General features: G+C 49.9%; 3 protein-coding genes across 12 annotated transcripts; 2 read left to right on the forward strand and 1 right to left on the reverse strand.

The window, feature by feature from the left end:
• The first annotated feature begins 6,299 nt into the window (after nt 1-6,299).
• Qtrt1 (queuine tRNA-ribosyltransferase catalytic subunit 1) lies at nt 6,300-15,022 on the forward strand. The gene is made up of 10 exons (XM_059267444.1): nt 6,300-6,614; nt 6,773-6,841; nt 6,933-7,071; nt 10,503-10,581; nt 10,688-10,803; nt 13,008-13,146; nt 13,472-13,547; nt 13,621-13,730; nt 13,815-13,902; nt 14,238-15,022. The coding sequence occupies exons 1-10, from the start codon at nt 6,321-6,323 to the stop codon at nt 14,388-14,390; spliced, it is 1,263 nt and encodes a 420-aa protein (XP_059123427.1). The 5' UTR covers nt 6,300-6,320; the 3' UTR covers nt 14,391-15,022.
• A 3,621-nt stretch (nt 15,023-18,643) lies between these two features.
• Nucleotides 18,644-110,784, forward strand: Dnm2 (dynamin 2). Of its 10 annotated transcripts, none has more exons than XM_059267452.1 (21): nt 18,644-19,005; nt 51,596-51,669; nt 60,434-60,583; nt 62,522-62,725; nt 66,944-67,042; nt 69,982-70,142; nt 72,031-72,173; nt 75,122-75,257; nt 79,900-79,967; nt 80,517-80,655; nt 83,055-83,141; nt 88,415-88,485; nt 92,334-92,385; nt 93,308-93,319; nt 96,655-96,768; nt 103,070-103,179; nt 104,843-104,954; nt 106,265-106,429; nt 107,529-107,761; nt 108,460-108,711; nt 110,413-110,784. In XM_059267452.1, exons 1-21 carry the CDS (start codon nt 18,845-18,847, stop codon nt 110,450-110,452), a joined length of 2,583 nt encoding a protein of 860 aa, XP_059123435.1. In that variant the 5' UTR covers nt 18,644-18,844; the 3' UTR covers nt 110,453-110,784. The 10 variants fall into 10 exon arrangements, with proteins under 10 accessions (XP_059123435.1, XP_059123436.1, XP_059123429.1 ...); XM_059267453.1 differs by lacking the exon at nt 80,517-80,655 and adding an exon at nt 82,052-82,190; XM_059267446.1 differs by lacking the exon at nt 110,413-110,784 and adding an exon at nt 109,288-110,107.
• On the reverse strand, nt 110,550-113,130 carry Tmed1 (transmembrane p24 trafficking protein 1). Its single transcript, XM_059267456.1, has 4 exons — nt 112,911-113,130; nt 112,214-112,311; nt 111,891-112,074; nt 110,550-111,429 (listed from the first exon to the last, which is right to left on the reverse strand). The coding sequence occupies exons 1-4, from the start codon at nt 113,088-113,090 to the stop codon at nt 111,211-111,213; spliced, it is 681 nt and encodes a 226-aa protein (XP_059123439.1). The 5' UTR covers nt 113,091-113,130; the 3' UTR covers nt 110,550-111,210.
• Between the last annotated feature and the right edge of the window lie 16,345 nt (nt 113,131-129,475).

The following is a 129,475-nucleotide window of genomic DNA, read 5'->3' on the forward strand; positions in this document are numbered from 1 at the left end:
CCGGCCCCAGCATGGGTGTCCCTCGGCCTGTGCCTTGGCCGCCCCCCCCCCCCCCCCCCACACACACACACACACGACGACTTACTCAGAAGATCTGTGTGCTACTCCAGGCTCCTACCTCAATGCAGGAAGTCAGCCAGGGAGATGGATCTTTCTGCTGCAAGAAAGGGACATGGGTGCCTTCTCAGGTTTAGGTAATAGGCTGAGGGAGGAGTCCTGAAGCCCAGTACCTTTTGAACTCCTCCGAAGACCAGAACAGCAACTGCATCCTCACTCAACTGGCTCTCCCCTCGAGCGGCTCTGGGTGATGGGACCCTCCAGCCACACTGAAGTTTCTCAGTGGACACTCAGCCAGCAACAAGGGATTCCACACACCCAGCCCTGGTGCATCCAAGCTCATCAATGTAGGAAGCTGGCTTCAGGAAAGTGTAGCTTGTCCCCTGAACATAAGAGAAGTTGGTGCTGGCCCGTCATCTGCACAGCTGGGAGGCCTTCCTCACAGTTGCCCTCCAGCCCTAGAAAGCCATCCCGGGGGGCTGCTGCCTCTTCCTCACCTGGTAGTGAGTAGGCAGGAGCTGGTTTATGATGGACACTCTCCTGGGGTGCTATTCTCCAGGTTGCTTTGAGTGGTATCTCATGTCATCTGTAAATAGATCTCTAGGAGTCTGAGCAGGAGAGGGCAGAGATCATGGTTTGTCTCTGATGATGGCAATGCACTTTGGGGGGGGGGGCAGGGGTTTCGAGACAGGATTTCTCTGTGTAGTTTTGGTGCCTGTCCTGGATCTTCCTCTGTAGCCCAGGCTGGCCTCGAACTCACAGAGATTCGCCTGGCTCTGCCTCCTGAGAACTGGGATTAAAGGCGTGCACCAACCCCCCACCCCCCCAAGCCCCCCCCACCCCCCCACCCCCCGCCGCCAAGCAGCGGCAATGTACTTTTTGTGTAAGCATAGAGTTGGGGCCTGGGCTTCAGGTGCACACTGCTCCCGAGTATTAACACTTGTCAGAGGAGGGCACTAAAGGCCACCTTTGGATTCCTAACAAGGATGCAGACCCAGGGCTTCCACATGCTTGAGCGGTGCTCCTGGGCTGCGGCCAGTCTCCTCTGCCAGTGTACTATCCACTTGATGGCTTTTGTCCCAAGGGTCACTTAGGCTTCTGGCCTCTGAAGCTAAACATCTAGTTAGGATGTGAGGCCAAGTCTAATAGTGCACATGACCTGCTGAGACCTGGAGACAAGTCACAAGAGACTTCATGTGTGTTGTTGGAATTTTGGAAACAGGGTCTCACTTCCCTGACTGGCCTCGGAACTTGTGGTGGACCTGCCTCCACCTCCTGAGTCCTGGGATTTGGACATGTGCCCTCACCCTTGGCTCACGGGCTGTTGGCCTACCACGTGGTTTACTAGGAGGCGCTTATGTGCGGCGTCTATGCTACACTGCTGGTTATAGTCCTGTGCTGCTGGGACCCAGTGGGCTCCCCCAGCTTGATAGCAAGACAGGCTAGGGGAGTTGGAGCCAGAAGAGGGCTTAGGTGCAGGGGTGAGGGAAGAGTATGCTAGGCAGAGGAACAGTTCAGAATGTTCCCGGAAGTTTCTCCGGCCCGGCCCGGCCCAGCGGTCAAGACGAACCTCTCCACGTCCTGCAGCCACTTGGTCACAATTAAACGCACAGAGGCTTATATTACTTACAAACTGCATGACCTATGGGTCAGGTTTCTTGCTAGCTAGCTCCTATAATAACCCATTTCTATTAATCTATATGTTGCCATGTGGCTGTGGCGTCACTGGTTGGTGGGCATCTTTTTGCTCTTTGGGCAGCTGATGACTTCCCTGACTATCCTTCTGTTCGAATGTACTGCCTAAACTTATCCTGCCCTGCCATAGGCCAGTGCAGCTTTATCACCCAATCAGAGCAACACATGTTCTCAGTGTACAGAAAGACAGAACAGGCAGAGTAAAAATTGGGTTTGGACATGGGTATGCGAAAGGGAAAGGTGAGCAGTGTGACTGGGAGGGGGCAGGGGTCATCAGATGCCAGGCCAAGGGCATCTTGTAACCCTTGTCCTAAGGGCCATGCAATGGATCACTGAGGGATCTGAGCTGGGAAGACTTGGGTGAGTTGTGGAGCAAGGTCAGTGGCATTGGAAGACAAGAAAGAGGATTGCAGGCCAGGAGGTGCTGAAGTTCTGGAATGTTCTGAAATTGAAAGCCCTTTTGGATTTGAGGGAGACCTGAGGTGGTTTAAAAACTTTTTGTCTTTGAGGAACTCCAAGGTGGGCATTTTGAAAAAGGGGCCAGTACTCACATCTCCTGTGAGGCAGGGTTGTCTGAGCTATAGTGATTATGATTCCTTGACCCAGGTTTCACCACCACCTAAGAAATGGCACCCTGGCTCATCTGCTGTGGCACCTAGGCATTGTGGATTGTCATGGGCACCTCCACCCTGGCTGGCTAAACAGGCTTACGGGGTCCAGGAACACTTATGGCACCCACCAGAATCCATGATCCTAAGCACCATTTCACTGTTGGTCCTGGAACTTAATTCTACATTTCTGAAAGTTCTTAGCTTTTCCCTGAACCCAGAATTCTATCTAGTCCCTGCCTGTTTTGGACCCCTCTGCCTTCTCATGCCAGCCTCCTAATCTGAGTGTGTGGGGGGACTCCGTGGAATCCACAGGAACCCCGGGTAAGTGAGGACAGAACACCAGTCACCTATGGCTAGACAGAATGCAAGTGCGTGGAGATCCTCCCAGGCAGTTTCTAACCTCTTCTAACCCAATTCACCACCGCTCCTCCCTGCTCAGGATTTCCTAGGTAATCCTGGACTTTCCCACGCTGGGAACTCCGCCAGCTTTCTCACGGAGTCCCCGCCCCGGGCTTCGCGGCCCCGCCCCTTGTGCCGCAGCTTCTCCAATCTCCAGGCAACAGGGCTGGCGCTGTCCCTTGTGCTGAAGCTGAGCTCCTCATGATGTCATGTACAGGGAGGGCTCCGGGCATCCCAGCCCTCCCACTGATGGCATTAAGTCGCTGCTCCTTCCTTGCCCACTTACCCCATGACAAAGCCTGTGTCTTCCTGCCCAGGGTCGCACAGCTGTGCCATCTGCCCTCTACCCTATCCCTCGGTTCCAGCCACTCTTGACTTCGCTGCACAAGTGCCTGGTACTTTTCTTTCTCCCTGCTGCTTGGAGAGCACTCTCCAGTCTCTGCACCAAATCCAAGTCTTAACTCAAGCTGGGCCTTCCACCAGGCCCACTTCCAGTTTCTGTGATTCTGGACCGCGGGAGGCGAAGGAATAAGCTTACTTGAGCCCAAGAATCTTGAAGCCAGCGTGCGCTACAAAACCATCAAAGCTGGGCATAGTGACTTTAAATTGCTACTAGGCATTTGGCCACACACTAAGAAAAAAAAGGGAGCCAGGTGGTGATGTCGCACACCTTTAATCCCAGCACTCAGGAGGCAGAGGCAGGTGAGCTTTTGAGTTCAAGTACAGCCAGGGAGGGCTACATGGTGAGACCCTGTCAAAAAAGTTGGAACGTGGATGCTGGCTGTAGCAGCTTACACCTATAATTCCAACACTTGGAGGCTGGGCAGGCAGGGAAACTGACGTGAGAGGTCAGCCTGGACTACACATTGCAACCCTGTCTCAAGATGAACCAAAACAAAAACTGCCAAGTATGGTGGTTATCCTAACACTTAAAAAAACGGAGGCAAGCTGCTTGGTGGTGGTGCATGCCTTTATTTGGTGGATCTCTTGAGTTCGAGGCCAGCCTGGTCTATGGAGTGAGTTCCAGGACAGCCAGGGAGGGCAACACAGAGAAACCCTGTCTTGACAAAAAAGAAGAAAAAAGTGAAAGCAGGAGGATCAGCCTCGGCTACACAGTGAATTTGAGGTCAGCGTGAAGTATGTCTTGTCTCAAAAATAACCAATACAGGACTGGAGAGATGGCCCTGAAGGTTCTAGTCCCATCATCCACATGGTAGCTCACAAGTGTAACCCCAGTTCCAGGAGTCACACCTGTTCCCCCACCATAGGCACAGCATGCATTCAGTACACAGATGTCCAGGAGTTCCAGGAGAGCCAAGGCTGCGCAGACAGATCCTGTTTGGAAAACAACATATTTTTTTTTCTTAAATAGTTCGTGTGAGGACTAGGGAAATGGATCAGTACATTAAGTTGACAACCTGAATTTGACTTCCTGAGACCCATATGATGAAAGAACAGATTCCTGGAAGTTGTCCTGGCAAGTGTGTGGGTGTGTGTATGACCACACATGTACACCCACACACGTAAATAAGTGTAAAAATTCAAGAACGGCTCTGACTGTAACCCAGCACTGTGTGTGTGGAGGTGGGGTGGTGACCATGAGGATCAATGGGGCTTGCTACCGGACAGACTAGCTTTATGTTCAGGGAGGGACTGTCTCGAAGGGTTAAAGTGGAGAGTAACAGCAGGACATTCGACATCCTTTGGCCTCTGCTCTTACACAAACACAGGCACACTTCAGCTTTGGTGTTCTGAGGCGGCCTGACTAAACCCATTCCCACAACTTCCAGAAGCTGGAGTCCTTTAGCCCTTATCACGGGGTAGAGGCGCTAAGATCCTACACCACCTACACCTGCGCAGGAGAGCAGGTTCCCCATAGCAGCCTACTGGGAACGTGGGACGATGGCGCCCTCTGCTGGCAGAGGCGACATCTGCTTTATGTTGACGTTAACTCACCTGGCTTTATTCCTGTTCACAGAGAGGGCTGGTGGGGAGAAACATGAGCATGCACACCCACGTGAGCACACACACACTCAGACATCTCACACAGAGTGAATAAAATAATGGTGGGGGACGAGTTTCTGGTCTTTTTGAAATGCTAGGATTCCTTTGAAAAAATAGCTAATGACTGTGTATTGAGCTCTTGACTGAACGCTGGGTCCTTCTCTAAGCTCTTTGAATGAATGAATGAATGAATGAATGAATGAATGAATGGATGGGTGGATGAATGAATGAATGAATGAATGAATGATGAATGAACCATGCCTCTAATTCCAGCACTCAGGAGGCAGAAGCAGGCATATCTCTGTGAGTTTGAGGCCAGCCTGGTCTATCAAGTAAGTTCTGGGACAGCCATGGCTGCACACAGAAACCCTGTCTTGAAAAATAAAACAACAAACAAGCAAAAAAAAAAAAAAAAAAGAAAAAAAGAAAAGAATGAATGAATGAACACAGTATGACAGAGGCTAGTTAGGGACTACATGTATGATACATCCATTCTCATGCTGTTTCTATCTGTGTGTATGTGAGTGTGCTGGAGAAAAACGCAGAGACTTATGCACGCCAGCCAGAAAGGAGCCTTATGCATGTCAGCTTTTATCTTTTATTTTACTTAAAATTGTAAAGTTGGCCGGGCGGTGGTGGCGCACGCCTTTAATCCCAGCACTCGGGAGGCAGAGCCAGGCGGATCTCTGTGAGTTCGAGGCTAGCCTGGTCTCCAAAGCGAGTTCCAGGAAAGGCGCAAAGCTACACAGAGAAACCCTGTCTCGAAAAAAACCAAAAAAAAAAAAAAAAAAAAATTGTAAAGTTGTGTGTGTGTGCATAAGTATTTGACTTACACGTTTGTGCACCACCAGAGGAGGACATCAGATCCCCTGGACCTGGAGTTACAGGTGGTTGTGTGTGCTGGGAATTGAACCTACATCCTCTGCAAGAGCAACACGTGCTCTTAACTGCTGAGCCATCTCTGCAGCCCCTATTTTGCTTTTTGAGGCTGGTCTTGAAATCACTATATAGCTGAGGATAGTTTTGAACTCCTAACTCTAACTCTCTTGCCTTTACCTCCCAAGTGCTAGGATTGCAGGTGTGTCTTTTTTCCCTTGGAAAAAAGTTCTGGAGCTTGCTATATAGACCAGGCTAGCCTTGAACTCACAGTGCTCCACTTGCCTCTGCCTTCCCAGTGCTAGCATCAAAGCTGTGTTGGTTCTGTTCTCTGACTCCACACAATCCTTTTCGCTCAGCCTCACAAATCTTGGGATTCCAGTTGAATCATCGTATCGAGCTGTTATATTTTATACAGTAGGAGAAAAACATGTCTTGGCGCGTTTTTAAATTACATACGTTGTGTGTCCGCCCACACGAATTTGCAGGAATCAGTTCTCATTCTTGTGGGTCCCAGAGATTGAACTCAGGTCTTCACTCGCCGAGCCGTTATCTAGCCATTACCTAGCGAAAGTGACAGCCCTGGGATCTGGAAGTAGCGCGCCCCAGGGTGAGGCGGAGGTAGGCGTCGGTTGCCATAGTTCCCGGTAGCTCCCAGGTCACGTGATTCGAGACACCATGGCGCTGCCCTCCGTGGTCTCAGCCCACGTGGTTCCGGGACCGAAAATGGCGGCGGCGGCAGGCAGCCCGGCTTCGCTCGAGTCCGCTCCACGCATCATGCGGCTGGCGGCTGAGTGCAGTCGCTCCAGAGCCCGGGCGGGCGAGCTGCGGCTGCCTCATGGAACCGTGGCCACCCCGGTGTTCATGCCTGTGGGAACACAGGCCACCATGAAGGGCATCACCGCGGAGCAGCTGGACAGCCTGGGCTGCCGCATCTGCTTGGGCAACACCTACCACCTGGGGCTGAGGCCGGTGGGTGGATTCGATCCTGCGGGGGGCGGCGAGCGGGCAGCCAGGCCGGGACGCCTCCGGTGCGGTCCGTCTGCGCGGGCTCCGCGCGCGGGCTCCCCGGGCCTGGCGAGGGAGCTGCGGGCGGTCGCCTCACTCGGCACCTTCTTCCGGCATCCCAGGGCCCGGAGCTGATCCAGAAGGCCCAGGGGCTTCACGGCTTCATGAACTGGCCCCACAATCTGCTGACGGTGAGTTGGGGTCGCCGCCCTAGGGCTCCGGTTGGGGTGAGAGGGCCCCCCGGCTCCATCCCCTGACAGCTTCGCGGCCGGGTCCCCCCAGGATAGCGGCGGCTTCCAGATGGTGTCTCTGTTCTCCCTGTCCGAGGTGACCGAGGAGGGCGTCCGCTTCCGCTCGCCCTACGACGGCCAAGAGACACTTTTGAGCCCAGAGAGGTCTGTGGAGATCCAGAACGCTCTGGGTAAGAGAAGGCTGGCGCGTAGCCCCTTCACCTTGCCTGAGTCGGAGACGCCGGCTGCGTGAGGTTTGGGACATCTACGAATGAGGATAAAGAACAGGTCCTGTGCTGGGCTAGAGTCCCAGCACAGCAAACACAACACAGCAAAACAAACACATAAAAAAGGCATGGGGTGGCTGCTTAGCGGGAAGAGTGTGCGGTTCCGGGCCTGCTTGGGCTTCCCAGTAAGAACCTGTTTCCATCCATGACTCGTGATATCAGTAGTGTGAACACAGTGCTAGATATGTAGCTGCCTTTTTTGATTTGTTTTTTATTTCATATGTACGTATATTGTTATTGCTTTATTTACTTATTGTTTTTATTTTGGACAGTCTTACTATGTAGCACTGACTGGACTGGAACTCGTTTGTTGACGAGTAGACCAGGCTGACCTCAAATACAGAGATCCGCCTGCTTCTGCCTTTGGAGTGTTGGGATTAAAGGCATGCGCGCCACACCGAGCTGTTGAGCTCTTACTGTTCTTAGTAACAAATTGAATTTAATGAAATAATAGAGGCAACAACATGAGATAGGAATTATTCTAGGCCTCTTTTTTCTTTTCCTTTTTTCCCCTTTTTTCATCTATATAGTTTATATTTTTATTTTGTCTTATTTTTGAGACAGAGTCCTACACAGTCTAGGCTGGCTTAGAACTCACTGCCTTATTAATTGAGGTTGACTTTGAACTCTTGATCCTCCTCCCTCCACATCCAGAGTGGTGGGATTACAGCCAAATGCCACCATGCCCGGTTTTATACTGAGCTGGGGATCAGACCCAGGGCTCTTGGCACACTACATAAGCTCTCTACTCACTGAGCTGCATCTACAGTCTAGGACAATTTATACTGTATAGCTTTTGAGTGATGTTGGAGCCTTGTGCCAACATCATGACCAAAAGCAACTTAGGGAGGAGAGGGTTTATTTCATCTCACAGGTTTTAGTCCGTCACTGGGGGATTGTAGGCAGGGGCTCTACCACTGCACCAATGCCCTAGTTCTTGATTTTAGACACAGGATCTCCCTATGCTGTGCTGGCCACGCTGGAGCTCAGGATCCTCTCTTCCTGCTGGGATTACAGGCATGTTCAACCACGTCTGGCTCTGCCTTTTTGGTTTTTGTTTTTGGAGAAAGAGTGTAGCTTTGTTGCTCAGCCTGGACTTGACTTCTACCCTCTAGATCTGGTTCTGATAAAAGTCATCCATCTGTCTGTGTTTTAGTTTCTTTCTGTAGCTGTGATAAAAGAGTCTGACCAGAGCAAGTTGAGGAGGAAAGGATTCATTTTGATTGGGCATATGCTTCCGGGTCACATTTGATCATTGAGGGCAGTCAAGGCAGGATCCTGGACAGAAGCCATGGCTGAACGGTGCTCACTGGCTTGCTCGCGGGCTCATGCTTAGTTAGCTGTTTTGCTTTAAGATTTATTATTGGGGTTGGGGATTTAGCTCAGTAGTAGCAAGCTCTGGAAAAAAAAATTTATTATTATTATTAGTTTTTCTGAGACAGGGTTTCTCTGTGTAGCAGTACTGGCTGTCCTGGAACTCGCTTTGTAGACCCGGCTGGCCTCGAACTCACAGAGATCCTTCTGCCTCTGCCTCCTGAGTGCTGGGATTGAAGGTGTGCGCTGCCACCACCCACGCCCGGCTTATTTTTATTATATTAACTTATGTGTTTGTGTGCACATGTGAGTGCGGCGCCTGAGGTGGTATATTCTCTAGACCTACAGTTACGGACAGCACTGGCCTGCCCGGGTGCTGCGAGTCGGGTCCTCAGGAAGAGCACGGCATGATCTCAAACACAAAGCCGCCTCCTCAGCTCAGAGCTGGGAGCACTGCTTCTGGAGAGCAGGTCCTCCCACATCAGCCATTCATCCAGACAGTCTCAGATAAGGCCACAAGCCAGTCTGTTCTATCTAAGAAATTCCTTAATGCTAGCTTTTCTCTCAGATGACTTTAGGCTGGGATCGTCTGTCTGTCTAGTTGTCCTTCAGTCCTTATATCTGTTTTGTCTATCCATCTAAATCTGTCTCTCTATCTATCTAAGCTGGGGGTGTAACCCAGGTCCTCACACATGCCAAGCCAAGACTGTGCCTCTGAGTCATGGCCTCAGGCCTCCAAACCTTTTATTTGGTAAGTCTTTGGGTGTCAGAATTGTCAGCAAGGAGCATTAAGCGAAGGGAGGCCGCGGTTTATTTGTATCTTGTTGTGTGCTCTTGCGCCACAGAGCAAGTGCGGGAGATAGGTGAGTCTTGATGCTAGTCCTTGCCTCCATCTTGTCTCAGACAGGGTCTCAAGGTTCAGGCTGGCATCAAACTCTATGTAGCCAACAATAACCTTAAATTCTGTTTTTCCTCGAAATATATTTTTAAAGATTTTTTTTTTATTTGTTTTTGTTGGATTTGAGACAGGGTCTCACTATATATCATTGACTGCCCTGGATCTTGTTATGTAGGCGAGGTTGGACTGGAACTCACAGAGATCCTCCTGCTTCTTTTGTGCCAACCATGTCTACCTATTTTATTTATTTATTTTTCGTATATAGGTGTTCGGCCTGCATGTATGTCTGTGTACTATGTGGCCTCCAAGGCTAGAAGAGGGCATAAGATTCCTTTAAACTTGCTGTGAGCTGCCAGGTGGCTTCTGGGAACTAACCCAGGTTCTCTGGAAGAGCAGCCAGCACTCTGGCCCCCAACTTCAAACGCCCGATTCTTCTGCCTCCGCCTTCTGAAGGCTGGGGCCACAGGCCTCAACCACCACACCCACTTTATGCAGTGCTGGGGATGGAACCTGTAGCCTTGTGTATGCTGGACTATACTGGCTGAGCTATAGCCCCATATTCCAGAGTATAATTTCAACAGTTCCCTTTAAAGCTGGGCACAGTGGGTGTAGAGGCAGGGGGATTGGGAGCTGGAGAACAGCCTGGGATCCATGGTGATCATTTGCAGGAATCAGTCTCCTCCTTCCACCATGGGGGTCCTGGGGGTTGAACTTGGGTAGTCAGGCCTGGAGGAAAGCACGTTTACCTGTGGAGCCATTTCACAGGCCCATGAGGGTATATGTAAGAAAGAAAACAAGCCAGGCGATGGTGGCGCGTGCCTTTGATCCCAGCATTCAGGAGGCAGAGCCAGGTGGATCTCTGTGAGTTCGAGGCCAGCCTGGTCTACAGAGTAAGTTCCAGGACAGGCACCAAAACTACACGGAGAAACCCTGTCCCCAAAAAACAAAAACAACAACAACAAAAAAAAAAAAAAAAAAAAAAAAAGGAAGGAAGGAAGGAAAGAAAAAAAGAAAAAAGTTCCCTAGCTTCTGTGCAGCCATATTAGGATGATGGCAAGGAGGTGGTGGTACCTGCGCGGGTCTCTGTGTCTTGTCCCTCACCAGAGTGCCCTCTCCCGCTCAGGCTCTGACATCATCATGCAGCTGGACGACGTGGTGAGCAGCACGGTGACAGGCCCTCGAGTGGAGGAGGCCATGCACAGGTCTGCATGTGGGCGGTGTGTGTGCGTGGGAGGAAGCCTCGGGCCCTGTGGTTCCCTGCTGTCTCCCTAGCCATGAGAGGTTCTGGGACCTAGGACCCTCTTGCAGGTCGGTCCGCTGGCTAGACAGATGCATCGCAGCCCATAAGCATCGGGACAAGCAGAACCTGTTTGCCATCATCCAGGGTGGACTGAATGCCGATCTTCGGACCACTTGCCTGAAAGGTAGAGTCAGGTACTGGTGGAGGTGGGGCTGGTCCAGGCACAGGATGATGCTTTGGCCATAGCTGTTAACTGGCAAAGGATGCCACAAGTGCAAGATGCACGAGCCAAAGGCCCTGAGGCAGTGTGCAGTAGGGCAGGTCTAGAAAATGGAAGTAATGAAGGCAATACTGGTCCCAGGTTGATCTTTCTTTCTAATTGTTTAGCTCCCCCATGTCCCCATCTCCCCCCCGACCTCCGCCGTGTGTGTGTGTGTGTGTGTGTGTGTGTGTGTGTGTGTGTGTGTGTATGTGTGTGTGTGTGTGTGTGTGTGTGTGTGACCGTAGGAGTATGGAGGTCAGAGGACAACTTTGGGGAGTCAGTCCTCTCTGCCGTGTGGATTCTGGAGTGGAACTCTGGTCACCAGGCCTTTGCCCACGGGGTGCCTTTGCCCATGGGGTGCCTTTGCCCAAGGGGCCATCTTGCTGGCCCTTTTCACATATTTTGTTGAAATATTAGGCTGACTTATGACAGGCTTTCATGTAGCCAGGCTGGCCTGGAACTCACTGTGTAGCAGAGGATGATCTTGTACTTATCCCCCTGCCTCCACTTCAGAGTGCTGAGATCTCTGGCATGCATCACCAAGCTCAGATGATGCCTTGCTGAGCTGGAACCCAGGGCTTCATGCATACTAATCAAGGCCACTACCAGCTGAGTCACAGCCCCTCCTCAGTTTCTCATAGGGTTCAGGGCGGCCTTGAATGCCCGGTTCTCCTGCCTCGTCTCCTGAGTGCTAGGGTCCCAGGGGTGCATTAGTATTTTGGCTTTGGAATCTTGTTTCTAGAAAATGGTAAATTCGGGGATACACTTGGCTTTCAGCTATGGGCCTCTTCTGATGATCAATGTTGAGAGCATTGGGTTGTGAGCTGGCTGAATGGATAAAAAGAAGCTTGCTGCCAACCCTCACGAGCTCAGTTTGGTCCCTGGAACCCACAGACTCGGCAAGTTGTGCTCTGACCGCTGTGCGATGCCTTCATGTCCCGTGAATACATAAATAATATAATAAAAATGAGCCTTGCGTTCAGTCAGTGGGCATTCAGCAGTGGCAGCTTAGGTCCCCAGCAGTACCCTTTGCTTCTGCCCCTCCCTCCCTTGTGTCTGTCTGTCAGGGCAGGGTCCTTCCTAGGGACTACGTGTGGTAGGCCTTTCAGATGGTAACACCCATCGGAGTTGAAAAGACTATTGTCAGAAACTGGATTTGCCTTGGGACGTTTGCTGGTGGTAAGACGAAGAGTCTTGCCCCATAGGAGAACCCTCCACCACTTAGCTGCACCCCTGCCTAAAATGGGTTTACTACATCAAACTACTGAACATCCTAGTCCTTCCTGAGGCTGCAAAGCCGAAACTGTTACCACACACACACCCTTTCTTTCTTCCTCTCTCTAGTCTTTGTTTCTTATAGTTTTTGAAATGAATTATTTAATTTTTTTAAAGATTTATTTACTTACTATGTATAGTGTTCTGCCTGCATGTGTGCCTGCCCACCAGAAGAGGGCACCAAATCTCGTTATAGATGGTTGTGTGCTGCCCTGTGATTGCTGGGAATTGAAGTCAGGACCTCTGGAAGAGCAGCCAGTGCTCTTAATCTCTGAGCCATCTCTCCAGCCCCCTAATTATTTAATTTTTGAGACATGGTCTCTCACATAGCAGCCCTAGGTACACTATGATTAAAGGCATGTGCCACCATGCCTGGCAAAAACCATTTTTATTTGCTGTGTATGAATATTTTCCTGCATGTATGTATATCATATGTATGCAGAGCCCAAGAAGACCAGAAGGTGTTGGGTCTCCTGGAACTGGAATTACAGATGGCTGTGAGCCCTGTGGGTGCTGAGATCTGAACCTGGTACCCTGAGAGAGCAGCCAGTGCTCTTAACCTCTGGCCCATCATCTCCCACCCGCTCCTTCCTTCTTATGTAACCATGCTGTTCCGGGACTCGCTCTGTAGCCCAGGCTGGTGACAAATTCTTGATCCTCCAGCCTCAGTCTCCTGAGTGCCTGGGATTCCAGGGTGGATCCAAATGCCTGGCTCAAGGCTTGGTTTTATGGTAAGTTAGTGGAATACTGTACTGAAAGAAATCTAGCCTTGTGATTAGAATATACTACTAACTTTTTGTAAAGTCACAAAATCCTAAATCCTCCTAAGCTGGGGCCACCTGTTCTTTCAGAGATGACCAAGAGGGATGTGCCGGGCTTCGCCATTGGAGGTCTGAGTGGGGGAGAGAGCAAGGCACAGTTCTGGAAGATGGTGGCATTAAGCACCTCCATGCTGCCCAAGGACAAGCCGAGATACCTGATGGGGGTTGGGTATGTTGGGGCGGAGGAGGCAGAACCCTGAGCCCTGCTGTGGGGGGCAGATCCTGGGGTTCCCATTCCCTTTTGGGAAGAAGGGAATAGCATTACTGGGGAGCTAATGAAGCGGTCACATAGACTACTGCCTGATGTAAACAGTGTTCTGGACATCCTCAACCATGTAGAGAGTAAAGGCCAGCCGGGGCAATGTAAAATACAGTCTTAGGACAAAAATAGATAAAAGAGAACACTTGGCTGAGATTCACTTGGGGGTGGAGGGAAGCCTGGGAAACCTCTTGAGGCTGACTCTCTGTTCCTCACCCTCACGGCTGCACCCCAGCTATGCCACTGATTTGGTAGTCTGCGTGGCCCTTGGATGTGACATGTTCGACTGTGTGTACCCCACACGGACAGCGGTGAGGCCCGGGCAGGGGACGGGAGGGGCTGGGAGCCCATGCCCCTCATGATCTTGACCTTCCTTGTCCTCAGCGGTTTGGCTCCGCTCTTGTGCCCACTGGGAACCTGCAGTTGAAGAAGCAGCAGTACGCCAAGGACTTCAGTCCCATAAACTCCGAGTGTCCCTGTCCCACCTGCCGGAAGTAGGTCTTAGAAGGTGGGGATTGGAGAGGGGAAGGGGGCTCAGGCTTGTGTGGCCGCTAACTATGTGACTTTGTGACCTGCAGGCACAGCCGCGCCTTCCTGCACGCCCTGCTGCACAGTGACAACACCGCAGCCCTGCACCACCTAACTGTGCACAACATTGCCTACCAGGTGGCCTGGGCAGGGCCCTGGGGCAGGGAGGGAGGGTCTTGGCTCTGAGGACAAAGTTGGTTGAGGCTGGCGGGGGAAGGGGCATAGCATGGCTCCTTTTTATTTTAGGGTGTGGTGTAGATCTGTGGCTCAAGTGGGGTTCCCTCTTTGTGGGTGTAATGAGTCTGGGCCCTAAGGACCTTTTGGGGGTGCCTCATCTAGAGGGTGTGGCATGGACCGGCCCCTCAAACATGACCTGTCTCCCTTTGCCTTGGGTTTATGATGTGGGGGCACTCTTGGCACACCTGGTGCCTTGTGGGTACTCCTGGGACTGATGCTGGTGCTCTCCCTCGCAGCTGCAGCTCCTGAGCACCCTGCGGAGCAGCATCTTGGAGCAGCGCTTTCCTGACTTTGTGCGAAACTTCATGCGCACCATGTATGGTGACCATAGCCTGTGTCCTGCCTGGGCCGTTGAAGCACTGGCCTCCGTGGGAATCACACTCACATGACCTGGTTGCCCGGGGACGGACGCTGGGGCATGGGGGATACTGAAGGGCTCTTCTTTTAAAAAGATTTTGTTACTGTTTTTTGTTTTCATCTGAGATCTTGTGTCTTCTTGGGAAGGTGGCCTGTCTGTCTTCTTCCCGGTCCCAAGCTTCACTGTAGATGGATGTCTTGCTGCTTCTTCGTAGGAAGTAACAGGGAGTGCAGGAGAGCCCAGTGGTTAGGTATGCGTCAGGCGGCCCTGAGTGTGATCCAGGATGGAGAAAGAAAGGCAGAGTCGGAAAGGTCGGAGGTGGCCCTGAGGCCTTGAGTTTAATCTGGTGGCTCTCGGCTGTAATCCCAGCTCTAGGAAGGTAGTCCTTGTAGGACAGCTGCAAGTTCAAGGCTAACTCGGTTTTCATAGCCAGCTGGGGCCTGAGAAGTAACCAGAGAACCAGTGGAGTAATGGGAACCACCAGGTACAGCCCACCTTGCTGAATGCAGTCCAAGACTCAGGGCTCCTTTTTTGTTTGTTTGTTTTTGTTTTGGAGATAAGGTTTCCTGGTGCAGCCCTGCGATCTTGGAATTTACTCTTGAACTCACAGAGATCCGCCTGCCTCTGCCTCCCGAGTGCTGGGATTAAAGGTGTGCACAGCCATTTTTCTTTTTTCTTTTTTTTTAAATTAATATTATATGCACTGGGGTTTTTTGTTTGTTTGTTTCTTTCTTTCCTATATGTCTGTGCAAGGGTGTCGGATCCCCTGGAACTGGAGTCACAGGCAGTTGTGAGGGGCTGGAAATCTGAAAGAGCAGTCAGTGCTCCTAACCACGGAGCCATCTCTCCAGCTCCTCATTCTTCCTTTCCCTTTCTTTTTTTCCTTCTTTCTTTCTTTCTTTTTTTTTTTTTTTTTTTTTGGTTTTTCGAGACAGGGTTTCTCTATGTAGCTTTGGGCCTTTCCTGGAACTCACTCTGTAGCCCAGGCTGGCCTTGAACTCACAGAGATCCACCTGGCTCTGCCTCCCAAGTGCTGGGATTAAAGGCGTGCGCCACCACCACTGCCCAGTTATCATTTTACTTTTATTTATTAATTTAGATAGTTTTTTTGAGAGAGGTTCTCATGTAGCCCAAGTTTGTTATATTCTTTTTTGTTTTGGTTTTTTGAGACAGGATTTCTCTGTGTAGTTTTGGTGCCTGTCCTGGATCTTGCTCTGTAGCCCAGGCTGGCCTCAAACTCACAGAGATCCGCCTGGCTCTGCCTCCAGAGTGCTGGGATCAAAGGTGTGCGCCACCACCACCTGGCGCTTGTTATACTCTTTAGGAAGACCCTGAATCTCTGTCTTCATCTGTTTCTCTCTCAAGTGCTGGGGTCACAGGTATGCGCTCTCGCACCTGGTTCATGTGGTGCTGGAGATCAAACCCAAGGCATCGTAGACAAGCACTGTGCCCAGAGTCACATCCCCAATCCTATGCATTTTTTTTTATAGTTGCCATATAATATTATTCAGCCAACTCCTGCCGTTCTGATAAAGTCTTCAACACCAAGTGCCAACTATAACCCCAAGCGTTTGAGTTATGTTCCTTAGACAGTGGCTTCTCCATTGATGCTGCCTATTTCCTGAGAGCTCCACGTTCCCACTGGTTTACACACATCATCTCATTCCTCTGGCCAGTAAGGCAAAAGAGAGTGGGCTTCAGTGCTCTGAGTTTTTTCTTTTTCTCTTTATAGCTGTCTTTCCCTCTACCGTCCTTTCTCACAGCTTTAGCAGAACTCCCGTACCACCTTCTGTCAGCTGCTTTCCAGAGTGTCCATTGCGCCAGCCTCCTCACTGGACTCCCTACTCAGACACATCTGTGGCTAGAAACATCAAATTACTACTGAGTAATAGTTTCATCCTGGCATGGTGGTGCATGGCCATAATCCCTAAAGTCAAGAGGCTGGGGCAGGAGGATTGGGAGTTCCAGGACAGCCTGGGCTACATAGTAAGGGTCAGCCTGAGCTACACAGACTGTGACTCAAGTAAACAAAACCACAGGCTGGGACCCTGGCATATAGAAGAGCTCTTTGTTCATCATAAACTGGGTATGGTGGCTGGTGCCTGTAGTCCCAACACTTCAGGGTTAGAGGCAGGAGGATCTAAATTCAAGGCCATCCTCAGTTATACAGACAGCTTTGAGTCAAGGCTGACTAAATGAGGCGCTATCAAAAACACCACCATTCCCCCAAAATGCATCTGAGTAGGGAGTCCAGTGGGCAATTAGGAGGTCTAGAAAGTAGTAAAGTTCAAGAAACAGGGAAACAACTGGAATATTGGCTTCTGCCTTAAGATGGCCCCGGGGTGGGTGGATCAGATCCCACCCCAGTAAAAACCCAAGGATGGGAAGCCTGTGTAATTCCAGCCCTGGCAGAGTTAGCCAGCAGCTACTCCAGCTGAATTCACCAGTTCCAGGCTCTGAGAGATCCTATTTCAAAAAATAAGAGAGGGAAATGCCTAAAGTCAAACTATGACCTCCATATGCACAGGGCAGTGCACCACAGGCTCATAATTGTGCAAAAATCGGGGGCTGGAAATACGGCTTAGAGTGCTCTTCTTGGAGATGCTGCAGTTCCGTTCTCAGCACCCATAGTCAGGTGGCTGACAAATGCTTCTAACTCTAGCTTCAGGGGATCCCTTGCCCTCTTCTCATCTCATGTGCATATAATACATCCAACATACATAATTGAAAATAAAATACGGGGGCTGGAGAGGTGGCTCAGCAGTTCAGAGCACTGGCTGCGCTTGCAGAGGACCTGGGTTCAATTGTTAGCACTGACCGGGCAGCTTGCAACTGTAACTCGTTCCTGGTGATCTGACGCCCTCTTCTGGTCTTCTTGGGCCCTGCATGAACGTAGTGAACAGAACATACATGTATGAGAAACACCCCATGCATAAAAGTGAAGTTTGGGGTTGGAGAGAGAGCTCCACAGTTAAGGACATTGGTTGCTCTTGCGAAGGATCTGGGTTTGATTCCCAGCACCTATATTGTGGTTCACAACCATCCAGAATTCTAGTTCTAGGGGATCTGACACTTCCTGACATCTGTGGACACCAGGCACATTACATGGTGCACATAAAAATAAAATAAATCTTTAAATTCTTTAAAATGTTACTTTATGTAAATTTTTAAAAGATGTATTTGCATAAAATTAGTTTTTTATGTGCATGGGTGTTTTGCCTGGATGTAAGCTTGTGCATCATGTTTGTGTCTGATCCTGGTGGAGGCCAGAAGAGGATATCAGATTCCTGGAACTGAATTACTAATGGTTGTGAGCCGTCACGAGGGTGCTGGGAACCAAACTCGGGTTCTCTGCAAAGCAGGTAAGTGCTCTTAACCACAGAACCATCTCTCTAGGAGCAATTTTTTTTTAAAGTAAAAATAAGCCTAGGGTTGTAACCACTGGTAAAACACTTGCTTAGTTTAGCTTCATGAGGCCCTAGACTTAATCCCTATGAACATTCAGGAACATGCACGCACGAACAAGTGGGTTCAAATAACCACACTCACAGCCTTCTATGAGACTCATCTTCCACTGACACTGGGACTCTTCCAGAGCTGGAGTCTGTGATCCTTTCTAAGATACAAGTTTTCTCCAGCGCTTAAGAACGCTTGCGTGACTATCAACGGAACCATGCCATGAGGTGTGGCGCTTCCTGAGTACTGTGGCTCTTTGCTTAAAAAGAATATCACAAACTGACAACAAAGGCCAGGAAAGCTGGGAAGAATTCCTATGACTGACAGACACAGCTGTAAATCAGTATGTGTAATCTTAGCAGGAGGGAGCCCGAGGCAGGAGGATCACCTCGAGTTTGTGACCAGCCAATGGTTCAGAAACAGCAGAAAAAAAAGGTTGCGGCTCTCTTTTCTCTTATTGGCTGGAGGAGCGAAGTGATGTTTATATCAACCAATGAGAAACTTTTACGGAACTAACTAATGTCAAGTGACAAGTGTTTAAGGATGGATTCCTTACACCATTGGCAGGCTGACATTTCCAGAGACCAATAGGACAACGCAGATCAGCCTAGGGAGCAGAGGCCTCGGTGTCTTCACGAGACACCGCCTTCCGGGCGTGACAACCCGGTTTCCACTTCTATTGGTTTTCTCATATTACTGACACTTCTACAACCCAATGAAATTGTGAGACTAGCCCTTCCTCGTGTCTTTTTTATTGGCTTGCATCTTTGAGTGGCAGCATTCTTGACCAATTGAAGGTAGCATTAGGGATTCGGGCTCCGCCCCAGAGGCTGGGCGGGGAGGTCGCTCGGGTCGGGTGTCGCCTGAGAACCGGATGAGGCGGCGACTGTGAGGCCGAGCCGGGAGCGGGCGTCGCGGCGAAGGGGAGCCCGGGCGGGCTGGCAGAGCGGAGCGGCAGGAAGCAACGGCCACAGACGCCTCGGGGTCGCGTGTCGTAGCCGGGGGAGCCGCGGGGCGGAGGCGGGCACCATGGGCAACCGCGGGATGGAAGAGCTCATCCCGCTGGTTAACAAGCTGCAGGACGCCTTCAGCTCCATCGGCCAGAGCTGCCACCTGGACCTGCCGCAGATCGCCGTGGTGGGCGGCCAGAGCGCAGGCAAGAGTTCGGTGCTCGAGAACTTCGTGGGCCGGTGAGCGAGCGCGCCGGCGGCGGTTCCCAGGCTCCGGCGGGGAGGGCGGGCGGCGGCCTAGGGCGCGGAGGGCGGGCGGAGAATGGCGGAACTGCGGCTCGCGGACGTCGCAGGACCGGTGGCAGTGGGTAAGGTCTGGGGCAAGAGTCTGTGGCTTTCCGCAGGGACTGGAGATGCAGACCCAGGTCAGGGACTGGCCAGTGATAGTGCGTTAGGTTTGGGGCAGGACGGTCAATGCAGACCCTTCTTGGTGCATTTGGTCTCAACTATCACTGGTGAATTCTGACATCACTTTGCCTGGAAATCTTAGTGTGCGTGCTGCTGAAGCTACACTTGTCACCCAGCCGTTCATGGGGCATGAATGACCCCTGGGGTCTGTGTCAGGCTGGTTATTTATTTATCTGGAACCTTCTCTACCGTCTGGTTAGCTGTTTATCCGTTCTGGGCAGGCTTCCTACCGGCACCATTTGGTTGGCCCATCTGTCCAAACCCACCCTGAAGTCCGCTGTTGTCTGGCTAGCTGTCTAGGGTGACCTCTGGTGTGCAAATGCCCATCTGTGCCCCTTGCTTACTTGAGTTGGCCTCTGCCATCTGAATGGCTGAACTTTAGGGGCCTCTGTTGTCTGGTTCTCTTGGGCCATTGGCTCCTGTCTTCCAAGTGAATCCATTCCGTTAGTCTGCCCTGCTGTTCTCCATTACCGCCCAGGCAGTCCTGCCTGTCCTATCCTCTCTGAGTGACAGAAGGTGAGGGACTTGGGAAGAAACATTCTTTAGAATTCTTTCCTGGCTCAGAATCCCCGAACCTCCGGGCTGGCTCCTGAACTACAGCTTCCCAGTTGGAGAGCTCTCCAGGCAGCACTGGGGGCCTCAGCTTGTTCCATCTGTCCAGTGGGCAAATTCCACTTGCAGCTGTTTCAGTGATCCAGGAAGTGAGTGAAGGAGAGATGTTGATTTACTCCTGTCCCTCCCCCTCTGCCTGTCACACAGCACCACTTCTCCATTCCAGGAAGTGTTCGTGAATGATGTGGTGTGTGCCCAGTGATAACATTTGCTTTGCTGTGGACATTATCATTGTGTGTGTGTGTGTCTCACAGTGCACTTGTGGAGGTCAGAGGACATCATCTTTGTGAAGTCCCTCCACATTCATGTAGGTCCTGGGGATCAAACTCAGGTCATCAGGCTTAGATAGCAAGCCTCTTTACCAATTGAGTCATATCATTCTTTGCCCTTCCATCTTAAATTTTTGAGACGTGGTCTCTCTCTGAGCCTGAAGTTCACTGATCGGCTAGCCTGGCTGGCCAGTGAGCTCCAGTGATCCACCTCTCTCTGCCTCACCCTGGCATTGGGTTAGTTACACCCTCCCTCTGTTGTGTGTTATTGTTGTGACTAGTCTTTCATGGAGGCAGGAGCATCACTGAATTTGAGGCTAGCTTACTCTACATAGAGAGTTCTAGGGCTGCCAGGGCTACATAATGAGACCCTGGTTGATGAAAGGATAGAGGGACTGGGATGTTGGCAGTGTCAATTTAGGCAAAATTAGATGCACCTGTGATCTTAGGCGCTCAGGAGTCTGAGGCAGGACAGTTCTTGAGTTTGTGGTCACCCTGGGTTTCATTGTTAGACCTTGTCTCAAAAAAAAGCTGTGAGAGGCACTTGCCTACCGTGAATAAGGCCCTGGGGGTCCCCAGCACTAAACTGGTAATAAATATTATTGCCATTTATGTTATCTTTGATTGCTTCATATTCAAAGAGACCTTTCTGTGACTGTCTTTTAGGTACTAAATTAATTTTTATGTATATTTTTAATTATTAATTTTTTAGATAGAATCTCACTCTCTAGACCAGGCTGGCCTCGAACCCACAGGGACCCACCTGCTTCTGCCTCCTGAGTATTGGGATTAAAGGTGTGCATACCCTTCCTGGATTTTTTTTTTTTTAAGCATATAAGTTTATTAGGTAGTTTTTCATAATTAATTCCCAGAACATGTCATACATAAAGGAAAACATATCACAAGCAAGCTGGGTGATGGTACCGCATGCCTTTAATCTCATCTCTTGGGAAATCTCTTGGGAGACAGAGGCATGGATCTCTAAGTTTGAGGCCAGCCTGGTGAGTTCCAGGACAGCAGGGCTACAAAAAGAAACCCTGTCTAATACACACGAAATCCCCTCTCTGCCAAGTCAGTGTCCACACTCAAATTCCTCTACAACAAATTCAGGGCGCAAGGTTCTGCATCAAAACTGAAGGTCTGGCTTTATCAATGAAACCCATGAGACACCGGCATACTTCCTCCTCTTCTGTTCAGAACCACGTAGCTCCTTAGATCCCAAACATAATCGGATTTTTTTTTTTTTTAAAACAGTCTCACACTGTAGACCAGGCCGACCTGGAACTCACCATGTGGTACAGGTTGGCCCTCAGAATTGTAGCAGTCTTTCCTGCTTCCACTTTCCAAGTGCTAGGATCACAGGCATGTACTGCTGTGCCTGGGCATTAAGTTCTTTTTGCTCTGGAATGTCTTAAGGCCCCTGGGCTGCAGGGCCCTGCTAAGAGGGGTCCTTTCATGGGTCCCATTCAGTCCTATTCTGTATTTCCTGCTGTGAATTTGACTAAAGAGAGTCAGAACTGAGAGTCTGTTTCCTTCATCTGCTGCTCATGAATGTCCAGTGGGCATCTGGCTGGCACCCAGGAGCAAAGGATAGAGTGTGTCAACAGCTTGGGCCTGCTCAGCACCTGGGGACAGCTCGGGCTGCTGCTTGTCAATGCTGCCGTGGAGTTTTCAAAGAATGTTGGTATACATGTGGATGACACAGTTGGCCCGGCCTCTTGCAGGGGTTTGCATGCAGTTTGCTGCCAAGGACTTGAAATGTGTGTGACAAGTTTCACATCAAGTCCAGATTTCTACAGAGCCAGAAACTACCCAGAAGGTTCTAAAGAGTAATGATAATGATATGGAGGCCTGAGGCCCCCAAGCACAGGTCTGCCATGATTGACTTTGTGTCTTTAGTCAAGTGAATTGGGCTCTCTGGACCCCAGGTTCCTTTGTGTCTGTCTGTGCACACATCTAAGTATGATTATGTGGAGGTCAGAGGTTAGCCTCAGGGGTGGTTCCTCAGGAACCATCTACTTGGTGGTTTTGAGACATGGTCTCTCACTAGAACCTGGAGGTTGCTAATTAATCTAGGGTGACTGGCCAGCACGCTCCAGGGACTCACCTGTCCGGATCTCCACAGTGCTGGAGTGACAGGTGTGCATTATGACGCCTGGCTTTTTACATGGGTGCCAGGCTGAACCCGGGCTTCATGCCTGGGCTCCTCAGCACCATACAACCTTGTTTGTTTTTTCCAGACAGGGTTTCTCTGTGCAGCTTTGGAGCCTGTCCTAGAACTCACTTTGTAGACCAGGCTGGCCTTGAACTCACAGAGATCTGCCTGACTCTGCCTCCCCAAATGCTGGGATTAAAGGTGTGTGCCACCACTGCCGGGCCATACAACCTGTTTAAAAAAACAAAAGCAAAACAAGGACTCCTATATCCTAGGCTGCCTTTGAAATGACTGTGTAGCAACCTAGAATTCCTGATCTCCTGCCTCCACCTCCTGAGTTCTGGCATTGCCGATGTGCACCATCATGCTTGGCTTTGTATAGTGCTGGGGATGGAACCCAGAGCTTTGTGGGTGAACCAGTCAGGCCCCTAGATTTCTCTTCTACGTGATGGGGAGCTGTATGTAGTTTGGGCAGTGCAGGGCAGGGGTAGAGTGCCTGATTCCATGTGCTAAGGCTCCAGAAGTTCAAAATAAGTAAAACCAAGACCCTGGGGTGAACTGAGTTAATGGGTAACTCACTGGGTCCTCTACCCAGGGTTGCTCCTATCCTTTTGGAAGCTTTTGCGTTGGAAACCTTTGGCTTTGTGCACAAGCCCTCTGTGGCTGCTGTGGCTCTCAGGAGGGCTTGCTTGGTCTCTACCTAACCTTTGCTGTTTAGCCTTAAGGTCTGGCAAAGAGAGGCTGGTTGGATATTTTTCTTTTTTTCCTCCTTTGGATAGAAGCCCAGGAAGTTGGGGTTCTAGCCTGGGAAGCTGAGGCTGGCTCCTTCCTGTGAGTGTTTTGCCTTTCAGAGTCAGTCATCCCAGTAGGAAGTGGGGCTGCCATTCCAGCTGAGTGTTTGACCCATCAGCTACTGCAGTTAGCTGGTGCATGTTGTTGCACTGGAGGAACACCTCTAGTGTGCCTGTCACTGACGCCTTTGGCAAGGGACTGCATCCCACCTCTTTAAGACCTAGGATCAGGCCGGCAAGATGGCTCAGTGGGTAAAGGGTTTGCCACCAGGCAGGTTTGATCCCCTGAGTGGAAGCAGAGGAGCAATTCCTGTGTGGTGTATGCACACATACACACAGACCCAAAGAGAATAAATAAATGAAGTGGTTTTTGTTTTGTTTTGTTTTGTTTTTAAAGGAAAACAAAAAGGGAGCTCCAGGACTGTAGCTCAGTTGGTAGAATGCTTAGCATGAGTGAAGTCCTGGATTCCACCCCCACCATCACATAAACCTGAGACATGCTTGTAAACCCAAGTGGGGCAAAGGGATCAGGAGTTCGAGGTCTGCTCAGCAGCATAGTTAGTCCTGCTAACTTGGGCTACATGAGACCCCTGCCTCCCTGAAAAAGTAAAAGAGAGTTTCAGGCTCAGGCCTGGAACCCCAGCACTCAAGAGGCTGAGGCAGGAAGATTGCCAGCCTGGGCCCTGTAGGGAAACCCTGGCTAAGTAAACAGAAAGTTGAGGGTGGAGGGGTAGCAACAACTCTTCCTCAGGCCGAGTGAGTGTCCATAGGACAGTGTTTTCCAGTGCTAGCACAGTTCCCATGTGCCCAGGAATACGGCCTCGAGGCAAATAACCTTCCAGCAGAGTCTAGATAAAAACCCTGTGCAGGTGATAGCAGTGCTGGGGGCATAGAGTGGAGGAGCAGAGCCAGTGAGTGAGGATTGCTGTCAGAGGTGACACCTGGCTTTGGAGAGGAGATGGGGAGGGAGAAGTTGGGAGAGGTGTCCTGAAGACTGGATATGGGAATAGCCAGTGTGAAGACTCTGAGCTGAAAACTCCCCCGAACGTGCTAGGAAGCTAAGACTGTGAGCTGAGCTTTAGAAAGGAATTGGTGTGTGGCTTGGTACAGGCCACCTCTTTCCTGGGGGGCAGGGAGGGAAAGTGGCTGGAGGCACTGCCCCATTTCTTAACTGGATTCTTCGGTGGGCTGAGGGTGCTGTGCTCTCGTGATCGGCAGTTTGCTCTGTATTCTGTTCACCTGTTAGGGCCTGGTCTTATTTTCCTTGGATCAGGAGGCCTTGGTAGCTGTGTGCACAGGTACATGTGCACATGTTCCTGTGCATGTGGACATCAGCTCAAGTCATTAGGTTTGGTAGAGGCGCCTCTGTCCACTGAACCATCTCACCCGCATTTTTTCTTCTGTTCCTCCACTCCCCTCCTGGAACTTGATCTGTAGACCAGGCTAGCCTCGAACTCACAGGGATCCCCTCACCCCTTTCCTGCCACCTCTGCCTCCTGAGTGCTGGTATTAAAGGCATAAGCCACCACTGATGAGCTCTTCTTCTGTTTTTAATACATAGTGTCTTTGATATACAACCCAAGCTTGTGATTCTTTGTCCCCTCCCCACCAGTGCTGCCATGACAGGTCTGCAGCATCACACCAGACTGAGTTGAGCATTCTCCAGAGCTGGGTAAGGGTTGGTCACTGAAGGGAACCTCATCCCTCTCCTCACACTTGGAGTTGCTCAGAGCTGCAGCTGGTCTAGGCTGTGCCGGGTTTGAATACAAATGCTGAAATGACAGGCTCCTTGGTTGCTGGGAGAAACGTGGGCATCCGCTGAACTCTAATTTACAGGGGCGGGGCCAAGTGCTGGCTGTAGTTAGGCCCTTATTAAAGTGTCAACGCTTCCGGAGAAAATACAGTCAGTAATGAACTACTTAACACAGCCTCTCAGCACACTGAGCAAATGGAGGACATTGTCATGCCTCCTGAGCCAGGAGACACACTAAGAAAGACTCCTGTACCTAGGTATATGTGGGATTCCTGTGAGGTCATCCTCAGCTTCAGCCAGAGGCTAGGTGAGCATTTTAAGACCTACATTGAAGCCAGGTACTAGTGGCTTGGGAGGCAGAGGCAGGTGGATCTCTGAGTTCCAGGCCAGCCTGGTCTACAGAGCAGAGTTCTGGAACAGCCAAGGCTACACAGAGGAACCCTGTTTCGAGGGGAAGAAAAAGAAAAGAAAAAGAAAAAAAGACCTACTTTGTTATATTTTTATGTATATGTGTGTGTGCTTGTGTAAATGTGTATGTGTACCACACATGTACAGTTCCTTTGAAGGCGAGAGGGCATTGGGTCCTTTGGAACTGGAGTTGTAGACAGTTGTGAACTGCCATGTGGTACTGGGAATTAAACCCTGATCCTCTGCAAGAGCAGTAGGTGCCCATGACTCCTGAGTCACTTCCTCACACCTTCTCTTGTTTCTTTTGAGACAGGGTCTCTTTTAGCCCAGGCTGGCCTGGAATTTCCTAAGCAGCTGAGGTTGGACTCCTAATCTTCCGGTATCCGTGTGTGCTGGAAGTCCGGTGTGTGTATCACTCTTGTTGGTTCCTTGCTGAGATGGAATCCAGGGCTTGCTGCATGCAAAGCAATTGAAGCGGTCCACCAGCTGAGCCCCACCCAGCCCTGCTGGAGTCTCACTCTGATGTCAAGTAGGATTCCATGGTTTCCACAGCCTTTGGAGGACAGTTGCTGCTTTTTTATTGCCCTCATTTACAGATGGGGAAGCTGAGATTACAGAGGGAGAGTAAGTTTATCACGGAGGTCAGACTCCTGTGAAGTTGTCGGGTGTGTGTCTAACTGTCAGGCCTTAAATCGGGTCAGGTGCTGGAGACTGGATGGGGACCTAGACCTAGCTATACAGAAGATGGGTGTCAGTGAACAAAGAATGAGAAGTGTGGCGATAGATAACATAGAATCAGAAGTAAGAGATTGATTTGAGTGCCCATCGTCATGTGGATGCCCCTCAGTTGAACTGGAGACTGGTGGGAGGGGGCAGCAGGTAAAGAGTCACCCCCTCCCCCAATCTGGTTAGCTGATTGCCTGATGCAGATTTGGCATAGCCTGGCGCACATGGGACTCAGGACACTGCCTGTCCATTTGTGATTACATGAGTAGAGTGGGAACCAGTGACAGACCCTGCCCTTCTGCCAGCTTCATGTGAGCCGCCAGTGTCTGTTTGGAGTCTGTCTTTGATAGTGGAGTGTGCGTGCTGTTCCTGGGCTGATCCCTTATCTCCACCCTGGATTTTCTGGAGCTCGGATCACTCTGCTTTTATTACTTAGCTAATTTTCCAGACTGAGTGTGCTAGCTCACTCCTGTAATCCCAGCACTTGAAAGGCTGAGGCTGGAGGATTACCATGAATTCAAGGCCAGCCTGGGCTACAGGAGACTTGTCTCAAAAAAAAAAAACAAACAAACAAAAAAACAAAAACAAAACAAAACAAAACAAAAAAAACCCAAACAAACCAAAGGGAAACAAAACAGTATAACAATGAAAAAGCCCATAAAACCAACTTTCTGTTTCTTTTTCTGTGGTATGTGTGAGTATGAGTGCACATGGAGGCCCGAGGTTGATATTAGAAATCTCCTACTACCTCCATTGAGTCAGGCCTCTCAGTCAACTCTAGAGCTCGTTGATGTGGCTAGTCTGGCTAGCCAGTGTGCTCTGAGAACCAACATTGTCTTATCTTTCTAGGTTGGGGTTACAAGCCGGCCACCATACCCATTTAGCATAATGTGTGTTCTGGGGATCCAAACTATGGTCCTCATTCTTGGGTAGCAAGTGCTTAACCCTGAGTCCACAGCTAGCTTTCTAGCCAGGGGCAACTGTTAGAAATCTTTCCATGGTAGTTTCCAACTGGAGCTTGGAACCTCCTGACCACCCCAGCATGTTACGGAGTGGAGGTGGCCTGGGGCAATGCTGGGGAGCCGAGATGACTACTATTATGGAGAGACAGTAGAGCCCTCCATGGGCTGTTATCCACCATCTGCAGCCCTGCATGGGATCCCACTCACCAGTGTGGATTCTTTGGCAAAGAACCGTCATGAATGCTGTGTTTAGAGATTAGCTCTTCTTGGCCTTCTCTCATGGGTCTTACCCTGAGGCTTGCTTGCCTATAGACCTCCCTAACAGAAGGATTTTCCACCCTTCCTTCTGAGCCTGGGATAAAGTCTGGCTCTACTACTGAGCTAAACCCCAACCAACCCCCTATTTATTGTTTGTTTGTTTTTTTTTTTAGTCAGGGTCTCTCTGTGTAACAAACAGTCCTGGTTGTTCTGGAATTCACTCTGTAGACCAGGCTGACCTCGAACTCACAGAGATCCACCTGCCTCTGCCTCCCTAGCACTGGGATTAAAGGTGTGTGCCACCACGCCTGGCTTATTTATTTATTTTATGTGTATGAGTATTTTATCTGTGTGTTTTGTGTGCATGCCTGGTATCTAAGGAGACAAGAGGACATTGGATCCCCTGGAATTGGAGTAACAGGTTGTGATCCACCATGTGCTTACTGGGAACTGAACCCTGGCCCTCTGGAAGAGCAGTCTATGTTCTTAGCTGCTGAGCCATCTTTTCAGGCCCTTAATTATTATTTTTGAGACAGAGTCTCACACTAAACCTGGTTTCATTGTCTTTTGCGTTTCCCCCTCCTCCAGAAGAAGGATTATAGGCATATATCACCAAGCCCAGGTTTTTCTCTCGTTTTGGGAATTGACCTCATGTTTGCGGAGGAAGTGCTTTATCCACGGAGCCATCTCCCCAGCCTCTATCATTTGTTTTATTGATAGAGTTTTGTTTGCAGCTCAGGCTGGTTTCAGACCTGCAGTCCTCTTGCCTTAGCCCCTGAGTGCTGGGACTTCAGGCGCTGTCACTCCACCTGGGCCCTCCACTGTCCTCATCCTGACTGTGGTCCACAGTGGAAGCAAGGCCATCAGGCGATCTAGGAACACCCCCACTCCCTGCTGAAGAAGGCGACACCCAGAGACTGTCCCAAACACATTTTCCCAGACACTTCCAGGGCTCTAGAGCAGGCAGGCATTGTCCTAGCTGGTGTGACACTGCTTGTTGGGTGATACACCCTGGCACAGCCAGACCAGCCCCACCGAAAGCCCCAGAGGTAGCCTCAGTACACAGCTGTCTCTCCTGGCTGTGGGGCTTCTGTCTTCTGGACTTAGAGATGAGGTCTTTCTAGAGCAGTGGTTCTCGCCCTTCCTAGTGCTGCGACCCTTTAATACAGTTCGTCATGCTGTGGTGACCCCAACCATAAGGTTATTTCGTTGCTGCCTCATAACTATAATTTTGCTACTGTTATGAATAATAATGTAAATATCTGATATGCAGGATATCTGATATGCAACCCCCGTGAAAGGGTTTTTCGAACCCCAAATCCCTGTTCTAGAACTACTGTTGTAGAGAATGGTAGCTTTCTGGCCTAGAATGCCTGTCCTAGTAGCCCCAACAGCAGGGAACCTGCCAGTGGTGAGGCTGGCCTTGAACTCCTGGTCCCTCTGCTTCCACCGACAGTGCTGGCACTCTAGGTGTGTGCCACTGTGCTGAGTGGGAATGCATGCTTGCTAAGATGCTTGTGGCTACTGGATGAAACCCAGCAGAAAGCCAGACCGGGAGCTGGTGGCCTGTGCCTGGTGCCCCACTCACTCGGCCTGCCTGTGGTTAGGTTCCCATTAGCATCATTTGCAATGCTGACCTGCCGCTCGACCAAGCCGAAGTCCGGCTCATGCAGCCTCTGCCTTGGTGGCACTCTCAGGGGACACTGCTTAGCACAGGCTGTTGAGGGGTTGGGCTAGGTTGTTTTCTAGGGAGGGCCTTACCTGGCCTTTGTCCTGGCATGAAAACTGAATCTTAAACTTTTTTTTTTTTTTTTAAGTTTTCTTGAGAAGGTCTCATGTCATCATTTCTGACCTCAAACTAAGTTAAGTACGTAGCTGAGGCTGGGCTTGCTCTTCTGTGCTTCCTGCCTTCACCTCCCTATGATGAGATGACAGACATGACATGTCACCAGTTCTCCCCCCCCCCCCCCCCCCCCCCCCGCTCTACCACCACAATCATTCCTAGATAAATTGTGTGTGAGTGTGAGAGAGAGTTTCATATAATCCAGGCTAGCCTCACACTTCTGATCCTCCTGCCTTCATCTTCTAAGTGCTAAGATGACAGGCATGGACCACAATTCCTGCCTTATGTGGTGCTAGGGATGGAACCCAGGGCTTCATGCACCCCCAAGCCTGGTTTGGTGAAACAAGGTCTTTCTTTGTAGCTAAGGTGGCCTGGACTCCTAATTGTCCTGAGCACTGAGATTATTTACATGTGCCATCACACTGGACTTGAAATAATTTTATGGTACAGGGGATTGCTCCTAGGGGCTCTACCACTGAGTCACCCATTCAACTTTAAGTTTACAGAAGTTATTTGTTTATTCAGGATGTTAGAAACAGGTTTCCCTGTGTAGCCCTGGTTATCTGAAGACCAGGTTGGCTCTAAACTCAAGAGGTCTGCCGGCCTCTGCTTCCTAAGTGCTGAGTAAAGGCATGTGCCACCTGGCTACAGAAGAGTTATAAGGATAGGTCAGAGAGGGGCTGGCCAGGTTGTTCAGTGGGTAAAGATGCTTGCTGCCTAAGCAACTGATGATCTAAGTTGGACCCCTGGGACCTCTATAGTGGAAGAAGAGAACAGACAACCAAATTGTCCTCTGACAACGTTGGCCATGGCAATCCTGCCTCCAAACAAACAGATCAATAAAATGTAATTTAAAAGTTGGGCCGTGGTGGTGCATGCCTTTAATCCCAGCACTCAGGAGGTAGAGGCAGGTGATTTCTATGAGTTCATTTCTATGAGGCCATCCTGGTCTACAGAGCAAGTTCTAGGACAGCCAGGGCTACATAAAGAGACCCTGTCTCAAAACAAAACAACAAATCAAACAAAAAAGTAATTAAAAAATGTATAGAACTAGGTCAGGTGGCACACGCCTTTAATCACAGCACATGGGAGGCAGAGGCAGGCAGATCTCTGTCAGTTCAAGGCCAGCCTGGGCTACAGAGTGAGTTCCAGGAAAGGCACCAAAGCTACACAGAGAAACCCTGTCTCGAAAAACCAAACAAAACAAAATTATAGAAAGGTTGCTTGTGTCTGCCTTGCCTCTCCCTACTGCAGACTCTGTTAAGACTGTCACTGTCACTGTTGATGGAAGCCACTTGTCAGATGCCTGCCATCACCCTGTCACTCTTCTGACGCAGGATCCCATGTCCAGCTGCCTCACTTCTTGGCTCTCTAGGCTCTAAGGTCCTCCTAGTTTCTCATGACCTTGGGTTTTGAAGGAGCATGAGCAACAGTAACTTATTCCGGCTTATCTAGGTTTTTCTCACAGTTGACTGTGAGTTCCTTCATTTTGGGTAAGAAAATTATTTATGTCCCCTTTATCCATCCTCTAGAGGTTCATGGTGTCAGCCAGCAAGACATGTTACCAGGGAGATAGATGGCTGTGGTCTCCTGTTGAGCATGGCATCTGTCACATTTCCCAACTTGAAAGTCACTGTTTTTATTTTTCCATATTCTATCCTTGGCAAGTAGTGTGTGTGTGTGTGTGTGTGTGTGTGTGTGTGTGTGTGTGTGTGTGTGAGAGTGAGTTTGTGTGTATGTGTGGATGCCAGAGATTGATGTTAAGTGTCTCCCTAAGAACTGTGGAAGAGTCTTTCACTTAAACACGGCTTGTCCAAATCTGCTACTCTGTCTAGCCTGTGTGTGTTCCAGGGATCTCCTCTCTCTCCCCTACAAACACTGGGATTACAGGCAGGGAACACATCTGCGTGGAGTTGAGGTTGGTCCTGGGGTTCTGGACTTTGGCTCTCAAGCTCGCAGGGTAAGTGCTTTGCCTGCCGAGCCATCTCCCCAGCCTTCATTTAGAGTTTATTCGGGGCTGGGGATGCAACTCATGTCCTCATACAAGCTAGGCAAGGCCTTTACCACTGAACCGGCTCCCAACCCCTCACGGGGGTGAGGGGGCAATTCTAGACCAGGGTGTCTACCACTGAGTCACGCCCTCAGCCCCTCATTGGTGGGGATTCTAGGCGGGAATTCTACCATTAAATAATACCCCTAGTTTCTCACTGATAGATTCCAGGCAAGTGCCTTTCTGCTGAGTCAGTTTTCCAGCCCCTGATTAGGGAGTAAAGGGAAACTGTTGTAGGCAGGGGTTCAGTACTGAGGCACATCTCCAGCCCCTCAGTGGGGTATTCTAGATAGGCACTCTACTGTTGAAGCACATTTCCTAGCTGTCTATTGCAGTTTTGTGTAAAATGTAAGTTGAGAGTTGTTTTTGGTGTTAGTTTTCTGTTGCATTGGATGGCCTTTGTCAGATGCCTTTGTCAGATGCTGCTGGAGCACTGCCCAGTGGTTCCCACATCTGCCCAAGCCACATCTGTTTATATGACTGCAGCTCTCAGCTCAGTGTTGAAATGAGGCCCTGTGGGCACTCTTTGTTCTTTTTCTCAATTGTTTTGGATGCTCTAGGTCCTTTAAATACTGACTGTGTGTGTGTGTTTCTCTTTGTTGTTCTGAGAGTCGGACTTTGCTGCTCACACTGACCTGGAGCTGGAGCCACTTCTGCTTCAGTTGGGTGCGTGCTGGGGTCAGCTCGAGGTGCCCACTTTACAGTCCATTTTGTTTCTCTGTGTAGCCCTGGCTATCCTGGAAGTCACCTGTAGACCAGGCTGGCCTCAAACTCACAGAGATACACCTGTCATCCACCTCCTGAGTTTTGGAATTAAGGGCATGTGTCACCACCATTGGCTTTATTTATTTATTTTAGTCAAGATCTCACTAAGCAACTCTGGCTGTTTTGGAATTTAGTGTGTAGACCAAGCTAGCCTCAATGTCAGCCTCCGAGTGCTGGGATTGAAACTGTGGGCCTCCACCCCCAGCTGTGTTGTGGATTTCTACCAAACACTAAACAAAATAAAAGGCTAAGGCTATAGCTCAATGATGGAGTCCTAGTCAAGTATAGACCAGAATTCCATCTTTAGTGCACGCACGCACGCACGCGCACACACACACACACACACACACACACTACCCTCCCCCCACCTCCCCCACAAAAAAAGGAAATAAAAAATACTGTTTCTGTTTCTAAAGCCCTGTTACTTGGTGTTTGTTTTGATTGGTTGAAGCAGTATACTGTGCCATCAGGCTCACTGTGTACCTGAGGATGACCCTGGACTCTTAGTCCTCCTGCCTCTCCCTCCCAAGTGCTAGGACGAAAAGCTTGCATCCCACGCTAGTTTGTGTGATGCTGAGGACAGACCTCAGGACTCCGTGTGTGCCAGGCAAGCCCTTGACCAAGTGAGCCCAGCAGGGGCATGGTTTCACTTTATTCATCTTTATGTCTACGTGTGCACATGTTTGTGAATGTCGGTGTCAGAGGCTACTCCCAGGTGTTGGTTCTGGCCTTCCACCTCCTTGAGAGTGGATCCTGTTCAGTGCTGTGTAGGACAGGCCAGGTGACCCCTGATCTGGGGTTCTCTTGTCTGTGCACCTCAGCCTCCTGTTAGTTTTGAGTGCTGCGTTGTCCATCAGCTGTCCAGGCTCCTCACTGCCTGCTGCCTCCCTCTTGTCCAGTTGACTACCCCCCCCCCCCCATAGAAGGAGCCTGCCCCAAACAAACCCTGGGGCACGTGGGGGTGCAGGCCTGTGCTCCAGTGCTGGTCCCAGGGATGCTGGAAATGGCCTAAGTGTATTGCTTAGGAAATAGCCACCCAGAAAACATCAGTACTTGTTCACTACAGACGTAATTGTATTTTCTCAAGTAGTTGATTGAGTCTGCAAAAATGGAAGCTACAGATGCAAGGAGCTAACTGAATATTTTCCCTCTGCCCAGAATCTCCCATAGTTATTAATTCTTTGAAGGTCATTTATTTTACTTTATTTTGAGATGAGGCATTAGTGTATAGCTCTGGTTGTCCTGGAACTCACTGTGTAGACCAAGCTGGCTTTGAGCTCACAGAGAGTGTTGAGTGCTGGGATTAAAGTAAAGTGTTTGCAACACTGTGCCTGGCTTATTTATTTTTGTTTTTTATTACTCCTGTGTGCTTATATGCGCGAGAGTGCAGATGCCCACAGAACCAGTGTTGCATCTTCCTGGGGCTAGAGGTACAGGTGGTTGTGAGCCACCAGCTGGGTGCTGGGACTCCAACTCTTCTTCCAAGTCCCTATTTATCTTAAAACTCTTTTGTTGTTGTTTTGTATAGTTGTGAGACAGGTAGGCCTGGCTGTTCTGGAGCTTGCTATGTAGACCAGGCTGGCCTCAAACTCCTCACAGAGATCCACATGCCCCCGTCTTGCAAGTGTAGGGTTTAAAGGTGTGAGCCACCACATCCAGTCATAAAAACTTGAGGTAGGGGCGTGTGTGTGTGTGTGTGTGTGTGTGTGTGTGTGTGTGTGTGTGTGTGTGTGTTGGTGGTAGTAGTGTTCAGAGGACAACTTGTAGGAGTTGGTTCTCTCCCCCTGTGTGGGTCCCAGGTATTGAAGTCAGGTCTTCAGACTTGGCAGCAAGCACCTTTACCTGCTGAGCCATCTCATAGTCCCTTCCTTTATTTTATTCCAGCCCCACTGGGCCTTGATGCTCCTCAACCTGAACAGCCCATCTCAGGATCTTTGACATGCTATCTGCACTCCCCTGACCACTGCTGATTCCTAAGGTGGCTCTGCAGCTCACTTCCTGCCTCCTGCAGGCTTCCATGCAAATGTCCCCTCCCCCGGGGCTTCCCTGGACACTCTGCTGCTGTGTCACCACTTGTCACTCTGTCCACTGTAATTCCTTTTGGAAGCAGTTAGACAGCCTGTGTTTGGCCTGCCTGTTTGTTTGACCTGAGGTTCCTCTTCCTGGGTGTGCCCTGCCTTGCAGGAGTCTGGCCCATCTCCCTGTGTCACTTTACATCACCTAGGCTTTAGTCACCAGTCAAGAGTCACTCAGCAGAGGAGACAGGTGTACTCTGCCACATTGTCACCTGGGCCCCACCCAGTTGGATCAAACCAACATGCTTAGTGCTTTGTGTAGCTGGGTCACAGTGAGACACTGCAGCCACACACAGCAAAAGGAGGTGAGGACTTTAGCTCACAGCGGGATCACAGCTGGACAAGGCTTCAGGGAATGAGGATTGGCAGGCCGAGGCTGTTTGTGTTGGCAGCAGTGGGGTTTTTGGGGACAGGGTCTCATGTTGCCCAGACAGGCCTCAGACCTACAGGAGGCTGGCCTTAAACTTCTGATTTTCCTGCCTCTACTTCCCCAGTGCTAGGGTGAGCCAGCACCAAGCACATCTGCTTTATGGGGTGCTGAGGATGGAACCCAGGGCGCTCTCTCATGTGCTAGGCAAGCGTTCTGCCGCTCACCACCAGCACCACCATGGTCCTAGAGTTTATAGAGACATAAAACCATGTCTGTGTGTGTATGGCATGAAAACACAAACCAATGCAAGTTTAGAGGAGTGACGGGTAATAGGATCAGCTAATATATGATCAGCATCCACTACACACATGAAAATGCCCTCCCAGAACACAGTGTCGTGTACAGTGAAGACCAACAACAAAAACCCACCAAAAAATGTAACAGAAACAAAGACATGAGAATCTAGGCACAAAAGTCATGTGAATCCACTCGGAAGAGCAGTCAGAGCAGGCTAGTTCCCAGAGACAGAAAGTAGACTAGTGCTTGTGTGTGTGTGTGGGGGGGGGTTCGGGGGGGGGGGGGGTTCGGGGGGGGGGGGGGTCAGCGGGGTGAGTACTCTGCGGACACAGAGCTTGGGGAAGATTAAAATGTCCTCAAGTTAATGGAAATGGTTTCACAGTCTGAATCCACAAAAACCCCCAGTAGCCACTTAAAAGCAGTGGATCACAAGGCCTGTGACACACTTTCCAGAAAGAGTTAAGCCAGAGGCTGAAAGCAACTCTCCCATCCCCCACACACTTACAAGAGAATTAGTGGTTCTGCCTTGCAGACAAAATACGGTGCTGGGGCAGGGCCACTGAGGCAGGAGCATAGCCAGAGTTCAACCTGGGCTATGGTGTGAGGAGGAGACCCTGTCTCAAAAAAAAAGTAGGAGCCACAGGTAAGAGAAACGTAGATAATTTCTCCTTCTGAGATAGGATTACCCACTTCTCGGTGAGCTCCAGCCACCTCCAGCTGTATTCCTGTGTGTGTGTGCATAGCGTGTCACCATCCCCTGTGCAGAGGGGGAGGGGGGGCTCCTAGGCTCATCTCATAACCAAGCTACTGCAGCTGCTGCAGTAGACAAAGGTGCAAAGTGTCTCTGGTGTGTTGGTCTGAACTCCTAGGAGTGGTGTGCGGGCCTCTCCCCTGATGTTAGGTCTCAGGAGTCCACCATTCCTCCATGCCAGAGCAAGTTCTAGGACATGTGTTTGTTTGTTTAGAGCTAGAGACTGACCTCATGCATGTTAGGTAAGTACTCCTGCACTGAGCTTCAGCCCTCTTTATTGTTTTGTTTTTGGGTTGTTGTTGTTTGAGACAGGGTTTCTCTGTGTAGCCTTGGCTGGCCTGGAACTCCCTCTGTAGCTCTGTAGACTGGGCTGGCCTGGAACTCAGGTCTGCCTGCCTCTGCCTCCCAAGCACTGGGATTAGAGGCGTGCACCGCCGCCACCTCCTCCACCGCCGCCGCCACCTCCTCCTCCTCCTTTTTGGTTTTTGAGACAGGATCTCATCATACAGTCCAGCCTGGTCTCTAACTCCAGTGCTGGGGCAACGAGTATCATCACTGTACCCTATTTTATCTGGTGCTGGGAATGGAACCTAGGGCTTCTTGCATTCCAGGCAAGCACTCTACAAACTGAGCCACAGAGCCAGCCTTCAAATATTTACTTATTTATTTATTCATTCATTCATTCTTTTATTCATTTATTTATTTATTTGGGACAGAGTCTTAATGTGTGGCCCTGTTGGTTTGAAATTCAATATGTGGACCAGGCTGACCTCATACTCACAGATTCCTCCTGCCTTTGCCTCCTTCCCAGAGCTGGAATTAAAGGTTTGTGATACCATGTCAGGCTATACAACATGTTTTGGTTTATTCACAGCCACTTTCTCTAACATCCCTGTAACACTGTACCACATTCCCTCCACATTTCACATCTTCATTCTTTAATGCCATGCGGAGTTGGTCAGTACTACCCACATGTGCGTGGGTGTGAGAGGCCATCCATTGGAACAGGGCAGCTGAACAGTGGCCACATCTCTAAAGAAAAATAGACCCTTTGTTCCCCAGGGGCCTCATGAGCCTCTCCCATGTTTTGTCTTTGAGGTAAATTCTGGCTGTGTAGCCCCGGTTAGCCACAAACTTGTGATTGCCCTGCCTCAGCCTCCTGAGCACTGATATTACGGGGGAGGACTTCTGTGTCCACCTTCATCTTTGTTTTCTTGTGATGCTTTTTAAAAAAATTCTTCAGAATTTCATTCGTGTATGTACTGAATGCTTGGTTGTTGTGGTGTTTGAATGAGAATGGACCCATTGGCTCATATTTTTAAATACTTGGTCCTCAGTTAGTGGAATTGTTTGGGAAGGATTGGGAGGTGTGGCTTTGTTGTAAGAAGTGGGTCACTGGCTGTAATGAGCATAGTAAAAATGCCTCTTAGACATGTAAAAATAGCTTAGTTAGGAAACTCACTACACCCAAGGCTATACCTGGTAACCAAAACCCAGTGGCATCACTCACTCTAGATAACCAGGCACAGTCCTAGAACCCCATGGCACTCTGGACAGTGTATAAGCAGAGACCAAGAGCAGTGCTCTGCTCTGCACATCTGGGGAGACACCACCTCTGGACAGTGTGTAAGCAGAGACCAAGAGCAGTGCTCTGCTCTGCACATTTGGGGAGACACCACCTCTGGACAGTGTATAAGCAGAGACCAAGAGCAATGCTCTACTCTGCACATCTGGGGAGACACCGCCTTGATCTGGCCTGAGGCCGGAGAGTCTCCTGAGGATTCTGATCCTCAAATCAGATACTCTTGTAAGAGGCTGGACCTGACCTTAAGCTAAGATATGTCACACAAGTGAACAACCTTAGGGAGACAGGCTTAGGATTAGGAATTTAGAATGTGAATTTTGAGTGATAACTGTCAGCATAATAAAATAGAACTTCTGTTAAACTAACTTGTGTATCTGCCCTCTTGCTCTAAACACCATTCCCAGTTGGTTCTCTCTGCCTCACTCTCTGCCTCTTGCTTGTAGTAGATCAGATGTACTAATCCAGTGCTCTGGCTACCTGCTGGCTGCCATGTTCCCACCATGATGATCATGGACTCTGGTACCTCTGGTACCATGAGCCCCAGATTAAATTCTTCCTTTTTTTAAAAATAATTTATTTGTTTTTATTTTTGTGCGTTAGTGTTTTGCCTGCATGTATGTCTGTGTGAGGGTGTCAGATCCCCTAGAACTAGAGTTACACACAGTTGGAGCTGCCATGTGGGTGCTGGGAATTGAACCTGGGTCCTCTGGAAGAGTAACCAGAACTCTTAACCTCTGAGCCATCTCTCCAGCCCCATAAATGCACCTTTCTCATGGTGTTTTTGTCATGGCAATAGAAAAGTAGCTAAGAGCTGGACACAGTGGTGCATGCCTCTAATACCATCACATCACTCCAGAGGCAGAGGGAGGCAGATCTTTGTGAGTTCAAGGCCAGCTTGGTCTTCATAATGAGCTATAGGACAGCCAGAGGTATGTAGAGAGACCCTGTCTCCTGGAAGAAAAAAGGAGGAGGCAGTCTTTTTTGCTTCCCTTTACCCTCACTCTTCCCCTCCCACTGATACCCTTTTCAAGTCTCTCCCACTAGTCTTGTTTAGCTATGGTTGCTTGCAAAGGCATGAGAGAGAGAGAGAGTGTGTGTGTGTGTGTGTGTGTGTGTGTGTGTGTGTAAGGGGGGGTGTTATTTACTGCGTATAATACTGCCTCCCAGAACCATTTCACTGCCTAGTCTCTCAATGAGGGGTGGAGCCTCCTGAGTCCCCTCCTCCATGCATAATGAGATGTTGGCAGGCTGACTCTTGTGCGGGAGTTGAGCCCATAGCTACAGCTCCACCCTGTCCAGAAGACACTACTTCTCAGCACTCTTCACCCTCTGGCTCTTAAAGTCTTTATTTGTTATGTATTTATTTACTTTTTAGTTTTTCAAGGCAGGGTTTCTCTGTGTAGTCCTGACTGTCCTGGAACTCCCTCTGTAGATCAGATTAAAGGCACACACTACCACACCAGGCTTGTTTTTGTATTTTTGAAGCAGAGTCTCTCTATGTACCCTTGGCTGTTCTGGAACTCTCTACATAGGCCTCAGACTCACAAAGATATACCTGCCTCTGCCTACTCAGTGCTGGAATTAGAGGCACATGCCTGGCTTCTTAACATCTTTCTGTTCCGCTTTCAGATGTCTCTTGTACTTTGGAGGCACTGATACAGCTGTCCTGCATGAGCTGCCCACTAGTGCAGAGGCAGGCTTCTCTGATGGAGGCCGAGAGCAGCACTCCTTGGTAGTTAGAGACTTCACCGTTTCAGAAGCCTGTTTGACAGTTAAACAGTAGCAGTGGGTTCTGCCAGGCTGTCTGTCCACGCCTTTAATCCCAGCACTTGAGAGGCAAAGGTGGGAGACCTCTGAGGTCAAGGACAGCCAGGCCACACTGAGACCCTGTTAAGAAAACAACAAAAACCTGTAGGAAGTTATCTCCCAAAGCCTGGACCTCTCTAGCCACCAGCTTTACAGAGCCAGGCGTGAACAATAACCCTGATACCATTGCTGCACCAATGGGTATATCTTTTCAGACAGGTTGTTAGTGTAGCTTGTGGGCACAGCTGGGCAGGACATTGATGAGTTTCTCAGCACATTTTATTTTGTAAGATTTGTTGATTTTTATTTATGTGCATTGCTGTTTTGCCTGCATGTATGTCCTTGTGAGGGTACCAGGTCCCCTAGAACTGGAGTTGCAGACAGTTGTGAGATGCCATGTGGGTGCTAGCAATTGAACCCAGATCCTCTGGAAGAGCAGCCAGTGCTCTTAACCATTGAGTCATCCATCCAGTCCAGAAGCATACTGTGGTTCTGTTGTTTTGTTTGTTTGTTTGTTTTTGGTTTTTCGAGACAGGGTTTCTCTGTGTAGCTTTGCGCCTTTCCTGGGACTCACTTGGTAGCCCAGGCTGGCCTCGAACTCACAGAGATCCGCCTGGCTCTGCCTCCCGAGTGCTGGGATTAAAGGCGTGCGCCACCACCGCCCGGCTGTTTGTTTGTTTTTGTTTTGTTTTGAGACAGGGTTTCTCTGTGTAGTGCTATCTGTCCTGGAACTCACTCTGTAGCCCAAGCTGGCCTTGAACTCACAGAGAGCCACCTGCCTCTGCCTCCAGAATGCTGGGATTAAAGGCGTGTGCCACCATCACCCTGCTCTCAGCACCTTCTGATACCTGCTGTTCGTCAGGGTGTGGTATCTTCAGCAACAGGTCTGAGGTCTAGCTCTACTGGCCCACCAAGGGCAGTAAGTAGCAGTAGCCCGTAATGTGTCAGGGCAACATTGCTGAACCTTCGTTTACACTCCCAGCTTCTAGGAGGAGGGGAGCTTTCTGCTGCTCCTGTCTGACTTCCTGAGCAGCAGAGTGCTGGCCTTGCAGAATGAGCTCAGAAGTGTTCCTCCTTCCTTGGAAGAGTCTTTGAAGAATCAGTGTTCAGTGTTCGTTCCCTTTTCAGTGTTTCTTAGAATTCACCATGAAGATGTTGGCTCTGGGCTGTCTTTTGGGGAACGTTTTTGAACACTAATTCAGATCCTTTATTCCTTTTAAGTCTCTAGAGATTTTACCACTTTCAGCCAGATTCTTTCTAAAAATTTTTTTTTCCAATTCCTCCAAGGTTTTTCCATTTCTTCCATAGTGTTCTCTTAGTCTTTTAAAAATAGTTTTTCATGGACTGGAGAGATGGCTCTGTGGTTAACAGCAGTTGTTGTTGTTTGACTGGGTTCAATTCCCAGCACCATATCCTCGGCTCACAATCCTTTGTAACTCCAATTCCAGGAGATCTGATGCCCTCAGCCGGTTTCTGAGGGGTACTGCATACATATGGTATATATGTATATATATGCAAGCAAACACTCATGCACATAAAGTAAAAATAAACAAGTCTTAGCTGGGTGTGATGGTGTGATGGTGCAGACCTTTTATTCTAGCACTCAGGAGGCAGAGGCAGGTGGATCTCTGTGAGTTCAAGATGAGCCTGGTAAACATAGATTCTAGGCTAGCCAGGGCCTGTCTCAAAAATAAAAAAAATCTTTACAAATATTAATTCGTGTGTGTGAGAGAGAGAGAGAAAGAGAGAGAGGGAGAGGGAGATGCACTTGGAGGTCAGAGGGCAACTTTGGAGTCAGCTCTCTCCATCTTTACGTGAGTTCTGGGGATGGAACTCAGGTCTTCAGGCTCGAACAGCAAGCACCCTTTCCTCTCGACAGCCCCCTATCCTTTCTATTTATTGTTTGGTTAGTCGTGATCTCCCTACATTTATTCCAAATACTAGTATTTTTGCCCCCCCCCCCAAGTCTTGGTTCTTCCATTTCCCTCTCCTCCCCCACATTGGTTTTTTTTTTTTTTTTTTTCTTTTTTTTTTTTTTTTTTCTTTTTTTTGGTTTTTTTCGAGACAGGGTTTCTCTGTGTAGCTTTGCACCTTTCCTGGAACTCGCTTTGGAGACCAGGCTGGCCTCGAACTCACAGAGATCCGCCTGCCTCTGCCTCCCGAGTGCTGGGATTAAAGGCGTGCGCCACCACCGCCCGGCTTCCCCACATTGTTTTTAAACAAGTTGGCCTCAACTTCACTGTACAGCAGATCTGAACTCCTGCTTCTCCTCTATCTGCCTCCCCAGTACTGAGATGCCAGGTGTGCACCACCATGCTTGGTTTATGTGGTACTGGGGATGAAAGGGCTTCTGTACCCCAGGGGAGCATTCTACCAATGGAACCCCAGTCCTTGAGACTTTGGTTTGTTTGCCCCACCTCCCACCCACACCAAGACAAGGTTTCTCTGTGTAACAGTTCTGGCTGTCCTGGAACTGGCTCTGTAGACCAGGCTGGCCTCGAACTCAGAGACTCGCCTGCCTCTGTCTTTGGGATTAAAGGCATGGGCTACCACCTCCCAGCAGTTTGCTTTTAATTACTGGGTCTCCCTCTACAGACTGCAGGCACACGATGGCTGGTGTCCACATATATTGGTACTTCCCCAATTCCGTTCTGACTTAGGTTTCTGCTGAAGTTGGGGAACATACATCCCTCCCTTCCAGTCTTTGCTAGGGCTGAACACGGCAGAGAGACTGTGCTGTGTGCACTCGAGGGTTGGGAAGATGGCTGAGTGGGACAGCACTAGTTTAGCAATTAGAGGCCCTGAGTTCTAGCCCACCATGAAAGGAAAGGAGGAAAAGTAGACAGACAAAACCCCCGGAGAGTGTGGGCCTCACTGTTGCCAGGTGGATCTGAGCACAAGTCTTTCTCACCTTGGTGTTTCTTGGTAGTATTCACTCTAAATATTTTCTATTTCCTTACTCATCTTTGATTCATTTTTCTTTCCTTTTTGTTGCGGGGGCAGGGTCTCACTATACCATCTTGTCTGGCCTGGAACTTACTATGTAGACCACTGGCCTTAAACTCACAGAGATCCTCCTGCCTCTGCTTCCTGAGTGCTGATATAAAACGAGACTGCACAGCCTCGTTTGTTTGTTTCTTTCTTTTTTTTTTTTTTAAAGATTAAGCTGGGCAGTGGTGGCCCATGCCTTTTATCCCAGCACTCTCTGAGTTCGAGGACAGCCAGGATTACACAGAGAAACTGTTTCAAAAAACAAAAACAAACAAGATTTATTTGTCTTATTTTTATGTGTATGAGTTTTTGCCTACATATATGTATGTATACCACATGCATGCCTGTGTCTGAGGAGACCAGTAGAGTGTGCTGGGTTCCGCTGGAACTAGTGACACTTTTTTGGGTCAAACCTGGGTCCTTTGCAAGAACAGCCAGTGCTCTTTAACTGCTGAGCCACCTCTCCAGCCCAACCCCTACCCTGATTTTTTTTGACAGGCTGTTTCTATGTAAACCCAGGCTAGTCTGGAAATTCCAATATTTTTGCCCTAAGCCACTGGAGTACAGGGGCCCTTTCTGGCTATTTGTGCAATTACTGAAAGGGTCATTTTGAATTGGATGGCCAGAAGTCACCTAAAAAGCTGGGTAGGTGTAGTGGCCTGCTTCCATCAGGAGGGAGGCAGAGACAGGAAATCCAGAGTAAGCTGACTGGCTAGACTAGCTGAACCACAGCTCTGGGTTTCCAGGAGACACCGCCTCAGAGAATAAGGTGAAGGGCGATGGAGGAAGACACTGCCATCAGCCTTGATTCCATATGCTCACGTACACATGTGCACCCACACAAGCATTTACATGCACATTACCCACACACAAGCAAGTGGGGTGTTGACATCCACACCTATGGAATAACCTAATTCCCCTGCCCTGTTCTTTTCCACGATCACACAGTATCCCTTGACTCACCAGTCCATTACTTCCAGTCATTGTCGGGCATGGACTTCTAGTTGTTTCTAGGTGTCACTCTCCTGACAGCCTGAGGGTCATCAGGCTTGTGTGAGTGCAGTGCTGAGGGATCAGTCCCTGAAGAAAGCAGGTAACTGTGGAGAAGGAAGTAGATTCAGGAATGTGTTGCCTCACCTCACAGAAGGGCTCTGCTAGCATCCCCACAGGGGTGCCAAGGAGAAGGGTCTGTGCTGCTTGTGGTGGTTTTTACCATTGGCTTTCCCCACATCATTGCCTTTGTGGCAGCACCCAGCTTCCTGTGCCTCCTCTGCCTGCTTCTGCCTCAGGGCATGGCCAAGTATTAGGACCTCATTTATAGATGGAGGGACTGGGACAGTGATGTCCTTGTGCTGGTCACACATGGTAAGGCTGTGGCTGAACTGTCAGGGTGCAGATGCTGCCCGTGATAGCCCTATTCTTAATTCGTGCCAGGAGAAAGCCATAGTGGCCTTCCTGTGCTCAGAGTTGGCTGGTTTCTTTTCATCCTGGCTCCCAGATGTGCTGAGGGCAGGATCACTGCAACTTAGGTAGGGCACCTCAGCGGTCTGAAGTGTTGCTTTTACCTGGGTGGCTTTGATCTGAGTTACTGAATCCTTGGTTTCCACATCTACCAAATGTGAGTAGTGAAAGCATGTAATTCCAGCACTCAGGATACCAAGCCAGGAGGATTAGGAGTTCAGGTCTGCTAGAACTACATTTTTGATACCATGGGGTTAGGAGAGCCCCGTGGGAGCACATCAAGACTCCTTCCCACAGCCAGGCCAGCTCCTGGGGGGGATGTGTGTTCTGCACAGGCCTCAAACCCAGTGTGTAGCCAAGGATGACCTGGCGCCTCTGATCTTCCTGCTTCCATCTCTGGGGTGCTGGGACATACAGGTATGTCCGCCATATCTGCTTTATGCAGTGCTGGGGATGGAACTCAGGGAACAGTGACAGACACTACTGGAACTTGGTGCTGAGACACAGCAGACCAGCTTCCCCGGCCTTGTGGGGCTGCCAGGCTGCCTTGGAGCTGGGAGTAGGGTACATGACTGCTGCTGAAGGAGAAAGATCACGAGTGGCTGAGCTGCCAGAGGAGGGGTCTGCAAAAGGGACCGATCGGCTTGTGAGGTGGATGGTTCTGGAATATTCTGGCAGACTGGAGGCTGCCTGTCTTTCCTCCCTTCCTAGGGATCAGTTTGGCCCACTGCGTTGGTAATCCATGTGTCACCAGCCATCTATCACACAGAGGCTGTATAGACTTGGCAGTCATTGCCTCAGTCCCCAGCTCACCCTGTTTTACACCGCCCTGCACCTGGCCCAGGATATGAAAGAGTCCTCTGCCGAGGGCACTTACCTGGTACACAGCAGGGCGGGGCATGGACACAACTCTTCACTAGCAGTTCTGAGCCATCAAAGGGCCTAGAAGGGTAGAGTTGAGATCCATGGTTCCATGGTTCAGACAGCTCCCCTGACAGTGTTGTTTGGCTATTCCATACAACTGGATGATGACAGGTTAAATATTTACCTGTTATAAAGTTATAAATGAACTGCAAAAGCCTGGAATTCATGTCACCTTGGAGACTGAAACATACTCTTGGCTTGTTTTGTTTTGTTTTGTTTTGTTTGAGACAAAGTCTCATGGAGCCCAGACTGGCCTCACAGACAGTAATCTGCCTCCTGAGTGCTAGAATTTCATACATGTACCACACTCTGGGATTTTTCATTTTTCTTTCTTAAGCAGGGTCTCATGGAGCCCAGACTGGCCTAGAGTTTACTATGTAGCTGACGTTGACCTTGAACTCCAGATCCACCTGCCACCAATGAATACTGGGATGCCATGCGGGCCTCCATACCCAGGGAAACAGATACTGTGCTATTCTGAATACATGGATGACCTCCATCAAGCCAGCTGCCTCTGTGCAGAAAGATACAAACAGATGAAACCCCTTGATTATAGCTGGGTCGGGGGCTTAGTGGTTAGTGTTTGCCTGACATGGACAAATCCCTGGGCTCCATCCGCAAGCCAGGCATAGTGGTGCACACCTGTGGTCCCAGGCATAGTGGTGCACACCTGTGGTCCCAGGCATAGTGGTGCACACCTGTGGTCCCAGCACTTGCAGGGCAAGAGGGCTATACTCAGCTACATAGAGACCAGCCTCTAGATGAGATCCCACCTCTAGACAAAGAAAACAAACATCAAACAACAACAACAAAACCTTGCGCCAGGCAGTGGTGGCGCACGCCTTTAATTGCAGCATTGGAGTCTGAGCCAGGAGGATCTCTGTGAGTTCGAGGCCAGCCTGGTCTGTAGAACGAGATCCAGGACAGGCACCAAAACTACACAGAAAGTTTCTGTCTTGTAAACCCCCTGCCACAAAAAAAAAAAAAAACAAAAAAAAACAAAAAAAAAACAAAAAAAAAACCACCAAACTTCCTAAATATGGTGCAGGTTCCCTTCTTATAGAATGGGTTTCCTCCTTACAGAGCCCACTCACTGTCCCACACTCTGAGGGGCACCTGGAACTGGAGCTGAACTGCTTCTCAGAACAGTTGCAAAGTTGAGTTAGCCTATTCCCTGCTGGTTGGACAGTTAGGTCATTAATGTTGCCGTCTGTCCTTGTTAACTCATGTAGGCAGTGACTGGTCTTTAACTGTGGGGCTTCTGCCCTCTATCAGTGTGATGATAGGTGTAGGGGTCCCAAGGAGACTGAGACCCATCTCCTACCTGCCCTGGAGGTCCATGTTTCAGCTGGAACTGATTATTTGCTAAGTAGATGAACCAGAAAGTGCAAGCTAGTAAGGACATCTCTGTGAGGAGAATGAAAACAGGCAGTGCAGGGTGGGTGTGGGCTCACCAGGGATCAGCTGACCTCTCTGAAGAGGGGACATCTCAGCTGAGCCCTCAGTGTGCAGAGGAAGCCAGAGTTTTCATAAGAAAGGTCACTGTGTGAGGATGAACAAAGGCCCCGAGGCAGAAATATGCTGAGCTCCTCTGAGGGTCCTTCACTGTGGACCCAGCTAGAGGGAATAAGTGAAGGAGTCGGGGTGGTGATTGTTGAGTGATGACAGGGTCTCCGAGGCCCTTGAGGAACACATGGCAGCCCCTGAAAGTTAGGAGCGGAGGAGTGATTACAGGTTACCCCAAGTTTACTTTGGCTGTGTAAGATGAATGCTGTCATGTGTGGGTGTGCATGCCAGAAACTGATAGTGGACATCTCTTGCTGTATTGTTCTCCCCCATATTTTTTGGGACTAGGGCCTTTTACTGAATCTGGGGTTTATCAGTTTGGGCTAGACTGGTTGGCCAGTGAGCCCATGAGCCAGGGATCTTTCTGTCCCCACCTCCCAAGTGCTGGGATTGCAGCTGTAAACCATTGCTTGGCTTGTGTGGGGGCTGGGGACCCACACCTGGGTCCTCCTTTTACTGACCAAGCCATCTCCCTACCCCAAGAATGCTGTATTGTGGGGTACAATGGCAAGAACTTTGTAACTGAGACTCTCCTCGAGGCAGGTGTCAATGAAGAAACTGAGGCAGTCAGAGGTCGCTCAACTCACCAGATTGTCCAGAAAGGTTCTTGAAGTAATCCAAGGACTGGATTACAACTGAGCCTTGGAAAGTCCCAGAGACACAGCTCTCAAGTCACCCTATTTCCTGCTCCTGCTCCCCGCCCAAGCTGGTCCTCAGATATGACCACAAGCAGGTGACACTAGGCCCGAGTGCCAAGGGCGGGACTGATTTGAGTCCTGCTGGATTCCTGGCTGGGGAGGGACTGCTGGGCAGAAGCCGGGAGGCCAGCAGCACCCGGCCTGAACTCACAGGGCCCAGCAGGCGCCAGGTCGCCGCCCCTGACCTGAGCTCAGTCTCCTGGTCTGTGATGTTGTACCTGTTGTGTGCCCAACTCTGGGTGGAGAGATTGGGGAGAGAGAGAGCTAAGTTTGGGTCTAACCATGGAGTGGCTGCTGCTGGGATGGGAGCATAGTAGGGACAGATGGGGAGGTAGGGAGGAAACAGCTTAGGTGGAGTCGTCAGTCAGGTCTGGGAGTGCTACAGGAAGAAGAAGGCTCCTGATAGGTGGAAGTGGGCCTGGCCGTGGCGGGGAACATGGAGGTCTGTGTTGGCAGGGAGGGCAGGAGTTGGAAGGAGTGGGTCGTGCAGAGCTTAGTGGGCCATAGGACGGGGGAGCCCCAGATCCGTGCCCCCAACCCCCACCCTACCACCACCACCAGAGGCCCTAATCAGCTTGCTGAGGGAGAGAAGGTGGATCTGATCTGGTGTGACCTCTAATCTAGTAGCTCCAGGCTCTGAGGTCTTGGGAATGAGAGTGAGTGAGGGTCTCCACCCAGGGCCTTACCTACATCCTGCCAGAAGCCAGGCTACTCCAGTGGTGGACTACGGGCTGGCTCAACCTTTCCTGCTTGTGTTTGGTTTCCTACCCTCTCCTCTCAGGGCGAAGCCAAGCTCTCTACAGAAGAAAGTAAACAACCTGCCCTTGTGCTGTCTTCCTGTCCCCACCCAGGAGCTCTTTTTTGTCTTCAGGGAGCCATAAGGCTTAGAGCCCCACGAAGGCTCCCAGGGGGAGAAGCTCTTCACAAGGGTCCCTGTCATTAGTCCTTTTATCCAACAGGTAACCGAGCCACTGCTCAGAGAGGGCCTAATACAGCCCACAGAGACATCTGGCCCGAGAGCCTTTGCACATCTGTCCTCTCAGCACACACGGATTCTAGCAGCTGTTTGTGAGGCTGGTCCAGGCTGCTGTTGACCTGACCAAGTGCAGAAGCTCTGATCTGTTACAGGGCCAGCTTCGGCTTTCCGTCTGAGGCTGAGCTGGTGGCAGTGGGAAGGAAGGATGGGCTCAAGCTCTAGCCTCTGCCCATGGGTAGGTGGGCAGTTGCCCAGGGAAGGGCTCCTGGCAGAAGGAACAACCCCTGCAAAGGTCAGGGGTTCAGAGGGCCACTGGGGCACCTAGATAGACCGAGATTGGATTGGCAGCTACAAAGGGCACAACACTTTTGTGAGGGAACTCTCTGGGGGTCTGTTTTTAGAAGTCCATGTGGGGTTGAGGGGTTGGGCTGTGGCTCTCAGTCAGTAGAGTGCTGGCTTAGCATGCACAAAGCCTTGGGGTCCGTCAGCACCACATAAACCAGGCATGGTAGTGCATACCTGTAATCCTAGCACTGGGAGGTAGAGACAGGGAAATCAGGAGTTCAAGGCCATCCTCTACTACATAGAGCTTGAGGCTATCCTGGACTACAAGAGTCCCTGTGCCAATAGAGAAAGGAGAAAGGAAAGAAACAGAAGGGGGACAGCTCCGTCTGACAGTGAGAAATGATGTCACACTTTACACTAACTAAACTGATCATGTTCTATCACTGAACTAGGCCTAGAGAAACAGAAGAGTGGAGCCTGGCCTGGGGAGCTGATCCTGTGCGTAGATATGGAGCTGTGGGTGTCTTTGAGCCCGAGTCTTCCCATTCCCTATATATTTGTTGCCATCCCCCACAGCTGGCAGAGTTTTACTGACCAGGAAACCCAGACCTGAGAGTGAACCCAAGTCACATAGCACAGAACTGGCTAAGTGAGAAACTGGAATGCTAGGGCAGCCAGAGCACACAGGAAATGTCATAGCAACAGCAAAGAAAGGGACTCGTGCCTTGGGAGGCGGGTGGCCTGGAGAAGGAACATCTAAATGAAGCTAAGGCCATCTCCATTGCCAGCTATGGACAGTTGGCGTTTGTGGGAGAACTGCTTAGGAGGCCTGTAGGGTGTATTCTGCTGCTCTGCCCAGGAAACCCCCCCCCCTTTTAAGATTATTTTTTATGTGTGTGAGTGTTTTGCCTGTATGTGTATCTGTGTACTTGCTACCTATGTGTGCCTGGTGCTTAAGGTCAGTGAGGGTGTGGGATCCCCTGAGACTGGAGTTAGAGATGGTTGTGAACCACCATGTAGATGCTAGGAATTGAACCAGGGCCCTCTGGAAGAGCAACCAGGGCTCTTAGCCACTGAGCCATCGCTCCAACTCCAGAAAAAAAGGGAAAAAATCTAAAGCACATTTATTTACTTACTTACTTACTGTTGGTGGGTGGGTGGGGTACTTGGCATGACATGCAAGTGGAGGCCAGAGGACAACTTTGCAGAGGCAGTTCTGTCCTTCCACCATGTGAAACCCAGGAATCGAACTCAGGTCTTGAGATTTGGCAGCAGATACCCTTATCTCCTTGGCCATTTCAGTAGCCCATGGAAATCATCTTGACCAGGCCTTTCTGCACCAACCCTGAGGGATTTACAGTGGGTAGCTTGGGGGCTGTCCAGCCACACGGGATGCTGCGTACTCAGTTCCAGGGCACGTGGGAACAGCTCTGGGCTGCTAGCTCCCAGTCTGGCCTGTGACATGACTGGCCGTCTACTTCCTCTTCCTCCTCCGGCTCTGCCTTCTTGTTGCCCTCCCTATTGGCCACCAAGGCTCCAGCCTTTTCTTGGGAGAACTAGAGCTTATCCAGGGCACCACACGTCACCATTTGAAACTCTCTGTGTCCCTTGTCTGGGACAGAGACTGATGTCTGAGGTATCACCATTGTCCTCAGGGTGTCTTATCCCCTCAGATGCCCCCAGTGTAAAGCCACTGTAATACATACCAGTGGTTACTGGTCCGGGTGGCAGGGGGTGTGGCTCAGTGGTAGAATCCCCCACTGAGAGGCTGCACCGTGAGGAGGGACTGAGATTCTGGGATCCGGTGGTCAGAGTCTTCAGGTGGACCTCATGTGATTCAGCCTAGGTTGCTGCCTTTGCTGATGCGCTGCAGCCTTAGGCAAGGCCTGGTCTCTGCTTCACTCAGTTCCGTGAGATGGGGCATTGAGTCATCTGGCAGGGTCTTGTCATCCATGCGAAGTGCTCTGTTCCTCCCTGGTCCCACCATAGGGCTGCTCCACAGTACCATGGATGTGTTTAACTAATGGATTGATTTAGACAGGCTCTCAGATAGCTGAGGCTAGCCCATAACTCATTGTGTAGCCAGGATGACCTTGAACACACTGACCATAACTATTTCTACCAAGTCCCTTTGGAATCAGTTCCCCGTGACATAGTCAGCAACGTTGAAGACAGTTGGTGACTCCTTGGTGTGGTGCCCAGCTCCATGGGCTCTGTTGTAGTTCCTTTGTGTTTTCTTTAATATCAAAACAAATCCTCCCTCTTTGGTCCACCCAGGAGGAAGTTCCTTGTGAGACGATAGATAAAAGGCTCTTTTTCTTTTATGTGTCTGGCTTTCTGAGCCTCTGGATGGACGGTTGGTATTGACTAGCTCCTTTGCTGAGTTGTGGAGATTTTGTTTAACTTACTCTGTAAATCACTTAACAGGCTACATTTCATTGATTTATTGTGTGTATGCACATGTGCATCTGTGTGTGCTCCTGTGTGTCATGGTCATGTGTGGAGGTCAGAAGACCACTTGTGAGTTGGCGCTCCCTTCACCATGCCAGTCCTAGGCATTAAGTTCAGTCATCAACCTTGCTGGCAAGCACCGTCACCCTCCTCTTCTGTCTTTAATTCCTTCTGTTGCAGTGCTGGTGATGAGCCCCTTAGCTGCGCATGCTAGGCAGGTGCTGTGATGCTGAGCTCTAGCTCCAGTTGATGTAGCTCAGGCTGGCCTGGCACCTGTGCTGGAGTCAAAGACGACCTTGACATTCTGATCCTCCCACCGCTGAATTTCTCTCCTCCCCAGCAGAATTCCCACGTGGGTCTCCAGAAGCCACGCAACCCCAGTTCTTTTTGTGCTATGTAAAGGACTGAATCTGGAGTTTCACACACATTGTGCAAGTATGCTGCCATCCTATATTGCTCTGCAAATTCTTTAGATCTGAGTTGTTTTGTTTTTCCAAATGGTTGCCTGTAGCCCAGGCTGGCCTTGAGCTCTCTATATAGCTGAGGCTGGTCATGAACTTTTGATCCTTCTGCCTCTCATGCCCTGCTGGTGACCTTTCCTGAGATATAATGTAGATACAGTAAAACAGAGATCTTAAATACACACCCTGATTGTTCTGATAACTTAATAAAAAAAAAAAAACAAAAAAAAAACTGCTGATCACTGGACAGATCAGCATTGAGGACGTTTTTGCCACCCCAGAAAGTTCCATCTTGTATCTTCCTGTCTGTTCCTCCAAAGGAAGCCTCTTCTCTGATCTTATCGCAAGAGACAGCTCTGGCTGTTGAGGTTCAAGTCCATTCATTATGTACCAGCTTAGCCTGGGCCATGTGCCTGGAAAGGGTGTGCATGGGGTCTCCCAGACAGCTGCACTCATTTCTACCCCCACGAGGCAGGCCACACAGATGTCCATTCACCAGACAGAAAGAGCTATGGACCAGCCATTTGACAGTGCTGATGGTGACCTAACTCAGGATGCTTTTGCCTCCCAATGTGCTGGTACAGACATTAGCCACCATGTCCATTTCCTTCAGTGCTGGGAATCCAACCCAGAGCCTCCTGCATGCTGGGCAAACACTTTAGCTACTGAGCCACCTTTCAGCCCTTGTTTAGTCTGAGACAGCATCTTGCTGTGGAGTCCCATCGACCTGCCTCAGTCTTCAGCGCCCTGGGTTGCTGGTGGTTGGCTGTTTTAGCTCAGGCTGACCTTGAACTTGATCCTCCCTCAATCCCTGGGCCTCTTTCTTTGCTATGGGGAACATTGCCTGAATACAATATAAAGAGGGGCTAGTGGAAATGCTAGAGCACCAGAACAGGCCTGTCCACACAGCTCTGTGTCCTCAGCCTCCAGACCCTCTATAGCCTGGGGGTGGGAGAGCCGCTGGGGTTGGTATGTTTGCTGAGGTTTGCAGACGGTTACTCACTGCCTGTGCTCACGTGTCCTGTCCCTCTAGCAGGACTGTGAGTCACTTCTGCTGCTTTCTCTTCTCCCAGGGACTTCCTTCCACGAGGATCAGGAATTGTCACCCGGAGGCCTCTCATTCTGCAGCTCATCTTTTCTAAAACAGGTATGAGAAGTAGAAATTTCAAAGCAAAACCCAAGAAAAAATCAAAATAATAAATAAAGTAAGGGATACGGAGGCAGTCTAGTTCCCAGACCGCTTGCCCGACACATGGGAAACCCTGGTTCCATCCCCAGCATAGTATCAAATGGCATGGTGGCGCACACTTGTGATCCGAGCAGAAGGGTCAGAAGCTCAAGGTCACCCTGTGCTACACGAGAGTTCAAGACCATCCTAGACTACGTGAGACCCTGTCTCCAGACAACAACAAACAAGTACTACGAGGAGGCCTTATCTGGATGTAGAAATGGACTTGGTCTCTTGAGGGTGTTGGGGACTAAGGAGAAATCAGAGCTCTTGTGTTGTTTAGGTTTGGATTTGAAGGTCCCCATGTACAGGGAGCTGAAAATCAGCTCAGTGAGCACCCCAGCTGCAGCCCGGAGTCCCAACCAGGACCAGGGCACCAGGTGCCATAGTTACTTTCTGAATCTTTTTTTTTTTTTAAAAGAAGTCTTGCATTTCAACTAAAATCACTTCCTTATACTTCGTGTGCAGACACAGACCAGACCCAATTAAAAGAACCAGTGTGCCTGGCATTTGAGGCCTAGCCCATAGTCTCATGCTTCCAGTTGTTCCCCAACATGCCCTGCCACTGAAAATGGAAGCATAGCCAGGTTCCCTGCATTTCTAGTGGGCCACTGGCTTGGAATCCTCAGCCAGTCCAACATGACCTAACACCCCCACTTCCGCCACCACCCCCTCACCCCCATCCCCACCCCGCCTTCCAAAGCCCTGTTGTTTTCCTTCACCCTGATTCTACCAGCCCAGCTTGGAGGAGAGGCTCCATTGAGACCTGGTGGTTTGGTACACATTGCCCCTGTGCGGGCTCTGCTTCATGCATGACAGGATGGGCTGCTGCTGCTCTTGGATCGGGCTCCGTCAGCTGCACTGGGAAAGGCCCTTGGCAGCTCTTCCTGTGTCTGTCTCATTGCCTGAAGGGCTCTGCCTCACCTCAGGAATCCCTGTTATGCCCTTTTTCGTGGGGTACCAGCTGGCACTATTGCTGCTTCTGGTCCCTGGCTACCCTGGGAAAGCCTGCCTGGGTCAGCAGGGAAGGGAGCAAGCCTTCACAGGTTCCTGTGCTGGCTTCCTTTGTGGGCACCCTGCCTGCAGAGGGAAGATAATGGGAAGACAAGGTAGTCATGTGCCAGGCCCTTGATGAACAGTGCCAGCTTTATACCTGGATTGGTTGCTTGTTTGGACAGCTGGTACCCAGGTTGGCCCAAATCTCCTGGACATAGGTGCTAGGATGACAGTACTAGGTGAGCCACCATGCTTAACTTTACTATAGGCTGTAGTTTTTTATATCTTTATTTTTAATTGTGTGAATATTTTACCTGCATATATGTCTGTTCACTGCATGTGTACCTGGTCCCTGTGAAGGTGAGAAGAAGGCATCAGATCCCCCGGAACAGGAGTTACAGGCACTATGAACCACTGCATGGGTGCTGGGAATCGAACCCAGTGCTCTTAACCTCTGAGCCATCTCTCTTCAGCCCCTTCTTTTTTCTTTTTTCTTTTCTTTTCTTTTTTTGTTTTTGTTTTTGTTTTTGTTTTTCGAGACAGGGTTTCTCTGCATAGTTTTGGTGCCTATCCTGGATCTTGCTCTGTAGACCAGGCTGGCCTTGAACTCACAGAGATCTACCTGGCTCTGCCTCCTGAGCGCTGGGATTAAAGGTGTGCGCCACCACTGCCAGGCCAGACCCTTATTTTATTTGTTAAATTATGTGTATGCATGTGTGTCTGTGTGTGGGCGTGTGCATGTGAGTGCAGGTACAAACAGAGGTCTGAAGCCACCAGATCTCCTGGAGCTCAGGTGGTCCTGAGCCACCTTACCTGGGTCCTAGGAACTAAGCTTGGGTCCTGTAAGGTCAGTGTATGCTCTTAACTGTGGATTCATCTCTCTAGCCCTGTTTTTTATATTCATCTTCTTTGTGTGTGTGTATGTGTGTGTGTAAGTACACACATGCAGTGGCTTGTGCATGGAGATCAGAAGACAACTTTGCAGGAGTCAGTTCTGTCCTTCTGCTATGTGGGTCCCTGCATCCAGCTCAGGTTGTCAGGATGGTGTCTTCACCTGCTGAGTCTTCTCTCTTGCCCATTTACTGTAGTTGTATGCTCGCTATTGTTAGATTGTCTAGGGACGTTTGTTGGAACAGCAGATCAGCTGACCCCTACTTTGGAAGGCCACTGCTTTTGTCATAGAGGCTGCCACCAGTAGTGATCCATTGGGCACTCACAATTTATCACAGGCGGGCCCAGAGACTGAGTGCCACCCTGTGCTCCCAGGGAAAAGGTGCTGGGTAGAGGGGAAGGTGACAGGGAGGGTGAGGCTTTGGGCCTCTCTCAGGAGCTGACCTTGGAACTGCTGCTGGCATGTTTCTGGTACTTCGGAATGCTCCTAAGGCTTTGGGGATGGGCCTGAGACCTCTGCAAACTAGATGAGCACCCTCTGAGCTATAGCCCACTCCCTCCAACTGCATTTTTTTTAACTCCTTATTTTGAGACAGAATCTCACTTTGTAGGACAGGCAGGCTTTGAACTGTATTCCAGGTGGGCCTTAAGCTTTTGATCTTCCATTTGCAGCCTCCTGGGTAGCTAGAACAGCACACCTCAAGGCCTGACTGGCATGTGCAGGGAAGAGGGGGTGCTGGTGCCTAGCAGATCTGGTGTGTAGAGGTTCCTGGGCTGCCAAAGTCTGCTGGAAGTCTGAGATTCTCTGGGTCTGGGTAGTCTTGGGGAAAAGCCCATGAAAGGAACCATTGAACTGAGGACACCTGGCCAGAGCTGACCTTCATAAAGGTCAGAACAGTCCCTGACCTTCCTCCCTCTTGGAGGGAGCCCAGACTTTCCCACCTCTTGCCTGAGGCCACAAAGGATGGCTATTACTTAGATCCTTGATGGAGCTGCTTTTGGGGATATGACCAGTCACATGGGAGGAGGCTGGAGCAGGTACTAGGCATGGCTGCTTGGGGCAGGGTGACAGTTTGTAGAGATGGGACAGAGCTGGATCTCTTGGGCTGGGTGTGTCTCAGGATTTTCCTATCCTGAGTCCCCTAAGCTTGAATGCCCCTGACCCTTTGCCTAATAGTGGTATTGCCAGTCTCCTTGCTTCAGGTAGATGCCCATACTGTGCTGAGCCTTGGTGGGACATTAGAGAAGTAGCCTTTGTGTTTCCTTCAAGGTGTGTTGTGTTGTTAACAGGCTGCTCTATCTCCCCACCCCGGCCTAGTAATGCTGCAGACTGCACTTCCTATACTCAGCTGGCTGAAGAGAGTATCGCTGGGCTGGTTAGAACGCGAGCGGATCAGACCTCAGATCTACCCTGGGCCAGGGACCCTTGGAGCACATTCTAGGTCCTAGCAGTAGTGGGTGCAGAGCTGGGAGTAGAGGTGGAGAGGTAGGAGATGGATAGGCGAGCCCTAGAGATTACAAGTTCCTCACATTGATGCTGGCTGCAGAGCCAAGGATTTGGACAGACCAGCGTCCTTCCATACCTCAGTGGCTGCTGCTCCTTTGAGGTTCAGGACTCTAAAGATATGCCTCGTGAGGCCAGACCAGGGTCCTCCCCCTTAGAACTTCAGACACCCAAGTGCCTTGTGGCTTTTTGTTCAGGCTGGTTTGCTGAGCCATGACTAGAAGCTAGTGCTGTTTAAAAATTACCTAAGACCACAAGTTCCAAGAAGCCTAGTGGCCCACGAGTGAACCCTCTCCTCACCCAGAATCATCCTGCTAAACTCTGGGGGTGAGGGTGGGGTTTCTCTTCCATCCCCAGCCTTCACCCTGACTTTGGTCTATGATCACTGGGCCAGAAAAGAGATGTCAAGACACAGCTAGTCCCTAGCAGAACCCAGCCCCTCTGGTTTCCCAGAGACAGCCATGCCTCTTCACTGCCCCTCGAGCTCCTGTGTTCCCACCTCTGGCCCTCCCCATGTTCCATGGAGTCACTTGTTAGATAAAACTGTACTTTCTTGAGTCAAATTGAGTTTTGTTTGAGACAGAATCTCGTGTAGCTCAAGCTGGCCTTGAATTTGCTTATATCTGAAGCTAGCCTTGAACTCTGATCTCCCATGTAGTGGGATTACAGGCATGCCTCACCGTGTCTGGCTGTGTTCTCCCTATGTCTCTTCCTCACTATAACGGGAGATGTGCGGAAGCAGGGAGATGCTGCAATACTTGGCTGTCCGTTCTTGCCGGACACCCAGCCTTGGGCCTTAGATCCCTCATCAGTGCTCCAGCTGCGGGGGCTAAGGACTGGAGAATGAGTGGAGCTGTCCACCATTTCCTACCCAGTACCTCCTTCCCTGGGCTGTTCGGCCATGGAGGCCCTTTTCTGAACCTGTGGCTTCCATCTATACAGGCCTGGGTGGCCATTAGGCCATACTTTGGGGTGCTTCTGGGTCTAAGAAAAAAGCAGTCTGGAGCAGGCATGGTTCAAGTCAGGGGCTAGTTGGAATGATGCCTGCTTTGGAGTAACAGTGTATCTTAGGGCTGGAGAGATGCCTCAGAGGTTAAGAGCACTGACTGCTCTTCCAGAGGTCCTGAGTTCAATTCCCAGCAACCACATGGTGGCTCACAACCATCTGTAATGAGATCTGGTGCCCTCTTCTGGCCTGCAGGCATACATGCTGTATACATAATAAATAAATAAATCTTTAAAAAAAAAAAAAAAAAAAATAGTGTATCTTACACAAGCTCCTGTTTGTCTCAAACCCAGAGGAGCTGTAGGCTGAATAGGAATAGTAAATGCTGTGTGCTAATGCTCCTAAGGCTCTGAAAACTCTTGCATGCACATATCCTGTGGGTTTTTTGTTTGTTTTATTTTTGAGGCAGAGTGTCATGTAGCACAGCCTCAAACTCACATATAGCTGAAGGTGACCTTGAACTCCTGATCCTCCTGTCTCTACCTCCCTAGTGCTGGAGTTTAGGAGTGTGCCACCACATAGGATTTATGTGGTGCTGGGATCAAAAGGCTTTCTACCAAACTGTACTTTATTCCCACTCCTATTTTTTTAGATCTATGAATTTAGTGTGTGTGTGTGTGTGTGTGTGTGTGTGTGTGTGTGTGTGTGTGTATGTGTGTATGTATGTATTTAGATGCCTGTAGAATTCAGAGGTGTTGGATCCTTTGGAGCTGGAGTTTTAGGTGTGAGGTGCCTGACATGGGTGCTGAGAACCAAACTCAGTCCTCTTCAGGAACAGCACTCACTCTTAACTGTTGAGCCAGCTCCAGCCTCCTGTTGGTTTGTTTGAGATTGGAACTTAGTACCTCACCTAGGTTGACAGATCCTGTTTGGTTGTTGGGTATATCTGGGGTCTCCAAAGTGTGTCTGAGCCCCCAGGCATTCTTGTCCAGACATGCATGCCAATGCCAGACCTGAAGAAGGCAGATCTTGTGGTCCTGGGCATCAGGAGCTGGCCAAGACGGCATTGCTTTTTGCCAGGCTGTGGATGAAGTCTCACTGCTTTCATCTTCCAACACCTACATACATGCTTAGGAAGCAGAAGCAGGTGCTGGAGAGTGTAGTGACGCACACCCAGGCCGTTTGTAGCCACATCCAGGCAGGTGGAAAGCTCTTTAGAAACCCCTTCCCAGTTGTTCCCTGGGCACACAGTGAGGCTGCCGTTGGGAGCTCTGCCAAGAAGACTGGCTGGCCCTCCAGGGAGAACAGCATGGCTGCCCACCCAGGCCCACCTTTGGTTTCCCCCCTTGTCCCTGCTCTGCACCAGGCCGAGAGCCTCCTGGGAGAGCCTGTCTAGGTCACTGCGCAGGGCAGGGCCAGGGGAAATGCACTCTGCTGCCAGTGGATATGTGCTTGTCAGAACACTGCGGTGTTGGCCCAGAGACCAGAGGAACTGGCTTTGTCACCAGGGAACATGGGGACCAGGATAGGCAGAGCTGGCAGTGACTTAGAGGCGTTGTCTGGACTGCTGAGGACCGACTGGCAGACAGCTTGGCCTTAAGGCATCCAGCACACTCATTGATTTAACATTTGAGCATGTGCATTAAAGGGCAGCTTTTTTGAGGCAGAGTCTCTCTTTGCCTTGGACTAAGTCTCTTTGTCCAGCGAGGCCTGTCTGTGCCTCCCCAGCACTGGGGTGACAAGCATGCGCTACCACACTTGTCTTATTAATGTGAGTTCTGTGAATCACATGCAGGCCCTCATGTTCACATTATAAGCTCTTCACTGACTGCGTCCTCAGCCTTGAGAGGTTCTTTTTAAGGCAAGGCTTCACTGTGTAGCCCAGGCTGTCCTCTAACTCGTGATCCTGCCTCTGGCTATTGACTGCTCCTGTAGGTGTTGGCTGCCCTGACAAGCTTAAAGCAGGCATTTATGGTAGGACCTGTCAAAGGTGCTGTGTGCCTTATATGAGTGGCACGCCCTCCCTGGACAGGGGAATGACAGAGCCCTCTTCCCCCAGTGCTCTTCCATATTGCACCTTGGGGTCCTCTGCTCTGTAAGTGGCACAGAAGCTGGTTGCCACTCTTCCTGTCCTCACACAGATTTGGTTGGGATGTCTGCTTTGCTGGTCAAGGGACCCTCTAGGGCTGGTTAAGCTAACACCTGCAGCAGACACTGGGCACCTGGGTACTGCTGCTGCTGCTAGAGGTTCCAGCCCCATGAGAGTAGTGCAGGTGGTAAAGGAGGCTGAGATGCAGAGTGCCAGGCAGGAAGGCCCTGCAGGGAGAGAGAGAAGGGGAGGAGCCAAACCAGGCCCTGGCCCTGGCCCTGCTACCTTACCCTGCCACCATCTCACACTTGCTGACAGCTTTGATCCGGAAGAGAACTGAGGTCCTGTGGGGGCTGGGCAACTGATCCATTTTTAGTGGCAGCTGCAGGAAGAGTGTTTCCGCTTGTCTCCTGGAAGGCCAGAGCAGGGCCGCCCTTGGGAAGTGGGTCAGCTGATAGTGTGTCCCAGCGCCTCCTGCCCACACCCTCACTCTGTGCTCCTTGGCGCCAGCACCCATGCTAGATACAGACCTGGTCCTGCACGTCTGTGAAACGGGCATTGAGTTTGTGTATCTGTGTGCATGAGTGTACACGTGTGTGCTGACGTGCACCTGCACATGTGCAGAGGCTAGAGGAGGAGGATGTCAGGTGTCCTCTTCAGCCCTCTCCACCTGTTTCTTTGAGGCAAGGTCTCTGGGGCTTGCTTTTTGTTTATTTGTCTTGTTTTGTTTGAGACAGAGATTCTCCTGGCCTCCGCCTCCTGAGTGCTAAGATTAAAGGTGTGCACCACCATGCTGGGCTTTTTTGTTTTTTGCTAGGCTGGAAGCCAGCAAGCCCCAATGAGCCTCCTCTCCCTCGTCCCCTTTGGAGCTGGGGGTTCCAGGATTTGATTTGTGAGGACACCTGGTTGGTATGTAGGTGCTGGGATCCAAATTTACATCCTCATGTTTGCATAGCAAGGGCTCTTAACTTCTGAGTCATCTCTGGCCACATGCTTTGTTTTTATTGAGACAGGGTCTCATGTAGCCCAGGCTGGTCTCCCATTCCTAATTCCTCTGCCTCCACATCCCTGGATCTGGGATAATAGGTCTTTGTTACCACACTGCTTTGTCCAGTGCTGGGGTCCCCCAGGCTTCCTGCATGCCTGCTAAGGGTTCTGCCAGCTGAGCTGCTGGGCCAGCTCTACCTGTGGAGACTCTTCTCAGCCCAGGCTTTTGGTCCTAAGCTCCCTGAGGCTGCTCTTCTTTGAGGCAGCTTGCCCTGTGGTTCTGTGATTTGGACAGCCAGGTTCTTTTGATTTTCATTCTCGGATGCTCCACACAGTATTCATCCTGGCTTCTCCCTGCAGGGGGTCTTGCTGCCCCACAGTGTCAGCCTGAGTGTGTTCTTGCAGCCTTTCAGAATGAGAGTTGGCACCTCCTCAGCCTTTTACTTGGCAAATTCAGGCATCTAGACCCCAGCCCGGCAGCTGATGCTTGCAGTCCAAACACAAACACCTACTTATTTTGTGTTTTGTCAGACAGTATCTCCTGTGTGGTCCAGTTTGTCCTTCATCTCATTATCCTTCTTCCTCAGCCTTTTAAGTCCCAAACCACAGGTGCATGCTCTTCCCATCCTGGACCATGAGTGAGCTTCAGATTAGCCCGGACCAAATCCCTTTATCAAAAAGAAAAAAAGTCTGTCAGTAAAGGATTTTTCACAAAGTATGAGGACCTATGTTTGTCCTCAGTACCCCTGTAAAGGTCAGGTGTTGGGCTGCACACTAGTAACCATGGCCCCAAGTGGTGGAGATGGAAGGGTTGCTGCAGTCACATGACCAGCCAGTCTAGCCCAACTGACAAGCCTTAGGCCACATTCAGAGGCACTATCTCAAAAAGTGAGGTGGAGAGCATTAGAGGAAGGACATCTGAGCTTAGTATCTGGCCACCACACGCATGTGTGCATGAATACTTCACACACACACACACACACACACACAGAATTTAAAAAGAAGAGTCAGCCAGGCCTGGTGGTACACACCTTTAATCCTAACAAAGACAGACAGATGTCTGAGTTCAAGGCCAGAACTACATAGTGAGACTGTTTCAAAATATAAACCAACCTGATAAAATGAGACAGAACAAATGCCATGATCCTCAAGTTGCTGTGGGAACTGAAGTGGTTTCATTTTTCTCTGCCTGGCACATGGCATGCTCTGTGCATCCTCCTCCCCCACACACCACCCCTTTCTCACCGTGAACGTCTTCTTCCCATGTCAGAATATGCCGAGTTTTTGCACTGCAAGTCCAAAAAGTTTACAGACTTTGATGAAGTCCGGCAGGAGATCGAAGCGGAGACCGACCGGGTCACGGGGACCAACAAAGGCATCTCCCCGGTGCCCATCAACCTGCGGGTCTACTCACCACATGGTAGGTGGCTTGGGCAGGGACTAAGGGCAGCTGGGATAGTCTCCTGTCCAGTGGGATCTTCCCATTTCTCAAGCATCTGAGAAAAGCACATGCCTATACCCTCAGTTCTGGGAAGAGCAAGGTCAAGGACATAGTAAGACCCCATCTCAAACAAAAGCAAAAAGTTAGGGCTGAAGCTGGGGCTCAGTGATCAGGCAGTTGTGCAGCAGGCAAGAAGTCAATCCCCAGGACCACATTTAAAATAAAAATGAGCCAGGCACAGTGGTGTGTACATCTGTAATTCCAGCACTCGGTAGGCTAAGACATAAAGACTTGTGTTTGATGCTAACCAACATCAGCTAACTTTTTGTAAAAGATTCCGTCTTTGTAAAATTTTTAAAAATGTTACTTTATGTGTATGTGTTTTGCCTGAATGTATGTGTACATACCATATATATTCCTAGTACCTGAGGAAGTCAGAAGAGGGCGTCAGATCCCACGGAACTAGAATTACAGGTGGTTATGATGGGAGTTACACCCAGGTCCTTTGAAAGAGCCAATGTTGGTAACTACTAAGCTACTTTTGGGGTTTTTTTTGCTTTTTTTTTTTTTTTTTTTTTTTTGGTTTTGGTTTTGGTTTTTTTGAGACGGGAGTTTCTCTGTGGCCCTGGCTGTCCTGGAACTCACTCTGTAGATCAGGTTGGCCTTGAACTCCCAGAGATCCGCCTGCCTCTGCCTCCTGAGTGCTGGGATTAAATGTGTACACCACCGTCTGGCTCATTTTTTTAAAAGTATATTTCTTCAAAGTTTCTTTTCTCTGTGTGTGTGTGTTCTCATGTCATATGGTGCATGTGTGGAGGTTGGTGGACACCTTGCAGGAGTCAGTTCTCCTTCCACCATGTAGGTCCCAGGGATGGCTCTCAGGTCATCAGGTTTGGTGATAGGAATCTACCCACCAAGCTACTTCACTGGCCCTATTTATTCTCTCTCCCCCCTCTCCCCCTTCCTCCCTTCCCCCTTCCTCCCTTGTTTCTTTCTAAAACAATATATCATGTAGCCCAGACTGGCCTCAAACTCCTTTTATGGTTCAGATGACCTTGAATTCCTCATCTACCTGCTCCTACCTCCCCAGTGCTAAGATTATAGACGTGCACATCCAGACATGGTTTATGTGGTGCTAGGAATAGCACGCAGAGCTTTGTGGATGCTAGGTGTGCACTTTACCAACTGAGCTCCAACCCTGGCCCTATAGCTGGAGCTACATAGTAAGTTCAAGGCCAGTCTGGGCTACACACCCAGACTCTGCCTCAAAAACAGGGAAGGTGTGACAGGAAGGGATGTGGCTCCGTGAGTAGAGTGCTTGCTGCATGAATATGAAGACTTGCATTCTCCCCATAGCAGCCACTCACAGCACAGCGCGGCACAACACAACACTGTGGACACTGGGACAGATAATGTGTAGCTCAGTTGGTAGCCTAGGCTCGGTGAGGAGACCCTTTCTCAAAAGATATAGTCTAGGAGCCAGCAAGATAGTTCACCAGGCTGGATGGTGGTGGTGCACGCCTTTAATCCCAGCACTTGGGAGGCAGAGGCAGGGGGATCTCTGTGAGTTCGAGGCCAGCCTGGTCTACAGAGTGAGTTCCAGGACAGCCAGGGCTGTTACACAGAGAAACCCTGTCTTGGAAAATGGGAAAAAAAAAAAAAGATAGTTCACCTACTGGCAAGCCTGATGAGCAATACCTGGGTGACCTCTGACCTCCACATGCATGTGCCCATGAGGGCATCCACCAGACACAAAGCACACACAGAAGTGTCTTGTAGTAGAAGTGTTAGGAGTGGGCCCGACATGTGACTCCCCCGAGGAACTTACTGATGTCTACTGGGTCTCCAGGGACTATGTGTATGCTCCGAACCCTTTCCTGGGCTCTGACTACTTTTGCCTCTTGATTTCACCCTCAGTGTTGAACTTGACCCTCATCGACCTCCCAGGAATCACTAAGGTGCCAGTTGGGGACCAGCCGCCAGACATCGAGTACCAGATCAAGGACATGATCCTGCAGTTTATCAGCCGAGAAAGCAGCCTTATTCTTGCTGTCACACCTGCCAACATGGACTTGGCCAACTCGGACGCCCTCAAGCTGGCCAAAGAGGTGGACCCCCAAGGTGATCCTCCAGCCCCAGGGCAGCAACCCCCTCTAGTAGTACCAGGTCCCCCCCTCTAGTAGTACCAGGTCCCCCCCTCTAGTAGTACCAGGTCCCCCCCTCTAGTAGTACCAGGTCCCCCCCTCTAGTAGTACCAGGTCCCCCCCTCTAGTAGTACTAGGTCCCTCCCTCTAGTAGTACCAGGTCCCTCCCTCTAGTAGTACTAGGTCCCTCCTCTAGTAGTACCAGGTCCCCCCCTCTAGTAGTACCAGGTCCCTCCCTCTAGTAGTACCAGGTCCCTCCCTCTAGTAGTACCAGGTCCCTCCCTCTAATAGTACTCGGTCCCTCCCTCTAGTAGTACCAGGTCCCTCCCTCTAGTAGTACCAGGTCCCCCCCTCTAGTAGTACCAGGCCCCCCCCTCTAGTAGTACCAGGTCCCCCCCTCTAGTAGTACCAGGTCCCTCCTCTAGTAGTACCAGGTCCCCCCCTCTAGTAGTACTAGGTCCCCCCCTCTAGTAGTACTAGGTCCCCCCTCTAGTAGTACCAGGTCCCCCCCTCTAGTAGTACCAGGTCCCCCCCTCTAGTAGTACTAGGTCCCTCCCTCTAGTAGTACTAGGTCCCTCCTCTAGTAGTACCAGGTCCCTCCTCTAGTAGTACTCGGTCCCCCCCCTCTAGTAGTACCAGGTCCCCCCCTCTAGTAGTACCAGGTCCCCCCCTCTAGTAGTACCAGGTCCCTCCTCTAGTAGTACTCGGTCCCTCCCTCTAGTAGTACTAGGTCCCTCCGTCTAGTAGTACCAGGTCCCCCCCTCTAGTAGTACTAGGTCCCTCCTCTAGTAGTACTCGGTCCCTCCCTCTAGTAGTACTAGGTCCCTCCGTCTAGTAGTACTCGGTCCCTCCCTCTAGTAGTACTCGGTCCCTCCCTCTAGTAGTACCAGGTCCCCCCTCTAGTAGTACCAGGTCCCCCCCTCTAGTAGTACCAGGTCCCCCCCTCTAGTAGTACCAGGTCCCCCCCTCTAGTAGTACCAGGTCCCCCCCTCTAGTAGTACTAGGTCCCTCCTCTAGTAGTACTCGGTCCCTCCCTCTAGTAGTACTAGGTCCCTCCGTCTAGTAGTACTCGGTCCCTCCCTCTAGTAGTACCAGGTCCCTCCTCTAGTAGTACTAGGTCCCTCCCTCTAGTAGTACCAGGTCCCTCCCTCTAGTAGTACCAGGTCCCCCCCTCTAGTAGTACCAGGTCCCTCCCTCTAGTAGTACCAGGTCCCCCCCTCTAGTAGTACCAGGTCCCCCCCTCTAGTAGTACCAGGTCCCTCCCTCTAGTAGTACTAGGTCCCTCCCTCTAGTAGTACTAGGTCCCTCCCTGGTGTACATTCTGGCACAGGGCTGTGTTAGAAAGCGGCCTCCTGTGATTCAGCGTCCCCTGTGTGGTGGGCATCCCTGGCAACACTTGAAAGAGCTAGACATTCCTTCTTTCTTGAGTATTAATGAGGTCTACTCTGCCAGCCCTGGAGGCTGGTATCTGGCTATAGTTAGTAGTCAGCTTTCCATCACTATGACCAACACCCTGACATAGTCGTCATCTTTTAAAGAGCATGCAGGGTTATTTAGGCTCAGTGTCAGAGGTTCCTGTTGTGGTTGGTGGCTTTGAACTCACAGGGATCCACATGCCTCTGTCTATCAAGTTGTGGGATTAAAAGTGTGTGCCACCATGCCCAGCAGAAAGTGCTAAGCTGTTGGGTCTTTGAGAAGACAGTACTTCACTGTGTACATGGGGAGCAAACCCACTCACCTCACACCCAGGGAACACAATAGAGTAAGAAAAGGGACATGGAACCCAGTGACCAGAAAGCCTTGAGGAGACCTCACTTCAAAGGCAGATAGCTTAGCACATGAGCCTTTGACTGGTGTTTACGATCCAGACCTTAGTCTGCAGATACTACTCAGTGGTAGAATTGCCTAGAGAGGGGCTGGGGTATAACTCGGCATGAATGAGGATCTGGGTTCGAACCAAGGGCTCATCTGTTAAGAGCACTTTCTGCTGGGCATGGTGACACACACTTTTAATCCCAGAACATGATAGACAGAGGCATGTGGATCCCTGTGAGTTCAAGGCCAGCCAGGGCTACATAGTGAAACTGTCTAAAAAAAGGAAAAAACAAAACAAAAAACACTTGCTGCTCTTGCAGAGGACATGGACTTGGTTTCCAGCACCCACATGGTGGATCTGACGCCCTCTGCTGACCTCTGCAGGCAGCAGGCATGCATGTTGTGCACAGACATACATGCACACCAAACTCAAACTCATAAAAATAATGGAAATGAGCTAATAAAATTAAAAAGCCATAGCAAATATAAATCAGTAAGACCCAGTCTTTAGCAACCGCCCTCCCAGAACACAGTTATAATTCCAGACACATGTGTCTTCAGTGTTTAGTCCTCTCTGTTGAGATGGGAACATCTGGGCCTGGAGTATAGCTCATTTGGTGGTGTGCTAGCACACAGAATCCCAGCACTTCATGAACCTGGTGTGGTGCTGCACACCTGTAATACTAGTACTCCAGAGGTGCAGGTGCACACCTGTAATACTAGTACTCCAGAGGTGAAGGTGCACACCTGTATTACTAGTACTCCAGAGGTACAGGCAGGAGGGTCAAGACTTCCTGCTACATTTTATTTATTCATTTGCTTGGTTAGTTTTTCAAGACAGAGTTTCTCTGTGTCACAGCCCTGGCTCTTCTAGAACTTGCTTTGTAGACCAGGCTGACCTCAAACTCAGAGAGACCCACTTGCCTCTGCCTCCCGAGTGCTGGGATTGAAGGTGTACTCCACTACTGCCGGGCAAACTGTTTTTGGTTTTTCGAGACGGTTTCTCTGTGTAGTTTTGCACCTTTCCTGGAACTTGCTTTGGAGACCAGGCTGGCCTCGAACTCACAGAGATCCGCCTGCCTCTGCCTCCCAAGTGCTGGGACTAAAGGCGTGCGCCACCACCGCCTGGCTGTTTTGTTAATTCTTAAAGTGGGACAGCCTTCCTTATTTTTGTGTGTCTGTAATCTGCCCCTGTTTGTGGTGGTTGCTTTGGTTTTTGTGCTTTTTATTTGTTTATTTTTCAGTCATTGTTCCAGAATGTAGTGCTGGCGGCATTTGATCTCTACCTGCCTCTGCTCTCAGGTTGTTGAGATTGCAGGTGCCCAGCCCTGTTTAAACTGTAGTGATAGTGTGTCATCTGTGGGAGGCCCCATCGTCGAGCTACCCACTCCTTAGGCTCACTGTATCTGTTCTCATCAACGGGTGTTTCCATTGGAGTCCATGCCGCAGGCCCCCACTCATTTCTTTTCCTAGTGTGGCCTGTCCCCTTCACAGTAGTGCCAGCTGATGGATGCAGTCACCTGTGATGTCCAAGTTGACCCCAGTCTTCTATGGGCCTCCGTTAGCCCCTGGTGTGTCTTGCTCATGTGGTACATACAGACAACACATGTACATGTGCATCCTGGTGTGTCAGGTTGTTCCTGTTAGTTTAGACAGGACCTCGTGTAGTCTGTGTTGGCTTAAACATCTGTGTAGGTAAAGATAACCTTAAACTTCTGATCCTCCTGCCTCCACCTCCCAAGTGCTGAGATTACAGGTGTGCACCAACAAGCCCAGTATAATTGGGTACTTAGGAAGAGCCCCAGGCTCCTTTTCAAGTGCTCTGCAGCTCAGCTGGCACCAGGGTGGTACCTCGGGCTTGTGAATGCTAAAGCAAATATGGTCCATGAAGTTCATCATCCTCACCTTGGCTTGGGAGCTCAGCTTATAAACTGTCCCAGTGAATTGTGGTCAGGACCCCACGCTGAAACACTTTGGCTGCAGAGATTAAGGGGTGGGGAAGCACACTAGGCTTAGGGGCGTGGCTTTGCTGTGTGGTGTGCTGACTGGCAGATGTAGGAAGAGCTTGGATGGGGTGGTCCTTGGAGTGGAACTTGAGCTAGGCAACAAGGAGCCCTGGAAACAAGTATGATGTTGGGAATGGGCAGGGAAGAGTCTAGTTTTCATGATGTTTTCTGGTTCTGCTGTGGCCCACTTATATTCTTGGCCAGTGTTTATTGAGAAGCACTTGTCCCTTGACAATTGGGGCTGTCATTGTCATTTTACACTGCCAACAGGTGTCCAGGCAAAGGGACATGGTAGCTTGTCCCTTGTTTTGCGGCCTGGCAGTGGGTCCCAGGGCCCTTCCTCATGACCCCTTCTGTTTTCTGGGCTCTTTCAGGCCTACGGACCATTGGTGTCATCACCAAGCTGGACCTGATGGATGAAGGCACAGATGCCAGGGATGTCCTGGAGAACAAGCTACTGCCCTTGAGAAGAGGTATGCAGGCCAGGCTGGGGTGGGCCCTCGGGAGCATGTGTTTTGAGATTCTCAGCTGGACATAGTGGTTCTGAATTACAGCTGTTTTCTGGAACATTGGGAAGCAAGTAGGTAGCCAGCCTTGGTGCATGCTATAATCCTAGCACTCTGGAGGTGGAGATGGGGAGCAGAAATTCCAGGTTATCTTTGGCTACGTAGCAAGTTCTATACCACCCTGGGCTGCATGAGACCTTGTCTCAAACAAACAAATGTAAAATGCATTTTCAAAAATAAGTTTATGGCCGGGCGGTGGTGGCGCACGCCTTTAATCCCAGCACTCGGGAGGCAGAGCCAGGCGGATTTCTGTGAGTTCGAGGCCAGCCTGGGCTACCAAGTGAGTTCCAGGAGAGGCGCAAAGCTACACAGAGAAACTCTGTCTCGAAAAACCAAAAAAAAAAAAAAAGTTTATGTTCTAGGAATGAATCTCAGTGGTAGAACCGTTGTCCAGCATATGCTAGGAACAAGATCCATTCCCCAGCTGCACAAACAAAACCTAACAAAGGACACATACTGCTTGATTCCACTTACTGAGTCCCTAGAGCTGTCGCTTTCCAACGTGTGGAATGGTGGTATTTAGACATTGGAGGACAGCCAGGCATGGACACACCTGTCAGTGCCACATTCAAAAGTCTGCAGTGGAAGGGTCATGAGTTTGAAGACAGCTTGGGTAAAGCACTACTGACCTGAGTTTGGAATTCACATAAAGGTAGAAGGAAGAGGGCACGGACTCCATTTGTCCTCCAGTGTACATTTTTGAGACCATTTTTGAAAACTTGGCTGCAAGGAATGGGGCCTGAGACGTGCTTCCCTCGCTGGGGGAGGCTGAGGGATGGAAGGCTGGGGCCGGGGAGCCTGGTGACTCCCTGACAGCTGCGAGTGCTACCAGACCAGGGGGAGCTCAGCATCCATCCATTTGGACTTGAGGGCCTCAGCCGCCTCTTCCTCCATGATGGCAGTCACCGGCCTCCGTCTCCCTTTGTCTTCCCAAGAATGACATCTCTCATCTTGTGACCTGGGACTCTTCCAAACTTTTCTCCCCTGAGACTTCAGAGTTCCTCCCACTGGAGGGCTGGAGCCCACTAATGCAAGGAGCATGTGCCTTGCATGCACAAGACCCTGGCTGGTCCCCGCACCACAGTGTCCACTGCGCCCCTCCTGACTCTGCAGACTCACCCTGCCGTGGGACTGCTGCTCTGCGCACCCCATCTTTTTTGTTATTTGTGTGTGTGGTGCTTTGTTTTGTTTTGGTGGTGGTGTTTGAGACAGGCTGTACTTGAACTTCCCGCCTCAGCCTCAGCTGGGGTTCTAATGTATGCCACCACACCGGGCTTATTTACTTACATATGCATATATATTTTTTTATTTTTTGTTAATTTTCATCTTGAAACTATTTGTATACATGTTTTTGTGTTTAAGGACTGTGTATGCCTAGTGACTATCATGACATAACCCAGGGCCACCTTGAACTTGAGATCCTCCTCCTCAGACTTCGGTCATGGGCCACCAAGCCTGACTTTAGTGGGTTTTATTTTACTTCATTTATTATTTACATGTGGAGGTGGGGGTATGCATGATGTTTGTGGTGGGTAGGTGCCACAGCTCAGGTTTGGAGTCAGAAGAAAACTTTTTAGAGTTAGTTCTCTGTCTAGCATATGAATTCTAGGAGGTCAAGCTGAGGTTATTAGGCCTGGCGGCTAGCCATTTTACTGCTGAGCCATTTGCTGGCTGTAGTGAGTCTTAATATGACAAAATATGTTATGTTCTCTTTACCTTGTTTTCCAGGGTTTTGTTGTTGATGATGTTTTTGTTTTGGAATATTTTTATGTCTTTATTTTTTAGGTTTATTTAATTTTTAACTTAATAATTATTTTTAAATTCACTGTGACAAGGAGTATGGGTATGTGCCAGCCCCCTTGGAGGCCATCGGCTGAAGTTAGAGCCATTCATGAGCCACTGACATGGGTGCTGTGGAGGAGCGGTGTCTTAGTTGGCTTTCTGTTACTGTGACAGACACTATGGCTAAGAGCAGCTTGGAAGGAAAGACTTTATTTGGCTTACAGGTCACAGCCTGTCATGGAAGGAAGCCAAGTCAGGAACCTGGAGGCAGGAACTGAAGCATAGGCCACAGAGAAACACTGCTTATCGGCTTGCTTGCTCTCTGTAACCTGCTCTGCCTGCTTTCTCTTTGGGGTTTGTTTTGTTTTGTTTCTCTGTGTAGCCTTGGCTGTCCTGGAACTCTCTCTGTAGCCCAGGCTGGCCTCAGACTCACAGAGATCTGTATGCCTCTGCCTCCCGAGTGCTGGGATCAAAGGCGTGCGTCATCACGCCCAGCTTCAGCCTGCTTTCTTATACACCCAGGACCACCAGTCCAGGGGTGGCACTACTAGAAGTGAGCTGGGTGCTCCTGCATCACTCACTAGTGAAGAAAATACCTACAGGCCAATCTGGTGGAGTCAGTTCCTCAATTAAGGTTCCTCTTCCAGCTGACTCCAGCTTGTAGTAATGACAAACACTACCCAGCACAGGCAGGAAGTGCTTTGAACTGCACAGCTGTCTTTATTTTGTGGTGCTGGGGTAGGAGCCGGGGCTTTTTCTGCGTGCTAAGCAGGGCTGTCCCTGCTAAGCTGCTCCTCCAGCCCTCATACCTGTCCTTGAAGCTCAGTTTGGAGACTTTTCTGCCCATCTTTACCACCTTCCACATTTCAAGCTGCTTTCCCCAGCCGCCTTCCATTGCATCCCTAGTGAGGTCTCAGTACTATCCTGTGACCTCTTCTCTGAGTAATTCATGGGGCCAGTGTGTTTCTAACTTCTGCCTGGCCCAAGTTGAGTGAAGGCAACACTGGAAGCCACAGCACCGAGCCCTTCCTGGCATAATGCATATCTTGACCTTCTCTCTTTAGGCTACATTGGTGTGGTTAACCGCAGCCAGAAAGACATCGAGGGCAAAAAGGACATCCGGGCTGCCCTGGCAGCTGAGAGGAAGTTCTTCCTCTCTCACCCAGCCTACCGGCACATGGCTGACCGAATGGGTACCCCACACTTACAGAAGACCCTGAATCAGGTACAGCTGAGGTTTGAGACTACCATGTAGAGTGGGTCAGTCTTTACCGTACAACAGTGTGGCTCTACACTTGGGCCATTCTCAGTCTCCAGCAGTAACAAGGCTGTCGGTCCATCTTGTTGCTCCCGTCCCAAGTGTTTTCACTGAAGGCCTGTTGAGGACTGCGTGAGTCATGAGCTGGTAGTGTGACTATTTGACTCTGTTGGTGCCGCTGTTGCTTGGAAGGCAGTCTTGAGGTTGGTAAGGGTCAGTCAGGGCTGCCGACTGCAGCTAAGCGGGAGGAGCTGCAGTCTGGACGGCTGGGGTCTAAAGCCCGGCCCGGCCTCTGAGCAAGCAGTCTTGGCCCAGCTTTCCATGCCTACCTTCTCTTGCCCACGAGGGAGAATAGTTACCCCTTCTACTTCCTGGGTTGGAGTCAGTGAGGCCATGTGTGTGCAGCACAGGGTACATGCCTTGTGTGGAAGAGAACAGTCTCCAGGGACTGCCATGTTTATCACAGTGATGAAACAGTAAGATAACGGGTAGGTGCAGACAGGGGCAGAGACCAGAATCCCCAGTGAGGGTGTGAGGCTCTGGCTCCATGCTAACACCTGTCCGGAATCTACCGGTTTGGGGCTGGGAATGCTACTTAGCTGTAGAGTACCAGCCTAGCATGTGGGCAGCCCTGGGGGGCATCTCCAGCACCACGTAAGTCAGTGTGGTGATACATCTTTAATCCCAGCACTCAGCTCAGGAAATCAGGAATCCAAGGTCGTCCTCAGCTACATAATCTGGGATAAATGAGAGTCTGCCTGCATCAAAAAACAGCAACCAAGTCCCTCCATTATGCATGGACCGGGGCAGAGGCACCGTGGGCAGAGGAAAGTCCAATGGGAAGCCAGCTGGTAAACAAGCTATCAGATAAAGTCCTAGTCAAATGTTAGCTGCAGCTGGGGGTCACTGCAAGATGAAGCTCAGCCCGAGAGCAACTGGGACAGGAATTGGGCAGTGTGTCTTGTAGGAAGAGGCCCAAACCCAGAGGCCACTGGGCTTGGGCAGAGTGAGGAGGGACAGGTAGGAAGGAAAACCCTCCGTGGGGCCTGGGGTTGCTTGAGAGCCAGATGTGTAGGCTGGCTGGTCCCCTTGAATTGAGGGGTGTTTTGTGGGGCAGTGGTTGTTCCTGCTCCTCTTTTCTGAGCTCAGGATTATGATCCACAGATGGCTCAGCAGGTCCAGCCACCTGCCACCCAAGCCTAAGGACCCGATTTCAATCCCCAAAAGTCATGGATAGGTAGAAGGAGGTAGTGGACTCCATGAAACTGTCCTCTGACCTCCACACAGGCACCCTGGCGTGTGCACTGACCACCCACCCCCACAATAATAGGTAAATAAGAATTTTAAAACCACCACAGAGCTGTAAGCATCCAGCCTGCCTTGTGAGACCTGTAGCTTCCCTTGAGAACAACAAGGCTTGGGACTCACCACAGGCACGAGTCTCTCATTATTCTCCTCTAGTGCTGGTGTCTTCAGAATCTTCCTCTTCTCTGTTGATGTGAACCCTCCTGCTATGATGTGGTGTTCTTGCTCTGTCCCCTCCCGTCTCCCTGCAGATGTGTGCACCCCCATCCCCGCCCACTTCTCCTGGGATGCCTTTGGGTGGGTCATAGCTGGAGGGCCATTCCAGGCCTGCACATTGGTCCTGCAGTCCACACTCTGGATGTTGTCTGACGTCTGGCTACAGGCTTTCTGCAGCACCTTGCGCTATCACCCAGCTTCTGTCCACGTCCTGATGATTTTCTCTGTAGTTTTGTGCACCCACCGCTCTGGGTGTCAAGACTGAGGGAGGATTGTGTTCTTTCCTGGTCTCTAGAGTGGGCTACCCTGTCTGACCCTTACCTTTCCCCTACAGCAACTGACCAACCACATCCGGGAGTCACTGCCAACCCTGCGCAGCAAACTGCAGAGCCAGCTGCTGTCCCTGGAGAAGGAAGTGGAAGAGTACAAGAATTTCCGGCCCGATGACCCCACACGCAAGACCAAAGCCTTGCTGCAGTATGTGCCCTCCCTGCCTTGCCTCGTCCCCGCCCCGTTCATTCTGCTCTCCATTCATGCCCCGTCCTGAGCTGCCCATGATTGGGGGTCAAGAGTCTTGACATTTCAACATGATATTGTCATATGTAGGGTACATGCTCAAAAACATGCACTTGCATTACAAAAAAAGGAAAACCATTGTTTTAATAAGTTACTATTTTATGTTGTTCCACATTCATTCTTGTAGTTGGCTGTGGCCTGTGGCACGTAAGTTGGACACATTGGAATGGGGTATGTTGTCTAAGACCAGCCCTTGGGAGGCGGAAGCGGGAGAAAAAATCAGAAGTTCCTGAGCTGAGACGGTAGATCAGCAAGTTAAAGTGCTGCCTCCAAGTCTGATGGCTTCAGTTCCCTCCCTAGAATTGACATAGTGGAAGGAGAGAATCCACTTTCATGATCTGTCCTCTGACCTCCACATACGCACTGTGACACATACATACACTCGCGGTTAAGAGCACTGGCTGCTCCTGCAGAGAACCTGAGTTCAGTTCCCAGCACCCACATGGCAGCTTCCAACCACCTAGAACTGTAGCACCAAGGGATCTGATGCCCTCTTCTAGTCATCACTCAGACACATACATGTACATAAAAATGAGACGGGGGCAGGGCGGTGGTGGCGCACACCTTTAATCCCAGCACTCGGGAGGCAGGCGGATCTCTGTGAGTTTGAGCTACAGAGTGAGTTCCAGGAAAGGCGCAAAGCTACACAGAGAAACCCTGTCTCAAAAAACCAAAAAAAAAAAAAAAAAGAGACAGGGAAGGATTTAGGAAGACACTGGACAGTGTGTGCATACGCATGGGCGGTATAAGAGACCTTGTCTAATAAAAAAAGAAGCTAATATATTGTGAACAACTGAGTGTGGTGGTGGCCTGGCACACACTTTGGCCACTTGGTAGGCTGAAGGCAGAGGGTCTCTTGAGCTCAGGAGTTCAAGGCCAGCCCCACTTACAGCCCAGAGTGTGGAGGTCCAAGGTGACGTTGAGAAGTCAGTTCCTTCCTTGCATCAGACACAGTGACAAGTGCTTTTACTCATTGAACCCTTCCGCCTCAAAATATATTTCTTTCTCTGTCTCCACAAACTATTGATGCACTACTTCTTATGGTTGCCAAGCACTCCAGTGCTCATGCTGTTGGCCTGCTCTGCTTTACTCAAACTGAGGCTCACAGTACAGTGTCACTTCATCAGGCTTCTCCAGCCTGTCCATGGTAGAGCCCCTCTGCAGCCAGGGTTGAGAGGCAGGAGAAACGACAGGTGCCCCGGCCTATCTGGAGCTGCTCTCTTGACATTCAGCAGTAAATGCAGTAAAGCAAGTGGAGCCCTGGGGAGGGGTTGTCTATGAGGACAACCAGGATGGTGTCCAGTGCTTGCCAAAGCAGCTGTGCTATTTCACTCATTTTTTAAAAACATGTAAATAAGCTGGAGAGATGGCTCAGAGGTTAAGAGCACCAATTGCTCTTCCAGAGGTCCTCAGTTTAATTCCTAGCAACCACATGGTGGCTCACAGCCATTTATAATGAGATCTGGTGCCCTCTTCTGGTGGGCAGGCAGAACACTGTATACATAATAAATAAATCTTTTTTAAAAATATACACATTGGCTGTTAAACCGTTATATTTAAAAGGAAAGAAAAATGGCCAAGGAAATGCCGGGAATCTTTTGACTTCGCTTCCGTGGAGCTGATACTCTGTGATCCTGGTTATATTCTGGCTCCCCTCGTCATCATCTGCAAAATGAATAGGTGCAATAAAGATATTTCCCACCAAAACTTATTTAACTAAAAATAGGACCCTTGTTTTCGAGGGGTGTGGGTAAATTATCTTCAGAGAGGATAGCTGTGGCAATGTCACAAAATTGGACTGAAATCGACTTTTAACGCACAGATCCCTTGTCAATGTGCTTACACGCCTGTAACAAACATGAATGGCACCTAGCTCTCTCTAGGTACTCCATGGGTACAGAGTTCATGTACACAGGAACATTTTAACACTCAATTTGATAAGATACGGGGGGGGGGGGGATAACTGTGCTGTTAGAGAACTAAATATGGCTTATGGGACACCGTGCACCGTATTCTAATTTTTAATGTATGCCGGGCTTAGAAGATCTTCTCTTTCCCTTACTAAGGATTAGCACCCTGAGCTGTAGCTTTTCTTTCACACTCAGGATTCCATGTATTCCAATTTGGAGTTCTGGTAGAAAAAACAAAGCTTCATATGTGTTCATGGTAACTTCCATGCTTCCTCTAAGTGAATAAATATGTATACTCATGTTACTTAAAAAAAAAAAAGAAAGAAAGAAAAATGGCCAAACATGGTGGCATACATACACCTGTAATACTAGCACTTGGGAGGCCTAGGCAGAAGGGTCTTCAGTTCAAGGCCAGCTGGGATTACACAGCAAGATCCTGTCTTCAAAACAATAAAACATGAAAGACAAGAAAATTAACTTCCAGGCCGGGCGGTGGTGGCGCACGCCTTTAATCCCAGCACTCGGGAGGCAGAGCCAGGCGGATCTCTGTGAGTTCGAGGCCAGCCTGGGCTACCAAGTGAGTCCCAGGAAAGGCGCAAAGCTACATAGAGAAACCCTGTCTCAAAAAAAAAAAAAACCAAAAAAAAAAAAAAAAAAAAAAGAAAATTAACTTCCTGACAAGTCAGCGCAGGGGGTAAACATGCTTGCTGCCAAGACTGATACCCTGAGTTCTATCCCCAAGACCCACATGGTGGAAGGAGAGAAATGACTCGCACAGTACCCTCTGACCCCACTCATACACTGTGGCATGCCTCCACCCAATAAATACATGTAACTTTAAAAATCATTTTAAAGAGCAACATTTGCCACGAGACTCATGTAGTTGCAGGGTTGTGCAGAAACTTCCTTCTTGACCTTTTGCTTTTTCTTTCCTTGAAGGATGGTCCAGCAGTTTGGAGTTGACTTTGAGAAGAGAATTGAGGGCTCTGGAGATCAAGTGGACACACTGGAGCTGTCTGGGGGGGCCCGAATCAATCGCATCTTTCATGAGCGCTTTCCCTTTGAGCTGGTAAAGGTAGGTGTCAGCCTGGAGGGCCTTAAACTTTCTTCCCAAACCAAGATGTCACAAGCTCTGAATCATGCTGGCAGCCACTGTCAGTAAACATGGCCTGAAGGGCTTGTCCTGTGGTCTCTGTCTTCCCAGATCTCACAGCTTAGATGCTCTGGGCAGAACAGTGGGAAAGTCCATGTTTCTTCCACTGATGAGGGGAAAAAAGGTGATGGCCAGCAAGATGGCTCAGCAGGTGAAGGTGCCTGTGCTCAACCGATGACTGGTTTGAACCCGAGCAGAAGCAGAGAACCAGCTCCTACAAGTCTCCTCTGACCTCCACACAGACTTTGTGAGACTCAGGCCTCTCCTACAAACATGCACATCCAACAAATACAAATGGTACACAATTCTGGGCTCACACCAGTAATTGCAGACTTCCGTAAGCTGAGGACGAGAGTGAGTTTAAAGCTACGAGGCCTACACGAGACCTTGTCTCAAAAAACTAAAACAAAATCAAAACAAAAAAGCCAGGAATCCCAGCGCTTAGGAGGCAGAGGCAGGTCACTGAGTTCCAGGACAGCCAGGCCTGCATAAGAAGATGTGGTCTCAAAACAAAAGCTGAAGCAAACTGTGCATTTGTGTCCTTTTCCTTTGGGCAGTGACTGTCTCACAGGCATGGATGCACACGGGCCAGTCTGGAGGCGGGACACCCTCCAGTGTTGCTTTTCAGTTGCCACTCACTCTTTTGTTTGTCTGTCTTCCCAAGACAGACTTTCTCTGTGTAGCCCTGGCTGTCCTGGACCTCATTCTGTAGACCAGGCTGACCTGGAACCTAGAGATTTATCTGTCTCTGCCCTACCGAGTGCTGGGATTAAAGGCGTGTGCCACCAACCCCCGCCATATCACTCTTTCTTAGGTTTTTTCATTCAATAACTATCTTTATGATATTCATTAATTACATTAATTGTATTGATTTATTACATTCATGATATTATGTCCTGATACTACTGTCCATTTGTGGGACTTTTCCATCACACAAAACAGAGATTCTGTACTTAGGAAATCATTGCTCTATATTCCTTTCTCCTCCATCTTGAGGTAACGTCTAATCTTTCTGTCTCTATGAAGTTGTATATTCTATATATTTCATGTAACACAATTCTATAGTATTTGTCCTTTTTTAAAATGTAAAAACATTTTATGTACAACTGCAGGAGAAATAATACACAGATAGCTTAAACATAAAAACAGATTATAATTTAAAAGTCCAGGGTTATTTTAAACAGTAAAATATTTTCTCTGTAGAAAATAGTAAAAATGATAACATTTCTCAATAAGCCCTTTTAAGCCAAATGATAGCTGAATTATACATATAAATATTGATTAGATTCTGGGATACAGAAGAAACCTATCTCCATTTGTTCAGAAAGCTGTGTTTTACTTAAGTTGTGTAAGTGAGATTCCTAATGATCTTCCTCTTCACTGTTTGATTTACGGCAGACATTTTTCTGTAGGCTAATCCATATTCTAAAAAGATTTTAGCCTCCCCTCCAGAAAGTATGACTAGCATTTTCTTTCATCAGCTTGACACAGTACAAATTCTTATCCTAATAGTGAAATGTTAAACTAAAGCTTGCCCCGTGATTGGGTAAAACCAAAACTTATTATAAGCCACAGTCATCCTAAGGTCCCCCTTGCTAGGTAGCCTCCCTGGATCTGTGGGTTGCTGTCTGATTGTCCTTTGCTTTATATCTAGTATCCACTTATGAGTGAGTACATACCATGTTTGTCCTTCTGAGTCTGGGTTACCTCACTCAGGATGATATTTTCTAGTTCCATCCATTTGCCTGCAAATTTCATGCTGTCATTGTTTTTCTCTGCTGAGTAGTACTCCATTGTGTATACGTACCACATTTTCTTAATCCATTCTTCAGTTGGCAGGCATCTAGGTTGTTTCCAGGTTCTGGCTATTACGAATAGTGCTGCTATGAACATAGTTGAGCATGTATCTTTGTGGTATGATTGAGCATTCTTTGGGTATATGCCCAAGAGTGGTATGGCTGAGTCTTGAGGTAGATCGATTCCCAATTTTCTGAGAAACTGCCATACTGATTTCCACAGTGGCTGTACAAGTTTGCACTCCCATCAACAGTGGAGGAGTGTTCCCTTTGCTCCGCATCCTCTCCAATATAGACTGTCATTAGTGTTTTTGATCATAGCCATTCTGACAGGTGTAAGGTGGTATCTCAGAGTCGTTTTGATTTGCATTTCTCTGATGACTAAGGATGTTGAGCATTTCCTTAAATGTCTTTAAGCCATTTGAGATTCTTTTTTTGAGAATTCTGCGTTTAGCTCTATAGCTCATTTTTAAATTGGATTGTTCAGTATTTTGATGTCTAGTTTCTTGAGTTCTTTATTTACATTGGAGATCAGTCCTCTGTCAGATGTGGAGTTGGTGAAGATCTTTTCCCATTCTGTACACTATCTTTTTGTCTTATTGACTGTGTCTTTTGCCCTTCAAAAGCTTCTCAGTTTCAAGAGGTCCCATTTATTAATTGTTGCTCTAAGTGTCTGTGCTACTGGTGTTATATTTAGGAAGTGGTCTCCGGTGCCAGTGCGTTCAAGAGTACTTCCTACTTTCTCTTCTATTAAGTTTAGTGTAACTGGATTTATGTTGAGGTCTTTGATCCACTTGGACTTGAGTTTTGTGCATGGTGACAGATATGGATCTATTTGTAATCTTTTACGTGTTGACATCCAGTTGTGCCAGCACCATTTGTTGAAAATGCTTTCTTTTTTCCATTGTACAGTTTTGACTTCTTTGTCAAAAATCAGGTGTTCATATGTGTGTGGATTAATGTCAGGGTCTTCAATTCGATTCCATTGGTCCACGTGTCGGTTTTTATGCCAGTACCAAGCTGTTTTTATTACTGTAGTTCTATAGTAGAGCTTGACGTCAGGGATGATAATGCCTCCAGATGTTGTTTTATTGTACAGGATTCTTTTGGCTATCCTGGGTCTTTTGTTTTTCCGTATGAAGTTGAGTATTGTTGTTTCCAGGTCTGTGAAGAATTTTGTTGGGATTTTGATGGGGATTGCATTGAATCTGTAGATTGCTTTTGGTAAGATTGCCATTTTTACTATGTTAATCCTACTTATCCATGAGCATGGGAGATCCTTCCATTTTCTGATATCTTCTTCAGTTTCTTTCTTTAGAGACTCAAAGTTCTCATCATACAGGTCTTTCACTTGCTTAGTTAGTGTTACCCCAAGGTATTTTATATTGTTTGTGGCTATTGTAAAGGGTGACGTTTCTCTTGATTTCTTTCTCATCTCTTTTATCATTTGTGTATAGGAGGGCTACTAATTTCTTTGAATTAATCTTGTATCCTGCCACCTTAATGAAGGAGTTTATCAGCTGTAGGTGTTCCCTGGTAGAATTTTTGGGGTCACTTATGTGTACTATCATGTCGTCTGCAAATAGTGAAAGTTTGAGTTCTTCCATTCCAATTTGTATGCCCTTGATCTCCTTTTGTTGTCTTACTGCTCTAGCTAGAACTTCATGTACTATGTTGAATAAGGATGGGGGGAGCGGACAGCCTTGTCTTACTCCTGACCCCCGGATATCACTCTTATCACTCTTTCTTTTTTTTTTTTAAAGATTTTATTTATTTATTATGTATACAGTATTCTGTCTGCATGTGTCCTTGCAGGCCAGAAGAGGGCACCAGATCTCATTACAGGTGGTTGTGAGCCACCATGTGGTTGCTGGGAATCGAACTCAGGACCTCTGGAAGAGCAGTCAGTGCTCTTAACCACTGAGCCATCTCTCCAGCCCCTTATCACTCTTTCTTATTTTTTAAGGCAAGATCTCATTGTAGCCTAAGTTGGCCCCAACCTCTCTGTGATGACCTTCTGATCCTCCTGTGCCTGGATCACAGGCATGTGTTAATTACCGCATCCAGTTTATTCTGTGTTGTGGGTTCATGCATATGTGGCAAGCACTCAACTATTGGAGCCGCGGCCCTGGTCCACCCACGCTTTTTCAGAGTCAGGATCTCTCACCTGTCTGGAACGTGACCAGTAGGCTGTGCCTGCTGGCTGGAAAGACTTTTTAGTTTATGTTCATGAGTGTTTTCCCTAATGTGTATAAGTGCAGCATGTCCATACTTCATTGCCTGCAGAAGCCAGAAGAGGGCACCGGATCCCATGGAACTGGAGTACTGGAGTGAAGGACAGTTATAAGCCACTGTGTGAGTGCTGGGTCCTTTGCAAAAGCAGCCATCGCCCTCAATGCTGAGCTGTCTCTGCAGCCCAATATACCCAGCTTTATCTGTGTGTGTGTGTGTGTGTGTGTGTGTGTGTGTGTGTGTGATGGTGTATCTGTTTATTTAGTGTGTGGAGGTCAGAGAACAACTTTGAGGACTTGGTTCTTATCCTTCCACTGCATGGATTCTGGGGTACACTCAGATCTGGGGTACACTCAGGCTTAGTGCAGGTACCCTTACTTACTGAGCCATCTCTGTGACCCTCCGTTGTTTTTAATTTTGAGCTGCTAGGTCATCTTTGTGAGATACAGTCATGAATAGGAATAGTCCCAGAATCTGCTTATGCTGTGAGGTGACCCTGGGAATTCATTCTATGTATTTGGCTTGTTTCTTCTCAGATGGAGTTTGATGAGAAAGATCTACGACGAGAGATCAGCTACGCTATTAAGAACATCCACGGAGTCAGGCAAGTTCCATGGGACATCCCCATGTTCTCTTCCCCTCCACCCGTGTGGGCCCCCACCCTTCCGAGTCCCTGGTAGTAAGGCTGTGAGAAGGTTCATGGTAGTTTTCAGTACTCTATAAACATCTTGGTCTCCAAGGACATAGTGTGTGACCATCCTGGGTCTCTTGGCTTATTGTGTGCCCTGGATGAAATGCATAGATTAGTGTGACCTTACTCTGGTGAAATCTATAGTGATCAGAGGTTGGGTGGGAACAGAGTTGAGTTGTGCTCATGGGAACCTGGACCTTGTTTCGTCAGGGTCACTTGTGAGCCTCTCAGTGTCCCCTCCTTAATTACAATCAATAAAGTGTACCCAGCTGTCTAGCATCCCAAGGTACTTGGGTTACCGTGAGGGCTCCCCAGTCAGGGACTCTTAGGCATCCCACCCCCAGCTTTGATGGGATGGCCTTCCTTGTCAGGGACCTAGCCATGCTTAGAAAGTGGCTGACCACCTTTGTTTCTCTCTGACTTATCTTTCCCTGCTTCCCCACTGGGTCCGGACCTTTTTAGAACTGGGCTCTTCACGCCGGACTTGGCGTTCGAGGCCATTGTGAAAAAGCAGGTGGTCAAGCTGAAAGAGCCCTGTCTGAAATGCGTGGACCTGGTTATCCAGGAGCTTATCAGTACAGTTAGGCAGTGCACCAGCAAGGTACCGCACCCGCGGACATGGGGCCGCAGGCTTGGTATCAGGCCCCAGGTTACCTCATTTCCAAGAATCCTGAAGGGATGGGAATGTGTCAGTCTGGACCCACTCAGGAGGGGCGGGGGAATGCTGGGCTTCTGAGAACCAGCTGGAGGGTGATAGGCCTCCTGGGACCCTGATACCAAGCCCAGCATGCATATGGCGGAATGGGGGATCATCTGGCTGTGTTGCTTTGCTGCTTGCTAGGGAAGCGGATTGGGGCTCCCCGCTTGAGCTGTTGGAGGCCAAGATACTTGAACCTCCCCTGATGTCCCCTTAACAAATGACAAATGCCTGGCTTCTCTGGAAAGAGTCACTTCTCTGTCCTCATGGCACTGGAAAGAGCATAAAACTGGTGGCATAATGTGAACTCAGTGCCCAGATTCACAAAGCTGCTTGGGCTCCCCAGTGGCCCTGCCAGCTTTTGTGTGCCCTATGCTGTCCATGTTTCTCCCCCACCCCTCCCATGTAAATCCATACTCAGTGTTCCTGCTCATGAAGACCTGGATCCTACCCTCCATGGGCAACTGTCTTCGTTCCGACCCAACCCGCCAGGCTCCTCTGGGAGGGCTAGTTCTCAGGACAGTACACTCCTGCCGAGCAGCTGAAGTGCTTGGGGGAAGAGAGGGCATCTGCTTGTGGGACCTCAATGTCCCTAGCCCTCTGAAATGGCAGAGAATTTCTGCTTGAGCTGCCTGTTCTACTGGAGCACAGTCCCCACTTGCTTCCGCAGCTTCTCCAGGAAAACAGAGCAAAAGAAAAAACCAAAACAAAAAACAGCCAGGCAAGGGCTGGGGTTAAGGGTAGGGTGAATTTGTAGAGTGCTTGCCTGCACGAAGCTCGGGGTTCCATCCTTAGCATCATATAGACCATATACGGATAGCTCATACCTGTGATCCCAGTATTCAGGAGTTGGAAGTAGGAAGATCAGAAGTTCAAGGTCATCCTTAGTCATATGCCAAGTTGGAGGCTATCATGTTCTATGTGAGACCACCAGACCGGTTCAAAAACCAGAACCTAGAGTGGCTGCTGATTGTCATCCTAGGGGCCATTGTCACAGAAGTGACCAATTGAGATTCGACCACATACCTGTGGCCTTATGATGACAGTATCCTGTAGCACTTAGCCTTGAACTGTAGGCCAGCCCTCTGCTCTCCCAGGCCTTGCTGATCCCAAACAGCTTCCAAGACATATGTGGGTGCAGGCTTTTCTGCGCATGCACTAACCGGCTGATTCTTGTTTCTTCTCTCTCTCTCTCTCTCTCTCTCTCTCCATCTCCCGTCCTGTGTGTGCATTTGTGCGTGTGGCCTGCACTACCCTGGGTGTCTCTCAACCTCGTCCCGCCCTTCTCCGCATGACCCAGGACGGGGCTCTTCACCCCCGACATGGCCTTTGAAGCCATCGTGAAAAAACAGCTTGTAAAACTCAAAGAGCCGAGTTTGAAGTGTGTTGACCTGGTGGTGTCGGAGCTAGCCACGGTCATTAAAAAGTGTGCTGAGAAGGTAACAGGCCTTGCTCCTCCTGTCCCTCATCAGTTCCCACCTCATTTCTTCCTTGGTATCAGCCCTGAGCATCTGGACAGTCCTGCCTGGAAGGAACCCCTGCTAGGCACACTTGTCACCATCTCCACCTCAGACTCTGGGTGGCAGACCACACATGGGCCCCACCTTTTCAGTTGTGGGGTCCAGTGGAGTCCCCTTTGACATGTCCAAGCACAGTCACTGTGAAGCCATTCCCACCCCTAGATCCCGTCCCTGACCACTGCATGTCCAGCTGCGTGTTAGGGTGCATTTAGCAGCATCTCTCCCCAGCTGGGGAAGATGTGGCTCCCCACACGTGTGGCTCTGATCATTCACTTTCCCCGAGGGGGTCTAAGGCTTGGCCATGTGGGTGCCAAATTCACAGTGATCAGGGGACAGTTTCCAGCAAAGGGTTCCCTAAGCTCGATGACCCAGATGCTGTCTCTGTTATTCTGGAGCAGGGCACCATGCTCATTTGAATGCTCTGTGAGGGCCATCAGTTTGTCCTGCCTTCACCTAATGCTGGGCGGGAGGGGGATGTCTGGCACCTCTGGGTGACAAAAGCATGTCACTCACTTTCTCTGCCACTTTCCACCTCCAATCGCTGGCTTTGCAAAGCAGCTCTCAGCATGCAAGGCCACGCTCTCCCTTTTCCACCCCGCCTGCCCCGACCGACCGACCGACCGGCCTGCCCTTGTCTCCTAGCTCCTGAGCTGGGAGACAAGAGTAAACTGGGGACCTGGTGCCCCTCATGTCTTTCCCTGTTTCATCCTTGCATTAGTTTATGTTTCTCTCTGGCCTGGCCATGAAGACCTTGCCAGCTCAGCCTTTCTACTTGTCCCCCAGCTCAGTTCCTACCCCCGGTTGCGAGAGGAGACAGAGCGAATCGTCACCACCTACATCAGGGAGCGAGAGGGGAGAACCAAGGACCAGGTATTGTACCAGTTCGCTGTTCCTTTTTCTGTCTGTTCATGTGTAGGAAATATTGAGAGTATAGATCTGTAAGGTTATTTTTTTATTATTATAATTGTTTATTTCAAATGTGTTTTCCACAGCTTGCATGTGGAGGCCAGAGGACATCTCTGAGGAGTTGGGTCTCTCCTTCTCTCTTTATGTAGAAGTTCTGGGGGGTCAAACTCAGGTCACCAGGCTTCCAAAGCAAGCCTCTCATCTGCTGAGCCATCTCACCAGCTCCAAAGATGCATTCTGAGGTCCAGGACCATGGCTCTGTTGGTGTAGCACTTGCCTAGCCTGTCTGAAGCCCTGGTTTCCATCACTGGCACCCAGTAAGCAGGGTGTGATAGTACACGGTTGTCATGCTGCACTTGGGAGCTGGAAGCAGGAGGATCAGAAAGTTCCTGCCATCCCTTGACTGCACACTGAGTTCCACCCACCAGTCTGGGCTGCCCGAGACATTGTCCCTCACCACCACTCATCAGTCTCCACCATTCCCAGTGCCAGCCTGTACCCTAGCCTCCCCATCACATGATTGTTCAGGTGATGTTAATGTCTTTCTTTTCTTTTTTTTTTTTTTTAAAGATTTATTTATTTATTATGCATACACTATTCTGCTTGCATATATGCCTACATGCCAGAAGAAGGCACCAGATCTCATTACAGATGGTTGTGAGCCACCATGTGGTTGCTGGGAATTGAACTCAGGACCTCTGGAAGAACAGCCAGTGCTCTTAACCTCTGAGCCATCTCTCCAGCCCCGTTAATGTCTTTCTACAGCTACAGTTTAGATTGCTCCATGATGCAACTAAATCTTTATTCATTTTCTGAAGACCAGGGTGGTTTCTTGTTTACCGGGGCCTTTCCCCACAGTGCTTTGGGGAGACTCCATGTGACTCTAATTTTCGACCCTGGCCCAATGTGTAGGGTCTATAGGTTGACTTTCTCCATTGTTGGGGCTTGTTGTTTTTTTGTTTGTTTGTTTTTGTTTTTGTTTTTGTTTTTTCTTTCCAAGACAGGGTTTCTCTGTATAGTTTTGGTGCCTGTCCTAGATCTTGCTCTGTAGACCAGGCTGGTCTCGAACTCACAGAGATCTGCCTACTTCTGCCTCCTGAGTGCTGGGATTAAAGGTATGAACCACCACCACCTGGCTGTTGGGGCATTTTCTATGGTGAATATACTGTACCTTTTTAGGGCTGCCCTTGCCCTCCAGAGGATGACTGGGACTCTCTGGAAGAGAGTAGACCTGCAACCCCCTCTGCAGCAGAATCTCTGCTGTCCCTTTCCATACCCTGGGCTGTCATTAATCCTTCAGGTAGGGGGCTAGAGATGCCTCATTGGTTACATGGTCAGTGGACCCAGATTTTGTTCCCAGCACCCAAGTGTTGGCTCACAACCATCTATGAATCCAGTCCCAGGGGATCCTATACCTACCTCTGAGGTAGTAAGCACTAGGCATGCACTTGGTGAACAGACAATACATGCTGGTCTCCTGCACATAAATATAAAATAAAATAAATATATAATTATGGGACCTCATTACAGGTGCTTAAATGTAAACTAATACAAGTGTCCATATTGTGTCTGCTTATTTCTCTGGTGAGTTTCCCCGAAACACCTTTACCATTGATGGCAAAGAAACTGGCTACTTTGTCCTTAAATCTTCATTTGGCACCAGGCCTCTTAGATTCGCTTCCACGGCCTGGGAGATGTGGGTCTGGTGCAGACGCCATCATTACAGTGTGAAGAGTGAGCAGGACTCTCAAGAGTTCACGGCCAGACAGACCGCCTTACATAGTGAGACTGTTTTGAAATAAAACAACGGCAGACTGCTTCCGCATTCACAAAGCCCTGGGTTGTAAGCAGATTTTTCTGTCCCTCCTGCCAGCTCCCAAATCACGACATGGAGACTTACTACTAATTATGAAAGCTCGGCTGATAGCCTAGGCTTGTTTCTAACCAGCTCTTATGACTTAAATTAACCCATTTCTATTCATTTACTGTCTGCCTTGTAGCTTTATTACATTTACTCTGTACTGCCCATGCTGCTGTCCAATTTCTTTAGTCTCTGGCTGGAGACTCTACTGTCTCTAACCTTCTTCTTCCCAGCATTCTCTCTGCCCCAAAATCCTGTCTAGCTATTGGCCATTTAGCTTTTTATTAAACCAATCCAAGTGACAAATCTTCACAGTGTACAAAAAGATTATTCCACAACATTGGGATCCATCCCCAGCACCTCATGAACCCTTTAGTGATGGTGCATGTGAGATTGCTCAGGAAGTAGAGGCAGGAGGATCAGGAGCTAAAGGTCCTTCTTGGCTACGTGGTGAGTTAGAGGCCATCTTGGGCTCCATGAGACCCTGTCTCCAAAGAAAACAAACAGAAAGTCAAAATAATCCACCCCCCAGAAGCAAGCACTTGTGGTTGGTTTCCATCATCATTCCCGAGGCTGCTGCTGCTGTTTGTCCTGTGCACACAGCCCCTGGTGCCCCACTGTGGACACTGCCAGGCTTCAGCTCGGCTGGGGATGACAGCATTCAGGCCGTACAGAGGCAGCTTCACGGACTCTGCACACAGCACCCAGCCCTCCCAAACCACCTCCTGGGTCTGTGTACTTTGTCTTGCTTATTAGTGAGGACCTAGAGGGGCCAGAGGAAACCTTTTGGGGACCCACAGCCCCTCTTCCCAGATAGCCTGGCCTGTTTTTAATGGGGACCAGGGTGGAAAGCTTCCTGAGCCAGTGATATCCATGGAGCAACCTCAGCCTGTGCAAACCAGGACCAGAAGCATCTCAGCACACAGGGTCGTAATGGGGTTGGCAATGGACTATCTGAAGGCATCTCTGTCTGCCAGATTTGATGAGAATGCTACCTTCCCAGGTGTGGATGTGTGTAAACATACCGCAGCTCCTGCAGATGTGATTGGGCTTTTACTGTGTGTGGTGCTGGGTTCTAGCCTCATGCCAGTCAAATGCCCTGCCTACCTCTGAACCAGAGCCCCAGCCCGACTTTTTTTGTTTATTTTATGGGAATAAATACTTTGTCTACATGTATGTGTGTATGTACCACATGCATGTCAGGTGCCTGTGGAGGCCAGAAGAGGGCACCAGATCCCGTAGAACTGGAGTTACAGACAGTTGTGAGCCACCATGTGGGTGCTAGTAATTGAATCTGAGTCCTGGAGAAGCAACAAATGCTTATAACCACTGAGCATTCTCCCTAGCCTCCAGCCTTTTAATTTTAGTAAGTATATTGAAAACAGAGCTATGCAGGAGCCATGTTTTTTAATCCCAGCACTTGGGAATCAGAGGTAGGTGGCTCTCTGAATCTCTGAGTTTGAGGCCAGCCTGGTCTACAGAGTGAGTTCTAGGACAGCCAGGGCTACACAGAGAAATCTTGTCTCATAAAACCAAAAGGAAGGAAGGAAGGGAAAAGGGAAGGAAAGAAGAAAACAGAGCAATGCTTTACCCTGGCTGGCTTGAACTCAGAATATAGCTGTGAGTGTTTGTTTGTTTTTTTTAGAAAGACCTGCTTTCTGTGGTGGATTCAAGTCGCAAAGAGGATGTGTGGAGTAGTGGGGAGGGTGTGTGTGTGACATAGGGATGGACACCATCTGAGGATGAATCAAGATGGCTTCCAACAGAGTTTAATTGGGAAAAAAAAATACACCTTTTATAACCTATAGGGGGCATGTGAGCTAGGGTATGGCTTGAGATCAGGGGTTGAGGAATTTAGCATTCTACTGACCTTGACATTCCTCTTGCCAGAGATAAGGAGACTGACTTTAGCAAGCAGGAACTTTCCTCAAGCTCCAGAAGGAATGGAGACCTCTATCCAAATACCTGACCTTGGGAAAAGGTCTTCTGGGGACCAGACTCTCCAGTACAGTTTCTTAGTCTTACTATATGGGCCTGTCCCCCTCATAACAAAAGGGAAGGTCCTGATGTCTTACTCTTTTCCGTTATACCGCAACATTCTGATTTCTCTGTATTTACTAACTGAACTCTTGACCTTAATGGCCCTAGGCTCTGTATCTGAATTGTAGGCATTTCGTCCTTGGGATCAGGTGTGTCTGGCAAATCTCTAACTTTCCTGTCCTTGGTGTAATTAGAAGGGCACAATGGGATTCCTGGTTCCATGATGGTAGCGATCTTTCTTCTTCTTCTTCTTCTTCTTCTTCTTCTTCTTCTTCTTCTTCTTCTTCTTCTTCTTCTTCTTCCTCCTCCTCCTCCTCCTCCTCCTCCTCCTCCTCCTCCTCCTCCTCCTCCTCCTCCTTCTTCTTCTTCGTTTTTCAAGACAGGGTTTCTCTGTGTAGTTTTGGTGCCTGTCCTGGATCTCACTCTGTAGACCAGGCTGGCCTCGAACTCACAGAGATCCACCTGGCTCTGTCTCCCGAGTACTAGGATTAAAGGTGTGCGTCACCACCGCCCGGCTAGGGATTTTTTTTCCAAAGAATTACTTTGTGTAGAGAGACTACCATTGTACACATTTTTATCCTTTTACCAAGGCCCGAACAAAATTTCCCAAAGGGAAAGGCATTAATATTGAGAATCATTAAAAATGAAAATAAAAAGGTGCTGGAGAAGTGTGGTCTGCAGTGTTGAAATGCTGGAACTTTGCTAGGCAGCAATGGTCACCATGCGGTCCACACCATTTTGTGTTCAATATAATATGTACCTATATATGTCATGGAGGTGTGTGCAAGCGTGTGTGTGCTTTTCAGTGTGAAAGGGGCGCTGATGAGATAGATGAGAGGCTAGTCTGAAGTCACAGTGCACTGTTATGGGAAGCCGGCTCAGGTGCGTCTCAGTGGTAGACTGCTAGCCTGGCATGTGTCAGGTCCTGACTTCCAACCCCAGCAGTGCCATAAAAGAGAAAAAGAGGAGAATGAACCCAGTCCATATCCCTAACTTAGCAGCATTAGGCTCCAGATTCCAGGTGGGTCATGGGTCAGCCGTCAAGGCTGTACACATGACCACCACATTGGGCTGCCAGGTACTGTCCCTTTAGCCCAATCTTCCTGTGGGGCTCTTTCCACCTGCATGCAGATCTACCCTTGTCCTGGTGATCCAGCCTTCCTGCTGAGCTCCTGCCTAGGAGCCTGCTGGTGTGTGTGTGTGTGTGTGTGTGTGTGTGTGTGTGTGTGTGTGTGTGTACGTGTGTACGTACCGTGTGTGTACAGAAAGCACTGTGCTTACTGCCTGCCTTGCTGTTCTGTACTCTATACTCACAGCCACCCCTACTTCCCTCTAGATTCTTCTTCTGATTGACATTGAGCAGTCCTACATCAACACGAACCATGAAGACTTCATTGGATTTGCCAAGTATGTACTTATACAGCCAGTGACAAGGGCAGCACCCATTTCCACCCCCAGCACCAGAATGTCTGTCTGTCTGGTGGGAATGCTGGGCAAAGTGCAGAGCCATTGAGAGTACCTTGAAGCTTTTTGGGGCTAATCATGACGTGACTTCTGTGATAGTGCCCTCACCCAGCAGGCTATCTGTGGACATCTCAAGGACAAAGTGGGGGTTCTGTGGATAGTCTTAGGGAAGGGGGAGGCCATCCAGGTTCACACCCTGCAGGACTTTTCAGAGCCTTTCATGGGCCAACATACGTCCGAATCCTGGCCTTTTCACGATCAGAGCACCTCACACACTTTGCTTTCCACATAGATACTATAAATTGAAAACCAGAACGTTGGGCTGGGATTTGTCTGTCTCCATTATTAGCATACTTGCCTAACATGTACATAGCCCTAGGTTAGACCACGTAAACCAGGTGTGGTATCTGGTGCATTGGTCCTGGGTCAACCATAGCACTGGACCAGCTGGGGAGACTTGAGTGCCACTAGGGGTTTTCTGGTGGCTCGTGTGGGTTCTCTTAGATGCGGCTAATAGGATCATACCACACACCATCTATATACTAGTGGTGTACTTGGATGCCAGGCCCCCGGGTGGAGCAGTCAGCAATCCCAACCAGGTCCACTTGCCCACAGGAATTTCCTATGCAAAATCAGACAGGACAGTGTGTTCAGGGCTCCTGGAAGTCCAGAGGGTGGCTGTGGGGCCTGACCTTAGGGTTCTGGAGACCTCTTGACAGGGAGGGCCTGCTGGGCACAAGGCTTGAAGTGTATGTCATGCTCTGGACAAAGTTGATGAAGCATCTCTTCTGGGCTGGGCACATGGGGGCTGAGAGAAGTGAGTGAATGAATGATCAGAAGCCCCTCTCTGAGGACAGGTCACCTGGGGCCCAGGTGCTGGGGAAGGCAGCCTCTGTAAGTCTTGCTCTCCCAGCCATGCATGGACAGCATGGCCCCCGGATTGGTTGCTGCCAGTTTCCTCACCTCAATGTCTCTGCTTCTCACACTTCATCCACAGTTCCTTCTCACACTCTCTCCTGTTTTTCCTTTGACCACTCCACTTCTTTCTCTGGATTCCGGGGCCTTCCCACATCCCCAGCTGTTACTATACTGAGGAGCTGGTCACAGGGTGGGTATTGCCTGCTGTGTGCCTTTTTCCCTGGTGTGTGACCCGGGGTGCCCTCCCTGGGGGGCCTCAAGCCTGTGGGGGATGTTCCAGGAGCCCCTGGATTACAGCAGAGGCACTCTTTCAGCCAGGGCCCCAGCCAGGCCTTGTGACGAGGACAGTGGGTAAGACACCAGAGTGCCTGGCCATAGGGCACACAGATGGGGAGTGAGTGGGTGGTTGAGGATAGCCGCAGAGGAGACTTGGAGGGACCCTTCCAAGAAGTCATGACAGCAGTGGCCGGCCAGGGACTCCTGAGAGCTGGAGGCTGGGAGGGAGGACCAGGAGGCAGGACCATCAGCCAGTAAGTCAGGGTGGACACAGCAGCTGGTAGCCACACCCCTTACCAGGACTACCCTGTAGGCAGGCTGAGGAGAAGAGTTTAGATGACCTGCCATGGTGCCCAAGTCTCTGGTTAGGGCCGGGGACAGGTGTCTCCATCTTGGCTGCTGTTTGGGGGAGCCACAAAGCACTTACGATGTACCACGTCTGGGCCTTGTCACTGCACAGCCTTGCTGTAAGTGAGGGCTTAGTTTGGTCCCATCTCCTTCAGTGTGGACATATTTCTTCTTTGCTTAATGTCCTAGGCTCCAGACTGCCTTGAAACGTGGCAGACAGGGCCCAGAGGAAAAGCCCTGGGGGCTGCTAGGGTGGCCCAGTTGGTCGAGCACTTGCTTAGCGTGCAGGAAGTCTAGCACAGGTCAAAGGGACCTGACAGCACACACCCATCCTCCCACCACAAGAGGCAGAGGCAGGGGTGAGTTCAGAGTCACCCTCTGCTGTATTTCTGAGGTAGAAGCTAGCCAGGACCACAGGAGACACTCCCTCAGGGAAAAAAAAAGTAAGGTCAGTAAGATGGCTTAGCAGGTAAAGGTGCTTGGTGTACAAGCCGCATGAGTGGTTAGATCTCCACGTGTACAAGTATCTGCCTCCCAAAAAAACTGACAAAAGTTTAAAAATAAAGCAAGCCCTGGTATAATAATGTCAGGAAGAGCACTGGGTGTGACTCTACATCAGTTCTTAGTTTTCCAGTCCTTACCAATCTAGAATAAGGAGCCTATCCCCTCCAAACACACTCAGCCTGTCCAGCTGCTGACTGAAGCTTTGTTGCTGGGTCCCAGGCTCCCTGTGTAGGCCACCTGAACTCAGACTCATGCTCTGCCTAGCTTCCCTCTCTCTGGGGTTACTAGCCTGCACTCTGTGAACTGCCGCTTGAGACTCAGCTGGTCTGGGCTATAGGCAGTCTCAGAGCAGCCAGCAAGGAATGCAGCCAAGCTGTGTTGCTGTTGGTGTCTTCTGCAGTGTCCAGCTAGAGCAGTAAGATGGGGCTGCAGACATGACAGAGTGGTCAAGAGCACTGGCTGCTTCTACAGAGGACCTGGGTTCTGTTCCCAGCACCCACATCAGGTGGCTCACAACCACCTGCAACTCTAGCTCCAGGGGATCCAATGCCTCTGGCCTCCAGGGGCACCTGCACATATGTGGTGCACATAAATTCATGCAGGCGCGCGCACACACACACACACACACACACACACACACACACACTTTTTTTTTTTTTTTAAGGAGAAAATACAACAGAGAAGTAACAGGACACAGTTGTTTTCAGGTGGTTATGTAGTTATGTAATTGTTAGAGCAGTGCATATATCAAAACCAATTAGGAGAGGGAAATATAGTGGCCTGCCTAGAGGGACTGGGTGCAGAGCGCTTTCCTGGCATACACAAAGACTTGTGTTCCAGCCCCAGCACCTCATAAACCAGGTATGGAGGCACTAGGTTAGTAAAGGCAAGAGGATCAGGAGTCAAGGTCATCCTAGGCTACATGTAGGGTTGGAGGCCAGCCTGGGCTACTTGAGGCCCTATCTCAAAACTGATTGTAAACCTAATAGTGCACAATCCCAGCACTTGGAGGCAGAGGCAGACAGATCTCTATCAGTTCCTGGCCAGCCTGGTCTACATAGTGAGATTCGGGACAGCCAGGGCTACATAGTGAGACCCTGTCTCAAGAGAGTGATAGAGGGAGCTAGAATTGCTGTGGGTCTGTGGGGGAGAGCTAGCCCAGCATGCATGAGGTCTTGCATGTGTCTGCTGCATCCCCCTTTAAAAAGTGAGGGAGGAGAATGTGACTGTTGATGAGGAAACATGCAGAAACCTCCTGTAATGGGTTTAGGGAGTCCCTGGCTTGAGTCAGGACCTTCTAGCGAGCCCCTTGGCCAGTGTGAGCCCCGGAGTTAGGAGGGCTTGTTATGAGAGCCACTTCCAGACTGATGTAGGGTCAGGGGTAGGGTAGGAAGAGAATGTGAAGAAACTTCAGGTATGTTGTGCTAAGGTCTCCCTGGGCCAGCTCCCTGTCCCCTTTCCCTGCATCTTAAACTGCTCTGTGAAGCTTTAAGTTCAGTGACTTGTAGGAGATAGCTGGTGCTTCTGGAGTGCTCGTGAGACAGTTCTAGAAGCCAGGGTTAGCCAGATACATTTTTCTTGTTTCATGTGCTCTAGCTGTCCTCTACATACAAGGGCCATGTCTTTGCCTCTAGCCTTAGTGGGTCAGTGTGCCCCTAGGGAAAACACCCAGCCTAGGCCACCAGGGCCTCTCTTCATCTCCCTCCCACTCTCACCTGAACATGCCTTCTCTACTTCTGTTACAGTGCCCAGCAGAGGAGCACGCAGCTGAACAAGAAGAGGGCCATACCCAATCAGGTAGCTCCCCTGCCTCAGCTGTCATTCTCTTCTGGGGAAAGCAGCACACTGAGCACCATCATAGCACTTGATATGGGAACTGACCCCTTAGTACCAGGCCACTCACTCTCTCAGCTGCTGGTCCACACAGCTGTTAGGGCTACGGCTCCCACAGGGCCTGGGGGGCAAATTCCAACACCCAAAGGCCTCATCTGACATCTAAGGTGGAAGTTAGAGTTGACCCCCAAAGCAGGGGATTGTGTAACAGTCACCTCGAGGTATGTGCAAGCAGATTGTGTTTGCTAACTCTTGGCCCCAGAAGTGAATCAGGTAGGTAGAAGCCATGGAAGGTGCCCCATGCAGCTCAGGAAAGATGGCGGTGGTTTGAATTCCACACCCAGAGAACCCCTTTGTATCTACCCTTTCCTTTGTATCTACCCCAGCTTCAGTGGCCTTGCATATTTATGAATGGCTTCATAATGCCAGCATTACATGTCTGGTTGGGCTTTTCCTGTCCAGTTTCTGCCACTGCCCCCCAACCTCCTTCCCATGTCAGGCTGGGGTGAGGGTGGGGTGCTGTGCTATTGTATCTTGCACGATTTAGAGCCAGATTGGGAAGAAATGTAACAATTGCATGATTTTGAATTTTCTTTTTTTTTTTTTTTTTTTTTTTTTTTGCGCTTGCCATAGGTAGTTCATATGTTGTTGCTTTTTTTTGTTTGGAAGAAGATAATGAATTAAATATTAACACCATGAATATAATTAATAGCATGTAATTTTTTTTCTTTTGCTGTTTTTTGTTCCTCTGCTCTTCTTTCTCCTGTCATTGTGCTTTTCCCGCTTTTCCTCCATCCCTTCACGTCCCTTCATCTCTCCTCCTCCTCCTCCTCCTCCTCCTCCTCTTTCTTGATTGACCCACAACCCTAACTTTACATTCTCAAAGGGGGAGATCTTGGTAAGTACCTGCTTAGTGTGGAAGCTAACTTAGAGAGTCTCGTAGTAAAGGAGGTCCACCCTTCACCTCGACTCAAAAAACTAACCAATGAGCTAACCTGGGAGCCACATGCCACCGCTGTCACTGGACCTCTTGTCCTGGGTATCTGTTGCTCTCACAAAAATACTAACCCAGTTGCTCCTTTCTGGGAGGCACACTCTTCTGCCTGGTTCCTAGCAGGTTCTCCTGGTGTCCTATAGTTCAGAGATGGCAAATACGCAGTTCACACATAGCCTCCATCCCCCTTCAGCCTCCTAGCCATGGAAGAGTTTGCTCAGATCCTGCTGGAATTCATTATTGCTGACATCACTGACTCACCAGAGCATGTGTTATTACCACATGCAGAGATTTGCCCTCTCTGTACCTGTGCAGACATGACTAAATGATCCAACACTCCTTCCTGTGATTTTCCTCTACAGTGAGCCTGGGGCAGACATTGCTAATCAGTCCTGGCATTCTTATTTAGTATGTATACCATCAACTCCCTCATCCTGTAGCTGTTGTGACTGATTGTAGTAATTTTTTCTTTTAATTTCTCCGTGTGACATCCTACTCCTGTACCCATGATGGACATAAATAATCAGGTTGGCTCTAGCCTACTGCCTCCATGGGAGATAGGATGATTACTGTGGACATTCAGCTCCACCACCACCCCCTTTTTTTTTCTCATCCATCGCCTGGGACAGATTTCACTAACTGATCCCATCACTTCTTTCTGCTGTGCTCAGAATTGTTGCTCTTCTCCTCTGGGCAGTTCCACCAGTCACTTGATGTGATTCGTATTTGCCATCCTAACTGTGGGTAACTCATCTTTCCTTTGTACAAGGGCTGGGAGCTGGGGTGTCAGAAGGGTGTGAGGCCCAGCCCTTTGAGGGCTGATTCTAGGTGGAGGTACTCCCTGCAAGCAGCTTGACCCCTAGCCCTGGCAGTCCCCTTTCTCCAGAACATTCTTCTCTGCAAAGATATTCTTTGGGTTTGGAGCCTTTGCAAAGGTTGAGCTAGTTCTGTGCCAGTGGTGGGTCCTTGATGGGCCTGGGGCCTGGCACAACAGGCTGGGTCAAGGTTGAAGCCTGGTCCAGGGTTAGAGAAGAGGGGCCAGGGACCAGGTCATCCTTAGGCCTGGAGCAAGTCAGACAAGTACTGCTTCTCCCTCTAGCCCAGATAGCCATTGTTTCTACCTGATTCCATTCTCCTGGCCACAAAGCCATGTGCAACCACAAGGCCATGAGCATGGCTGGTCATAGGCTCTGGGTGCCTAAGCCACACTCGGTCTTCCAAATGATCTTCACCCAGGGAGGAGACCATCATGGCTCCTGCTGAGCTCACCTTGCTGCCCAAGCCACGAGGACGGGCCATCCCTCTTCTGGGTGCCTGCACGCCCGTCACTGTGTACCCCAGAAATGGGAACCCTAGGTGCCTCTCCTGTTGCCACACATCTCCCCTGCTTCCTTCTCCCCCCAAGTCCTTGGGTAGGGCTATGAGCTGGGTTCCCAGTCTGCCTTGGAGATAAGGAGGCAAGCTTTCCCTGTTCCCTGGGGTCAGTCTGTGTCTGTACTCATAGGATGAGAGTTTTGTCCCCAGCTGCACTGGGGTATCTACTCAGGCAGGGGCTGGCCCGTGTGCCCTGAAGCCCAGTCAACCCCTCTGGCTGCCCTTACCCTTAGTGGAAACAGCTGGGCCAGAGCTCCAAGGGACAATGACACACTCGTTATGCAGGAGTACAGAGACCCTACCATGTGGCATTACTCTTCTTTCGGTACAGTGGCAGCTTGGGCCCAAGTTTCTCTCCCGTGGTTGACATGTGGTGACTGAGTCTAAGTCCAGTAAGCTCTTGAGGCTGGGCCAACACTAAGTAAAAGGGCAGACTACAGCTACACTACCTCAGGCTGTCTGATGGTCCAGAATCAAGCAATCAGCCTTGCCAACCTCATAGCCAGCCTAGGTGGCCTGGAGTCAGGGGTGTTCCTGGAATGCTGAACTTCCAGAGGCCATTTTGGAATGAATTGGTATGAGTCAGTCACTCTGTTCATAGCATGGACACCATGCCCTCCCTGGGCCTCCAGGCATCTCTAGGAATCCGAGGTCTCTTGACATCCCAAGGAGGGAAAAATCTGTACCCTCAGCTTTAATGAGGGATGTCAAGTGGCAGCTTATGCTATCCCCAACCCAAGAAGGGACTTCAGTAGTTCGCAGGAATCCTTGAAACTTCAGCGGCCGCTGTAGCCTTCAGGTCTGTACTTGGGGCCCACCTGTGGCCACTGTAGCAGAGTAGGTGGACACAGGCCCTGTTCAGGCTTGGCAGCTCTGGAGGCAAACAGGACAGGGAAGAAGGAGCCTCAACTCCAGGCTCCAGACTGACCCCCAGAGAACCTGTTCTGGGTTCTTGTACTCCATCCTACCTGGGAGCCCCAACTCTTCATGGCTGTGCTCAGCACATGCTCTGCAGCCTGCCTTAGTCCCATGCATCCCTGTTGCCACCTCTGCCTTCTTCCCACTGTCCCCAGAATCCCCAGGTCAGGAGGTAGGGGGCTCAGGCCTACATATGCCTCCGTGTCCCAGGGATCACGGGAACATGAAAACATGGCCCCCCAGTCTGCCTGCACCTAGCAGTCAGGTGAGTCCCCAGGCTGTCCTGGCTTCTGTTCCCCATCCAAATGACATATGGCCCAATGAGCCCTTTCCATGGACTGTCTCCGAGCCCAGACCTCTGAGTTGTTATGCATAGAAAAGTATGCTCGCTGTGCTTGAAGCTAGCTGGGACACAGTCCCAGTCTTGACTCTTTCAGGGTCTCTGGAAATGGTGTTCTGGGCTGCTCTCTTTGTCCTCAGCCCCAGGAAGGAAGTGACAGCCACCAGTCACATGGTGTGGGTTCTCCATCAAGGCATCTTGCTTTGTGTGACCCAAGGAAGTGCAGTTCCTTAATGTCACACTCCACCTGACCTACTCCCAGCCTCCTGGCCTGAGCCCCTTGCCGTTCTTAGGACGTGTATTTTGTTTTGTATGCCACTCAAATCACTCTAACCACAGAGGGGCTTCTAGGGTCCCAGCTCGCAATTCTGTCCCTGGGCTAGTGATTTGCTTTCTGTCTGTCTGTATCTCCATCCATCCCCATACCTGCCCCAGCTCCCCGTCTGATTCCCAGCTGGGATTGCTTGGGTTGATATGGAGCTAGGATCCTGGCTTGGGGCTGGAAGTCTCCCTGCCGCAGAACCAGGCTTCCATCCTTACTGGGGAGGAAGGGGGTGGGTGGGGTAGCAGGGTTGTCCTCCCTGCTAAGAGGAGTCCTCCCCACCAGGTGATCCGCAGGGGCTGGCTGACCATCAACAACATCAGCTTGATGAAGGGCGGCTCCAAGGAGTACTGGTTCGTGCTGACGGCGGAGTCCCTGTCTTGGTACAAGGACGAGGAGGTGAGCACTTGGGGACAAGGGTGGCCTGGTGAGGAGAGAGGAGGTGATTCCACACTGACTCCCCTTGACCACACTCATTTGTTCTCTCAGTCACTTGAGGAAGGGAGTTTACATGCTGAGCTCTCCACACTAGGAAGCAGTACAGGCAAGACTGGGCTATGTGCTGAGTCCAGACCTGTGCAGGTTACGTAGGCCCGGGCGGGGGCAGACAGTCAGTGAGTGAAATGCTTGTCCTGCTGCAGAGGACCTGATCCAGTCCCAGGCCTTCGTGAAAAGGAGGGTGCGGTGTGTGCTCATAGTCTAACAGGGAAGGCAGACACAGGGTCTGCTGGCCTGTCTCAGAAAGCCAGAGAATGACACCCACAGTGGTTCTCTGGCTTCTGCATGTACACGCACTTACACATAAAACGTGCATAGACCTACACAAAAGAGAAGTGAGAAAGAGAAAGAAATGGAATGTGGGTAAAGCTCAGTCGGTAGAGCCAAGGCTAACACACATGAAGCCTTGGTTCCATCCTCACTCAGCATCACATAAAGCAGGCATGGTGGTACATGCCTGTGATACCAACACTCAGGATGAGGAGTTCCCGGCCATGAAACTTCATCATGCGGATACTTTCTCTGTGGAGGGTGGACCCTGGCCTGAGTTCCCTCCCACTGTTGAGGGAGCTGAGGGGGCCCTCTAGTCCCAGGCCTCGCACAGGACCTGCTCCCAGCATGTACCCTAGTGTTTTGTATCAGTGGTCACCTCTGTAGGCTCTTCCAGCCACCATATAGGAGGGACGCCTCCATCACCAGTGTACCAAAGGGGTGCTAGGACTTCAGCATGGTAGGGACACGTGTGACAGGAAACCTGTTCCTGCACATTTCATTGTCCCTTCTTAGAAGCTGGCCAGCTGGTGTCCTGACCCCTGAAGTGGTACCCTCAGTGGCAAGGCCAGACTTCACTGGTCTTTTTTTTTTTTTTAAACACAGACTGGGTTTGATTTCACTCTGTAGCTCAGGGTGACACTGTATCGTCCTGGCTCACCCTCCCTGTGCTGGGATGACAGGCATGCACCACCACATTGGTTTATAAGGCAAGAACGGAGCTCAGGGCTTTGTACGTGTGGAGGAGGCACTCTCCCCACTGAGCCCCAGGCTTCTCTGGTCACTGCTGTGAGGTTTGGGAGGACAAACGTAGTGGTGCCCCACATTGGAGGCTTGGTGGCGTAGGTAGGACTGGGGCCAGCCGCACAGCTGAAAGGAGGCGAGGTAGCACATGCCTTTAATCCCAGTGCCCGGACGGCAGAGGCAGTGGAGCCTGAGGGGTGGCTCGGCAGTTAAGAGCACTGGCTGTTCTTCCAGACGACCCAGGTTCGATTCCCAGCACCCACATGGTGCTCATAGATGTCTGTAACTCCAGTCCCAGGGTACAGACACCCTCATGCAGGCAAAACATCAGTGCACATAAATGGGGGTAAAAGAGGCAGAGACAGGAGGATCTCTGTGAGTTCAAGGCCTACAGAAGAGCTCCAGGACAACCAGGCCTGTTACAAAAGAAACCCTGTCTCGAAAAACAAAAACAGAAAGAAAGCTTGCATGCCCATGAGGCCTCACCCTGTGCCAGGCTCACAGACTAGGTAAGGCCACGCAGGGCTACATTCAGAAGGCATGCTCCTCCATTTCTTTATAGACTATGTGTTACATACTTTATAAGACTATGTGTTACATTTATTTATCCGAGTGTATGTGCACAATTGTGCCAGAGTATGTGGAAGTCTGAATATAACTTCCAGGAGTCTGTTCTCTCCTACCATGTATCTCTCCTGCCATGTGGCCAAACTCAGGTGGGCAGGCTTGGCTGCCAGTACCTTTGCCCACTGAGCCATCTTTCAAGACCTCGTCCCTTCAGTAAGTGCTCAAGCCCACCTTGGGATTGGTGCTGTCATGGCTAGGTGGGGAAACTGAGGCCTTGAAAGGTGGCTAGCCTCATGTCACAGAATATGGAAGGGTCCCTGTAAGGGGGAACACTTCATGGTGGCTGTCTGAAGGACACCTCTGCCCTGAGTTCAGGCCATTCCCAAACCAGACCAGATGTGTTTATTCAGGGGTGTTTGAAGCTAACGTCCGGCTTCCCTTTTCCATGGAGGACACAGGCTTACTTCTGGATGATTTTAGGACCTGAGGGACTCGATCAGTGAACTCTGGAGAGCTACCATGGACCTATCTGGGGTATCCCTAAGCCTCTAAAACTGCAGGCAACTCCAGTGGCCACCGTGTAAATGCAGTTGCCCTCTGTGGCTGAGGTGGTGGGGTACGGGTTGCCCTCCACCTCTTCTTGCCTGTTTCTTAAGTTTTACGGTGACTTTTTTATTTTATGTGTGTGTGTGTGCAGGTGTGCATGTGCCCTGGGACACATACGCATGGAGGCCAGAGGACAACTTGTGGCCCACAGTTGCTTCTTTCCACCATGCGGTCAGGGATCAAGCCCAGGTCATCAGGCTTGGTGGCAAGCTGGTTTATCTACAGGGACATGTCGTGGGTCCCAAGGGCTTGTTTGGTTGTTTGGTTGGTTGGTTTGGTATGGTGTTTGTTTATATTTTTACATCTTTATGCATATGGGTGGTTTTACTACATATCTGTCTGTCTGCCATGTGTGTGCACAGCCCTCAGAGGTGAGAAGAGGGCATTGGATCTCCTGGGACTTCTTACAAGAGGTTGTTAGCTGCCACATGGGTGCTGGAAACTGAACCTCAGAAGAGGAGGCAGTACTTTTTTTGGTTTTTCGAAACAGGGTTTCTCTGTGAAACAGTCCTAGCTGGAGACCAGGCTGCCTCGAACTCACAGAGATCCGCCTGTCTCTGCCCCCCCCCCCCCCCCCCCCCCCCCCGCGTGCTGGGATTAAAGGCGTGCACCACCGCGGCCTGAGGCAGTACTTTTAACTACCCATCTCTTCACCCTTCTGTTTGTGTTTTTAAAAGTATTTTACTTATTGGTATTATTAGATTTACCCTTCTTTCTGTCCCTGCATCTGTGAGCTTGGTGACCCCTGCCTCAAGGATATCCAGGGATCCAGGCTGCACAGTGCCCCATGGTGAGCCCAGGATAGTAACCTGGCTGTCTTTTCTCTGAGCACTTAAAACTGTTGAGGATTGTGTCCTCCAGGGTGAGGTACCCAGGTGTTGAGTTTCTGGGTTCTAGCTCCAGAACTCTAAGAAAAGCAAGCTGGCAGCTGGGCAGACCGGGGGTATGTGTGTGGTTGGTTGTCCAGGGTCCTGTCATGGAGATGCCTTTACAGAGGATCCTAGCCCTGGGCCTAGCTGACAAGATGAATATTGAGAGCTTCTTTCCTTTGCTGGGAAGGACCATGCACATGGGCCTCACTGTAGACTAGCCCTGTGACAGGGCCACAGCACCAGCAAGAGGAGTGAAAGGATCCCTGTGTGTGCTGAAGATACAGCAGGCTGGGACCCAGGGGCTGTGGAGGATCCTGGCAGGGCCCTCAGCATCATAGGTAGCAGTCATCCCTGAAAGCCTTTGGTAAAGACCAGAAGGCACCTTTTCTTTATTTTAGGAATAAAAAAGAGAACAGTGCCAATTGAAAGCAAGGAAAAGGGCCAGTGCAGCTGAGGACATCCTTCCCCAGCTCCAGGGCTCTGTCAGTCCTGGGCCTCTTTTCCCACCCTCTTCCTCCTTTTAGAATTTTCCATGGTAGAGACAGCAGCACAGAGGATTACACTCACCTTGGGTCGTTTGTTCCCACTGCCGCTGCAGGCCCAAGCCCAGCCTAACCAATGTGCAGACTACTGTACATATCACAGCCTGCTGAACAGTAGTCTGAACACTGGGATGGCGGGGTGGCAGTTCAGTCCTCAGGGTGGCCACTGTGCAGGCCTGGGAGCCTCAGCTTCTCCCAGGGTCCTCCATTCACGCTTGTACCCTGTGCTCTTCGGACGTGGCAAGGCCAGGGTGACTGGCTCACATCTGGAGAAAGTTGGGGTTTTCAGGAAATCTGAAGGCAGGCTGGAGGAGGGCTTGGGTCGATGGCCCATGCCACGAAAGGAGGTCCCTGTGCAGTTGTGCACTCTGCGAGCAAACACATGCGCATGCTTCTGCATGTGCGTGTGAGTGAGATAGCAGCCGCTTGACCTGGGCAGAATCACGTATAAACAGTTCCAGATGTGGCAAGCCTGGATGTCTGTGACTCAGTTACTTGGCCCTGGTCTGCTGGTGGGCGGCTTCCTGCCTCATGACACCGTAGAGTTCAGGCCACAGAGTTGCTCTGGAAGTTATCCCCTCAGGAAACAGAAGCTCCTTCAGGGACCCCCCAAATTCCCAGCTTTGTCTCTTATAACCGCGCAGGCTTCAGGGATGCCCTCCCTGTTTGAGGCTCCCAGCATGTAGTGTCTGTGTGCAGGTGTTCGTCCTCCATGGCCACAGCCCCTCTACCTGTGCTCCAGACAGGCATTCAGACCCAGTGAGGCTAACTGGAGTCAGTCCAGAGCAACAACAGGAAATCTGGAGCCAGACCCGTACCACCCTCCCCATGGTGAGACTCAGCAGTCTCTTTGGTAGGTGGGGATCGGTCGGACACAGGAGAAGCAGCTTGTCCTGAGGCTCACAGCCTGGGAAGGCAGAGTGAGTTTAACACAAGCACACAGACGATGTTCAGGCTGGTCCCTCCCTCCCTCCCCTTTCAGCACTATAGCGGCTGGTGAATTCAGAGATGGTACTTCAGAAGGCATCCTTCCTTCCAAAAGGAAACATGAGAAAGAGTCGCGAAAGAGGTCTAGGTTGAGCCTGGGGAGCTAGCTGTGTGGAAAAGAGTATTTACCTGAGTTCAGATCCCCAGCACCTGTGGAAAATGTGTGGGTACCTGAACCCCAGCACTGTAGTGGGCAGACACAGGATGGCTGGAACTTGCTGGCCAGCATCCTAGCTCCAGGTTTAGTCCAAGAACCTGTCTCAAGGAAATAGACATCTTCTGGATTCCCGTGACAACATCTCCCTTCCCCAACATGTGCATACAGCATACACACAGAAGATGTCCAGGTGGAGGTTTGAGGCTCAGTTAGAGCTTCTGCCTAGCATGCACAGAGCGCTGGGTTCCATCCCAGTACTTCATGAGCTGGGCGTGATTGGTGGATCAGGCCTGTAATTCATTACAGCTCTTGTGAGGCAGAGGCAGGAGGATCAAGAATTCAAGGTCATCCTTAGCTGTATAGCAAGTTGGAGGCTAGCCTGGGCTATGTGAGACTTTGGTTTTAAGTCTGTGTGGTGCAGAAAGTCCCCACAGAAAGCTGACTTTATCTACAGCCTTACTTAGGTTACACAGTGGCCGCTGCTCTGTGCCCCTGGACAGCCAGCTTCCTCTTCCGAGCAGACAGAAAAGGGAAAGTCCTGTGAGTGGATCGCTGAGGCTGTGGCCACCGTTGTCAGTCACGTGGCTCTGAGAGTGGTAAAGAAACTACCTGGCACAGGCCTACCATTGCTGCTCCTTGGGAGGCTGAGGCAGGAGGATTGGAACTTAAAGAAGGCCTGGCTAACTTAATGAGACAAAAAGAGTGCTTCCTGAGCCGCTCAGCAGTGGGGGCTTGCCCGTGAGTGAGTTCCTGGGTTCCGTTCCCAGCATCGCCAGAGACTATACAGAAGGCTTGGGCTGGCCTCAGTGGTAGTGCTTGCCTGGCATGCACGAAAGCCTGGGCTTGATTCCAAGCATGGAGTAAAGAGAGACGGTGACTCACAAAGCCAGTGACACTTCTATGGCATGGGTGGCCTGGCATTCTGCCATCCGAGGTGGCCTCTCGGTGCTGCAGTCTCCCTCCCTGTGAGTGAGACTATCACCATAACTCAGTGCTGTCAGTTCGTCCGTTCATCCAGGAGCGGGGAGGACCGTTGGGAATGAGGAGTTGAAGAGTGGTCACATTGCACAGGAAGTTAGGGCCGAGCAGTCTGAGCACCCACTGCATGTGTTCTCCGGATGGAGAACAGAATTGACAGGCATCCATCTGGGATCCGCTGGGTCAGCCAGGCAGTCATCTAGGTCATAAGCATAGTGTCTACAGTAGGGTGGGATAGGGTCAGCCCTAAGGTCCCTTCTGCTCAGAGACTTTAAGAAGGCAAGGAAGGGGCAATGTAGGGTGTTGGGACAGGAACTTTCTGGACAGAGGCCTTGGACATACATAAGAGACCTGGAATTCTAAGGGAACATTCAAGTGAACAAGGGGGTGACAGAGCTCTCAGCACACCAAGTCAGGTGTTGGCAGTAGCTTTCAGGTGGTTGCCGGCTCTAGGTGAGGCTTCTGCTCTCTGTCCTCAGGAGAAAGAGAAGAAGTACATGCTGCCGCTGGACAACCTCAAAATCCGGGATGTGGAGAAGGGCTTCATGTCCAACAAGCATGTGTTTGCCATCTTCAACACAGAGCAGAGGTGAGGAGCCTGTGGGGTCCCCGGGAGGTCCGAGTGGCCAGCAGCCTTGTTCACAGGTTTCCAGAGTCCTGAGCACTCACTCATGAGTCCCTGCCCCAGGGGTATTTCTGTGTAGTGGAGGTGAGAGCAGAGCACCATAGATACAGACGGTGGAAATGATGGAGTTAGTGTGAGGGCCAGCACAGTGCTGGAGAGGCAGAAACAGGGGGGCCCCTGGTGGTCACTAGCCAGCTAGTCTAGCCAGTTCTGTAAGCTTCAGGCCACTGAGACAGAACGTGTCTCAAAGAGGGAGGTGCCCAGAAAGTGAGGAGAGCAGCTGGTTGACTCCAGCCTCTGCATACACGTGCACACGCCCGGGCCCACAGACTGACTTGCCCTGGACATTCTTCCTGTATAGAGACCGTTCAGTGATGGAGCCGCACTTGGGGCTCATGGTAGATTGCCTGCCTAGAGTCGGCCAGTGAGAATCTGGAGGTGTGTGGTACAGTGAGCTGGTAAGATGGCTCAGAGAGTAGAAAGTGCAGTCCTGATGGCCTAAGATCAGTCCCTAGAGTGTACGTGAAGATGGCCTTCGCGCAGGGACACACACACACACACACACCATCATCGTCGTGATAATGGGAAAGTTGTAAGCTATCTGTTGTCAGGATGCCAGACAGAGCAGGCTGAGTATATTCCTGCTGTTGTAGGACGTTCTGGTAGACATGGTTGCTGTGGTCTTCCCTGCAGACACCTCAGTGGGAGCTCCTAAGTCAGAGCAGGTGTCATGAGACATGCCCAACATGGGACTGGTGGGCAGCCATCCCTGCAGAAGAACAGGAAAGAGGGTTAGGCATGGTGTCAGGAGGCAGAGGCAGGTGGGTCTCCTGAGTTCTAAGCCAGCCTGGTCTACAGAGCAAGTTTCAGGACAGCCAGGGCTACACAGAGAACCCTGTCTTGAAAAACCAAAAAAAAAAAAAAAAAAAAGCAAAATTCAAATTCCCTGACAAAAATAACTCCAGAGGGAAGGAGTTCAAGTTTACCCCTGACAGCCCATCACTGTGAGGAGCCCGAGACAGCTGGGCACGCCACACCCTGTCACAGACAGAGAGGAGTGCTTCCATGCTCGCTCACACCCCCACCCCCCACCCCCCCCACCCCTAACCTCGGCTAGGAGTGAGACTCGGCTGAGCTGAGTCTCCCCACAACAGGCAGACCTATTGCAGACTTGTCCCCATGGAGACTCCTCCCAGGCCGTTCTAGGTTATGTCAAGTTGATCATTAAAGCCACCTGTCACAGAGAAGAAATGACTGAGCTCAAATACCAGGTTGGAATGTCCGGCATGGTGGCACACACCTCTAATCTCAGCACACAAGAGCCTGAGGCAGGAAGTTCTAAGTTTGAGGCTGGCTTTGGCTGTGTAGCAAGCACTGCCCTATAAATAAATAAATAGCAAGCTATCAACACTTCTGTGCCAGATTTGCTTGATCTGATGGTAGTGTGTGGTATATGTGTATATGGTACTCAGTGCTGTAGTATACATGGCAGACACACCCAGAAGTCCTTTAACAAACTGGGGATGCTACTAGAACCAACTTTATGCCCAGGTCAGGCAGAGCCCCCGCCTGCCAAGAGTCTATGCTTTTAGTGGTCAGCCATTTCCCTTTCTGCCACCCACTCCAGGAATGTCTACAAGGACCTACGACAGATAGAACTGGCTTGTGACTCCCAGGAAGACGTGGACAGCTGGAAGGCTTCGTTCCTGCGAGCTGGAGTCTACCCAGAGAAGGACCAGGTGAGGAGCCACCTTCCTGCCACAGATGACATACCAGGGGCTGCCTGGGAGAAGGGACCAGTCATTTCTAGGCCACAAGTGTCAGTCAGCTTTTCTTTGCTGTGGTAAAAATAGCTGCCGGGGTCCCGGGCTTAGGTGATAAGGTGCTTGCAGCACAAGCACAAGGACCTGAGTTCCGTCCCTAGGACCCACATGAACAGCAGCCGGGGGTGGTGCTGGGGAGGCGGGGAGAGCAGCACAGCGGAAGCCCATAGCCAGCCTGCCTAGTCAGCCACATCTTCATCCCAGGTCCTGGGGAGAGACTTGTCTCAAAAAGTAACTCTGGTCTTCATGGTGAGTTCTAGGACAGCCAGAGTTACATGGAAAGACCCTGTCATTCGTTGGTAGGTAGGCAGGCAGGTAGGTAGGGAGGTAGATAAATTTTGAAGTAGTGGAGATAAGGAAAGACCCATCCATGTTGGGATACGAAGAACAGCTTGTAGGGATGATACTCACATACACATACATACAGACAAACACAGATCAACAAATACCTGACACATACAGCTAAGGAGAGGTGTTCCGTTTGGCTCCCTGCTTGGCCCCAGCTTAGGCTGTCTATCATGGCAGTGATATTGAGGCGCAGAGGCAGATAACGGGAAGATGTGAAAGGGCTGGGCCAAGGTATCTCCAGGGATACACCCCTAGTGACCTACCTCCTCCAGCTAAGCCAAACTTCGTGAAGTTTCAAGAGCTTCACAAATTCTGTACTGTTGTTCTCGAAAGATGGCTCAGCAGATAAAGGCACTGACCACATGGTGGCTCACAGCTGTCTGTAACTCCAGTTCCAGGGGATCTGACACCCTCTTCTGGCCTCTGTGGACATCTGAACACACACGGTATATACACTGATGTACACATAAATAAAAACACAGGACACATAGCTGACACTCACTAAACCAAGTGAGTCAGAGTTGGGCTCAGTTTGTCATTAGGATCCAGAAAGTTCTCCAGCGGAATCAATGGCCTGCAAGACAGGTGGACTTGGGACTCTCATCTGCCTTGTTTTCTATTCTCTTCCTGTCCTTGCAGTGAAGTCCCAACAGAATCCTGGGCATCCGAAGGGACACTGTGTTCCCTCCCATCCCCTGGGAAAAGAGTCCAGCCTGGCTTTAACCAGTATACCCCAGCACAGACCACCTGGTGTCTGACAGGGCCGTCAGGAACCACTCGAACGGGTTGGTTATCAGCAGGGCAGGCACATAGTTCCCAAGAGTGGGGACTCCACAACAGCTCTTGAGCTGTGCTCACCTCCTCTGTGTCCCTTGCAGGCAGAGAATGAGGATGGAGTACAAGAGAACACCTTCTCCATGGACCCGCAGCTGGAACGGCAGGTGGAGACCATCCGAAACCTGGTGGACTCCTATGTGGCCATCATCAACAAGTCCATCCGTGACCTCATGCCAAAGACCATCATGCACCTCATGATCAACAATGTGAGTGGAAGCTCCAAGGTAGCCAAGATCTAGCTGAGCTGGCCGGGCGATCCAGCCACAGCACCACAAAAACCAGGCATTTGCAGTACACCTACCTGCCTGCCCAGCACCAGACAGTGGGGGCAAGAGGATCAGAAGTTCACCATCATTCTCAGATACATAGCCAGTTTGAGGGTATCTTTGATTATGTAGGACCCTGTCTCTGAAATCAAAACCAAGGCAGGCAAGGTGGCTCAGGTAAAGGCACTTGCCCTGGAACCCACTCCACAAAGCTGTCCTCTGACATGCACACCATGACCCACATGCCCACATACAACAGAGTAATAATACATAACATTATCCCAGCACTCGGGAGGCAGAGGCAGGATGAATTTAAGGTCAGACTGGTCTCCAAAGCAAGTCCCAGGACAGCCAGGGCTGTTACACAGAAACCCTGTAAGAAAGAGAGAGAAGAGAAAGAGAGAGAGAGAATGAATAACATTAAGAACAAATTAAGGGCTGGAGAGGTGACAGTTAAGAGCACTGGTTGCTCTTCCAGAGGTCCTCTGAGTTCAATTCTCAGCACCCACATGGTGGCTCACAACCATCTACAATGGGATCTGATTCTTCTGGTGTGCATGAAGATAGAGCACTCATATACAGAAAATACATTAATAATAAATCTTTAAGGAAAACAACAGAAACTTAATTTTAAAATAAGTCCTGCAAAGTTAGAGCAAGTTGGTTTGTTGAGGTAGCTTTTTGTTTTGTTTTTGTTGTTGTTGGGTTTTTTGTTGTTGGTTAGTTGGTTTTTGTAATGTTGGGGATTGAACCCAGGGCATGGTGCATGTTAGACAAACACTGGATTATTGAACTGTACCTCTTCCCCTCACTAGGGGATTCTAGGCAGGGGCTCTACCATTATGCCATGCCCCCGACCCCTCACTGGGGGATTCTAGGCAGGGGCTCTACAGCTAAACCACACCCCAGCTTCTCACTGGGGGATTGATTTTAGCTCTATGGCTAAACCTCAGCCTGTGATGGATGCTTTTCTAGTCACATTAGGCTTCTGAGTTCTTGGCTAATGTAAGGATCTGACCTCTCCCACCATTGTCCTCAGACAAAGGCCTTCATCCACCATGAGCTGCTGGCCTACCTGTACTCATCAGCAGACCAGAGCAGCCTCATGGAAGAGTCAGCTGAGCAGGCCCAGCGGCGAGACGACATGCTGCGCATGTACCACGCGCTCAAGGAAGCACTCAACATCATTGGGGACATCAGTACCAGCACCGTGTCCACGCCTGTGCCCCCACCTGTCGATGACACTTGGCTCCAGAACACCAGTGGCCACAGGTCTGGAGGGCATTTTGCCCCCGACGTGCCCATACATGCTCTTCCTGTTCCCTCAGTCCCATCAGGAGATCCTCAGGCCACAACTGAAGGATGGGCAGGGCACAACACACAGACCTGAGAACCTGGCCTGCCTAAAGCCACAAGGGTAGCCATGGCTTCCACGGGCCAATCTGAGCCAGATCCTTGGGGGAAAGAAAACCACACACATTGTAATTCCCCACCAGCCTTTTTATCTTCTAGTGCTTTCTCTATGGGTTAAGTCCAAGTAGAAACCAAGGGCAAGAAGCCCACAGACAGGACAGTCGCCACAGGTCAGCCTCCTAGATCTTAGAGCAGGGCACAGGGGAAGTTCTAGAAGGCAAACAGACGTCTAAGCAGCCACAGTCAAGGGGAGGTCAGTGCAGTGTACCCACTGAGACTTCAGGAGGAGGACCAGAGCCCAGACCTGGGAGGATTCAGGTCTCTAGGCCCAGTGGGGAACAGGGCAGGCAGGTGCCTCACATATAGAGACAGGGCCACACATTGGGGACCAGGGCTGGGCTCTGGCAGGCTCTTGGGTTGTAAGTGTCCAAGCGCAGCAGTCTCGACACCCTTGCCCCTCGAAGCTGTACTGTCAGTACACAGGGACCCCCCATCTTAGTCCCTTACAGTGGATGTTCAGAGTATCCTCTGGATTAAAGCGTCTCTCTCCTCAACAGCCCCACTCCACAGCGCCGACCTGTGTCCAGCGTGCACCCACCAGGCCGGCCTCCTGCAGTGCGGGGTCCCACACCAGGGCCTCCCCTGATTCCTGTGCCCGTGGGGCCTGCAGCCTCCTTCTCGGCACCCCCCATCCCATCCCGGCCTGGACCACAGAGCGTGTTTGCCAACAATGACCCCTTCTCAGCGCCACCTCAGATACCATCTCGGCCAGCACGGATTCCCCCTGGTATACCCCCAGGAGTGCCCAGGTAAGGCTCACAGCCTGCATCCTGGGGTCCCTTTGTGGTGACTGACTCCCTACTTCTGATGACTTCCGGTGTAGCCCCAACAAGACAGAGTAGCACAGGCATTCCTGCTTGTGTGCTGAGAAACTGAGCCCTAGAGTGGCCAACCCCATTTAGCCAGTACCACAGAAGAGTGGATCAGCAGACTCCAGGGCTCCTGGCCTATCCTTTGAGCAGCAGGTTACATGTCCCCCTAACCCTAGGCACCATATGTCATTGATGCCTGGTGAGCTAGACTCTGGTCTCTGTTTCTGAGCTCCAGGAAGGGCAGGGAAGCAGGCAGGATGACATGTCCTCTAGTAAAAGTGCCGAGTTCAGTCCCGAGGACCCTCTTGGTGGAAGGAAAGGACCAGCTCCTCCCAAGCAAGCCACAGGGATACCAGAAAAAAAAAAAAAAAACAACACCTGGATTTGATACACTCCCTCCTGGTGCCTCAACTCTGGGAGTACCCTGGGTGGGCTGGACGGGCTGGGTCCTCCTCTTCCCCTGCTTCTGGCCTCACTACCCTCCACCTCCCCATGTCTTTACTCTCTTTGCAGCAGAAGAGCGCCCGCTGCGCCCAGCCGGCCCACCATTATCCGCCCAGCCGAGCCGTCCCTGCTCGACTAGGCTGCAGGGGGCAATGTTCTGGGGGGTCCTCGTGCACCCACAGTGCAGGAGAGCTTTGGTGGTCTGGGCCCCACTACTGCCCTACCCCCCCATGCTGGGACCAGGCTCCCTGTGGGCAGCCCCTACCCTTTCCTCCCTAGCCTGGTGAACATGACAATGACAGGGAAGGGTGGGAGCCCCAGACAGCAGGACATGGGGACTTTGCACTTTGGGACAAGGAGAGCTCTCTGGTTGGCAGTAGGAACTGCATCCTTGGGACCATCTGGAAAGAAAAATCCAGGCTGGTGTAGGGAACTCTACCAGGGGCTTCTCCACACAGACTGTAAGCCTTTGTTTGTTCTTAGGGTACAGGAACTGTCCAACTTTTCCTAAGGGCTCTTCAGGAGTGAGCCAGGCCCAGTAGGCCCAGTGCTGGCCACCCACCTGGCTCAAGTTGTATATATATCTTCTTTGGCCATATTAACCACACAACCTGAGCCGAGCCCAGCCCAGTCTCGACAGCCAGAGGTGCCTTTGTGCCTTCCTTAGGCCTGGAGTTCCTCAGCTCTGGCCTGCCTCACTCTCCTCAGCCCCAATGTGGTTTGGGCTGTGTAAGCTGAGGAGACATCAAGGGCCTCTTGGCTCCCAGCCAGGCCTCCCCCACAGGTTGGGCCCTGGTGCCTCTGTGCAGAACCCGTTCCCACCGCTTGGTTTGACCACTGTTAAGTGCCTGCCTCTGTATATCCTATTAATAAACTAAAATAAAGGGAAGCCCCGCTGGTGGCTGTGTGTGGGCCTTTTGTGTCTGTCCCAGCCCAAAGGGGGACTGTCCACCCTGTCCTGGGGCTGCCCTTTGCTCATTTACATGTGTGTCTTCTGTCATCTCTTCCAAACCCCTCTACCGCTTCGGGAATGGGCACAAATATTCCTCTTGTCCCCATCCCAGTGCTCATAGGAAACAGGAATTCCAGCCACTCCCCCAGTGGCACTGTGGCCACGCCCACTTCCAGGTCCCCCACTAGCTCTCTAGGGGACACCATTCAACTTTGCTTTATGATCTTTTTCTTTCGTGCCAGGCGACCACCTCCATCGGCTCCTGCCCGACCTTTCTTCTGAGCTTCGTGGGAGTGCCCTCCCGCCTTCCTGGCTGCCCTTGGCTTGAGGCTAGGTCTGTCCCAGGCTGATTTCCCTGAGCCCAAGTCAGCAGGCACTATTAATTTTTCTGACCATAATTTATTGACTCCAGTGCCCAGGACAGATGCCCTTTGTTCCTTGAGGCTCGTAGGCAGGCTTTGGTGGGGCTGCACCTCAGCCCTCTGAGGTCCTGCACTCTGAGAGGAGGAAGGGGGTCCCCTCTTGGAGTTCTGTTACCAGATCCCCCAACCAGCTGGCTCTCCTCTGGGCCAGGGCTCCTTCCTATCAAATAAAAGTGACTGTCCTGGCAAGAACTCTGCAGATGTGTCTCCTTCCCAGACCCTAGCAAAGGTCTTATCCCCAGGAGCAAAGTGGAGACATTGAGGGTGGGTGTGTCCCACTGGGCAAAGGGCAAGGGACAGCTGTGCAGCATGACCCCATCCATCCTGGTGGCTGGAAGGCTTAAGCTAAGGCACGATTTCAGGAGAAAACCAGGGCATCTGAGAGCCATATATCCCCACACTGCAGTGCCCAACACTTCCAGCTTCCAAGAAACAGGCACTGTTGCGGAACCTCCCTCCAAGGGGTCTGCAATCCACTTGCACTCCCCGCTCATCCAGGAAGGGGGACATGGGGCCACTGCTGAGGACCCAACTGCAGCTTCTCTGAGTCTGGGCGGCCTCCAGCAAGTCACACATGCCTGTTCCCTCCGTTGTTTCGTTCATCCTCTGTGGCTGGGGCTACGTGGGTACAGGACGCTTGTCATGGAAGAAGCGCTTGAGTGTGCAGACCTGCAGGACAGCCACCAGCAGCAGCACAGCCACATTGGCAGCTGACCAGAAGTTGACCCGCTCCAGGTTGTCTTCTTGAAGGTTCCGATCACGGGCCTCAAAGGCTCGGAGCAGAGTCAGCATCTGGATGCTCCGTTCCAGCCGGGTCCTCATAGTCTCTATGGATTCCTGCCAGGGCACGGAGAGGAAGGGGTCAAATCCTCACTCACGCCACTCACTGGTCACACTTTGTGACCATCAGCAAGTCTCTGGCCTCGTCTCACATCCTCTCCTAGAAACAGGGATTTGTTGTTGTTTTTTGTTTTGTTTTTCTTTTTTTTCCCCTTGATGTTTTCTTGCTGGTTTTTAGGTAAAGACTTTGGTTTTTCGAGACAGGGTTTCTCTGTGTAACAACTCTGGCTGTCCTGAAACTAGCTCAAGACCAGGCTGGCCTCGAACTCCCAGAGATCCACCTACTTCTGCCTCCCAAGTACTAGGATTAAAGGCGTGCACCATCACCACCCGGCTTCTTTTGGATTTGTGAGATGGGATCTTGCTATGTAGCCCAGGTTGGTCTTGAACTCACTGGAACCCTGCCTCAGCCTCCTGAGTGCTGGGATTACAAGCGTGCGCTACCACACCCAACTCACCTTGATGTCTTCCATCTTGACATCAAGCATCTCCTCTGGCTCCACAGCTTCCGCCCAACCTTCCACCTCCTCCTCGTCTTGGAAACTGTCAAAGATGAGCTCAAAGAATACTAGCTTCTCGGAGATGGTGCTGAAGGAGTTGTCAAAGCACAGCCTGTAGTCCCCAGCCTCAGTAGGCTCCACCCTGGGCAGACAGACGAGACATAGACATGACCCTGGAGTGACCAGCCAGCTGGTCTGTGGAGCCAGTAGGATGGTAACCCGAGGCCACTGGGGAGCTGCAGGGCTGTAACTGAACCAAGACAGGGCAAGACTTCACTCACGTGTGCACCCCATCAGCCTTTCGGGACTCACTGACCAACAGCACACCCTGAGGGCTCTCCAAGGTGAAGTCCACGTCCAGTCCAGCACCTCCAATCACCTGAAGAGCAGGTAAGAGGTGGGGAACAGGCAGGTTTGAGCCAAGCCTATCTTCCACAGAAGGCCTGGGTTGAACCAAACTGGAAAAGACCCACATGAGACCACCAGGAGCCTATCTTAAAAACAAAAACATACTTGTTTGGGGGAGGGGGGTAGTGACTGTGGCTATCAGAGACAACTTGCAGGAGTCAGTTTTCTACTTCTACCACAGAGTTACGAAACTCAGGCCTTCGGGTTTAGCTGCAAGCTCCTTTACCCACTGAGCCTTCTGGCTGCCCCCAAGGGCCTATCTGAGCACCCACATCCACACCTGCAAGGTCCCTTCCTAAGACGCCACCAGGTGAGGTCTTTCATCAGGCCATCCCGCCACCCTCTTGAGCAGTCCAAGGTGGGCGTCTAGCTAGCTGCGAGCTTACAGTGGGCACCAACCCGCTAGCCGCCAGGGCATTCCCTTGAACCCAACCCAAAGAACTTACGCAGAGAAAGCCCCTGGGCAGTAAGACTGTAGGCACCTGGCCACGCCCAGTCCCCGCCCCTCCTGCCTGCTGGCCACACCCCCTTCTGGTCCTACGCTGTATTCCCAGTCTGGGACCCTCTCACCTGGTACTCAGTCTCCAAACTAGCATTGGCCGGCGCGGACTGGTAAAAACACTGCTTCCTCCCCGCGGGAAGCAGGAAAGTAAACTCGCCGTCCTGAATGGGCGGTGGCCCCGCCTCTCCCACTCCTACTGATGGCAGGAGTAGCCACAGGGCCAGGGCTATGGCCGCACCGGCCGCCATTATCCGGGTCACCCTCTGCTCTTCTCTCGGGATGCGGGTCCTTTAAGAACATGTCCCGCCCACCTCTCATTTCGGCGAAGCTCATTGGCTGGGGCTTCTGTTCGGCGGAATGCTGTGTGAAGGACCCCCAAGAGGAGAGCGGCCCGGGTGAATGCCTCATCTGCTAGAAAGCATGCTAATGCTGATGCGAGTTTTGTGAAACTTCTCCATATCTGTTATTAACCACTGGTGTTGGAAGGAAAAATTACAGACCTGAAATGATGAAGCGCTTTTTACAGGCAAAAATTAAGATGACTAAATGAGGAGGTTTGCGGGTCCTCTTGTGGGACCGCCTTCTGTTCTACCCCCCATTCATGGGCGCTCCGCCCATTGATGAATCTGGCGTAGGCGGAGCCGCTCAGCGCCCTGCCATGTGCCAGGTGCTGGTGGTACTAGTTCAATGAACGTGGCCTCCCCAGACTCAACGCTAGCCCCTGCGTTCCCTCTGTGCCTTATACCATCACTTTGTAAGGGTTTTGGTCTCTTAAATTGGGGATAGGTGGTGAGTAGAACACGCCCTCACCCTGCATCCAATTGCTCTCAAACCTTTAGGCAGGTTTGAGCAACTCCCAGGTCTTAGTGTGTCTGTGCTGACACAAGCTGTAATTCCAGCACTTGGAAGGCTGAGGTAGGAGTTGTGAAGAGTTCGAATTTGAGGCCATCGTCATCTACATAGTTCCTGACTAGCATGGGCTGGAGAGACCCTGTCTTCAAAAATGAGGGATCTATTTGGCCTCCCTGCTAAACCTGATGGCCTGAGTTCAATTCCTGGTACCCACATGGTGGAAGGACAGAACCGACTCCCACAGGCTGTCCTCTGACCTCCATGTGCGCGCGTGCGCGCGCGCACACACACACACACACACACACACACACACACACACACACAAAACAAACACTGTGCTGGTTAGCTTTTTTGTGTCCACTTGACAGAAAAACTATCCTGGCAAAAGGGGCCTAGCCTATGGGCGGTGCCATCTAGGTGGTGCCAGACTAGGCAAGTGGGTCTGGGGTATAGAAGAAAAGTAGTTTGGGGGCTGGAGAGAGGGCTCAGAGGTTAAGAGCACTGGCTGCTCTCCCAGAGGACCTGGGTTCAATTCCCAGGACCCACATGGCAGCCTACAACTGCCATTAAATCTAGTTTCAGGGGATCTGACACCTTCACACAGACATACATACAGGCAAAATAAGAATGCACATGAAATAAATAAAAAAAAAAAAATAGTTTGAAGCAGGGTGGTGATAGCACATGCCTTTAATCCCTCGGGAGGCAGAGGCAGGCCAGCCTGATCTACAGAGCCAGTTCCAGGACAGCCAGGGTTACACAGAGAAACCCTGTCTCAAAAAACCAAAAAGAAAAAGTACTTCAAGCAAACCAGTAAGCAACTGTACTTCATAGGTCCTGCCCTGATCAACTGTGATTGGGACACACAAGCTAAATAAACTGTTTTGTCTCCAAGTGCTTTTGATCATGGATTTTATCACAGCAACAGAAACAAAACTGGAACACACACAAAATATAATATAATAAAAAGAAAATTTTGGGTCAGGCATTATGCATGCCTTTAGTCCCAGCACTTGGGAGGAAGAGGGAGATGAATCTCTGAGTTTGAGGCCAGCCTGACCTGGATAATGAGTGAAACTCTGTCTCAATAAATTTAAATATATATACATATATGTATGTATATTAAGATCATATAGCTAGGTGGTAGAGCTAGAGCATTTGCATAGCATGGGCAAGGTCCTGGGTTCAACTCCCAGCACCACAAAACAGATACAGGCCAACAAACCCTCAGAAGAGGATAGTATGCTAATTAATTTTGTCAACATGACACAATGTGGAATCAGCTGAAGAGAGAGTCTCAATAGGCCCTTGCCTAGAACAGGTTGGCCTGGGTGACTGTCTGGATTGTGTTACCTGAGAGGTTAGACATGCCCACTGTGGGAAGTTCCTGGATTTGGGTTCTGAACTGTGTAAGACTCCAGAAGGAAGTGGAGTAGTGAGCAGGCCTGTATGCACAGGTCTGTTCACGACTGTGGGTGTGATGTGGAGTAGTGAGCAGGCCTGTATGCACAGGTCTGTTCATGACTGTGGGTGTGATGTGACTAGCTGTCCAAAGACCCTGCTGCTCTGACCTTCCTGCTCTGATTAAATGCACTTGGAATTGTGAACAACAATAACCCTTTGGTCAGGGTGCTTCATCCACAGAAACAAGGGGAGTCTGAACATACAGCCAAGGTCAGGAGTGCAGGCCTCAGAGCAAAGGATGCCTGGTTCAAATCTCAACCTTTAACATATTTTTAAAAAAAAATACAGCCGGGTGGTGGTGGCGCACACCTTTAATCCCAGCACTCGGGAGGAGAGGCGGGCGAATCTCTGTGAGTTCAAAGTCAGCCTGGTCTACAAAGTGAGTTCCAGGACAGCCAGGGCTGTTACACAGAGAAACACTGTCTCAAAAAACAATCTGTACACTCTACCAAACTGGAAAACCTAAAAGAAATGGGTAAATTTCTTGATATGTACCACCACCAAAGTTAAATCAAGATCAGATAGGCAGTTTAAATAGACCAGTGGTTTGTGTGAGCCTGGCCCCACAGTCTCATGTGTGTGCTTAGTTCCAGTGGATGGACTGTTGGGAGAGGATTTGGTGTGTCATTGAGGATGGGCTTTAAATTTAAAAAACCTACCCCAGGCCAGTGTCCTCTATCTCTTGTCTGCTGACTGATTGTTCCAGCTCCATGCCTGTCAGCTTCCCACTATGATGATAATGAAATAACCCTCTGGATCTATAAGCATGCCCCCAGTTAAGAGTTGCCATGGTCACAGCAACCCTATGACACAGACCTATAATCCCTAGTGAAATAGAAGCAGAAACTAAAAGTCTCAACCAAAAGAAGTCCAAGCCGGGCGGTGGTGGCGCATGCCTTTAATCCCAGCACTTGGGAGGCAGAGGCAGGCGGATCTCTGTGAGTTCGAGGCCAGCCTGGTCTACAAAGCGAGTTCCAGGAAAGGCACAAAGCTACACAAAGAAACCCTGTCTCGAAAAACCAAAAAAAAAAAAAAAGTCCAATGCCAAATAGATTCAATACAAAATCCCACCAGACGTTCAAAGAATTAATGCCAATACTAATCAAATTATTCCACATAACAGAAGAAAAAAAAAAAGAACATTGCCTAATTCTTTCTATGAGGCTACAATTTTCCTGGTTCCTAAACCACGTGAAGACTCAACAAAGAAAGAGAATTACAGACCAATTTCCCTTATGAACATAGATGCAAGATACTCAATACAATACTTGGCACACAAAACCAAGAACACATCAAAAAGATCATCCATCATGATCAAGTAGATTTCATCCCAGAGATCCAGTGATGGTCCAACATATGTAAATTGATAAATGTAATCCACCATATAAACAGACTGAAAGACAAAAACCACATGATCGTCTCATTAGATGCGAAAAGGACTTTGAAAATATCCAACACTGCTTCATGATAAAAGTCCTGGAAAGACTAGGATACAGGGATTGTACCTCAACATCATAAAGGTGATTGACAGCAATCCCACAGCCAACATCAACCTAAACAGAGAGCCCCTCAAAGCATTTACGCTAAAGTCAGGAACAAGACAAGGTTGTCCATGCTCATTCTCTCCATACCTATTCAATACAGTATTTGAAGTCTTAGCTAGAACAATAAGACAGCTGAAGGAGATCAAGTGGACACAAATAGGGAAGGAAGAAATCAAAATACCTTATTTGAAGGCAATATGATTTTATACATAAAAAAAACCCTAAAAACTCCACCAGGAAACTTCTACAGCTGATAAACACTTGTAGCAAAGTACCTGGATACAAATTAATGCACACACACACAAAAATACAAATGACAAACAGACTGAGAAAGAAATCAGGGAAACAATACTACATTTTTATATGTACATAAATGTACATATATATGTGTGTATGTGTATGTATGTATATATATATATATATATATCCCAAGATATATAAATATGATATCTGTATATACATATATATCCCAAGCTATCTATATGCTGTGTGTGTGTGTGTATACACAAAAAACAGGATAGCTAAACCAATCCTGAAGAATAATAAAGGCTGATGGAGCTATCGTCATCCCCAATCTCGAATTGTACTTCAGAACTATACTAATAAAAACAGCATGGTATTGGCATAAAAACTGATACATTGATCAATGGAATACAATTGAAGACCCAGTTATAAGTCCATACACCTATAGACACTTGATTTTTTACAAAGAAGCAAGAAATAGACACTGGAAAAAAGACAGTATCTTCAACAAATGATGCTGGTTAGCTGTATATAGAGGAATGCAAATAGATCCATGTTTATCACCCTGCACAAAACTCATCTCCAAATGGATCAAGGATCTCAACATAAGGTCAGATACACTGAACTTGATAGAAGAGAAGTGGGGAATAGGCTTGAACGCACTGACACAGGCGACCACTTTCTGAATAGGACACCATTAGCACAGGCACTGAGATCAGTGGTTAATAAATGGGACCTCACGAAACTGAAAAGCTTCTGTAAGGCAAAGGTTTTGTCAATAGGACAAAATCACAGTGTACAGAATGGGGAAATGCCTTCACCAGTTACACGTCTGACGGAAGGCTAATAGCTAAATTATATAAAGAGCTTAAAACTTTACATGAATAAATAACCCCAATTAGAAATGGGGTACAGAACTAAGCAGAGTTCTTTAAAAATGCAACACAAATGGCTGAGAAACATTTAAAGAAATGTTCAACTGTTGTTTTTGCTCTTTTGGGGGGCTCACCACCCAGCTCCCAAATAGATCACACACGGAGACTTATTCTTAACTATAAATGCTTGGCCTTAGCTTGGCTTGTTTCTAGCCAGCTTTCATTAAATTATGCCATCTACCTTTTGCCTCTGGGCTTTTCCCATTCTCTTATTTCTATAACTCTTACTCTGTGGCTTGCTGTGAACCTGGGTGGCTGGCCCCTGGAGTCCTCTTTCTTCTCTGGGTCTTCTTTCCTTTTCTCCTAGATTTCTCCTTCTATATATTCTCTCTGCCTTCCAGCCCTGCCTATTTCTCTCTCCTGCCTCGCCATTGGCCATTCAATTCTTTATTAGACCATCAAGTGTTTTAGGCAGGCAAAGTAACACAGCTTCACAGAATTAAACAAATACAACATAAACAAAAGTAACACACCTTAAAATAATATTCTACAATATTCAACATCCTTAGTTATCAGGGAACTGCAAATGAAAGGAACTTTGAGATTTCATCTTACATCAATCAGAATGGCCAAGAACAATTTAAAAAAAAAATGACAACTTATGCTGGTGAGGATGTGGGGAAAAGGGAACACTCATTCTTTGCTAGTGAGAGTGTGAACTTGTGCATCGACTACAGAAATCAGTGTGGTGGTTCCTTGGGAATCTGGGAAGAGGGGATTGATCTATCTCAAGATCCCGCTATAGCCCTCTTGGGCCTGTACCAAAGGGACTCTACATCCTACAACAAAGACACTTGTTCATCCAGGTTCATTGCTGCTCTACTCACAATAGCCAGGAATTGAAAACAGCTCAGATGTCTGTCAACAGATGAATGGATAATGAAAATGTGGTATATTTACACAGTGGCATATTACTCAGCTGATTAAAAAAATGAAATAATGAAATTCACAGATAAATGATGGAAGTTAATAAGGTGAAATAACCCAGACCCAAGAAGATAAATGTGGTATATATTCTCTTCTATATGACTGCTAGCTTTTAAGCCTTAAATAGGCATGCTACAACTATATAGCCATAGAGGTTAGGTATAGAGTAAGGGACTTGGGGTGCAGAGATCTCCCAAGGAAGGGGAAATAGAATATACAGTTATGGAGAGACTGGAACGGGAGGATTAAATGGGGCAGGGTGAAGGTGGTATGGGTGTGAGTACAGGGAGGGGTGACCAACACTAAGGGCCATTTGAGGGGTCACACGGAAACCTACTATAGTAGAAGTTTCTTAAAATATAAACACATGAAAGAAATCCAAATGGAGTCACCAAATAACAGGAGATGAAGCTCCAACCAGACATCTCTCGCCACCAGGTGAAACCTCCAGTATCAGAAATCAGTTACATCTACTTGAGTTGTTGGCCAAAAAAGCCCCATAGAAAGTCAGGCTACCGCCAAGGCTGCTCTTCAGAAACGATTGGGAAGACCTTGAAGACAACACATATCTCATTGAACATGGAGACATGTGAGCTGGTGCCTACCTAGAGCCTTCACCCCTACTGACTACAGTTCATGGTACTGGAAGGTTCTCTTCATGCTACCAGAAGAGAAAGCTGAACACCAATCCAGCTACAAACCCTTCAATCTACTCGGGTGACTGGGAGATGTGCTGGTGTAACCAGAGCGCAAGAATTGTGGGAGTGACTAACCACTTTCTGACTGGATTTAAGACCAGTTCCATGAGATGGAGCCCGTGCTTGTCATTGCTCAGGTGGCCTAGGACTCGAGACTAGACAGGCCACAGGCCTAGGGGAAAACCAAACACTACTGTTCTGCTACAGGAATATAGCAATGAAACGACTCCTAATTACATCCCTCTATACCCGTAGATCACTCCGTGTCTTGTTCAGACATCACCAGAGACTTCCTCCTGCAAAAATGGGAACAAATACAGAGACCCGCACTGGACGGTGTGCAGAGAGGGAGGGACCGTGGAACACTCAGTCCTAAATAGGATGTCTCCATCAAATCCCTCCCCTCAGGGATTAGGAAACTATGAAAGAGACAGCAGAAAGAGTGGAAGCGCCAGAGGGGATGGAGAACATCAAGTAAACAAGGTCTCCCAGACACAACAGGGCTGACCCAAGTGTGAACTCACAGAGACTGACGGCACGCACGGGGCCTGCACAGGTTCAAGCCAGACGGGTCCCAGCACTGAGAGGGAAGTGGACGTGAGCCCCATCCCTAACCTGGAAGCTGTCACCAAGTGTCAACCACTCAAAGGAGAATTTCATTTTCTCCAGTGGAGTCTTCCTGAGCACACAAACCACAATTGAGGCCAGACCCCATGCCCAGCAGTAGATGGCCAACACAAAATTAATTCAATGGAATTTTTAGATTTTTCTTTGCCTCATATTGATTTGTCTGGGCATTTTTTACCTTCCTGGCCTTTTGTTTATATATTATGGTTTCTGATTTTATGTTTTAATGGTTTGTGTGTGTTGCTCCTGATTTTTCTTTGTTTTTTTTATTTTGTTTTGTTTTATCTTGTTTTTGTTTGTTTGCCTGTTTGTTTTCTAAAGAGAGAAAGAACAAAATCATGGAGTTAGATGGTGAGAGGTGGAGAGGGTCTGGGAGAAAATGAGAGAAAGGACACCATGTTCAGAATACATTGTATGAAAAAAATTTTTCAATAAAAAGATAAACCTTTAAATGAGGCAGTCCCCCCACTGGGTCTCAGTTTCCTTGTCCATGAATAAGGACGATAGCACCAGCTCGCTTTTGTGAAGACCGAGTGGAATGAGGCTTGGGCCCTGTCTGGGACGTCTGAGGCCAGTAGCCCCATTCACAGCTGCCCACCAGCGGGCACTTCTCATTTCTCTCTCCACCTCAGGCTGGAATGTCTGCTCCCTTCCTCTGGGAAGCAGACAGATCAGCACAGAAGTATCTGGAACGGTGGCCTCTGACTGGGCTCCTGTGCAGACCTCTGAAGGATTATTTACAGTGGAAATCTCCAGACTTCCCAGAGATGGGAAGTCGGCAGCTGGGACACCGGATCCTTCAAAGGCCAGAGACCGGCAGCCACCTCCTGCACATGGACCTGGTGAGGTCCTCAGTCCTCATGTGCACACTGCCAGGGCTGCCTTCATTCAGTTCGTATTCACTCAGATACCCTGTGTTGGTGGGGACAGTGGGGAACAGATGATCCCTGTCAGAATAAAAAGGATTCAATTTTTTTTTTTTTTGGTTTTTCGAGACAGGGTTTCTCTGTGTAGCTTCGCGCCTTTCCTGGAACTCACTTGGTAGCCCAGGCCGGCCTCGAACGCACAGAGATCCACCTGGCTCTGCCTCCCGAGTGCTGGGATTAAAGGCGTGTGCCACCACCGCCCGGCTGGATTCAATTTTTAAAAGGAGAGAAGAATATGACTTGTATTTGTGTATTTGAGCACAGAGAACGTGTATTCGTTAAGAACTGAGAAAAAACTTGTGAGAGTGGGAAGGGTCCCAGGGAACCCGTGTTCTTTCAGTGTGTTTTGATTCATTGTCTGCCTGAGTGAGTGTAAACAGCACAACTTGAGGAGTCTCCCTACTCCACCACATGGGTCCTGGGGATCCAGTTCAGGCAGACAAGCCTTGTGACAAGCCTTAACCTCAGGATCTGCCTCACCACTTGACCCATCGATTTCTTTCTCTTTATATTTATCTGTTTGCCTATTTATTTATTTGTTTATTTATTTATTTATTTATTTATTTATTTATTTATTTATTTATTTATTTATTTGTTGGAGCTGAGGACTGAACCCAGGACCTTGCGCTTGCTAGGCAAGTGCTCTACCACTGAGCTAAATCCCCAACCCCTCTTTCTATTTTTTCTTAAGACAACAAGAGAAAGAAGGAACTCATACCACTGTGACCCCCTCACCACTGTGACTCCCCTGTCACCACTGTGACCCCCTCACCAGTGACTGTCACCACAGTGACTCCCCTCACCACTGTGACTCTCCTCACCACGGTGACCCCCCTCACCAGTGACTGTCACCACAGTGACTCCCCTCACCACGGTGCCCCCCCTCACCACGGTGACCCCCCCTCACCAGTGACTGTCACCACTGTGACTCCCCTCACCACGGTGACCCCCCTCACCACGGTGACCCCCCCTCACCAGTGACTGTCACCACTGTGACTCTCCTCACCACGGTGACCCCCCTCACCAGTGACTGTCACCACAGTGACTCCCCTCACCACGGTGACCCCCCTCACCAGTGACTGTCACCACTGTGACTCCCCTCACCACGGTGCCCCCCCTCACCACGGTGCCCCCCCTCACCAGTGACTGTCACCACGGGGAGTCAGCCTTTTCCGCACTGAGATCACACCCATGATTGGAGTGAGAGTCCCCACAGCTTACATATCTGGGTACTTGGTGCTTGGTCGGCGGCTTTGGGGTAGTGTTAGGGTGTGTCACGGGGTGCGCTTCCGGTTTTCAGACCCTCACCCATCCCCATGGTCTCTCTGCCTTTGCTCTGTGGGTATCTGAGCTCTTAGCTGTTCCTGCCTGCACGCCTTTGCTCTGCCCAGTTAGCAGCTTCATCTTGGTTCCTGTGTCACGGTGTTTAATCACAGTAATGAAAAGTCACTAACACAGGGAGTCAGGGAATGGGCTGCTGCTGTGAACAGTCTGACCATGTCGGCGGCTCTGGTTTTGTTTGATGTTTTGAGTGCTGTGGAAGACTCTGGGAATTTGGAATGAAAAAAAAAAAAAAAAAGCAACTGAGCAGTTGAATGCTGCAAGGAAATCTTACTGAAGCGTCCTAGCAGGGACGTGTGCAGCCGGTTCCACAGGGAACAGTACCAGCAATTAGACTAGTGACCATCGTGTTGGCAAAATGTGGCTGTGTTATACCCTTGTCCTGAGAACTTGCTTGAAGCTAAGTTGAAAATAATGGACTAATTTCTCTGATGGAAGGGACTTCAGGATGGCCTCATCTTGATTCCATCACGTGCTGTTGGTAATGCCTCTTATTCAGGTCTATGATAAAGAGCTAAGGGGCCGAAAGGCTGTCATGGGCAGTGTGAGGGGAAGAACACCACAGCCAAGGTTCGTGCTGAAAGAGACCAGAGATCCAGGTGAGCGAGGCCTGCTCCACAGTCAGTCAGGGAAGGTGCCCCTCAGGACAAGACCCCAGCCAGCTAAACTCCCAGACTTGTGAAGGGGAACAGCCTGAGGAATTTCTGCTGCTAAAAAGCAAAAACAAAGGAAAGCTTCTGCAAATGAGATTCAAGAGTCCAGGCTCCGCCCAAGCAGGCAGCTTACCGGTTTCAGTCACACAGCTCGTGGCTGTAGAGTTGAGAAGGATACGACCCTCCAGTAAAGGGTCGTGGAATCTTCCTTCCTCAGTAATTACAGAGAACTGCTGAGGCCAGGCAATGTGTGGCAGGGAAGTGCCCGCATGCCTGGTTTGAGGCCAGCCTAGGGCTGCCCCAGACCCTGTCTGAAAAACCAGCAAACACAGGAAACGATGCTCACTCAAGGAGTCATTAGGGAACTAGAGATGAAAACCACAAGAGTCCACTTCCACAGTAAAAACAACACAAACTAGACGCTGGTCATCAGGTTTGGTAATGGGAAGCTGCGCAGTTGCCACTAATGGGAAATGTGACAGGCGCTCCAGTAATTCCTCCGTAAATTACAACAGGTTACCGGAACTTAGTACTTACACTCCTGAATAAAACTGAAAGCAGCTACTAAAACAGACACATGCACAGTTCCTACCGTTGTATCATAGTGTGAAGGGTAGAATCATGGGCCTGGAGAGGCTCAGGTCTTAACCGCCTGTTCTTGCGGAGATCCTGGGGACCATTCCCAGCACCCACATGGCAGTTCACAACTGTAACTCGAGTCCCAGAGTGTCCAGGGCCCTCTTCTTCCGAATCCTTGGGCACCACACACAGGTAGTCATACATGCATGCAAGCAAACGACCATTACACATGAAATAACAAAATACAAAATAAATAGGGTGAGGCATGATAACACTCAAACATAATCCCAGCTTGGGAGACAGGTAGGCAGATCTCAGAGAGTGAGGCCAGCCTGATCTACAAGGTGAGGCCAGCCTGATCTACAAGGTGAGGCCAGCCTGATCTACAAGGTGAGGCCAGCCTGATCTACAAGGTGAGGCCAGCCTGATCTACAAGGTGAGGCCAGCCTGATCTACAAGGTGAGGCCAGCCTGATCTACAAGGTGAGGCCTTGTCTCAGGAAACCAGAAAGAGGGCTGGAGAGATGGCTCAGAGGTTAAGAGCACCGACTCCTCTTCCAGAGGTCCTGAATTCCATTCCCAGCACCTACATGATGGCTCACAACCATCTGTAATGAGATCTGCCACCCTCTTCTGTGTACATAATAAATAAATAAATCTTTAAAAAAGACAGGAAGGAAGGAAGAAAGAAAGAAACAAAGAAAGAAAGGAACCAGAAAGCACCAGGTGGTGGCGGCACACACCTTTAATCCCAGCACTCAGAAGGCAGAGCCAGGCGGATCTCTGTGAGTTTGAGGCCAGCCTGGGCTACAGAGTGAGTTCCAGGACAGGCACCAAAGCTACACAGAGAAACCCTGTCTCGAAAAACCAAAAAGAAAAGAAAAAGAAAGGTGAGTCTCAGCTTAAATTGTACAAGAAATAAAGCTATCCACCTGACCTAGGAGACAGGCATTGTTTCCATAAGGGTGTTACCTTAGTTCAGGAGATCATTTGGCCTTGGGTGCTTGATGGGTATTTTAGATAAATACACTGTTAAGAGTTCTTGGAATATAAGCATATAAGAAAATCATGTAGGAACCAGCTAATATATATACAAAAGCTAAAATATCACCAAGACTTAAGCCACGGCTTGACCTTTGGAAAAGTCCTTGACCTTTCCAAGTAGCAGCTTTTGTGATAGTAGCTGGATTCCATTATATTTTCCTGGCTTGCAGCATGTGGCCCCATGTCTGATGTCAGAGGGCTCAGATGGCCCTGCCCTTCCAGCTCTGATGCCTGCAACATAACACCTCTGTCTGGGGCTGCTTCCATGCCCTGTATGCAGCTCTCCTGCTCTCCTTGGCAACACAACATTCAGGCTTCACTTTCACAGCTATACGCAATGGCCTCTCAAGGCCTCTTGCTCTCTCAGGGTCCCCATGCCTCCTGCCCCTGCTTTTCAAGTGTTGGGATTACAGGCACTCAGCATGATAATATTCACCCCTTTTTCCTTTTTTGTATATATGCTTTAGAGAAACATTTATTCACATTTTTTGTTTTTGTTGTTGTTGATGTTTAAATGCTCTTTATATATTGTGTCCCTTTTCTTTTCTTTTCTTTCCTCTTTTTTTCTCCTGGCTGGCAGGTAGGGGTATTGAGACAGGATTTCTCTGTGTAGCCCTGGTTGTCCTGGAACTCACTCTGTAGACCAGACTGGCCTCCAACTCACAGGGATCAGCCTGCTGAGTGCTGGGATTAAAGGCGCGCGCCTGCCACCACCGCCGCCACCACCCTTGCCCACTTGCTTTTCAGGTTGCTGTGGTCCAATGCCTAGCAGAAGCAGTTTGAGGAGGATGTATATTCTGTGGCTTACAGTCCAGGCTTCAGTGCATCCCAGCAGAGAAGAGGCTTGGCGGCATGGGCCTGAGGATCACAGTCAGAGTCAGAAAAAGAGAGCGACTTTCTTGTCATGCAGTGCAGGACCTCAGCCTTGGGTTAGTGCTGCACACAGTTCACCAAAGCTGGCAACTCCCTCACCAGTGTGCCCAGGTTTCTTCTAGGTGGTTCCACATCCTGTCAGGTGATGATATACTAATATTCTGCTTTGCTTTGTGTTATATTTCGCCATGGCTCACAAGTGGCGTGAGAGGAGAGTTCTTGGCCCTTTTCTGCCACCTTGTGGTGTCCAGGGATCAAACTCAGCTTGTCAGCCCTCTGCTGATCTGCGCGAGCACCGGACATGCACATGGTGCAGGACACACATACAGTCAAAACGCTTGTACACAGAAAATCAATCTCAAATTGTTTTTAAGATTTGCTCTCATTTTATGCCTGTGCACGTATGTTTGAAACACCATTCAAGTGACCCTCAGGGCAAGGTGCGGCCTGTTGGCTCTTTTTTTTTTTTTTAACATTTTTAAAATTATTTACTTTTATTTCATGTGCATTGGTGTTTTGCCTGCATGTATGTCTGTGTGAGGGTGTCAGATCCCCTGGAACTGGAGTTACAGACAGTTGTGAGCCGCCATGTGCTTGCTGGGAATTGAACTCAGGACCTCTGGAAGAGCAGTCAGTGCTCTTAACCTCTGAGCCTTCTCTCCAGCCCCGTTTGCTCTTTTTGGAGACAGGGTCTCATGTAGTTCAGACTGGTCTCCAACTCACAAAGTAGCCAACAAGCATGTCCTTGAACTCTTGATCACCTGGCCTCTACCTCCCAAGTGCTGGGATGATGTGTGGGTACCCCCATGCTGATTTTATTCGTGGTGGGGATGGACCCAGGGCTTCATGCATGCTGGGCAAGCACTCCACTCACTGAGGTGCCTTAGAAGCCACCCCACCCTACCTCACCCCAAACCCTGCCCCCTTTTTTTGAGACAGGGTTTCACTATGTAGCTAACCTGGAACTTTTTGTGTAGACCAGGCTGGCCTTGAACTCACAGAGATCTGCCTCTGCCTCTCCAGTGCAGGATTATGTGAGTATACCACCATGACCTCCTAAAGTGGGCTTTTCCCCGCTTTGGACAAAGTTCTCTGTGACCTCAGAGTCTGTGACTGAACCACTTAGTGGATACAGCCCTGTCAGGGGTTCAACCCTCGTCTTCTGAAGAGCTTGCCTGGCTCCTCTGGGCTCCTCGCTTTGCTAAAGTCCCCCACTGTCCCTTGTGACTTTTGTTTGCTGAAGCCGGGTTTCACGTAGTCCAGGCTGCCCTTGAACTCACGATCTAGAGCAGTGCTTCTCAACCTGTGGGTCAAGACCCCTTGAAGGTTGAATGAGTCTTTCACAGGGCTTGCATATCAGATATTCTACATATCAGATATTTACATTACAATTCATAACAGTAGCAAAACCACAGTTCTGAGGTAGCAACAAAAATAATTTTATTGTTGGGGGTCACTACAACATGAGCAACTGTAAAGTGTTGCAGCATTAGGAAGGTTGAGAACCACTGATCTAGAGGCTGGACTTGAACTCCTGAAACTTGTGCCTTCACTTCCTGAGTGCTGAGATGATAGGTCTGCTGGTTAGTTTGATGTCAACTTGACACAAGCTAGTCACTTTGGAAGACAGAACCTCAGTAAGAAAATACCCAAACTGGACTGGCCTATGGGCAAGCCTGTGGTACATTTTCTTGACGATTGATTGGGGGGGCCAGCACACTGTGGACAGTGTCACCCCTGGGATTGTGGTCCTGGGTGCTATAAGAAAGCAGACTGGACAAGCCATGAGGAGCAAGCCAGTGAGCAGCATCCTCCATGGCCTCTGCATCAGCTCCTTCTCCAGTTCCTGCCTGACTTCTTTGACATTTATGTGATGTGAGAGTGGATGTGAAACAAACCCTTTGTGACCCAAGTTGCCTTGGTCATGGTGTTTCATCACACACAGCATTAGAAACCTAACAAAGACAGAAATTGGTACCAGGAGCGGGGGTGTTGCTAGGAGAAACCTGACCATGTGTTTTTGGGAGGATTGTGGTGATATTTGAAGTTTGGCTGGAAAAGCCATTGAGTGGTAAGAGCTCAGTGGAATGTTCTATAGGATCTTGGAAGACGAAAGTGTTCACAGCTGTGCAGAGGATGGAGGCCTGGCTTGTGATGCTTCAGAGGGAAGTTTGAGAGTCCCTTAAAGACTCTACATTGACCATTCACTAGTTTGAATTAAGAATCTCCTGGGTGAGCCGGGCGGTGGTGGCACACGCCTTTAATCCTAGCACTTGGGAGGCAGAGCCAGGTGGATCTTTGTGAGTTTGAGGCCAGCCTGGTCTACAGAACGAGATACAGGAAAGGCGCAAAGCTACACAGAGAAACCCTGTCTCAAAAAACAAAACAAACAAACAAACAAACAAAAAACAAAAAAACAAAGAATCTACTGGGTGGTGGTGGTGCACACCTTTAATCCCAGCACTCAGGAGGCAGAGGCAGGCAGATCTCTGAGTTTGAGGCCAGCCTGGTCTACAGAGTGAGTTCCAGAACAGGCAGGGCTACACACAGAGCAACTGTCTTAGTTAGAGTTTCTTTCTTCTTCTTTTTTTAATTTTTAATTTTATTTTGGTTTTTCTGTATGGCCCTGGATATCCTGGAACTCACTCTGTAGACCAGGCTGGCCTCAAACAGAGATCCATCTGCCTCTGCCTCTCCAGTGCTAGGATTAAAGGTGTGCATCATTATGCCTGATAAGTAGTTGTGGTTTTTTTTTTGTTTTTTGTTTTGTTTTGGTTTTTGAGATAGAATCTCAGCTGTATAGCCAGAGATACACAGAGAACCCTGTCTCAGAAATAAAATAAAATAAGAGAGGGAGAGAAAGATAGAGGGTCTCTCTTGTCTGGGTCAGCATGTAGTCCAGGCTTCTCGAGTCTGGGAGGTGCTTCTTTTTCAGATGTATTTGTTTTATGAGTGTTTTGCCTGCATGTACAACCTGTGTGTAGTGCCCAAGAATCCAGAAGAGGACACTGGATCTCCTGGAACTAGAGTTGTTCCTGGTTATGAGCAGCCATGTGGGTGCTGGTAATCAATCCTAGGTCCTTTGGAGGAATGGCTAGTGTTCCTAACCACGGGATCTCTCCAGCCCAGGACCAGCTTCTTTTTCCTGGTGACTGTATTAGTTACTTCGCTGCGGCTGTGATAAACACCACTACCAAGACAACTCACAGAAGGAGGGGTTTATTTGAGCTTATGGTTCCAGAGGTAGAATCCATGACAGAGTGGAGGCAGCTCATGTAGCAGCTCGAACCACAAACAGGAACCAAGAGCAAAATGGGAAGGCAGGCATCTGGACTCTCAGAGCTGGACACCAGCAGCACACTTCCTCCAGCAAGGCCTGCTTCCTGAACCTCCCAAATAATGCCTTAGTCTGTGGGGACAGTCTCCCTTAAAACACCACAGTGATCAAAAGCTGCCCCCTAGTGTAGACTTTAAGGCACATTGTAGGATTGAATGGGAAACTAAATAAAATGTATCATTAACTTAGAAGTGTATAGATTTAAGAGGAATTTTCTCCATCTGTTGTTCCTTCAGACAGCTGGGGAAGCCTTGAGGCCTTTATCCGAAGCTGCAAACCATGGGGCTCCTGAAAGCTGGAGCAGCACTCTCCAGGGAGCCTTGCCCCAGCCCTCACTGGGGTCCTAGGCAAGCATTCTTGAGCGGAGCCAGGCCCCTTGATGAAACCACGGCACTTGCTGTGGTTCCTTGATCTAATTAATATCCCTGCTCGCACCCTCTACCGCAGCTAACTGAGACATCCCAGTACTCAGTCAGATCTTGCCTGAGGACACTCAGGCTGACCCCTCGATGCCACCACATCATTTGGTTTTGCCACCGGCCGGTGTGTCACGGGTGGAGGCTTCCTCTTAGCCCACTGACACTACCGAAG

Source organism: Peromyscus eremicus, chromosome 7, assembly GCF_949786415.1.
Source record: "Peromyscus eremicus chromosome 7, PerEre_H2_v1, whole genome shotgun sequence".
NCBI lineage: Eukaryota > Metazoa > Chordata > Mammalia > Rodentia > Cricetidae > Peromyscus > Peromyscus eremicus.

Coding starts and splice junctions, on each gene's coding strand:
- Qtrt1 (XM_059267444.1), top strand. CDS start 6,321: ATGGCGCTGCCCTCCGTGGTCTCAGCCCACGTGGTTCCGGGACCGAAA. Junction 13,731..13,814: donor CCCTGTCCCACCTGCCGGAA/GTAGGTCTTAGA, acceptor TGTGACCTGCAG/GCACAGCCGCGCCTTCCTGC. Junction 13,903..14,237: donor TGCACAACATTGCCTACCAG/GTGGCCTGGGCA, acceptor TCTCCCTCGCAG/CTGCAGCTCCTGAGCACCCT.
- Dnm2 (XM_059267446.1), top strand. CDS start 18,845: ATGGGCAACCGCGGGATGGAAGAGCTCATCCCGCTGGTTAACAAGCTG. Junction 83,142..88,414: donor AGGGGAGAACCAAGGACCAG/GTATTGTACCAG, acceptor ACTTCCCTCTAG/ATTCTTCTTCTGATTGACAT. Junction 107,762..108,459: donor CAGAACACCAGTGGCCACAG/GTCTGGAGGGCA, acceptor TCTCCTCAACAG/CCCCACTCCACAGCGCCGAC.
- Tmed1 (XM_059267456.1), bottom strand. CDS start 113,090: ATGGCGGCCGGTGCGGCCATAGCCCTGGCCCTGTGGCTACTCCTGCCA. Junction 112,312..112,910: donor GTTTGGAGACTGAGTACCAG/GTGAGAGGGTCC, acceptor CCTGCTCTTCAG/GTGATTGGAGGTGCTGGACT. Junction 112,075..112,213: donor AAGGCTGATGGGGTGCACAC/GTGAGTGAAGTC, acceptor CTGTCTGCCCAG/GGTGGAGCCTACTGAGGCTG.